This window comes from Meriones unguiculatus, chromosome 17 (genome assembly GCF_030254825.1).
Source record: "Meriones unguiculatus strain TT.TT164.6M chromosome 17, Bangor_MerUng_6.1, whole genome shotgun sequence".
Taxonomy (NCBI): Eukaryota; Metazoa; Chordata; class Mammalia; order Rodentia; family Muridae; genus Meriones; species Meriones unguiculatus.
This window is the reverse complement of record NC_083364.1, coordinates 21,160,479-21,279,719: the sequence shown is the minus strand read 5'-3', so window position 1 is coordinate 21,279,719 and position 119,241 is coordinate 21,160,479. Positions and strand designations below refer to the sequence as shown.

The window sequence follows — 119,241 nt, the reverse complement described above, 5'->3', positions numbered from 1 at the left end:
AACATAAATACTTCGAAGGCAATCTGACATGTCCATTTAGCAAGGCAGCAGTAATAGCTTTACCAAGGGCCTATGACCTCCCTGCCATGGGCTTTTATAGTACCAGACATGAACACCCTCCTGAGGAGCAGGCCTTAAATCCAATAGTAAAGTGTTTGGTTACCCCATGATTTCTGTGCCACTGTTTCAACAGTGGGTAAAGTACTGTAGCATCAAGTGTCCAGCACTGGCCCAGACTACTGATGGCTTTTCTTCCTCAGCAGCCTTCTGTCTCTAGGGAAGCTAGCCAGCAGAGAGGAAGTTTTCAACTCAATTCCAGCTTGATTTCTCCATGTCTTTCGATGAAAATGTGCAATGTCCTCAGCAACAGAGCTTTACAGCTGCGGTGAGCAAGCAAGAGTGGCCCTAGCCTATCATTTTTTTTAAAGTGCATATGAAGTCACAGTCTTGGTTGTTTTCCTTCCTAGGGTGAGGCTAGGGGTACAAATCGTCAATACGTGTATGAGGCCAGCTGGTTTGAAGTCAAGGGCACCATGTCCCCGCACACGCATACCTCCAGTGATGGGACTCTTCCACGGAAGGGCGAGCGGTAGAAAAGACAGAAAAGACCTTACTCCCTGCCAGACAGAGAAGACTGTCCTGAGTCCTCTGGGAGCAGCTGCCAACATGGCTGCTTCCAAGGTGCAGGTTCTGCTTCCGTGTTCTGAGCAAGATTCAGGTCCTAGGACCATATTTCCATCTGCGTAATGGGTTGGCCAGCGCTGCTTGCTCGCTCCGAACAGACCCGTGAGGGCCCCATGTGTTTAGCAATAGCAAAATACTTACCTAAAATACTGCCACTGGGTCGAGTGCCGGAGAGACAACTTCTAGTTAATCACAATGTCTCAGACATGGAATGAGATGGGCAGACAGAGCAAAACAGTGGAAATATCCAGAAAAAGTGGTAATCCGGCCTGGGCACTCTGGCCACAACCGGCTTCAGGAAGAGAGAGCACAATGACGAGTCCCAGGAAATTCTCCTCAAATACAGGGTGGAAAAAGAGAATGTAATAAAACGTGTGTGGGAGTGGGTTGAGATGGAGTTAGGAGATCTAGGAAGAGGCATGATTTGGGACGTTTCATCCAGAAATTCAACCTTCATCCCCTTCCGGCGAGTACCGATGGTTTGGGGACCCACACCGGGAGCGCAGTGCCTCAAGGGGTCTCGAGGTGACTCAGATGCAGCCCCGCAGCCTCCGCATGTCCCACCACCGGCAGGAGGCAGAAAGCCTGACGTTGACCTGACTTTTGCTGGGCGGCGCGGCGGGGCGGGGCGGACGCCTCGGGCTCCGGCCCGCAGTGTAGCCGCAGCGCCGGCCCCGCCTCCGCCCGCTCCGCCCTGCAGGCCGGCCGTAGCCGGGCGCGGATTCCGAGCGCCCGCCCGTCCGCCAGCTCTCCGCGTCCGCCGAACCAGGTGAGAGCTCTTGGCCCTGTCCCGCACGGGCCCTGCGCCCTGAGCCAGCACGCTCGCGGATCTTTACCGTGGCGGCCGAGTGGGGCACTCAGGAGGCTGCGGCGACCCTGGTCCTTGCTGCTGCACCCCAGCACCCCTTTTGGCTCCCCGGAGCCCTCCCTACCTTGTGCGGGTCGGTTGGTTGGCTGCTGCGTCTGGCGAGGGAACCGCAAAAAAGCCGGTAAGGGTGCTGGGAAAGGCTTCCCAGACCGAGGAAACTGCACGTGCCAAGGCAGGGAGAGTGGACAGGAGGTTGACGTCAGGGCCCCCAAAAGGTGAATCACAAGCTGAGGCGCTCAGAGGCAGCAGTCCCCAGGGCACCTGAAGCCACTGAGGGCCTAGACTAAGCAGAGGGAAACAAAAACAAAGGCAAAACAAAAACAAAAAAACCCAAAACGACCTCCCACTCGACACACACCAGGAGCGAAGAGTGCCACCTGGACGGGGAAAGAAGCTGGCTTCCAGTTGGTCTGCACCCAGGGAGGTCCCGGGAGCCAAGTGGGAGCCTGGGGAGCCTCTGTCTGTGAGGTTAACTCAGACCCTGTTTCAGGTTGCTGGAGGCCCTGGCACATGGACGCAAGCCCCTGATGTGTGTGCGCAGTGGACAACAAAATTCAGAGTTCTCTCCCCGCAGGCCCAAGAAACTTTGCATTTGAGTTGGGATCCCTGGCTCTAAGCTAGCCTAGTACATCATAGGTGGAAGGTATGGTTCCTACCAAATCTCCCACCGGGCCTGAGGCCCCAAGAATAAACTCGCGGGCATCCGGGAAGGGAGGGACCCCAGATTAAAAAGCCAGTCTGTTTGTAAGACCTCAGGCCCAACAAGTGAGGCTGAAACCAGGCCCGAAGGAGGTGAGCAGAGCTGAGGCACAGGACCTCTGAGACGGCTCTCTGGTGCTCAGGAAGGGAACAAACAGGACAGCTAGCACCTGAATTTTATGAACATGCCTTGGTGACACGGGGGAAAAAAAGGCACCTACATGGCTTTGGGCTCCTCCTCACCTGTAATTTGCAGCTGAAGAGCCTGCAGTGGCTTGTCCTCTCCCATCCCCTCCCTCCTTCTTGGCCTCTAGCTCTCTCCTGGGGTCTGCACTAACCAAGTGAGTCTCAGGACCACCTCAGCGTAGACTTGAGGGAGAATTTCCAGGTGTAGCAGAGCTGACGGTGGGGCAGAATGTTTATCTCTTGTAAACAGGGTAGTTTCACCTTTGTTCTGAGCCTTCCAAAGTCCACACCTCCTAGAAGGCCCACCTTGAGGACACCATGTCTGCAGTGATCTGTTTACCAGGTACTCTTGTCCTCCACTTTGGAGCCTCCGAGTGATCTAGGTGTCTCCCAGGGCCCTGCTCATCTTAGGATTTATTAGAGAGAGGAGAGGGGGTGACCACACAGATACCCCTAATTGCTGCTAGACCTTGATGAGACCTTGGACCCTATCTACTGCGGCATGACCTCAGCGCTGCACAGCCAGCATGGGGGTTGGGGGAACTTATGGCTGCTGGGCACGAGGCAGAGGCAGAGCTGTGTGATTGGTTTCCCTCTCCCCCAACCCCATCAATCCTGGGCTGGCTGCCCGCTCTTTTCCCCACAGAGCTGGGTTTCCCTGGGGACCAGTGGCTTGGCCTAGCCCCACACTCACAACCCCCTCCTGGCCACAACTCACCATAGAAGGGGGGCTGTACCCTTCTGGACCCTGGCCCTCCCTTCCCTGCTGCCCAAGGCCCAGTAGTCTCACGCCATTGCTAGTCTGGGAGCAAGGAGCAATGACTCCCCTGAAAGGAGGTAGGTGACTAGGGGTTGCTAGTCAGGGTAGCGGCCAAGCCTGCGCCAAGACCCTTGTCACTCTCAGTGGAGAAAAGAGGACCCTGGTTGCCAGTGTTTGGTGTAGACTTGATGGTCTTACCTAGGAAAATGGAGAGTCCCAGAGTCCCCAGACTTGTGGGACTTAGAAAGGGAAAGTCTGGGCCTAGGGTCTCTGCAGTTGCAGGCTACATGGAGAGTGGCAGACACCAGGAGACAGAGGCTCTCCAACAGTGCATGCAAAGATAAGGGGAGTGTGAGGTTCCTATGCCTGGAAGCCTCAAAGGGAGACAGCTGATATCCAGAGCACCCCACAAACAAGTTCTGAGCTGTCCATGTGGGACTCTTCCAGGAGCCCCCAAGGATGCTTCTGACTCTACCCACACATACTGGGTTAGGACCCAGTATCCTATCTCTCCTACAGGTTCCAAAGCTGTCCAGCGGGTATGGCAGCTACAGTGTCTCTGAGGGCCACCAGGGGTCCGGCCCTGCAGGGGACATCCTAGACCTTGGACAGCTGGACAGCTTGCCGTCTGTGCTCCCGCCAGCCAGGCCAGATCTAAGGCCATTCACCATGGGCGGCTGCTTCTCCAAGCCCAAGCCAGGTACCTCCCCTTCTCTGACAGCCTCCCCCTCCCTCTCTGCACTCCACCAACCTCCAAAGTAGGTCAGGCTAGGAAGGAGCCCAGAATGTTAATGCACTGTAGGCAGGAGGGGTAAAAGCTCTCCTGGACGCCTCTCCCATGGCAGCCCCTCCTTATCTGGGACTTTGGGTGTTAGTGGTGGGGACAGCAGCTGATCCCTCTTAGAAAGTGGAGTCTAGAGGGTTCTCCTATGCTGACTCAGGGAAGAGGCTCCTTCCCGCAGTGCTGGAGAAGAGAGGCTCCAGGGATATTCTTAGCCGCAGTATGACCTCTTTGAGTCTCAGTGTCCCTCTCTACAAAATGGACCAGGATGCTGGATCTCTTAAAGTGGCCAACAGGGTATGATGGGCAGAGGTCTCTTTACCTCTTCTCATCTCCTGCATTATCTCAGATGTCATCTTGGCCTCTCTGGGCCTTCACTCCTGTTTTTGTTTTTATTTGTTTGGGTATTTGGGTTTGGTTTTTTTTGGGGGGGGTTGTTTTGTTTTTGAGACAGGGTCTCACTATATAGACCAGGGTGGTCTCAAACTCACAGAGATCCTCCTTCCTGTGCCTTGCAAATGCTAGGATTAAAGACGTGCAGCATCATGCCCTTCTGTCTTCTCCAATTATATGGGAAATCATCGCCCTCCCTGGCCCTAGAAGCTCCAGTCAGAGGAGGGTCATTCCAAGGTACTAGAGGACTTGGATCTGCCCTGCCACTGCACTCAAGTCTTTGGTTTCTCTGCCAGTCTACCAATTTCTTCTTCTCTAGTCATAACATCCAGGAAGCAGGACCTGTAGCCGTGACAGGCATGCAGAAACTGAGGGCTTCAGAGCCCAGCCAGTGCTCCACCCACCTCTACCCAACTTGCCCTGGCTAGCTCACCCCTGCCAGCTTGCTCAGCTCTCCTTACCTGATACCCATCAGCTCGGTTACCTTGGGACTTTTCTCCCTTTCTTGGGTCTGAGGTAGGACTTGCAGGAGGGAGCAGAACTGTGACCACTGATGGTGTCAGTGGGGACTTCCCTTGCTGGTTTGACTCTGTGCCAGGGCCTACAGTCTCTCCCGCAGGTGTCACCTGTCTTTGTCTCAGTTTCCCGTCTCAGAGTGGACAGGGGTATGGCAGCAAGATTCCACACGAGTCCCATACTAGGGACTGCTTCGCTAGCAGGAGGCTGTGGAAACAAGATGCCACCTATAATTTCTTTTAAATAACCCCAAAGATCTGGCCTAACCAGGAACCCCTGACTCCAGCACTTCATATCTAGAGTGAGCCACTATCTTCTGATCCATCTCTTGTCTGTCTGTTTCATTTTATGATTGATTTTTTTTTTTTAAGACAAGATCTCATATAGCCCAGGTTGGCCTCAAACTCACTATGGATAATCCTGAACTTGTGATCCTCTTATCTCCACCTACTTAATTCTCAAATTACAGGGGTGTACCATTATGATTAGTTTTATTTAATACTGGGGATAGAACTCAAGGCTTTGGGAATGCCAAGCAAACACTCCACCAATTAAACTATATCATAGATCCTTGTTGATGTTTGTTCTTTTAAAGTTATTTTTGTTATTTTGAATTGTGTGTGTGCGTGTGCGCGTGAGCCTGCATAACTGTGTGTGTGCACGTGAGTGAGGCGCATGCAGAGTTCACAAGAGTTAGATTCCCTTTGAGTAGCATTATAGGCTATTGTGAGCCACCTGAGGTGAGTGCAGGAACTCACACTTGGGTTCTCTGGGAGAACAGTATGTGCTCCAGCCCTAGATTTGTTTTGTTTTTTATTTGTTTGCTTGCTTGCTTTTTAAAAAATACTTATTTTTGTATTTTGCATATGACTATTTTGCCTGCATGTGGATAAAGCATGTGTGCCTATAGAGGCCAGAAGACTTCTTCTGGTCTCCTGAAACTGGAGTTATAGATGATTAATTGTAAGCCATGGTGTGGATGCTGGGAATCAAACCTGGGTTCTCTGCAAAAGCAGCAAATACTCTTGACCTCTGAGCTCTGGCCCCTCCTTTAAAGACACAGTTTATTATGTAGCACTAAATGACCTGGAACTCACTATGTAGAGCAGGATGGCCTTGAATGTGCTGTGAGTCTCATATGTGCTGGGATTACAGGCCTGAGTCATCATACCAGTTTATGTTTTTAAAACTTTGTATTCTAAGGGAGAAGAGGTTTATTTTGGCTTACAGTTTGAGGGGACACATTCTGTCATGGTGAAGGCCTGGCTGTGGGTGGCTCTGTGATGGTGAGAACATTCAATAGCTGGTTACATCTCTGTCTTTCCTTTCTTTAGGATGTTACTGTGTTATTCTGGCTGGTCTCAAGTGTTGACTCAGAGGACTCTTTAACCTCCTAACTGTGTGGCGAGTGCTGATTACCCTCTGTGGTGCTCCCCTGTGGTGCTCCACGTCCACATGTAAAATATGGGGTAGCTGGCCTGGCTCTGACCCTGCCGTACAGGAAGCACTTGCAGATGTGATTTCTTTTTTCTTCCTTTCTGAGGTGGATTCTGGGTTGCAGCCCCAGGCTTAGGCTCTAATCAGGGGTGAGGCTCAGGAAGCTTCAGGATGTGGGTATGAGAGTAGAGTGTCAACATTCAGCAGTGGTCAGCAGGGGCTATGAAGAGCCCAGAGCAAGAAGAAGGCTTTTGTCTAAATTCTCCCCTCTCTCTGCTCGTCGTTGTGGCTGTGTCTTAGTGATGTCAGCATTTGCCTCCTGAGTCCCCTCTGTCCTGTTCTAGAGCATCTTTGCTTTTGAGACAAGGTTTCTCTTTATGGAGGCCTAGCTGAGCTGGAACTTGCTTTGTAGACCAGACTGGCTTTGAAGTCACAGATAACCATGGGCTTCTGCCTCCTGAGTGTTGGGATTAAAGGTGTGCAATTCCAGGCAGTTCTTTGTTCTTTCTAAGACTTTACTACCTACGTCAGAACCGGTAGAAAGTGGCTGAGAAGATGGCTCAGTAAATAAGGTACCCACCACCTAAGTGTCAGGACCTGGGTTCAGATCCCAAGAACCCACATGAAAGCCAGGTATGGTGGTGTGCACCTGTAGCCCTGGTAGTAGCCTACTGGGGGTAGGAAAAGACAGGCAGTGTAGCCAAGTGGCTAGTCTCTGAGATCTGGATTCAGTGGGAGATTTCCTATCTCTAAATAAATAAATAAATAAATAAATAAATAAATAAATGAAGCTGGGGGGACTAGGAGGAGTGGAAAGTGATAAGGACTCCTGACAACAGCCACTGGCCTTCACATGCACCCTCAGATGTGTATATAACATACCCCTATATTCTATAACATACATACACACACACACACACACACACACACACCTGCCCCCATCCACCCTAATGGGAAGTACATGTCTCTTGATCTGGCCATCTATCTACCGTCTATCAGGGTTTTGTTCTTTAACATGTCTTCCAGGAAGCTCTGAGCTCTCTGACAAATCTGTTATCACAGCTAGCACGTGTAGCTCAGCAGTCAAATGAACGCTGAACCTGTGAGAGGCCCTGGGTTTAATCCCTAGCACGGCACCAAAACCAAACGAAGCCAAATAAAAAAAAAAAAAAAACAAAACAAACCTGAACAACACTACTGCACAGTTTCAAAATGGAACCTTTGTTCTAGTTACATGATCCGCAAATGGGCAGGTGCCCTTCATTCCTCAACTAACTCTTTTTTTGAAGCAGGGTTTCACATGGTAACGCAGGCCGGCCTGTAATTCACAATGAAGCCCAAGCTAGCCCTGAGCTCATGGCAGTTCTCTATCTCAGCCTCCCAAGTGCTGCTATTACAGGTGTCTGTCACTGCTCCTGACAGTTCGTCCCTCCTCTTTGAACCTGAGATAGAACCCAGGACCTTACCATGTTCAGTGACTCCATCGGCCATCTCTGCCATAACCTGTTCTCTCATTTTGTGACTAAGGTGTCTTGAGGCTCAGGAGGTGATGACAGTGTCGGCGGGCTGACCTGGCTCTGTGGGTGGCAGAGTCCTCCTTCTAGCCTTCCTTTCTGCTGCTTCTCCAGACTTAATTACTCCCCAGAAGAACATCAGTGAGCATGCCTTGGAACCTTCTGGAAGGATTCAGAGAATAGCAGCCTGACTTGCTGGCTATCTGGCGTCCTGCTAGGCTGTTCCTGTGGACTCCCACAGCTCTCAACACTGATATCAGCTGAGCCTGACATATTTTTCTTCTTAATTCTTCCAAAAACATTCTAACACCATTACATAAAGTGTGTTAGAAGGAGTCCCCTCCCCCACATGACAGCCTCCACAGTGTGGCTGTGTGCACATGTGTCTTCTTCACTATGCCCAGTCAAGGAGCTGCTCTTTGCCTTTGTCCCCTGCAGTAGCTGGGCCTGAGTGGGAGGCTAGGATACCTGGATGTGGAGGGAGACTTGGCTCAGGATGCAAGGATCAAGGACCCATGCAGGGCCTACAGAGCCAGAGTATACAACTACGGGAACTGTACCTGAGCAGCTGTGTGTATGCTAGGCACTGTTGGAGGGATGGAGGTCCAAGTACAGGCCAGGAGGTGTGACTCAGAAGCAAGGCCTTGTATCCTTTGTTTCTGGGGTGTCAGGTCTGAGGTGAAGGGGTTCAGAGTAAAATCAGGAGAGAGGCTTTGATGCCTGGGGGGATGGAGAGAGGAGCCGCCTGCTTCCAGATAGCCCATGCTGTGTCAGCGGCTTAACTTTCTCCTCCTTGGCCTCCTCCCTACTGTAGCAGCCCAGGAGACCGGATTACGGCTGCTCAAAATTTTGTTTATTGTTCCTTTCTAATTAAAAAAAAAATACCCCAGGCATGTCATGGGGATTTTGGGAAATGCAGAAAAGTTCAAAGAAGAAAATGTCAGTCTCCAGCTACCTCCTCCTGCTATCCTAGAGTAGGACCCATGGACACTATGCAGCCTCTGCGTGGTTGCCAGACCTGCCCCTCTGTGCTTCCCCTATGTACCCTTACTGATTTCACTGCCAGGGCTTCAGACCCTTTACACAGAGACATGAACCACATGGGGTTTGGTAAATGCTGAATAAATCTCAAACTGATGGGACATAGCTATACGGAGAAGTTGAAAGCCAGGAGGTGGTGGCGTACGCCTTTAATCCTAGCAGAGGCAGGCAGATCTCTGAGTTCGAGGCTAGCCTGGTCTACAGAGTGAGGGAGTTCCGGGACAACCAGGGCTACACGGAGAAACCATGTCTTAAAACAAAACAGAATAAGACAAAAACAGAGAAGTTGAAATTAGGGGCTGGAGAGATGGCTGTGCTTCTAGAGGAACCCGGTTTGATTCCCAGTGCCCACATGGCAGCTTACAACTGGCAGCTCTAGGAGACCTAATGCCCTCTTCTGGTCTCCGTGGGCACCAGGCACACACATGGTGCCCAGATACACATGCAGGCAAAGCACCCATATACACAAAATAATTTTTAAACATTTATATATGAAGGGCTGGAGAGATGACCCACAGTGGCTGTTCTTCCAGAGGTCCTGAGTTCAATTCCCTGCACCCACATACTAATCACAACCATCTAAAACTGTTGTCCCATTGGATCTGATGTCCTCTTGTGGCATGAAGATATACATATAGTAAGTAATTATTTTTAAAAATTGGATAGATAAAAAAAGTTGAAATCATGTCCTGTGCTTTACCTGTTGCGGACTCTCATCCCATGGCTTCATGTATGCCAGGCCGTTCTGCCACTAAGCCATGCCTTGGCCTGAGTACAGTTTTTTCCCAGGTTGCCTTCAAACTCATTATATACCTGAGGAGGACCTTAAATTCCTGATCCTCCTGTCTCTACATCCTTAGTGTCAGATCACGGCTGTGCACTATTACGCCTTGTTCTGGCTTTTAAAAACCCTAGTTTATCATTGTTACTGCTGTTGTTGCAGTTCTGAGGATCTAGAGCCTGCACATGCTTCACTGCACATACTTCACTGCACCGCTGAGTACTAGGCACTCATTATCGGTGACCCAAGCAGTGCCTGCCTGTGATCAGACCGAATGCGAGGTGAAGCAGGATGATCAAGAATTTAAAGATGTTTGTGGGTGCAGGTGGCACATGCCTGTAATCCCAGCACTCGGGGAGACAGAGGCAGGCAGATCCCTGTGAGTTTGAGGCCAGCCTGGTCTACAAAGTGAGTCTAGGACAGCCAAGGCTACACAGAGGAACCCTGTCTTGAAAAGAAAATAAAAGATGCCATCAGCTATATATTGAATTCGAGGCTATAATATAGTCCAACTGTCTAAGACCGTTTAAAAAATAAACAAAGCAAAACTCCCAAAACAATAAGAAATAGTTAGAAAAGTTCCGAGGACAGTGATTCTCATTCCCACCCCGACCCTTCTTGTTTTTTGATGTAGGAACTCACCTTGTATTTTGGGTTGGTCTGGGACTCACAGTAGTCCTGCTCAGCCTATGGAAAGCTGCTCAGCATATGGAGATTGCAGGTGTGAGCCACTCCACCCAGTAGAATAGTGAACTCTGTTCTCCATTGTCCAGAGTTACTGCCTGTGAATTGAGCTGCAGATGTGTCTCCAAGCAGGGACATAGTTTTTGTCCATCATTAGATAGATGGAGGTTCTTTCCTTCAGACATTCCTAGATAAAAAGAATGATTCTGTCACAAGTTCTGTGACTCCCTCACTGGGCTGGCTGTAGCTTAGTGGTGGAGTGCTAGCCTGACTTGAGCAAGGCCCTGCTTGCCTTTGCCTGGTTTGTGGGGTGGGAACAAGGTTGGTTCAGTTAGGAGTCATGGCTGCTCTGTCCACAGTGGAACTCAAGATTGAAGTGGTACTGCCAGAGAAAGAGCGGGGCAAGGAGGAGCTGTCGGCCAGCGGAAAGGGCAGCCCCCGGGCTTACCAAGGCAATGGCACAGCCCGACACTTCCATGCTGAAGAGCGTCTGCCAGCCCCACAACCCTATCCCAGCCCTCAAGACTGTGTGGAGGCTACTATCTGCCACGTCAAGGACCTTGAGAATGGCCAGTGGGTACTGGGCTGCCAGGGTGGTGGTAGGGCTGGAGGTGAAGGGCATGGGAGAGGCCAGGAAAAGGGGCTGGGCTGTAGCAGTGGTCTGAAATGGGCTGTGCCTCTTGGCTCCCCGGGGTGCAGCCTTTGTATTTCAGCTGCTCTGGGCTTCCCAAAGACTGGGGCCCTGGGAGGAGGTACTTACAGGAGAACACGACTGGCTTCTGGCTTGATCTCTGAGCACAGCCCCTCCCCAGGATGCGGGAAGTGGAGCTGGGCTGGGGGAAGGTGCTGCTGGTGAAGGACAATGGGGAGTTTCATGCCCTGGGCCATAAGTGTCCCCACTATGGAGCACCCCTGGTAAAAGGTAAGAAGACATGAGGCATACATGGAAGGTGGGATATGGCCATCCATGCTAGGGGGATTCCAGCAGGCCCCAGGGCCTGTATCCAGTACCAAGGAGCCATAGAGTGAAGTTTCTGCTCATGCTCTGGCCTGTCACTCATTTGCTTCTCCCAGGTGTACTGTCCCGGGGCCGTGTGCGCTGCCCCTGGCATGGTGCCTGCTTCAATATTAGTTCTGGGGACCTAGAGGACTTCCCAGGCCTGGACAGTTTGCATAAGTTCCAGGTAGGGCTGGGAATGTGGTGGTGGTGGGGGGCTGTGGTGTGGAGTCAAGGACTGAAGTATTTCAGAGTTTGGTGCTGATGCTGCCCTCTCAGGTGAAGATCGAGAAGGAGAAGGTGACTGTCCGGGCAAGCAAGCAGGTACCAGGGTGACTCTGGTCACCAAGGCCTAGGTTTGAGAGGAAGGGTTTCGAGCAGGCTGGGAGGGTATCTGGGAAGGAAGGGCATGTAGCAAAGCCCTTTGGCGGAAATGAGCCTGGCGTGGGAGGGGAATGAGGGATCATAGGGTGGATATGAAGCTACAAGCTGCCCTCCTACCACCCCCAGGCCCTGCAGCTGCAGCGAAGGACAAAGGTGATGGCCAAGTGTATCTCTCCAAGTGCTGGCCACAGCAGCAGCACCAACGTGCTCATAGTGGGTGCAGGTTGGTGCTGGGGTGATGAATGAAAGGTGAAGCCTGGAGGGTGGGAGAGACCTTGGCCTTGGCCTATGGTCCTGTCCTTCAGGTGCTGCTGGCCTGGTGTGCGCGGAGACCCTGAGGCAGGAAGGTTTCTCAGACCGGATTGTCCTTTGCACACTAGACAGACATCTGCCCTATGACCGCGCCAAGCTCAGCAAGGTAGGAATGGGATGGGGTAGTCCCTGGGTCCTTATTCCTGCAGGTTACTGGCACATCCATGTGGAGCTTTGGCTGTCATGGATTGGAGCTCTAGCTGACTTTTTTTTTTTTTTTTTTTTTTGATCCAGTCTCCCAGGCCTGTTGATGGTATTCCTAAGACATCTGGGTTTGTGGAGTTCTGTCCTATAGCAGAGTGGTTTCATCTTCCCTGGGTTTTGTGTCCTCTATAGTAAAGTGAAATGTCAAGAGTCTAATGCATATACCGTTCATCTTAGCACTTAGAGGTAGACCTAAGTGACCTAACTCACACAGGTAGACCTCTGTGAGTTCAATATACATAGATAGTTCCAGGCCAGCCAGTGCTACAAACTGAGACTCTGAAACAAAACAAAACAAAACAAAAAGAGAAAGTGGAATAACTACCATCTCACCATCTGGCCCTGACTCATGACCATGTTTCCCAGTCCCTAGATGCACAACCTGAACAACTGGCCCTGAGACCCAAGGAATTCTTTCGGGCCTATGGCATTGAGATACTCACTGAAGCCCAGGTATGAAGGAAAGGGTGGGAACAGGCGATGAAAAAGCTTCAAGGGAACCAGAAATAACATGAGGGCATGAGTACCCCTGGAGGTGTGATGTGTGCTTAGCCTTCTGCTCGGGCCTGGGACCCAGCAGCGAGCTTTCTTCCTGGTAGAGTGGTAAGGGAGATGGCCTGACCCCAGCTAAGACAAGAGAGCCTGGGGATTTGGAAACACAGGAATAGCTTTAGGCTTTAGGGGATGCCTAAAGTTTAAAGAGAGGAGCACAGGCTGTGGGGCTACACTGAGGTTGTTGCACAGAAACATAACTTCCGGGTCCTGGGGGTCTTGTGGAACTCTAAAGTGAGCAGTGTAAGCCTGGGCTGAAGTCTCACTCTGCCCACTGGGGGCTGCAGGTGGTCACAGTGGATGTGAGAAGCAAGAAGGTTGTGTTTAAGGACGGCTTCAAGCTGGAGTACAGCAAGCTGTTGCTGGCACCAGGAAGCAGGTAGGGAAATGTGCTGCCTCTACCAGGCACTAGGCAGCTGGCTGTCAGCCAGGTTGGGAACCTCATTAATACCGCTTAATCTTAGCCCTAAGACCCTGAACTGCAAAGGCAAAGATGTGGAGAATGTGTTCACCATCCGCACCCCCGAGGATGCTAATCGCGTGGTGCGGCTGGCCCGGGGCCGCAATGCTGTTGTTGTGGGAGCTGGCTTCCTGGGTGAGTAGCTTCGAGGAGGGAGGCGGTGGTTAGCTACCAAGCCAGGCCTAGGATGTGCTGGCCCCAGGTGTCAGAGTGCCAGCCTTGCCACGCCCTGCCCACCACCCAGGGATGGAGGTGGCTGCCTATCTTACTGAGAAAGCCCATTCAGTATCTGTGGTGGAGCTGGAGGAGACGCCCTTTCGCAGGTTCCTGGGGGAACGTGTCGGTCGTGCCCTTATGAAGGTGAGCCTGTTCCAATGCCTGTCCCCTGGTTGCCTGGCCTGACGCCAGGCCAGAGTCTCACCCCTTGCCCATGTGCCTTCCTTGCTTGCGCAGATGTTTGAAAACAACCGGGTGAAGTTCTATATGCAGACAGAGGTGTTGGAGCTGCGGGCTCACGAGGGCAAGGTGGGCTTTTCTCTCCGCTGCTGCTGTCTGTGTCTCTCCCTGTGCTCCACCTGCTTACCCGCTCCCTCCCCACAGCTGCAGGAGGTGGTGCTAAAGAGCAGCAAGGTTCTGCGGGCAGATGTCTGCGTGGTAGGCATTGGTGAGTAGGTAGACAGGCAGATGCTAGTGAACAGAATGTCCGTACTCGCCCTCAGATGACCTCAGGCCCTTACTTGAGCCTCAGTTTCCCCATCTGTAAAGTGAGACTTCACTGGGAAAGGTGTGTACCTAGCTCAGCGCAGGCCTCTCAGGTGACTACCACTAGCTGAGACAGGACCCAGACAAGTCTCTGGTTGGTTCCTATGCCAACATTGTAGTTTGGGGTGGAGCCAAGCTGGAAGGTGGTAACACAGGGTTGGAGGAGCATGGCTCTGTGTCCCCAGCAGAAGAGTTGTATCACACTTGTTGGTGCAGAGAGTTCCTGCAGATGGGGTACAGGGAACAGGATGCATGGAGACCTCAGGTGGGCAGCCTATGGGTGATTAATCTGGAGCAGGCAGGTGCAGCAGGAACGGAGAGAGCTAAGGCAAGGGAAAGGAGGGACCAGGATGTAGACGCATGGCTTCTGTTCTGTTAGGTGCGGTGCCTGCCACAGGCTTCCTGAGGCAGAGTGGTATTGGCCTGGATTCCCGAGGTTTCATTCCAGTCAACAAGGTGGGACTGGATGAAGGGGGTAGGATGCTGGGTGGAGCAGGGCTGGAATCCCTGTCAGCCCCCGGTACCACCCACAAAGCTCTGGCTCTCTCTCTCCACAGATGATGCAGACCAACATCCCAGGCGTTTTTGCTGCTGGTGATGCTGTCATCTTTCCTCTTGCCTGGAGGAACAATCGGAAAGTGAACATCCCACACTGGCAGATGGCTCATGCCCAGGGTATGCCCAGCCCTGAGGCAAGTTAAGGGCTCGAAGGCCATTCCAGGGTCTCAGCCACCTTCAGGCCCATTTCCTAGTTGATGATCTGGGGTCTAAAGTTCAAGGCTTGGTGGTGGCTTGTTAAACAAGTCTTAGTTAATAATCAGTGTATAGAAAGGCCTGTTCCAGAGACCCTCTGTATACCCTGTCCGGTCTGTTTGTCTTTTCACTATCCTTTTTGGCTATCAGGGTCATATATTTGGCAGAATTTCTTCTTGGCCACAGAGAAGGAGAAAGGATTTAGTTAGTAGATTAGCTTTTTACTCAGGGCCTGTCTCTCTTGTACCACTAGACTACCTCTGTGAGCTCAGTTGCTTTATGAATCCCTGGAGGCAGTTGTATATCCCAGACTTGGTTGGATTGTTGTGCTTTTTGGGGAATTGTCTCCCCCAGCATTTGGTAGCCACCAGTTTTTCTGAGCTTCATGGACTATGGACAACTGGTCTCAATCCTTAAGATGCATGTACCAGTGTGTTAACCACCTCAAGGCCCTATAAGAGACCCCATTTCTAGTCTTGGACAAAGGACTTCCCTCATGTCTACCATCCCTTTCTTCTTCCTTCACCATCATAGGAAGGTCTGATAATAATGCTATCTCCCAATTCCAGGATCTGTTCAAATTCAAGGTCTAAAGTTGCTACTAGAGAAAAAGGAACCTTGGCCAAATATAATTAGGATTTAGGGCTCTTCATAGATTGTTCCGTGTATTCAACTATGGATTCAGACAGCTTTGGAAGTGGCAAGCCATCTATGCTGACTCTGCAGGTGCTACATGTGGCTGCCATCTCTCCCTTCTGGCCTCTGTGCTCCATTGTCTTCCCCCTTTAGACCTGATATGTCTGATTAGCTTTCTGTGTACACAATTGTGAAGTAGCTCACAACCCCCCCAGTAGACCTTTCAGCTGTACAACACATCATTCAAAGAGGAGTAATGTAAGTGGATCTCTTGGGGCCAAGTATTCCTTTCTGCACCAGTTAACTGCGTCCAAAGGTGGGCTCTGGGCTAAACATGATGCCTTTTTTGGGGGGAGCTCTGGACAACTACCATGCCTGTCAAGGGTCCCCAGCGTGGGCTGAGGGCAGGCAGTGTTGGGTGGTGAGGGGAAGGGTTGAGCTCTCACCACCCTGGGTCTTTCAGGGCGGGTAGCAGCTCAGAACATGCTGGCACAGGAGGCGGAGATCAACACGGTACCTTATCTGTGGACTGCCATGTTCGGCAAGAGCCTGCGCTACGCGGGTAACTAAAAGCCTGTCCTGGGGATGGGGCATAGCCTATAGCATTTAGGGGGTAGGGACTGAAAGTGTTTCGGGATTAAGTGTGGGGGTTGGGTCCAATGTGAACTAAGAATTGGCAAACAAGAGCCGGCTTGGCACAGGTGTGGTTGTGTACTGTAATCCCAGCAGTCTGGAGGCTAAAATGGGAAGATCAGGAACTGGAGGCCAATTTGTATTAAATGTTGAGACTTAGGTGGTAGGGCTAGGAACTACTGAGGAGGAATGGAGGGTTAGTAAAATGGCTCAATGAGTGAGTTCTTGCTGCCAGGCTGATGATCTAAGTTTGATTCCCAGGACCCATATAGTGCAAGTTGTCCTCTGACCTCCATATGTGCATGTGCGCACACACATACACAAACAAAATAAATACATGTATTAAAAAAAGAGTAGGAGTAGGAGCCAGGCATGGTGACATAGAACTTTAATCCAGCACTCAGGAGGCGGAGGCAAATAGATCTCTGAGTTCCAGGTCAGCCTGATCTATAGAGTAAGTTCTAGGACATCCAGGGCTACACAGAGAAACCCAGTCTTAAAAAACCAAGAGAGGTGGGGAGGGAGGTTAGTTGTTTAGACAGGAGTTAGGAGGGAAGACTAGGGAGCCTATGAAGACTCTGTCCCCTTCCCCAATTCACATGGGCACCCTCCCACAGGCTACGGAGAAGGCTTCGATGATGTCATCATTCAGGGGGATCTGGAGGAGCTGAAGTTTGTGGCTTTTTATACCAAGTGAGAGCAATGGGGTGCAATGGGAGCATGGAACAGCGGGAGTGCTGTTGGGAATGGACAGTGTTAGCAAAACAGGAGGGGCTTGGCTGAAAGGCAAGTGAATGGCAATGGGAGTCATAGCTGGGCAGGAGACATTGCAAAGGAAAGAGGAGGGAGCAGTAACAATCCTTTCATACGCCAAACAATACTATGTCTTCTGGATATTTCTTTGAGGTGAGCGTTGACACCGAAGGTAGGTATTTACAACGAGAAAAGGTAATGCTAAAGCTGGGCCCATCCCTGAGCTGTGCTAAGGGCTGGAGCTTCCTACAGCAGCTGACTTTGCTGAGATCAGTGGAGGGCTGGGTGTTCAGGACATCCTGTTCCTTCCCAGCACACCAGGTGGACTGAAGGGTGTTGGGATCTTTAAGAAGGACCACTGCTGCTAGTGGTCCTCAGGCTCAGGCTTCTTCTCTCTATAGAGGTGATGAAGTGATTGCTGTGGCCAGCATGAACTACGATCCCATCGTATCCAAGGTGGCTGAGGTGCTGGCCTCAGGTCGAGCCATCCGGAAGCGGGAGGTGGAGTGAGTGCGGGTGTGGGAGGTTTTGGGGTGTGTGTGGGTGTCCTGTGTAGGATCTATTCAAGTTATCTTTGCAGCCTGTTGCCCCATAGTCCTGGAGAGCTCTTCTCCTCACTTCTAATTCCCATGGCTTCTGGGTAAGATGGGGGATGAATTTGTGGTTTAGAAGCTGACAGGATGTGTTCACAGGGAGACAAGTGTATGTCCCAGAGAGGAGCCATTACGGTTGGGTGGAGGCAAAGCCCACTACTTTGAGTGAGCCCAGCCTGGGACTTCTGACCAATGTGATTTGTGCTAAGCTCGGCAGAAGCCGGGTGGGGAAACAGTGATGTTCCCAGATGTGCTGTACATAGAGAGGTGGGTGGTTACCTGACATCTGGAGGCAGTGGACACTAGCCATTACCTTCATCCTGGCATGGTGCCAATGAGTCCCCCATAGCTTGACCTGTGTACAGAGAACGTCCAGGGACCAGGGACAGGGCAGAGGTGATTAAGGGGCTGAAGGCTATGTGATGGATGGAAACAGTGAAGACTCAGAGTGGACCTGATAAATGACATGCTCATGCTTTCTTTGGCCTTCTGTTTTTCCCTCTTGCCTTCACAAAGGTTGTTTATGCTGCACAGCAAGTACGTGTGTTCTGTTTTTTCTGTTGACTGTTCTGAGCCTTTCTTCCCCCAGTCCAATGATTGAGCCCTCCTACCCTGCCCAAGTCCATTCCCTACGGGACACAAGGCTTTGACACAGATCAGTTCTTGCTGCTGTCTTTGAGTCATTTGTTCTTGTTGCCCAGAGTAGGGAACCTACCCTCTTCTGCCTTGACCCATTCTCCTCTTATTCCTGCAGAACCGGTGACATGTCTTGGCTCACAGGGAAAGGATCCTGAGCTTTCATGTGGTGTGGACTTGGGCAGGCCGCTGGGGGCACCAAGGTCAGAGACCAAGTCCTGGGGCAAGTGCCAATCTCCAATTTCCCAGGATCCCCCAGGGTGGAATCTGAGTCCTCCCAAGACTTGCCTTCAACTGTCTGCCTCTGCCCAAGAGAGGCTACTGCTGCCTCCATAAGATGGTCCATTCCCAAGGCCTCAGCTGTCACTGACAGCTGGTTTTAGAAGGACGGGCTCTGCCTGTGTCCTCTATTAGGACTGTTTTCCCACAAGACCCTGCAATATTACTAAAAATTAAAACAGATGTTTCTACAGATCTGTGTCCCAGTGTAATTGGGCCAATACTTAAGAGGGAGTGCCAGGTATGATGTGACAAATCTGTAATGGCAGCACTCAAGGCAGAGGCAGGGGGTCAGAGTTTTGAGTACATCATGAGCTACATGAGATCTTGCTTTAAGATGAAGATGGAGATATGGCTGTGTGGTTAAGTGCGCTGTCTGTCCTTCCAAAGGACCTGGGTTCAATTCCCAGCACCCACATGGCGGTTTATAACTCTCTGTAACTCCAGGGTCCATGGATCCTGACACTTTCATACCAATGCACAGAGAATAAAATGAAAACTATTTTAATTTAAAATTAAATTGTTAAAAAAAAAAGCTTCAGAAGCCAGAGGCAGCTTTTGTTTTTGCCCACTTAAGAGAGCTAGGATCTGGCACTAGAGACAAACTCCATGCTCCTCACAGCATCCTGAGCTGTTGTTATTATCATTTAAAAATCGCAGCTGGGAGGTGGTGATGCATTATTATTAAAAAAAAAAAAAAAAAAAAAATCAGAGCCAGGCAGTAGTGTTGCATGCCTTTAATTCCAGCACTCAGGAGACAGAGGCGAGTGGATCTCTGTGAGTTTGGGGCCAGTTTGGTCTATAGAGCGAATTCAGTACAGCCACAGCTACGCAAAGAAACCCTGTCTACGAAAACAAACACAACCACCGTTTGTTATACTCACAAATAAAAACACTCAGCTAGATTACAGTAACCACTCAAAACCTAGCCAATCCCACTCTATATATTGCGTTTTTTTGTTTTGTTTTGTTTTAGTAGTTAGGATGGCCATTGTGAAGCCGCTCTTGACTCTGCTTCTACCATTTTACATTTATATGGACTTAACACAAAAAGAAAAAAAAAGTTGAGACTAGAAAACCAATTAATTAGCTTTTATCCATTTTCACGACTTCGTGTTTCTTTTTGCCTGAACTTTCTGAATCGTCATTTCACAGGCGAAGAAACGTTTCAGCTGGCATTAGACCACAACTTAAAAAAAAAAGTGTTGTGGTGTGGCATAGTGGCGCACTGCTTGCCAACCATGTCCTGAGTTCAAAGCCCACAGCAGAAAGGGGGAGAAATGGATGAAGTCCCTGCCCTTAAACAGGAAAGGAGAACCCAGAGGCTCCCCTTCATCAAGAGTCCCAGATAATAAGAATGCCAAGGGTAGAGGGGAACGCAAACTTAAGTTGAACTGCCTGTATGCCGGAAGCCTCATTCTGGAGGTGGCAGGGACCTTCCGGGAGATAGCAAAGACCAACTGCAAGGCATGCCGGGAGCGTGTAGCCCGCCGCTGCCTGGGGAATACAGGTAGCTTGCTGTGGCCAGGCCGCGTTTCCCGAAAGGGGAAACCCTAGCTGAGACTCGGTCAGAAATGTTTTCCAGAATGTACTGTGCTCACTGATAAGGTGAGGACCCCCGCCACAAAGAGACTCTATAGCCCGCTGAGTCTCGGGGAGCGCGAGGTTTGTCGGGAACACATGCCCAAAGTGCAAACTGGCCGGAAGTGCTACGTCGCCGGCGCAGGGATTTCTGGGAAGTGTGGTCCTTCGGCTTGGCCGGGGCGGTGGCGGGTAGCCCTGAAATTTGGGCGGCCCATAGGGCCTCAATCTGGGATGGCCGGATCCGGAGGCTCCGGAGGCCCGACTGGACCTGGTCCCCTGACGGGAGGGGTGCGCTCCAAGGTGGCTCCGAGCGTGGACTTTGACCACAGCTGCTCAGACAGTGTCGAGTACCTGACGCTTAACTTTGGACCCTTTGAAACAGTTCATCGCTGGCGGCGCCTCCCGCCCTGCGACGAATTCGTGGGCGCTCGGTATGGATTCTGAAGGCAGTGGGAGTGGGCACGAGAGCAGAGGTTCCAGGACGAGCCCCAGGGGCGAGATCTCATGTGATGTCGTGGAGTATGGATCGGTCGTTGCCGAAGCTGAGTTCCCGTGGAGTCCCATAGTAGTGACCCTAGGGAGGCCGACCTCTTGTATTTTTGAGGATCCAGTTTGAGTGTGAGGTATGGGTGGGGAGTCTGAAGGGTCCCCGGTGTGTCAGGCGTCTTTGCTGTCTGATGGAATTGAAGGATCTCTGTATATCTTAGCAGTTGAGAGGCTTTATGCAAACTTATGTGGCAGCCACCGTGTGTAGTGCCGTTCTTGGGGTGCAGCAAAGGGAGTCCCAGTCTCACCCTCCTTCATTCCTTTCTTTCTAGGCGTAGCAAACACACAGTCGTGGCATATAAGGATGCCATCTACGTGTTTGGTGGAGACAACGGGTGAGTTGGCCTGCTTTGATGGAAATGGTGGCAGGGGACAGTGACAAAGAGACAGGCTATTGTCTGAGAGTGAGAGTCAGTAGCCGTTCTCTGTGAGCCTGTCTCCCACTCTGTGTGGCGCACTTGGTTCCCAAGATATAACGAGGAAGATCCTGCCCCTAAAGCCCTCTCACCCCAGCATTCAGATGGCAACACTTGCTAAGTACATGGAAATATTTTTGTTTTGAATGAGGAGATACAGCCTTGGAAGAAGCATGTGTACCGTGTCATCAGCCCCGCCTGGCACTTTTCCTCTTTCCCTACGCTTCTCTCTAGGCTTTGCCACATGCTTGCTTTGTAACCAGAAGGTACGAAGAACATGTTTTGTTGTTGTTATACATCTACTTATGTAGGTAGGGTGGGGTGGGGGAGATCAGACAACAGCTTTCTCCTACTATGGGCACCAGGGATTGAATGCAGGTTTCCAGACTTGGTGGCTAGTGCCTTCACTTGCTGAGCCATCTCACTGCCTCCAAAAACAGTTTGATTGATGCTGTGCATATCTTGCTTCTGGTAGAGATTTCCCTGTGTTGCTTTAACCTCCTGGAAAGTAACCTTCCTGGAAATGACCTGCTGTTCTGGTGAGCACATCTTCATGCACACAGACTTTTACCAGTTAAGTTGAGGTTATATGTTTGCATATGACTCCCTCCTCTTAGGCCCAGAACCTGGCCTAAAAGCCCAGGAAGGGTACTACAGCCTTGTCCTGTAAACTGCTTGGGGTAGCTGATCTAGAGCAGGTGAGATTTTTCAGGACTCTCTTAGGACATGCAAATTTGGCCTTGATCCTCTGGCATTTAGCTCATCTCTACAGTCTCTTTCTCCAAGAGCAGTTGGTGATCCATTTACAACTGCAAGTCAGAGTGAGTTCCTCCTCCGTTCACAGCTCTGTAAGTTCTATGTGAAGCCCAGTCCTCACAGAAATGGCCTCCTTGTCTGTGCTTTCCTGTTTCTCAGCCAGCCCTCTGGATACCTTTCATTTGGATTGTTCCGACACCTTGCTGCCTTGCCCTTTGCAACCTGTTCCTTCCCTTGCACACTGCTTGCTTCCCTTCTAATGCTCCTATGGATGAGGCCTTTGTGACCTCCCTTGCCTCTTACTAGTTCCATTTGTCCCCCAGCCTGAAAGTGTTCACCATGATCTATTTTCTTTGCCAAGATAAGGCCATGCTCTTCTCACTTCTCTGTACCATTGCCTAGATGTCCTAGTTAGCACTTACTGAGTAAAAGGATGAACCTTAGTAAGAATTCCCCACACCCAAAATGACTGGTTTCTAGCCTAGGGTAGTGGGTAGGAAATTAGGATCACTGTCCTCAGCATTTTCTGTAGTAGGTAGACAACTGGTTGGTGATAAGCAAAAATGTTTTTGGTGTCAGTTTGTAAAGAAAGTTAGAGAAAGTTTAAATACACATCTATTTGGGTGTGACTTATGGTAAACCAGGGCACCCTCCATCTACAGAATGGAAAGAAGGATTCCTCCTGGGCAGTAGTAATTTTGCATGTTGGAAGGTAGGAACATCGAGGTGGGGCCTGGTCAGTTAAGTTAGACTTCTTTAGGGTTACAGCAGGAGGGCTTCCTCATATCACCCACTCAGACCACAGTCTCCTGTTTTTGGGAAAAACTGTTAGGGTTTTGGGACCATCTGCTTTAATGCTTGAGTTTATGAGGCATTTGGCCCTAGTATCCGTTCTCTGAGGGCTTAGTATAAGAACTTAGTTCAAAATGGTGGCCTTCTATAACTTTGTTTAACAAGTGCCACTGAGTTGAAGTAGGGGTTAAACAAGGGAGGGCAGGAAGTAGGCATGATACCACCTTCTAAGCTTGACTTTCTGGCTGTTTGGCCATGTTTCTTCTCCCATAAAATGAACTCAGAGGGTAACCACCTAGCACAGACTGAGCAAGGCAGGGAGGGATGCCCTGCAAAGGCCTGGCTTGGTGGGAGTGCTTGAGATCCTGTTAGTTCATCATTCTTCTTCCACATCAACAAGTTGGTAGTAGGCCAGCAATGTAAGCTGGCCCATTGAACATCTTTAATAGGTCATCATGTCAGAGGGCAGGCAGGTGGAAAAGCATGCAGGTTTCCTCTGATGTTTGAGCCAGAATGTCATTGTAATGCAGACTTGGAAGGGTTAAATGTAGGAGCAGGACTTCTGGAGGCTGGGGTGAAGCCCAGTTCATGCTCTCAAACCAGCCTTGAGTGGACCGCTGGTGATTGATCAGGCTGGCTATGCCTGTGTGGGAGCCCTAGTTGCCTGTATCTAGCTGCTCACTAGTTTTGAGCTTTGGACATTGTTGGGTTGTCTGACAGATCAGTAAGCCTGGCCCTGGGTGCATACCTTTGACTATCGTCAAGATCCTGGTGAGGTAAGACCTTGCAAAATAGCCTGACTCCTGCCACCCTCTCTCTGACTGCCTTTCAGAAAGACGATGCTCAACGATCTTCTGCGGTTTGATGTGAAGGACTGCTCCTGGTGCAGGTGGGTGGCCTCTGGGATCCAGGATTCCACCTGTCCTCCTCAAGAGCAGCACCGGGCTGGATTCACTGCATGATAGAGTCAGGTCATTGTGGAGGGCCAGAGAGAAATGTAACAGATGAAGAGTCTCAGGTGGCTTCCCTCCATCTCATGGCTTTCTGTGAGAATGAGTATCCTAAATCCTGTGAACTAAGGGATGTGTTTTGTCTAGTTGGTGGTACAAAGATTTTGACTTGGGAGGGACTTTCAATCAACAGAATTTGTCCTGGGTCAGGAGGTGCTGTGGGATCTCGGATAGGGCATGTACAGGCCTACCTCATTAGTTTTCCCATGGTGCCATCTCAAGGCTGGCAGCAAGGTTTCTTGTCCCACTCTTATCTCACAGGGATAGTTGTCTGCTAGTAGATCCCACACAGGTATTGAGCATTATGCAAACTATGAACCACATCCTCAGCTAAGTGGCCTTGGGCAGGAACTACTTGCCCTCTTTAGGGGCCATTTATTTGTGTTTCCTGCAGTGGTTCTGGTCTGGGATCAGCTTACAGCTGATGGGAGACACAGACCTGAGGGTCAGCATGTACTGGGCTTGCTAGCTCCATCTTTTGCTCCCACAGGGAGCACAGTGCCACACAGCCCCTGTGGTGCATGGGGTGGGGTCTCTTTTGACAGAGGAGGATGCAGGGTTTGGAGATCATCTGACTGCCCTGGCCACTCAGCCAGGCAGGGCATCTTCACTGTGCACTGTTTTAGTTAGGGTTTCTTTGCTGTGACCAACACCGTGACCAAAAGTAACTTGGGCAGCAAAGTATTTATTTCAGCTTATACTTCATGTCATAGTCCATCACTGAAGGAAGTCAGGGCAGGAATTCAAGGCAGGTATCTGGAATCAGGAACTGAAGCAGAAGCTGTGGAGGAATGCTGTTTACTGGCTTGCTTCTCTTGCTCAGCCTACTTTATTTCTTGTTTATGGTTTTTCAAGACAGGGTTTCTCTGTGTAGCCTTGTCTGTCTTGGACTCCCTTTGTAGACCAAGCTGGCCTTGAACTCAGACAGAGATCCTGCTGTGTCTATCTGAGTACAGCTGTGCACCACCATGCCTGGCTACTCAGCCTAATTTCTTATATCACTCAGAACCTGCCCAGGGGTGGCACCACCTATAATGGACTGGCGCCTCCCACATCAATCACTCTTTAGGAAAATGCCCATAGGCTTGCCTACAACCTGATATTATGGAGACATCTTCTCTGTTGTGTTTTCCTGTTCTTAGATAACTCTAGCTTGTGTCAGGCTGACAAAATAAACAAACAAGCAAAACCAACAAAACCCCACAACCTCTGACTGGTCTCCCTGGTAGCACTGGCATGGCAGCTTAAGGCATTTCTTTCACACTTGATCTTATCACAACTGCTGCCAGTTCTTTTTATTTCTTTTTTCTGTGCTGGATATAAAATCTAGGGATTGGTGCATGTTAGGCAAACACTGTACCTCCAACCTATAGCCCAGCAGTTTTTTTTGTTTGTTTGTTTTTGAGACCAGGAGTCATGTATATCCCAGGCAGGCTTTGAACTTGCAGTGTAGATAAGGATGACCCTGACGTCTTAACCCTCTTCCATTTACCACCTGAGTGCTGGTATTTGCTACCATGCCTGGTTTATGCAGTATTGGGTATCTAACTCAAGGTTTGGTCAAGGCAGGCTAGGCAAGCTTAGTGCGGACCAGCTCTTGACCAGTTGAATTCCATTTCCAGGTCCAGTCCTCAGTTAATTTTAAGCATTACTTTGCCTGGCCAGTGAGATGGCTCAGCAGGTAAAGGCACTTGCCATGCAAGACTGGTGACTGGGTTCTATCCTCAGAACGTGAGTGAAGGAGAGAACCAACCACCTCTACAGAGTTGGCCTCTCTCCTGAATATGTCTGTAGTGGCACACACATGTATGTGCACACACACACAGTAACAAACCATACACACAGTAACAAACCAAAGTGAAAATCCCTTTGAAGACTTCTTGTTAGTTAAAAGTTGCTTCTCATGGCTTGCTCAGCCTACTTTATTTATTTATTTTTTTATGACTGGAGAGATGGCTCAGAGGTTAAGAACGCTGGCTGCTCTTCCAGAGGTCATGAGCTCAATTCCCAGCAACCACATGGTGGCTCAGAACAGTCTATAATGAGATCTGGTGCCCTTTGCTGGCATGCAGGTATACATGAAGACAGGACATTGTATACATAATAAATCTTAAAAAAAAAAAAAAGGTGAACAAGCTAGGCAGTGATGGTGCACACCTTTAGGGCACACCTTTAAGGCAGAGGCAGATAGATCTCTATGAGTTTGATAACAGCTGTTATACAGAGAAACCCTGTCTCGAAAAAAAACAACCAAGAAAAATTCCTAACACTGCAAAAATTCACATATAGTCAGGCATGGCAGACACTTAACATTCTAGTTTTGAGAGGCAAGCAGGAGCCTCGCAGATTTGAGACTGGCTTTGGTTACATACCAAGTCCCTCTCAAACAACAAGCAAAAATAAATTAAGCCAAGCAGAGTGGTGTATGCCCACAGTCCCAGCATCCTGAGACCAGGATCAAGTCAAATTCTGGTATCTACTTGAAAAAGCAAATTGTAAAATACCTTCCAAATGATTTCATTAAAAAACAAAACAGCTAGGCATCACCAGTGGCTCTCACCTTTAAAGCCAGCACACAGGCAGAGCTCTGTGATCTGAGTCTATCCTGGTCTACATAGTAACTTCTAGTCCAGCCAGGATTACATAGTAAGATCCCATTTAAAGGAAAAAACAAAAAACAAAAAACCCACCATGGTAGCCTTTTAATCCCAGTACTTGGGAAGCAGAGGCAGGTGGGTTTCTTGAGGCCAGCCTGTGTGTTTCAGGCCAATCAGAGCTACATAGTAAGACCCTGTCTCAAAAACAACAAAACGAAAAAATTGCATGAGAGGCCTCTTAGAGGTGTGCAGTAGAAAAGCTCAGAACAGGGCCTCCCTCCAGGCAGAATTTACAAGCGTGTTAATGCCCGTTCCGTTGGTTTTCTCCTGACTTGATGTTTTGAAGGGTTCTATGAGAGAAGCAACACCCTTGAAATACAGAAGTAAAACAAAGCTGGGGCACTGGCATACATCTCATCTCTTGGGGAGTACTGAGGTGAAAGATTGCTTGGGCACCATAGTGAGAACCTGTGTGAAAGAATTAACAAATTACTGTAGTCATGGGGATGCCTCCCTCTAATTCCAGTGTTCAGGACACTGATAGAAGGATGATAAATCTGAAGCCAACCTGGACTACATAGCAGAGTGGATTACATGCCAGCCTTTGCTTCTTAGAGCAACACCATAGCTTGAAAAGAAAAGGAGAGGGAGGCAGGAAAAAGAGGAAGGAGGTGGGAAAGGATGGGAGAAAGGCAAAACAGCATGGAGGTATCAAAGGCTAGGGCTTGGACTGCCTGTTTGACCCCTCACTGACCTCACCCTGTGCCTCTCCCAGAGCCTTCACCACGGGCACCCCTCCAGCCCCTCGTTACCACCACTCAGCTGTTGTCTATGGGAGTAGCATGTTCGTCTTCGGTAAGCAGCCTGTTGCCCTCCTGGACCCTCCGACTTCTTGCCTTCCACCACCTTCCCCGTCCAGGAGGCTCTGAGCAGTGCTGGGTTCTCTTTCCCACTAACTGTCCACTGGAGCCCTCTGAAGGGACTGGCTGTGTCTTGTCTGATGGCTAGACCAAGAGACATCCGTGTACCTATCTCTGTATCCCCAGAGCCCAGTGCAAGGTTAATTTGGATGGGCAGGTACCTGTGTGTGTGGGGGGGGGTTGTACATGTTAACTGGGGCCACCACATTTTTTCTACCCAGCCCGGCCCACATTTAAATACTAAAGTAGTACCCTAGATGTAACACTTTACTTTCATTCTTTTCACCCAGGGGGCTATACTGGAGATATTTATTCCAATTCTAACTTGAAGAATAAAAATGACCTCTTTGAATACAAGTTTGCAACTGGCCAGTGGACAGAGTGGAAAATTGAAGGGCGGTAAGAGATTTTGCTGAGAACATTCACAGTAAGAGAGGCCTGATGGTCTTCAGCCTGGAATGTGCCTCTTGCCATATTTTACACGGGAGCCTATGTCTGGGAGACTTTCATCAATTGCTTAATTTTCAGCATTGCTGAGTCCACTGGGCTGTGGTTAGGCAGGGTGTTTGCAGCAGTCAGGAAGCCAGAAATTGGTGCTAAGTTCTCATTGCCACAGCCGGTTCCCGGGTTTGCATCCCCTTTTCTATGGGCTGCTTTGTGAGTACACTCTTCAGCATTCCCATAGTTGCTGGGAATGTGTTGTACCTGTGTGAATTAACCAGAATCCTTTTTTTTTTTTTTTTTTTTGATCACCAGATTTTGTGGTTGTATTTTGTTTTATTTATTTTCTCAGCACTTGGGATGGAGCCGAAGGCCTTGCTGGTACAGGCAAATTCTCTACCACTAAGCCGTACCCCAGGCCTACATTTGATTCTCCCCACCTCCCCATCTTTGAGGCAGGATCTCATGTAGGCTAGGCTAGCACTGAACCTGTTGTAAATAGCTGCGGATGACTTTGAACATCTGAGCCTCCTGTCCATGTCCTGAATGCTGGGGTTACAGGTGTACCAAACCATGCCTGTTTTTGTTTTTGTTTTTGTTTTGTGGTGTTAGCAAGCTGTCAAACCCAGGGCTTCCTTGTATGCTAGGAAAGCAGCCTGCAAAGAGCCACATTCCTGCCCCTAGGGAGTTTTTATTTTTTTTGTCTTTGTGTGTTTCCTGTTTGTTTCGAGTCAGGGTCTCATGTAGTTCCGCTGACCTTAGGCTTGCTATGTCAGCCAGGGATGGTCTTGAATTTCCAACCCTCCTCCATTCATCTCCCTAGTGCCCAGAATTACAGACATGTACCCATTATGCTCAGTTTCAACCTCTGAACTTTTTTCCGTATCTGCTGCCCACGCCTCTTGTGCTGCTGTTTGCTTCTAGCGCCTCAGCACTACCCTGTAAGCTCAGTGTCAGGTAGATGTGTCCCTAGCTGCTGAACACATGACGCATGGAGCCCTGTGCTTCAGCCCGTTCTGATGACCGCTTTCCTCATTAAAAAAAAAAAAAAGAAATATATAAGTATATTTTAAAATATGTGTGTGAAACACACACACATATTTATATACGTGTATGTGTTTGAAAAAAAATTTCTTTTAATTAATTGTGTTTGGGTGCTTTGCTGGCATGTATGTCCGCATTGCCACATGGATGCCTGGCGCCTGAGTACAGCAGGGGAGGGCATCAGATCCCTGGTATTGGAGTCACAGGGATGGTCGTGAGCTGCCACACGGGTACTGGAAATTGAACCTGGGCATTTTGAAGAATAGCCTGTGATCTTTAGTGCTGAGACTTCCTTTTCCTGCATTCCTCATTTTTCCCCTTGTGTTCTAGGTTGCCTGTTGCCAGGTCGGCTCATGGGGCCACAGTGTACAGTGACAAACTCTGGATCTTTGCTGGCTATGATGGCAATGCCAGGTAGGCGAACAGCTGGCCCTGTGCCCTGCCTCTGCATGTCCTCAGGGGCAGAATACAGTCTCTTGGCAGCTGGGTGCTCAGGCTGGGGTTAGTCACCCTGCTAGGTTCTGAGTTTCTCTGGAAGGCATGGAGCCTTTGGAAAGGAGCTCCCAGCCATGTTTGTGATTCTTGGGTTTTCTCGGATGAGGATATTTGGAACAGCAAGAGGGGTCTGGAGGCAGGAAGCATCTCCACTCAAGTCCAGCTCTGGGTTCCTCCCTGTGTTACAGTTTTCTCCTTATTTACTTATTGTTTTATGTTTTGCTTTTGTTTTAAGACAAAGTCTCTATGTAGCCCTGGCTGTCCTGGAACGCTCTGTGTAGATGTGGCTTGCTTCAGATTGACAAAGATCCTCCTGCTTCTGCTTCCTGAGTGCTGGGATTAAAGGTGTGGGCCTTCAAGCCAGGCTTCCTCATTTTAGAAAAATAATTTTGTTTTATTTGTGTAAGAACCACAGCAGCACATGCTCATTTTAAACTTGAACATTGCAGAAACTAATAAAGGCATAGTAGGGCAGTGGGTTTTATGAGATCTGCTGGGGCCGGGTGCAGGGATTTGATCTGCCTCCTCCTTCCCCTGAACTTCCTGTCTCTTCAAGAAAGACGGCACAGGTTCCCCTGACCCACATGGCAAGTGGTTCTTCCCTGGAGCCAGGCTGACTCCTCTGTCCTGATGCAGGTTGAACGACATGTGGACAGTTGGCCTCCAGGACCGAGAGCTCACATGCTGGGAGGAGGTAAGGGGTGTAGGGAGCATGGTGCAGGTGGGAAGTTGGGTCATGGGGGGCTGGGTTGTAGCATCGAGAGGCGAGGAATGAAGGAAGCAGGTAAGCAAGTGAGGAGGTATAACAGAAGCTATCTTTCCCTTACCAAGGCCTAGCCCCTTTCCCTCCTTGACCTTCCCCAAGCCCAATTCCGTTATTAACTAGAGGCTCCAGCTGGGCTGGGAATGTGGCCTAATTGGTAATAGAGCATGCTTGAAGCTCTGGATTTGATCTCAGACCCGCATAAGCTGGGTATGGAGGTGCATGCCTGTAATTCCAGCACTTGGGAGGTGGGTCAGAAATTCAAGGTGATCCTCGGCTACAGATTGAAGTCACCCTGGGCTACATAAAGAGTTCTAGGTTAGCCAGATCTGCACAGTGAGACCCTCTCTAAAATGAATGAATGAATGAATGAAAGAATAAATGAATGAAAGAAAAAAGGTAATAGCATAGCATCTACACATCCCTGCCTTTGATCCCTAGCAATGAAAGCAGAGTCAGAGGAAGGAAAAAGATCCGAGTCCTGGAAGGGCAGAGTGCCGCATGTGACAGATGTGGCTTGTTCCAGTCAGTCCTCGTGTGAACACAGCAAGGGCAACATTTTGTTCATTGCTTTTTCCTGGGGCTTTATTTCTCTTGTAGAAATTATATTTTTAGCCCCAAATGAAGCTAATGATTTTAGCCTCAGTTGATCAGAACTGGGCCCATGTGGGTAGCTGTGATGTAAGCTCTTTGTATTTATTCATTTCAAAGTGTAGCATAGTGTAGCCTCAGGCCTTTGAGGCCCTGGCTGAGCTGTGCCCCTACCCCAGGTGGCTCAGAGTGGTGAGATCCCCCCATCCTGCTGCAACTTCCCTGTGGCTGTGTGCCAGGATAAGATGTTCGTGTTCTCAGGACAGAGTGGAGCCAAGATAACAAACAACCTCTTCCAGTTTGAATTCAAGGACAAGACGTGAGTTCTCGGGGTTTAGAGACACACTTATGCCTGAGCATGGTAATTTGTGAGCCTTTCCTAGTTCCCACTCACAGCAGGAGCAGACATCCCAGTATTTGGCCCCTGCAAAGGTTCTTGAGTTATGGCTGTAGCTCAGCAAGACATGGCCTGAGTCAGGGTCCCATCGCTGGCCTGAGTGTGAAGGATACCCCTGCCCTGTGTATGGCTTGCTCTTTGCCACTGCTAACACATGTGCCACTGCCAACCAATCTCATGTGATAGCAGAACACAGGCAAGTAAAGTAGTTCTTTTGGCTGCTGGCTACCCTATAGTGGGGCTAGCCTCTGGCATTGGAAGTAACAGAGGAAAGGGAATAGGGCTTGGGAGGGGACTCAAAAGCTGCCCCACAGGTCGAGGTAGAAAAATGAAATCCTAGGTGGAGGGAATGAAGTACTGGGGCAGGCATGAAACCAGATGGGATAGCTTGCATTGTTTTCAGTCTTCAGCTAACTTAGCAGAAAAGGGGATCTGATAGAAGGTCCCGGGAGCCCTCAAATGGCAGAAGTACTAGAGGTGCCTGGGCAACCTTCTTCCGAGTGGGGACTCTACAGTTTGGGCAGTGAGAAGGGCAGCTCCATTCCTAGAGCAGACTAATAGAGGCTCTGCCCTATCACTGTTGTCTGCTCTATGGTGATGGGAGGAAAGGGAGTTGGTTAGGGCCCCATGGTAGGTTGCATGGAGTCAGTTCCTGAGCTAAACAGGTCAAGGGATGCTGGATACACAGGCCTGTGCCTTCTTCCCCTTAGACTGTGGGCTAGCACTACCAGGGAGGCTTCATAGGAGGACCTTTTGTGAGGAGTGTGTGGAGAGTAGAGCCTCCACCCCAGTGTTGCTCATGGTCTTGGCCCTAGGTGGACACGCATCCCTACTGAGCACCTGCTCCGGGGCTCCCCACCCCCGCCACAGCGGCGCTATGGACACACCATGGTGGCCTTTGATCGCCATCTCTATGTGTTTGGGGGTGCCGCAGACAATACACTGCCCAATGAGCTACACTGCTATGATGTGGACTTCCAGACCTGGGAGGTTGTCCAGCCCAGCTCTGACAGTGAGGTGAGTCCTGCGCTGGGTTCCCTGGGCTCCATCTAGCCAAGAAGAGAACCCTCAAGGCCTGCCCTTCTACAGCCTTCAGTTTTTCATGCCTGTATTCCATCCTGTAGTACTGGGATGCTGTCCTGGAGGCCCCTGTGAAGCATTCTGACCACCCTTAAGGCCTTACTCGATGTCTTGGTCCTCCTCTGGAACCCATAGCAAGCCCTGGAAGGGATGGTGGTGTATTACCCTCTTGTGTATGTTTTTTACAAGGTTGGTGGGGCTGAGGTGCCTGAGCGAGCTTCCTCTTCTGAGGAGGCAGCTACCCTAACCTCAGAGGAGCGGAGCAGCTTTAAGAAGTCCAGAGATGTGTTTGGCTTAGACTTCGGCACTACCTCAGCCAAGCAGCCTGTCCACCTGGCATCAGAGGTGCGTGTCAGGGCCCTTATTGAAATTCCAGTGCTCTCAGAAGCAGGAACTCTCCCAGTTGGGTGGAGCTTGCTCTGGGAGTCCAAGGTTTTATCCTTTACAGTCATTGTGGCACTCTGTTTCCCTGGGGTTCTGCACAACCGCCATGCCCACTGACCCACCCCATAAGCCCCAGCTTCCAGATCTGCACCTGCAGGAGCACCCAGGCAACTTCTGTCCAAGGGCCTGGGATCTCTGGCTTTTCCTCTTTGTCCACAGCTTGGCCACATTTAGATCCAGTGTGGGAGGCTCTGCCCCATCCCATCACTTTGTCTACTTGTCCTTCTTAGCTGCCCAGTGGGAGGCTCTTCCATGCAGCTGCTGTCATCTCTGATGCCATGTACATCTTTGGGGGCACTGTGGACAACAACATTCGCAGTGGGGAGATGTACAGGTTCCAGGTGTGTAGCTAGTGGTTCTGTGGGGCCTGCTGGGGTAAATGGGCCCCCGGGAGGCAACTGAGGCCCAGTGGGCAGGGTTAGGGCTGCATAAGGCTGGTGGGGAGGGCTGGGGCGCTGTAGGTCCAGTAGGCAGAGATGACACTAGGAGTAAGGGACCCTTAATACACAGTGAGGCAAGCAGAGCCTCAGCCTCAGAGAAGAGTGGCACGTGAGCTCACAGGACCAGCGAATGAGTGGACCAATCCGGGCTCTGTGCTGGGGCCTCCAGGGAAATCATAGCAGCTCCTTCCCAAACCTGGAGAAACCGAGAACCCATTGTTTAGGACAGGGGCCCTTGGCATAGTGGAGGCATGGATAAATCTATTTCAATGGTGGGTAGGGGTAGGATGGGGGTTGCCTGAATTTTTGGGTCCATGTTTATTAGAAATGGTGCAGTCTGCCTAAAGCCTGGGAACCTCTGTCAGAGAAAAAAAGTGGAAGTGGGAGGCTTTCCTGGTCGTTGCCCGGGCGGACAGTCTTCAGCCAGGCTCACCTGACCCCTCTCAGTATCCCAGAGCTGGCTGGCCTCAGGATGGCTTTTGTTGCTTGCTTACTGGTTCTCCCTCTGCAGTTCTCTTGCTACCCTAAGTGCACACTACATGAAGATTATGGGCGCCTATGGGAGAGCCACCAGTTCTGTGATGTGGAGTTTGTGCTTGGTGAGGTAGGTGACTGACCTACATCAGCCTCACCTACTATATCTGCTGAGTTGGCTTTGCCCTGGCCTGCTGGCCTCTGTCCCCCTTTGCCCACATATCATTCATTCTTTATGCAGAAGGAAGAGTGTGTGCAGGGTCATGTTGCTATAGTCACTGCACGGAGCCGCTGGCTCCGTAGGAAGATCGTGCAGGCTCGAGAGTGGCTGGCCCAGGTGAGGTCTCCTTTAGCCCCTGTGACTGGAAATCTTTGCCCACTGTCTACTAGGGTGCCCTGAGCTCCATTTTCCCCACAGAAGCTGGAGGAAGATGGGGCCCTTGCTCCCAGGGAAGCCCCTGGTTCAGCTGTGGGCAGGGCACGGCCAACCCTGTTACGTGTTGCTATTCGTGAGGCTGAGGCCCGGCCATTCGAGGTGCTCATGCAGTTTCTCTACACAGACAAGATCAAGTACCCACGGAAAGGTCTGCCTGGGTTATGGGTGGTATGGACCAGGGTGGGTGGGGCTTGAGCCAGCTGAGCCAGAGGTGGTGCTCCTAGATCTGTGACAGATGTGCCTGAGGCACAAGTCATAGTCACCCTTGCTGATAGCAGTTCTCATGCAGTGCAGCTGCTATCCTACAGCCCTGACCCTCTTGTTCGTGGGTGGAGCTCTGGGCCGTGTTCTAGGTCTCCTTTCCTGGGGTCTAGGCTCAGGAGCTTTTTGGTGCAGGCCATGTAGAAGACGTGCTGCTCATCATGGATGTATACAAGTTGGCGCTGAGCTTCCAGCTGTGTCGCCTTGAGCAACTGTGTCGGCAGTACATTGAAGCCTCTGTGGATCTGCAAAATGTGCTGGTTGTATGTGAGAGCGCTGCCAAGCTACAGCTGGGCCAGCTCAAGGTACAAGCTGGGGTGTGCCTGGCCTTTAGCAGTGCCTGCCGGCCCAGGCCTTCTTGGGTGGGGTGGGACATGTTCCTTCGCTCCCCACTACAAGCTCTGTTGTCCAGCCTAGGCCTGACCGCACTTGGCTGCTGTGCCTTGTCTGTCCAGGAACACTGCCTGAATTTCATAGTGAAGGAGTCCCACTTCAATCAGGTGATCATGATGAAGGAGTTTGAGCGCCTCTCATCCCCACTGATTGTAGAGATTGTGCGGCGGAAGCAGCAGCCACCCCCTCGAGCACCCTCTGATCAGCCTGTGGACATTGGTAGGGAAGCTTTCTTCATGTCCTAGGAAGTGGTGTTGGGAGACTTAGGAACCACCTATCTGCCAGGTCCCGTGTGACCCACCCAGGCGCCCCTGGACATTGGTACTGGGAGGGACAGAGGCAGGTATGGCCCAGATAACTCAGGCCTTCAACAGCAAGGTGGGTGCCAGTGAGCCTAGTTACCTATGAAACCCACTCCTCAGGGTGACCCGGCTCTGCTTGGCTGGTCAGGTCTGATATTTTGGGGTCCAGTGAGGCAGCTGTAGCTGCTTATCACTGGGTACTTGTCGCTCTGCCCAGTGGAGAAGATTGATAGCACATTCACTTCCCCAACTCTCTTTGGGGCTTGTACTGATTCCTGCCACTGCTATGAGAGGCCAAAAGGTACGCCTGGAGAGGTATCCAGTAGGAGTGGGTACTGGACAGAGGGCACACTATGGGAGATCAGATGTTGGTGCTGCGTCTGTGGGCGCCAGATCAAGAACTGCAGTTTCCAGGTGGATGAACTGAGGGTTGAGGGAAGGAGAGGCTACACAGAAAACAGGTCGCCTCTTCATTCAGGGTGGAAGGAGGAGTCCTCTCAAGATCCTTCTACACCCCCCAGGCACGTCTTTGATCCAGGACATGAAGGCCTACCTGGAGGGGGCAGGCTCAGAGTTCTGTGACATCACGCTACTGCTAGATGGCCACCCACGGCCAGCCCACAAAGCCATCCTAGCTGCCCGCTCTAGGTGTGTTGAGGGCTGATGAGGGAGGGTGGGGCAGGCCTTGATACTGACCTTTTTTTTCCTGAGAGCTGGGATCTACTTCCGTTTGCAGCTACTTTGAGGCCATGTTCCGTTCATTCATGCCGGAGGATGGGCAGGTGAACATCTCCATTGGAGAGATGGTGCCCAGCAGACAAGCCTTTGAGTCCATGCTACGCTACATCTACTACGGCGAGGTCAACATGCCCCCTGAGGACTCGCTGCATCCTTTTACCTGTTCATGCTTCAGGGGAACCACTGAGGAGTCTGACATGTTTGATTGCTGTTGCTTTGTTGGCTGGGTGGTTTAATTCTAGAGGAGTGTCCAGTGCTGGTGCTGGGACTGGGACTACTAGTCTCCAAAGGTTTCAAGCAGGTGGGCAACTAGAGGAGCTATTTTGTAACTAGCACAGTTGAGTCTTGAGCTTTACAATTCCCTGGGACAAGCAGGCTAATTATCACTGTTTAACAAACAGGGGAGTAGACAGTGATGCCTTGTGCTTTCTGTCAGTAGTGTTTAAACCTGAGGTGCAGGTACGTGATAGGGCCAGCGGGCTTGGAAAAATTCTGTGAGTGTGTACATGGGAATGAGAGGATTCATGTTTCCCTGGATCTCTAATTGGCCCTTTGAGCCTGAAATGGTTCAGAACCAGTTTAGAGAGCAACCCAGCTGGGACTTGGTCTGGAACTCTGTTCTGGCAGTACCCTCCCCAGAGGACAAGGGTTGTGGCAGGATGAGTGCATGCAGGTGAATACATGTCCATTGACTGGGCAGCTCCTTAACTTGTATCCAGCTACCTGTTTGCAGCCCCCTACTACTATGGCTTCTACAACAACCGACTGCAGGCATACTGCAAGCAGAACCTGGAGATGAATGTAACGGTGCAGAATGTGTTACAGGTAGTGCCTTAGTACTTTCAGGCCACTCCTTTCTCTGATGAGGTGGGCAATGCCTCATGGTTCCTGCCATTGCAGATTCTGGAGGCGGCTGATAAGACACAGGCACTGGACATGAAGCGACACTGCTTGCACATCATTGTACACCAGTTCACCAAGGTCAGGCTCTGGCCCCAGTGTTCTAGGTCCTAGTCCTCCCCAGCAGGCCTGGGCACCTCTAGGCCATTGCCCACTGTCCTCAGACAGCCAAGCCCTAAGTAGGCTGGACCCCAAGACTCAGCTGCCCACCTTGGTCCTCCTGGGAGTCTGGTTTCATCTGGTTTTGGTCATCTGTGCAGGTCTCTAAGCTGCCAACACTGCGGTTGCTGAGCCAGCAGCTGCTGCTGGACATCATAGAATCCCTGGCCTCCCACATCTCTGACAAGCAGTGTGCAGAGCTGGGCGCTGACATCTGAGGGTCTCGGCGGGCACCCTACCTGTCTGCAGAGTGACGACACCTAACCGATTGGCCACATCTCTACCTGTGGAGTGACCACACCTGTGGGGTCAAGGGTCCTCAGCTTCTACAGGGCACTGAGGTGTATAAGAACTCCCAAAACTTCATTGAGGACGCAGGCCCCATGGGGAATGGCAAGTGAAGCAGACTCTGTTTCCAGCTGGCACCTCTCCCAAGGAGACCATGGTTTGGGGATATCACTGAGCAGTAGGGAGACGACAGGAGAGTGAGTGGCTTTGTGCTAGTGTTGTGGATCTAGCATAGAATCCTGCTGTCAGGGGATGAGGGCTTGGCAGGTTATACTAGCAATAGGTTATACCCCGTTCCTTACCCAGAAGTTATGAATGGGAACTAGCGACAGTGGGCTGATCCTACAAATGAACTTTGGAAGGTTATGTTTCCAGTCTATGGGGCAGCAAGCATAGCTTAGCCCCCCACCCCAGAGAGGCTGCATGTTCTGGCCCACCTAGTGCGCATATCTGGGCCAGGGAGAAGTCAGCAGAGATGATCCTATGTTTGTGTTCTGTGACAGACATGCCTCCATTACAGCTGTGGCAATGCTACTTACACATTTGGCTGGCATAGTTGCCACAACTGGTCTGTCCTGTAGCAACATGACAGTTCCATGGTTTAGGAGATTCCCCAGATTTGGGTTTAGCACTTATTCCCTGTTCTAACCATGTTAACACATGGTGTCAGCTAGACAGAAGGGAAATTGCATGCCTCAGAGCTCTGGGCTGTCCAGTCCAGGGTATCCATCCTTGATACCTGACCATGAAAATCTACATCTCAACAGCACAGTAAACCTTTTGAGTACAGAAACCTACACTATGTCTTGTTTCCTAGAAAACCAGAACTCATTTTGGAGAAATGCTTGGTTCTTCCTGGCTTAGAACACACACTGTTCCTGTGCTCCATTCACCCATGCTATGGGACTCCAGGCAGAAAGGTGTCCTGGGGGGCAGTCCCAGCCAGCCAGCCAGCCAGCCAGGAAGTAATCTGGTTACAAGATGTGCTGGAAGAGAGGAAGGTACCCAACACAAGCTGAGCTCAGAAACAGCTTAGTGGAGGGTGCTGTGCTGGCTTGGTGGGCAGCCAGGATGTGGGCCAGCTGTCCTGTGAGCCATTCCCCTAAGGTGGCCTTATCTAAACCTCTTGGGGGAACATGTGGAAGCTTTGGTCTGCAGATCTTGCTTCATGCTAACTCCTGTAATTGGCCCTTCAATTCTCTCTTCTACATAGGATGTGAATAAATATATACACCCAGGGCTCCAAAAAGAAAACTTTGTGATCCTTGTGTACTAACTACAGTTAGAAACTCAATGGTGCTTGAGCTATGTGGCCAAGGAACAGTAGGGAAAAGGGCATGTACTTGGCGATTACTATGGACATAGCTATAGTAAGAAGCTTAGGTTCCCAAGATAAACATAGTACCAAGGCCTGACTGGAATGCTACATCCAAAGAAGACTAGCATTTCTCTAGGCATGGCCTTGCAACCTTCAGGTGTAATATCCTATGTTGGTTTCATGAGCAACGGAGCCAGGAGTGAGCAATGCAAAGGAACTGGCCTATGGACTGACATCTGATACTGGGTATGACAGCATTTGTCTGTGATTCTACCCAGAAGGCACTAAAGCAGGATTAGGAGCTCAAGGACACCTCTGGCTACAAAGACAGCAGCCTGGACTACATGAAACCATAACTCAAAAAGGAGGGAGAGGGGATAGTTACACTCAGGAATTGGCTTTCTTACCTCAGAACTTGAAAGAGTAACTAAACAGAGGGTCTGCAGAAAAAAAAAAAAAAGTTTCCAAGGACAAAGAGGTTGTGTGACAGGGTCTTAGCCCTCTGGGGCTCTGGCCACTGCCCAGGGAGGAGCGGCACCCCTAGCTGAGCCAGACAGCAGGGTCTCTTTGTAGAATCCACTTTATTGTGGTATCTGGCCAGCCTGGTGGCTGCAGTTCCATGAAGCGCCTCTTGAGGAAGAGAGGCCAGAGTGTTGGTGTGTCATTCTTATGCCATGCTGCTGCTGAGTTGCATAGCAAAGTCCTGTACGTGGTCCTTTAGGGTCTGGCGGGCATCTGCCTGTGCTCGCTTCTCCCGTGCCCTTTCCTGCTGTAGCTTGGTCAGTCGCAGCCTAAGCCGCTGCTCCCGCCGCTTGCAGGCCTGCAGTTGGCGCTGGGCCTTGTCCAAAGCATCAAGAGCAGCTTCAGCTCTTCTCTTCCAGAGCAAGGCACTCCCCACTTGGTAGCTGTGCTCATTCTGGATGTAGGCTCCAGCAGGTGGTGGCAGCCGTAACATGTATGCAGATGGGGAGACAGGCCGAGGCTCAAGTGGGGAGGGGTGCTGCTCTGGTGACGGCTGGGCACTACAACCTGCTTCATCTGCTTGAGCACCTAGAGGGCCCAGGAGATCAGAGAAGGGGCTGTTAAGGCCAGGGTCCAGCCTCACAGTTGGAGATGCAGGCAGAGTGGCAGGTGCTGAGGCTTCTTCCACAGGAAAGCAGATGATGTCAGCAGGAGGAGGTGGAGAAAATGGTGTTGTGGCTCCTTGATTTTCAGAGCAGCTGGAGGGGAGACAGAAAGAAGCTGACTAGCCAACTAAGGGCAGGCCAGGCTCTTCTCATAAGCCCAGTTAGTCTCCCTAACATCTGAGCCCCCTTCACTGGGTCTAGGCAGCAAGAACCCTGTTCAGTGAAGACGCTGGCATTCACCCTACAGTCCAGTCCCTCAGCCCTGGGATGAAAGTGGGGCACCCCCCTACTGCAGCACATACCGCTTCCTGCATCGCCGGAGCCGGCTGACATCAGGCAGGCCAGGTGGATAACCATGCCCCTTGTTCTTGGCTGTTCGACGCAACTTGGTGAAAGACTCAAATATGGTGGGGACTGCCCCTTCCTTCAGCCTGTGATACCCACTGTGGGGAAAAGCAGCCCAGATGAGCTGGGGAAAGTGCTGCCATTTCCCCTGGAATCCCAGCGGAGGTCCCTCAGCTGGAGGCTTCAAGGCACACTGCCAGCAATAGATCTGAAGAATGGCAAGTTTGGTAAAAATCAAACAAATCTTTCCCGTGAAGGAGCTTCTAGAGTTCAGTCCACCAGCAGGGATAGGTGGACCAGTCAAAAAAATAATTCTCATTTGTGCACCTGCTGGGAGAACGAAGTGCTAAGCATCCCACGGAAAAGCTGTTTCTCTTTTGTGTAGAGGCCAGAGGGTAACCTCAGGGGTCTCCCTTGATCACTCTCCACATTTGTTTTTAAAATGTATAGGTGTTCTGCCTGTATGTGCATGCCTGGTGCCCACAGGTCAGAAAAGGGCATTGGATCACCTGGAACTAGAGTTTACTGACTGCTGTAAGGCACTCTGGATGGTAAGAAATGAACCCAGGTCAGCTGAAGGAGCAGCCAGTGCGCTTCCCTTCTAAGCCAGCGCTACTTATGTGTATGAATGTTTTGCCTGCACGTATGTATGTGTGTCCACCTGTGTGCCCATGCCCTCAGAGGTAGGAAGAAGGCAAGGGCTCCCTTGGGTGTTGGGAACTGAACCGGTCCTCTGTAAGATTAAACAAGTGCTCTAAACTTTTAAGCCATCTTGCTAGCCCATCCGCCTTTACTTTTTTTTTTTTTTTCCGCCTTTACTTTTTAAAGACAGCTCTTTACTGGCCGCAGGGCTCAACAAGTACACTAGCTTGTCAGTAAGCCCCAGGGATCCTTTTGAATTCTCCGGGACTGGGAGACTGGCAACCACATGTGGCTTTTTATCTGCGTACTGGACTCTGAGCTCAGGTCCTCAGCCCTGCATACCAAGTGTTTACCAAAGGGGGGGAGGGGCTATCTCTCCAGCCCGGAAAGGCTGTCTTTCTCTGATGTCACCAGCACGGTGATCCTGGGACCACGCTTTACTGTACAGAACGGGAAAGGGGCAAAAGCATCCTCGACAGTAGGTCTGCCTGTGAGCATACCAGGCAGATGTTCACGGAATTCACGAGGGCCAAGAACTGCCCCACCTGACCCACTACTCTGATGCCTCCCTCACAACCTGGGGTTGGCTGGCAGAAAGACCCACCTGATTCCCACCAGCTCAAAGCAGTTTTCCTCGAAATGTTTGGAGCAGAAGTAGATGTACTCGGAGGCCGGATCCCACAGGCCTTGGCCGCTGGGGTCCAGCCGCTGACAGTTGGCCAGCCACAAGCCACGCCTGGGGTTGTCTTTCTTGGGAAGTCTGCAGAGCCACAAATCCGTGAGCGACAGACTGTTTGCAGCCCTGCGTTCAGGATGCCCAAGCGTCCCAGGCAGGAAGGAGCAGACCTCCCCGATACCCTTTCGGATTACTACCCACTAGGGGAAAAGAGGAAACTGAGGACGAGAGAAGGAACGGGGCCTCCTCGGCATCATCTACCAGGTACGGCTGGACTCGAGACTACTCGACCGCCCTTTACACCCTCCCGCTCGCAAGTTCAAGCCTCACTCCCACCTCAGGAAGGCGCCGGCTCCTGCGCGGCCTAAGGTGTGGCAACAACACCCGCGCCTGCGCTGCAGAGCCCTCGTGCACTACTACGCAAGCGCGCTGACCTGTGGAAGGAGATGCCGCGGTTGCGAGTCTCGCGCGTGTCACGTGTGCAGCAGCCGGCGGCGGAGCAGTGTCGCGGCATCTGGGAAAGGGGCGGGATCTGGGTCGTGGGCGGTGGTCGGGGGAGGACTGTCTTCACGCCCCGACCGTCACTCCCTCCAGAGGCCCCGGGCCTGTCGGCTCCCCCGCGGCCCTACGCCGTCCCCGTCCCGTCCTAACTCGTTCTATAGCCTCCCGTCAGCAGTACTCACGGTCTTGCCATTGCTGCGCCGCCGAAGTCTCGCGATGGGTGGGTCAACGCGGAGGTTGGTAGCACAGAGACTCCGTAGCCGGTGGCGACTGCCCACAAAGGGCGGGACCGGAAGAGGGCCTGGCGGGCCACCGGATGTTGGGAGTGCGGCGAGCTCCTCGCCTCGAGTTGTGGTTTCTGGAGCCGTGCGGTGGCTCCGTTGCTTTGTTTGCGTAACCAAGGTAAAACTGCCGAGCGCCCGCCGTGGGACGAAGCAGCCCGGATGCGGTGTGTGGTACTACCAGAACGTCGTAAGCGGACGCTGTGGCTGAGAAAGATCTACCACCAAGAACCCTGTCCAGGGCTGCGGGGTGGTTCAGCACTTCCTGCCAACCCTGAGGATCCCAGTTTGATCCCCGGGACCCACACGGTGGAAGGAGAGAACCAACGCCCAGTAGTTGTCCTCTGACCTCCATAAATGACACACACACACACACACACACACACACACACATATATATGCACAAAATAAAATGTAAAGACAAAAACAACTGCACAAGAAGAGGGCCTGCAAACAAAGACCCTTAGCTTTCCCGCCGCCAAGAAGTTGAATGCCAGGGTCTAAGCCCACTGGGATTTTGACGCTGTCCCAGGACAAACCTGGGCATTCCCAGCGGGGCCACACAAGGGATCTCTTTCTAGCATTTATCTTATTGTGACATCTGGCAATTCTGGAGGGTCCATTTTAGATCAAGTTCTTTAAATCAAGACCAGTGGGGCATCCCTGGTCCCATCCCTGGAAGGAGGTAGAGCATCCCAAGTGCATTCTGGCGACATACAATGAATAAGGATGCTTACATTCGCCAGCCGTGGTGGAAAGCCAGTGGAGAAATGACATGTGAAAAACTGGGTTTCTATAGCCCTTGGATGAAGCCCCAGCTACACTCTGTCCCAGCCCTCTCACAGGACAGGGTGACAAGCTACTTCCATGCAGTTCATACGTGGTTCGAGGGAAAATAACGTGTGGTGTCATAATTCCCTTATCTACTTAAAAGCTTTTAGCAACATACAGTCAAGCCCATTAAAGTCTTACAAAAACATGTATTTCCCTAGAGGAAGTCACTAATTGGTGGTTATCGAGACAGGGAACTTTGTTTAAAACAAAACAAAACAAACAAAAAACACAGCACACAGTGAAAGTAATGCTTTAGTACAGAAACTACTAAGTAAAAGCTTCCAGTAATGTTAACGGTGGGGAGGAGATAAGGGATGATTGCCAGCCACACAGCTGCACTTTGTGTTCTTCCCCTTCTTCAGCCTCTGACTCTGGAAAATCCACAGCCACCAGGTCCTCCCAGGCCTCAGAGACCACTCTTCTCCATTCCTCCTATCACCACTTACAGCGCATAGAGGCCTCTCTGGCATCAGTGAGGTTGAACTTGTGATCTAGGTGAGCCTGGGTCTCTTCAGTGGCAATGGTGTGGTTGAGAATGCACATTGCCTGCTGTAACTTGGCCAAGTCTCCCCCAAGGAACCAAAGAGAGGGGGCCACCACCAAAGAAAGGGAGAATACAGGGACATTTATATTGGCCTTATAAGTGACAGTTTACTAAAAATTGAGAATGTGGACTCATTAAAACTACTTTGAACAATAAAAACTACTACTATATTTTTGGAAATAACTAACATTCAATATTCTTTAATCCTATAAATTTTCCTGTTTCAGATTCACCCACACAAGCACACATACACACACACACACAAACATTAATAGTGTATGTGCTTGAATAACATGTCAAAATGAAAACAGGACCAGTGAAATTATACACCCACACATAATAACACATGAAAAGAACAAGAGTTCTATCCTGGTGTATACTGTATATATATATAAAGGAAATGGAGTAGAAATGTACTTAATGCCCAAGTGGTGGAGCACACCTCTAATCCCAGCCCTGGGGAGGCAGAGGCAAGTGGATCTCTATGAATTTGAGGTCAGCCTGGTCTACAGAGTGAGTTCCAGGACAGACAATGCTGCACCGAAAAACCCTATCTGGGAACCCCCCACCCCCACCCCGCCACATACACACACAAATTCACTTATGTGTAGAAAATACCTATTGTAATAGTAAACTCATGCCAAGAACGTATTGGAACCAAAAGAGAATAACCAGGTGGGAATGTGCTCGGGTAATGGCCGTTCTATGTTGAGCAGGCAGCAGCTAGCAGACAGCCAAACTGCCACCTGAAAGGCTCAGGGAGAAATGCACAAGGGTTTTTGCTCTGATCAAGAAATGTTCTCCCCTGACTTCAAGACCGGGCCAACTGGCCCTTCCAGGAGCAATGCTGCCAGCTTTCAGGGTTTCCATAGCCCTTGGCTACATACATGCCTAAGGTCCCTGAGCCAGCCATAAGACTAGCCCTCCCATAAGACTAAAAATAAAAGGTAGTCTGGACCATTAAGCATGGCAGGAGAGACTTCATTCTTAAATTTAAAACAATGTGTTTTCTCCTATTCCCTTATTCAATTAGAAGGAACAAGAATCTTTTCTGGGTTTCTGTTGGCCTAACTGTCACCCACCTAGCATTACATGTATAACAAGAGATATAATACACCTTGAATATGAACAGAGTACTCTTTTTTCTCTAAGGGAAAAACAGCTGTGGGAGAGAAAGAGAGGATTTTAGCTTCTTAGTCTTCCACTCAATTTTTTAAAAATTTTTATTTATTAAATATTCAGCCTGTGTGTGTGTGTGCCTGCACACCAGAAGATGGCATCAGATTTCATTATAGATGGTTGTGAGCCACCATGTGGTTGCTGGGAATTGAACTCAGGGGCCTTTGGAAGAGCAGACAGTGCTCTGAACCTCTGAGCCATCTCTTCATCCCCTTCCACACAATTTTAATATTGTGTCACATTTTTATAATTTAAGATACCCTACTTTCTTTTTTCCTTTTTTGTTTTTTTGTTTTTTGTTTTTTTGAGATAAGGTTTTGTGTTACAGCCCTGGCTGTCTTTTGTAGCCACCAAGATGGACATACTCAAGGACTGTTCAAGTCAACAAAGCACATACTGTACCTGTAGGTCAAATTGTCTCCTAGAAAATGCCTTTGTCTGTGGAGGATGGAATGAGAATGAACTTATAGGGTAATATATTTGAATGCTTAAAGGATTAAGAAGTGACCTTTTTGGAGGATGTGTGTCACTGAAGGTGGGGTTAGAGGTTTCAGAACCCTATACCATTCCTAGTTTCTTTGTGTTCCCTGCCACCGTGCTTTCTGTTTGTGGATCAGGATATAAGCGCTCAGTTATTGTCTGCCTGCCACCATACTTCTGCCATGCTCTCCTCTAGAACTGTGAACCCCCAAATTAGAGGCTTTCTTTTATAAGTTGTCCTGGTCATGGTGTCTCTTCATAGCAATAGAAAAGTGGCCTATTGCTGTGATAAGCCTGACCATGTGAACTGTTGTTTGGAGGAATGTGAAAGACTTCGGACTAGGAAAGTCTTTGAACATTGTAAGTGGGGCTTAATGAGCCATCCTAGTGGGACCTTGGAGACAGCAGTGCTGAGAGCAATGTGGTCTAAGAAGGCTCAGTTCAGGAGCTTTCAGACAGGAACAATTTTAGCAACTAGGCTAGAGACCATTCTTGTGATATGCTGACAAGCAATGTGGCTGCTTTTGCCCATCCTAGTATTGACTCTGTCATGTGTGGTGTTTAGTGTTCTCACTTTTATGCAGATACACAATAATATACAAAGATTTACAAGCAGGGCAAAGAGAAATTCAAAATGTAGAGCTTGAAGAGAAAAAGAGCATCAGGAAATGTAATATTGGGGCCAAGGCTTGTGCTGAAAGAGACAAGGAGAGGCCTGATCAGAAATGAAATAAAGAGAAGGGTGACATCAGGGCTCTACCTCACTCAGTTAAGCTTCAACCTTTTAGAAAAAAGGGGAGGGGGAGACTAAGGAGTTATTGTTCCTAAAAAGCAACAGATCCAAACTGATTCAAATGTTATTCAAAGAGGGGGCCAGGCCAGGCTTCATCCCAAAGGAACAACTGAACTTGGCAGCTTCTGCTACAAGGATCAGGCTTTATAGTCTTGAAGGATCCAGGAGTCAAAGGCTTAGGTTGTGGAATCTTCCTTTGAGGTTAAAGAACACCGGTTAGGCTGGGAATGGGACAAGGGAGTACCTGCATGGAGGCCCAGAGAAGCCATGTGTGCATCTGTGAAAGCAAAGTCTGGATTGTGTTGGAGACACCAAAGTATTAGCGATACAGGCTCTATGGGGTACCTGTGAAGGAGAGCTGCAGATATGGGGGAGGGGAGGAGACTAGCTTTAAGAGAGGAATAGTACGGTTGGGTTTCAGACCTGGAACAAGCAGCTGAGGTGCCTGTTTAACGTAACAAAGCTGACCTGCTTTCCAGGTTCTCCCAGGTTCTCCCTAAACTTGGTAGCATGGCATGGCTGGCATACCCCACCCACCCTCTACCCTGAACGTTCCAGCCCAGGGGCAGGGCTTCCCCTCCCACAGAGGCTCTTCACTCTATAATCCAGACATTTTTGTCTCTCCCTCTGTCTCTCACTCTCTGCATTTATCTCTTCCTGAGTACACATGCTTGCTCTTTCTCTCTCTGCTCCTCTACCCCCCCCCCAATGTCTCCCTGCTGGATTTCAGTCTTGCTTTGGTCCAGTATTTCCTCACAGTGCCTCCATTCCTCCTTCTTAGGATGGTCATGTATATTCTTTGAGACTGTATGTTAGAAATATGTAATTTGGCTGGGCATGGTGGTGCATGACTTTAATCCCAGCACTCAGGGAGGCAGAGGCAGCCTGGTCTACAATGCAAGTCCAGCACAGCCAAGGCTACACAGGGAAACCCTGTCTCGAAAATCCAAAAGCCAAAAACCAAACACACACACACACACACACACACACACACACACACACACACACGATGTAATTTGGTTTTTTATTTGATTTTACAGGGGGTTACAATTAAAAAATCTTGCATCTTAGAAGAGACTTTGGACTTTTAAAATGTGTTGAGAGGGGATTGAGAGATGGCTTAAGCAGTCCAAAACACCCACATGGTGGCTTATAACTGTCTGTAACTCCAGTTCCACAGGATCTGACACCTCACACAGATATACATACATGCAGGCAAACGTCAATGCACATGAGATTAAAAAATAAGAAATGATTTTTAAAATAAATAGTGTTGACTGCGAAGCACTATAGAGACTTTTGCCTTATGATATAGCGGCAAGCCTGTGGGATGCAGGGCGCTGATGTGGTGGATTGAATAATAATGGCCCATGGGCTCGTAAATGTTTTGTCCCCAGTTTGTGGCCTTGGAGGAAGTATGTCACTGACTTTGAGGTTTCAAGAAGTTCACATGTTTCCAAGTTAGTTTCCCTCTGCCTCATGCTTGTAAGTCAAAATACAAGCTCTTAGCTCCAGCACTGTGCCTATCTGCCTGCTGCCATGATCTCCACCATGATAATGGACTCCAGTCCTCTGAAACTGCAAGCCCCAATAAACTTTTTTTTTTTCATTTAAGTTGCCTTGTTCATAACGTCTTATCACAACAATAGAAGAGTAGCTAAGATACTGTGTGGTACATAAACCACACATACGATTTGGTTTGAACTTTTTTTGAGAAAGGTCTTGCGATGTAGCCCAGGCCGGCCTCAAACACACTATCCTGTATGAACCCCTCAAATCCTAGGATTGCAGGCATGAGCCACCTCATCTGGCATACAAAAAGCAATTTATGGCTTATGATTGTAAAGTCACAGCATAAATGCTAGAGGGACCAGCTACCTCCCTTGCACTGAAGGGGTAAGCTCCCTGGCATATACTCCACAGGAACACAGTTCCTATTCACTCCTATGCCGAAGGGAAGCATCTAAAACTCCCTCAGACTCTGGGCAAAGACAGAAGATGTGACTCAGATGAAATAATGTTTGACTCATATGCATAAAGCTTTGTATTCAAATCTCCAGCAGCACACAACTGGGTATGGTGGCAAGGCCTCTAATTCCTGAACTGAGGTGGTAGAGGCAGAAAGACCAGAAGTTCAATGTCATCCTCAGGGCTAGAGAAATGGCTCAGTGAATAAGAGTGTCTATCTCCAAGCCTAGCAGGAATTTGATCCTGGGAACCCAGGAATGGCAGAACTACAGAACTTAGTCCCAAAAGTTGTCCTCTGAGCTGACCCACATGAACACCATAGCACACCACTCATACACATAGATAAATAGACAGATACATACATACATACATACATACATGATATATATGTAGATGGATAGAGACATAGGTGATAGATATACACGGAGATAGATACATAGATAGTAGATATGTAGATAGATATGCAGATAGATAAGTAGGTAGGTAGGAAGATAGATAGATAGAGCAAAGTCATCCTCAGCTATGTAGCCGTTATATGTCAGCATGGGCTGCATAATTTCAAGTCTCAAAAAAAAATCCCATAAAAAAGTAAGACTGTTCTAGTAATTTTAAAAAGATTATTTATTTATTATTTATACATTATTATGCCTGCATGTATACCCACATGCCGGAAGAGGGCACAGGATCTCATTATAGATGGTTATGAGCCACCATGTGGTTGCTGGGAATTGAACTCAGGACCTCTGGAAGAGCAGCCAACGTTCTTAACCTCTGAGCCATCTCTCCAGCACTTTTCTAATAATTCTTAATTGTCCTCTTGGCCTAGCCTAGAGTCATCCGAAAGAAGTCTTAGCTGAGAAATTGTCTCAGTCACTTTGGCCTGTGGGGTCTGTGAAGGATTGTGTTGAGTATTAATTTATGTAAGAGTTGCCCAACCAATGGTGGGCAAGCACCATTCCTCAGGTAGGTAATAGCTGTATAAAAGGCTGGCCAAGCACAGCACAGTGAGCAAGCCAGCAAGCAGCATTCCTTCATGGATCCTGTTCCCAGGTTCCTGCCCTGATGACTTTCATCAATGATGGATTCTCCACCGCCTGTATGAGCCAAATAAACTCTTTCCTCCCCATGGTGATTTGGTCAGTGTTTTAGTGGAGCAACAGAAGGAAACTAGAGCATAGATGCTGTCTAGAAAGAAAAAAATAAATAAAAAAAACAACAATCAAACTGGGCAGTCACCAGGCCAATTGCCATTGCCATCTCCTAGGTGGCAGTGAAAAGTCTAACTCTTTGATCTTTTACTGGAAATACCTTGGACTTCTAATATAGAGAAGACAAACCAATGCTTCATACTTACCTTTTGCTGCCTAAGGAGTCGTTTAGGGTCTACAGAAGCCCCTGATCAAGATAGAGACAGCCAGAAGTGAATATCTCCACAGCTTGCAAAGTGGCTTTGCCCTATAGGCCAAGGTTTTCTGAGCCTCACAGTCATGAGCCTTCTGGCTTCTCAACCAATTATATCACAAGCATACAAATGTCCAGCCATCCTTTCTTCAGAGGGCTTTCAGAGCCCACATTGGGCATTTCTGAGGGACTCTCACCCTCACACATAAACCTCTGTCCATGATCTGAGCATCTAAGATCACAGCAGACTCCAGAGCCACAAACACTGCTCTTGACATCCTTCACCGAGAAGGTGTTGAATGAGCCATCCATGACACCAATGGTTTTATTGCTTGGCATTTCACCATGAGGTTAAATTCTGTGTCCAAGGCTGTGTAATTCACAGTTGGTATTGCCAATCTAGTCACCTGCCTGCCTCATGTAGACAGAGACACATTCTCCATGAGAACTAGAACATCAACAAGAAATTGTATTCTTTTTGCTTTGTTTTGTTTTTTGAGATGAGGTTTCTTTGTGTATCCTTGGCTGTCCTGGACTCACTTTGTAGACCAAGGTGGTCTCAGACTCACAGAGATCCACTTACCTCTTCTTCCCTGAGTTCTAGGATTACAGGTGTGGGCCACTGTACCCAGCTATGAAACATATTCATTCTTAAGCCAACTGGAACTACACGGTATGAAAAGCACTATAATTTAGTATTTTTACAGTGCTTCAATATTCAGACTTTCTCAAAATTTGTTTCCAATAAGCTTTATTTCTATTACAGCTGACTTGTAGACAGATGTAATGGTGAAGGCCTGGAATCCCATGCTCATGAGACTGAAGCAAGATGGGGGTTCAGGTCAAACCTGTGCTACACAGTGAGACCTTGTCTCAACAGTACACACACACACACACACACACACACACACAGCTTCAGACTTCCCATGAAGTCCCTGCTATGATAGAATATCTTTCTTTCTTTCTTTCTTTCTTTCTTTCTTTCTTTCTTTCTTTCTTTCTTTCTCTCTCTCTTTCTTTCTTTCTTTTTTTCTTTCTCCTTCCTTCCTTCCTTCCTTCCTTCCTTCCTTCCTTCCTTCCTCCCTTCCTCCCTTCCTTCTTTCCTTCCTTCCTTTTTAAAGATAGGTTCTTACCATGTAGCCTTGGAACTTTGTATGTGCATCAGGCTGGCCTTGAACTCACAGAGATTTGCCTGCCTCTGCCTTCTAGGTGCTGGATTAAATTCATACACCACCTCATCAGCTTGAATGTGTTGTTCCTTAAATTGTGAGTCAAAGCGAGCCCTTTCTCCCTTTAAAAACACAGTGGCCCCTCCCTGAAAATAGGGTCTCACTCTGTATCCCAGATAATCCTCCAGCCAGCAGCAACCTTCTGACTGCTGTGATGACACATGTAAGTGACTATTCCATGGTGGAGTTAGTTCCAGAACTTGTTTGCCTCCACACAAAAATAGCATTATTTTAAGGCATGGAAACCACGTCATGTTGTGGTAAATTTAGAAGTACATGCTAATAATGTTTATTATTAGCCCTATAATTATTAGGGCAGCATTATCTAATCCTTTATATACACAAATAACCACACAGAGGGACTAGAATTTATTTAATTAGCCTAGAGCACAATTCTGCACAATGCTCTATCCTAAACCTCCAAGCTACTGTAGCTTCCTCCCATTCAGGTTTCCTACATTATGCTTCCTTTTAAATCATGAGGACATGATCTGGTTCATTTTTCCTGATGTTTCCCAGTCTTATCATGCATCCATCCTGCACTTCCTGTCCTTTTTCCTCCCCTCACTGGACCAGGATGTCCCACCCTATTCTCTGTACTGCTTAGCATTGACTGGTTGGCTTTTATTGACAATACAGAGAACAAATGGCAGCATGTTTACATAAACTTGAGACAAGAGATGCTTAGCACAAACATCACAATAAATTGTCTGATTGACACTCGATAGTGGGGTAGAGAAATCAGTATTTGGACAAACTGTACACAGTCCACAAGAACATTGTACCAACAATGTTATTTCAATAATCAAGTCATTATGGTTAGTGACAATATTTTTCTGAAAACAAAACAAAACAAAAAAAAACAATCAGTTTTGACTATAGCCTGACCAAAGGAGAAGATAAGCAATTGAACAAAAAAAGATGAAGCAGGTACCAGTTTCCCCAAGCCAAGCCCAGGTACTCTCTTCTGTCTAGCTAAATGGACCAGCATCATTTTCTTACCCGCTCTGGCTCACCATCATGCACAGTATCTGAGGATTTTCTTTCCTCTGGCTTCCTATTGTTTTGCCTAGTGATAGGAAATAGAGTGTGATACTTTGAATAAGAAAAGTTGTTCCCTAGTTGGTGGCATTGTTTGGGGATGTTTAGGGGGGCGCAGCCTTGCTGGAGAAAATATGCCACTTGTCTTAGTCAGTGTTCTATTACTGTGAAAAAACCACTATGACCACGATAGGTCTTGTGAAAGAAAGTATTTACTTTGAGAGGCTTAATCCATTATTGTTATGGCAGGGAGCATTGTGGCACACAGGCAGACATGGTGCTAGAGCTGAGATTTCTACATCTTCCAAATGCAGTAGAAAGAGACTGTGTACCACACCGGGCATAGCTGGAGGATGTATGACCTCAAAGCCCACCCCATGGCTGTGAGCTGTTCATGCTGGCAGCATCTCCTCTTCAGTCTCTGTTGGCTGACTCTCATGCTGACTCAAGCTGCCTGGTATTGGAAGAAGCCATGGAGCAATGAAGAGAAGGGAAGAAGCAAAGAAGTGGAGAGGGGCTGTGGCTGCTGAGCGCCACAGTTCAGCTGGGGATACCTTCCCCTGGGAGCTGCAATGCCTCTGCGGACAAGGCTTCCTCTCAGAGCTGTGTGGTTCCTGTGCTCCCTTGTCTCAGGATGCCCTTCCATTGGGATACCTTCCCATCTCAGAGCTGTGTGCTTCTTGGGCTCCCGAGTCCCAGGATACCTTTCCACCCAGGCAGGAAGACCAACACTATGGATCACAGGATGGTCTTGAACCCCTGATCCTCCTGCTTCACCACCAGATGCGTAGAATTATAGGCCTGCAGCAGTATGGCTGGTTACCCTGTATATAGGCCCTTTGTAGATTCTCCTTAAGGCACCAATTCTGAATGGCTCCTAGTCTCTTGTCTGGACCCTAGCTACACACTCACTAGTCACTTGCTCATGTTTAAACAAGTCAGCCTCACAAACACGTAGAGGATATTACATGAAGTCTGTAGGACCTTACATACACTATACTGAGGTGTTTGGCCAGCATCCATACACCCCAGACAGCCTAGGGCAGCTTGAGTGCAGCCTAATACAAAATAGTGAATGTTCTTAAACACTGAGATTTGTGATGTTTCGTTACTCACACAGCTCTTGACTGTACTTTGCTGTTGGACCCTATTGTTCTATTTGTGAGTGTCTCTCCTTGCTGCCTTTCGAGTGGAGGGTGGTTGGATGGCTGCATCAGATGCTGCGGGTGCTTGTGTTGACTTGGAAAGTGGGATGCAGTGATGATCAATAGTGCTTTAACCTAACCCTGTGAGTGCTAGGCATTTGACGCTATTTGATTAATTAGTGGAATTTTTGTTTGTTTGTTTTGCTTTTTTGAAACAAAGCTTTTCTGTGTAGTCTTGTGTGCCCTGAACTCACTTTGTAGACCATGTTGGCCTCGAACTCGCAGCAGTCTGCTTGCCTCCGCCTTCCAGAACGCTGGGATCACAGGCGTGTGCCAACACACTTGGCTTAGTTAGTGGAGTTCTGACTGAAGCCTGTGAACTCATCCTGTAGTTATTTTGCCAGTTACAGAATGTGTAATTGGAATTGATATTAGAAGTTGGAAGATTCCCACATTAGTTCCCTGATGTGTGGAGTGAGGGTTATTGTGTTTGGAAAGGCCAAATGGAAGCATCGGAGTTGCTTCTACCAGGGAACACTGTTGTTTTTAACAAAATCTCAACTGTTCAATTTTACCAATAAAGAGCCAGATGCTGGGGTGAAAGCCTGCTAGCTCAGAGAAGTAGAGAAAGCACTCAACTGACCTTCCTCCTTAGCTGTTGTCTCAGAAAGAATCTCTCCTTCGCCTCTGCTCTCTCAAACAATCCTTCAAACTGAATGTCCTTCCCTTAAACTTCCTGTGCATCTCTCTCCATCCTCCCAACTTCCTCTTACTCTTATTTATTTATTTATGTATTTATGTATTTATTTATTTATTTATTTATTAAAACAAGGCCTTGGCTGAACTGGACTCTCTTTGTAGATCAGCCTGGCTTCAAACTCACAGAGATCTGCCTGCCTTTGCCTCCCTGAGTGCTGAGCTTAATGTTATTTTTTTTTTCCTTCTTAATAATCCTATGTTCACTTCCCATCAACTGGTTGCTTGCTCTGCCTCTTGACCTATGGTTGAGTTTATTTAACCTTGTTTACAATATTTGAGCAGAAAGCCTTTGGATTAAAGGTGTGTCCTAGGGATGAGTAACACCACAATTAGAAACATTTTTTTTCCAGTAAATATCACAGTCTTGAGGTTTATGGTGTGATCAAATACTCTGCAAAAGACAATATCATATTCCAGGAGGAACTGCAGAAATCAGTGCCACTGTCAAGGACTTGGAAGATGCAGAGTTGTTGGTTCCTAGCACATTTCCCTTTCACTCTCCTAGCTGCTCAGTGTGGAAGACAGAAGGATCCTGGAGAATGACAGTTAAGGATTGAAAATTTATTCAATTAGTGACTCTGATTGCAGGTGCTGCCGCAGGTGTGGTGTCCTTACTTGATCAGATTAACACATCTTCTGGTACATGATATGCAGCTATTGAGCTAGCAAACACCTTTTACTTGGTACCTGTCCATAAGAGTCACCAGAAGCAATTTGCTTTCACTTGGCAAGGCTAGCACTATACATTTACAGTTTTCCTTCAAGGATATATTAAACTCTCCAGCTCTGTGTCATAACTTCATTTGAAGGCAATTTTTTTTTTCTCCAGTTTTTCAAGACAGGGTTCTCTGTGTAGACTTGGCTGTCCTGGACTTTCTTTGCAGACCAGATGGCTTCAAACTCATAGAGATCTGCCGGTCTCTGCCTTCTTGAGTTCTGGGATTACAGGTGTGTGCCCCCAGGCCCATCGATTTGAAGGGATCCATCTGTCTCTTAGACAAAGTATCACAGTGGTTTGCACTATGCTGCTTACCAAGTAAGTAGGCAGTAGCAGCTACTTTGTGCTGAACTTTTCATGATGAGTAGGAATGCACAGCAGCAATCTATTCTCAAATGGGATTGGTATATACATGATAGGGTCCAAGAAGATCCTGAGGGCACAAGCAAGTCATATGAAGAAGTTGTCCAAATGCCTATTCCCGTTACAATGCTGTCTGCATTACAGCCTATGATTAATTGACTGAGGAAAGGAGAAGACTAGGGCCTAAAGTAAAAATACTTTTCCAATCTGAAAACAGGCAACTTTTATCTCATATTTATGGGAGAAGGTGGGTGAGCTTTTGCCCTGCTTTACATAATGATGAAACTTTGTCTTGATCTATAAGCACACCCTTCAAAACTGAGGATAAAATATAGGCTAATCATATTGACAGCAGCAGCAGACAAAGAGTCAAGTGTGAGGACACTGAGGAAAATTGCAGCTGCAACTTGGTAGCTGTGTATTCCCAACAGCCAGAATGCCCTTTCTGTTTAAACACCCTTAAAACTAGAGTTATGTTGCCTCTACTATATCAGAAATGAAGACATCAGGGATTCTTCTCCCACGTGCACTAACAAAGAGTTTATGTTTATGATATCATGTCATCATAATATCACTTGCACCGTGGCCTTGACATGTTCCCTTTTGTGAGCTTTCCTAGAGGATCTTGGTGTCATAGTTACTTTTCTATTGCTGTGAAGAGACACTATGACCAAGGCAATTTATAAAGAAAACATTTAATTGGAGCTCACGGTTCCTGAGGGTTAAAGTCCATGACTATCAGGTGGGGAACATAGCAGCAGGCAGGCAGGGATGGTGCTGAGCATTATCTGAGTACTTATATATGATCCACAAGCATAAGGGGTATGGGGAGAGCAAGCAAGAGAGAGGGAGAGCATGTTAATTGGGAATAGTGTGGGTTTTTGAAACCTCAAAGCCTACCCCCAGTGACAGACCTCAGCCACACCTTCTAATCCTTCCCAAACAATTCCACCAGCTGGGGACTAAGCATTTAAACATTAGCCTATGGGGGCCATTCTCATTCAAACACCACATTCCACTCCCTGACCTCCACAGGCTTGTGGCTGTATCACAACGCAAATGTATTTAGTCCAACTTCAAAAGTTCATTCTCAAGACTGTTTAAGAACCAGGTACGGTAGGGTGCCTTTAATCCCAGAACTTGGGGTGGGGCAGAGGCAGGCAGATCTCTGTGAATAAAAATACAAATATACAAGGCCAGCCTGGTATACATAGTGATTTCCAGGAAATCCAGGGCTACGTAGCGAGATTCCATCTCAAAATAAAATAAAGGACTGTCAAGTTCGAAGTCTTTCAGAGAGTCAAGGCAATCTCTTACCTGTAACCCCTGTAAAATAAAATTTTAAATTATATACTTCAACATACAATAGCGCACAGCTGGAGAGGCTTGATAACCCACATGCATAGGTTAGAAAGCCACGTCTATCAGGTAGTGTATCGGTTCAGGGCACCACATAAATTTCCACTTTATTCCTCTGATATGGAGATGTCAGCAGCTCACAGAGCCACTGGCAGGTCGCAGATGAAGCTACATGAAACTCTTACAGACAAGCCCAGTAATTCCAGGGCAGAGAGTCTGTTGTTCTGGACAGACTGAAGGAGACAGACACAGCCTTCACTTTGGATGGAGTTCTTGGAAATCTAAGAAAGATGCACACACTAGAACACTGGAGGCTTTTATGATGGCCCTTGTCTATAACCCCAGCACTCAGGAGGTAGAAGCAGGAGGATTAACAGTTCAAGACAACAAGTTAAGAGGTCAGTCTAGGGACTGGAGAGATGGCTCAGTGGCTAAGCACACTGGCTTCTCTTTCAGAGGACCCGAGTTCAGTTCCCAACATCTACAGTGGCTTTCAACTGTCAGTAACGCTAGTGTCAGAGGATCTGACACTTTCTTCTGGCCCCTGAGGGCACCAGCAATACATGTGGTGCATAGACACAAGCCAAACACTCACATATAGATAAATCTCCAAAAAATTAAAACAAAAACCAAACAAAACACACAAAGCACAAAGGTGCTAAGGAGGTGCTCAGTAAGTTAAGATACTTGCTTCTTTTATAGAGGATCCATGTTCAGTACCAAGTGCCCTCAAGGGGCAGCTCACAACCACTTATAACTCCAGTTCCAGGGGATCTGATGCCTGCTACATCTATACACCCAGGCACACATACGCATAAAAGAAGTAAACCTTAAAAACAAGACAAAACTAACCTAAAAACAACAACAAAAAAGAAGTTCATAGCAGGGTGCATTTGTTTCTGATTGAGAAAAATCAGCAGGTTTTGAGAGGGCTGGTGAACTAGGTTGGTAGGACCCAAGGAAAGGAAGTGAGAAGAGCAAGGGTCCAGTAGGGAACTCTCTACAAAAGACTCGGAGAAGGGAAGGGTGAGCTACGGGGCTCAGTCTCTCCTTGGTTTAGCCTAAGAAGGAGGAACAGTTCATTCATGTAGGATTATGGGACTCACTGTGATTGGAGATTGTCTAGCAGGTGGCTGAAAAATGTGGATGCAAGCTTGAAATCGTCTTGGTTCCCATGTCACAGCAGATGGACTTGCTAATGAGCAAAGCTAGGAGTGGGATGCTAAGGGCCCCCGACAGAGCCAGGTTTGCTCCGCCCCCATGCTGAAGATGCTCCCTCCACTTCTCTGCCCCTCCCACACACGTGTTGGTACAGTTGAGACTGGCTCCACCACACCTGGCCCCCTCCCTTCTGTCTCTGCTCTCTCCCTGTCTAGGGGCCCATCCTCCAGGTACAAACCTCAGCCATGTCTGAACTGTGGCCAGTAGGTACCCCTGAACTGACCCTGGTTTCTATCAAGGACAGCAGAAGCACAGAGGAGAAGGTGAAAGTCATTCAAGAGGATGTGCTGGCTGCCTTCCTCACTTAGTGGAAGTCCTGTGAGCGGGTGAAAGACAGAAAGGATGGAAAGAAGAGGAGTCAGAGGAAGAGAGTGGCCAAAAGACACCAAGAGGCCTTGTCCCAGAAATTTCTATCTGGGCTCTGCAATCCATCTGCTATCGCTGCAGCGAGGGGCTGCTGGGAGAGGCACAGAGAGTCTGTGCTGAAGCCTCTTCCACCGGGCTCAAACTTACAGTAAGAACCCGCAGTGTCTGGTTGACTTGCAGACCCAGTCCCAACTTCAGGGCTCCTGCCATGGAGATTTGGTTGTTTCTGCAACAAGAGAGAGATGTGCATCATACTTAAAACATTAAATTGGCCTAGGTGCCCACTGATTGGTGGGTGGATGAATAAAATGTGGTGTGTAGTTCAGCCATGAAGAATGAAGAAGTACTATGTCAACTGAAGCAGATAGAACAGGAGGACATTATGTTAAGTGAAGTAAGCCAGACAGAGAAAGCAAAGAACAAGTTTTTCTCTCATATACAAACATTAACAACAACAACAGCCTAGAAATATTCTAGTAATTATTAGAGATTGGGAAGAATATGAAGAGGAGGAAAGTAAAAAAAAAACATATAATAATAAAGGGAGGCTAGCTAGGGTCAATGTGCTCTTCAGGCATGTATAGAGCTATCACATTTAATCCTATTAACAACGTTAGTAAGAAAAATATGTTCATAATACAGCTCTCCAGTTTGCAGGGCTCAATCCCTCAGAGACCCTGACTGAGTTGATATTGCATCTGGCAGATTGGGTTTCACAGCACAACCCTCTACTTATGCCCAGGCCCTGGTCAATGTCTAAAATATGTGTATGCTACCCCAGGGGTGGTAAGCATGCTTAGAGTGCCCTCTCCCTTGTGGAGATGAGGGGTTGCTCCTAGGCCTTTTGAGATCTAAATATGCTCCCATGTGCTTTGTGCCAGCTGGCAACACATACCCATTACCATGACGATGTATACTCTGGATCCTGCTCCTCCCTCCTCTTCCAAATCTTTGTCTTTCAAGCCAGGCCTACATAGTGCTGACTTTCTCCTCCTCTCTTTTTCTCTCTTTCTCTGTTTGTCTCTCTGTGTCTGTCTCTCTCTAAAGACAGAGTCTTATGTACTCCAGCCTATAAAACTGAGGATGACCTTGAACTTTTGATTTTTCCTGCCCCTACTTCCTAACTGCTCAGTTTACATGTTTGGAAGACATTGCAATTTGAGACTGGAAAAGCCACTGAGTTTTATTTGCAGAGCTTAGCAGGTAGTTCTCGAGGGGCTTGGAAGGCAGTAATGCTGAAATGCCAGCAGCAATGAAACCCCAGGTCACATTTCAGAAAGGAGCAAAGACATTAATTGGTATATTTTGGCTAAGAATCTGTGTGTGCTGATCACTGGGGACGAAGAATCAGCTGTGAATGTAAAAGAGGTCAGGGCCACTGCACTGAACCCCATGTTCATTGGGACAAGCGGGTGCTGATCACCGGGGATAAAGAGTCATCTTAAGACCAGCTGGGCATGTAAGACCTGGGGTCTCACAGCTCAGGAGTTCAAGATCTCGCTCTTCCCAGAAATTCCCACAGACCACAACTCGATGCAAAAGCAAGAGGTTTTTTATTCCAATCGCGGTAAGGGTCACCCCTCCAAAGGCAGGAGACGACCCCAAGCATGCAAAGCACAGGGTTTTTATACTTAAAAATCTGGCCACTTTTGCTCTATACATTGATTGGTCAGCAAGAATAGCATGAAGTTAGTTTACATACAGCTAGTTGTTTGCAGTTTTTGGCTGTTTGTGAGTTTTCTCAAAACAATTCACCCTGCCCTTATTTTTTTAAAAACTATCTTGGAGCAGTTTATCCTGCCCTTTGAGAGCTATCTGCCTCTGGCTTTAATTCAAGATGGGAATAGTCACAGCTGTTTTTCTTTTACAGTTGTTTGCATTCTCGGGTGGGCTCTCAGGCACAGTGGCACATGCCTTTAATCCCAGCACTGGGGAGGCAGAGGCAGGTGGATCTCTGAGTCCGAGGCCAGCCTGGTTTACAAAGTGAGTTCCAGGACAGCCAGGGCTACCCTAAGAAACCCTGTCTCAAAAAACCAACCAAACCAAATGAAAATAAATAACTAAATAAAAGATCAACACTGCTGATCAACCTTCTGTGCCTCAGGGACAAAACGGAAGTGTTCTCTTGGGGTCAGCACCAGAAGCTGGTCTAAGGAGGCCAGCTGGCAGACCTTGGCAGTTCCAGAGGTAGAGTCCAAGTGGTACTGGTTTTGAAGGCATGGACGTTGCATGATTGAGGAGGTCCTGGAGAGCAGGTGAGACTTTGCACCTTGTGTAGTGTTAGAGTCCCTGCAGCGAGGCCAACAGGGACCACTGATGACAGTGAGGCCTCGGTTGCAGTGGAGACCCCAGAATATTTGAAATGTATGACAGGAGATGTCCACTAAGGAGAGATGCAGGTGTGGTGTGGAACCAGCCTGGGATGGTGGCTGTGTGTGCTGCAGGTGGAGGGGCTGAAGACATGGGCCTGCCTCTGCCTTTTAGAGGCCAGAAGATTAAGAGTCTCAAATGGTGGACACAGCCACAGGATTGGATTTACACTGCTGGACTTAACTTTGCTTAGGTGCGATTGCTTTCAACTCCCCGGTCCTTGGAATAAGAAGGTTTATGAAATATAGATAGCATAGTCCCTGCCATTCTAAGATCTTCATAAAGATCTTAATGTCTCAACAATTCTATTTAATGGGTATGTCAGACTATGTTTAAACAATCTCCTGCAGTTTAACACCTAACTTCTTTCATGTATATGACATGTGTAAGTATACATAAATTTAGCATGAGCTGGTTATTGTAAAAGCATAGTGAAGTGACTCACAAGGGTACACTATGACATTCTTTCTATTTTTGTGTATGTCTGAAATGTCTATAATAAAAAGGTTAAAGTGTGTAGCTATAAAAAAAATTGTCAGCGGCATTATAGGACTCAAATAAAGGCTTAGTAGGTACAAAAAAAAATGTTTACGAATGTAGTTTGTTTTTGATTTTATAGGAATCCAGTTGCAGATTCTGGATTCTTAAAGTTTTTTTTTTTTTTTTTTTTTTTTTTTTTTAATTTGTTTAAGTTATGTTTGGGTGCAAACACCTGAGGCGCTCAGAAGAAGCCATCAGGCACCTCCTATCCCAGAAGCTGGAGTTGCAGGCAATGGGAGCAACCTGATATGGGTGCTGAGAACCAACTTGGGTACTCTGAAAAAACAGTGTATAAGTGCATGCTCCAAACCCCCAAGCCATCTTTCCATCCCCAAGAGACTTTGGATTTTCAAGGAGAGTTTGGTCTTTCAAAGAGATCTTGGATGTTTAAAGTGTTGGATTAAAAAAAAAAATTACGTATGTAAGTATTTCGCTTGCATGTATATATGTGCACCTCGTGAGTATCTGGTGCCCATGGAGATCAGAAGCAGCTTCAGATCTTCTGGAACTAGCGTTATGGACTCGTGTGTGCTGCCATGTGGGTGTAGGGGACCAAATCTAGGTTCTCTGCAAGAGCAACAAGTGCTCTTAACTTCCGAGCTCTCTCTCTAGCCCTGGAAGTATTGGAAATCTTCAGGACTATAGTTTACACTGTAAAATAAACACGAAGCTTTGGGGACGATGGCTGGGAAATTAAAGCTTACCGTGTGTGCCAAGTTAAAGGATGGCGTGGGCTGGTCAGCTTTTCTTGTCAGCTTGACACAATCTAGAATTACCTGGAAGAGAATCTCCTGGGAGGAATCATCTAGATCAGGTTGGCCTCCATCGTGTCTTTGGAGCTTGTCCTGATTGCTGCTTGATGTGGGAAGATTAACCCTGAATGTGGCACTACAGATAGACTGTGAAGATAGCAGCCAGCAGCAGCATGGAGCAGCCATTGCCTTCTGCTTTTGATTGCACGGATGTGATTCTCCGAGATGCTGAACTACAGCCTGTGTTGTCAGCTGTGCAGAGCCCTCCTTTAGAGTTGCTTTTGGTCAGAGTGTTCCATCACAGCGACAGAAACAGAACCAGGAGTATGACGCCATTCGTGATTTCTGTGATGTCGGGGCATGAACCCACAGGCTCCACACACACTAGACACACACTCTACCAACTGAGCTCCGCCCCTGGCCCCCAAGCAATGACCTTGAAAGGGAGGTACAGAGTTGAGTGCTGTAGGATTGAGGCTCAAGCCACATGATGCATTGTCAGCAGCAGCCAGATCACTGTGTGTGGCCCCAAGAGCAGCACCCCTTTCTTCTCACCTCATATTTAGTTCTTCCAACATGTTGAGGACCTCATCTATTGTAGAAGCTTCAGTGTCTCCAAAGCTGTTATGAGAGATGTCTAGAACTTTCAAGAATATATTTGCCTAGAACACAAAAATAGTAAGATCTGAAGAGGACAGGAACCCCACAAGGAGAGCAACAGAACCAGAAAATTTGAACAAAAGGGTCTTCCCAGAGAGTCATACTCCAACCAAGTACCATGCATGGAGATAACCTAGAACCCCTGCACAGAAGTAACCCATGGCAGTTTAGTGTCCAAATGGGTTACATAGTAATGGGAAGAGGGACTGCCTCTGACATAATCAGATTGGCCTGCTCTTTGATCACCTCCTCCTGAGGGGGGAGCAGCCTTACCAGGCCACAGAAGATGACAATGCATCCACTCCTGATGAGATCTGATAGACTAAGATCAGAAGGAAGGAGAGGACCTCCCCTATCAGTGGACTGGGGGAGGGGCATGCGTGAAGAAGGGGGAGAGAGGGTGGGATTGGAAGGGGAGGAGAGAGGGGCTTATGGGGGGGGAAACAAAGTGAATAAAGTGTAATTAATAAAAGTTAAAAAACAAAGACAAACAAACAAACAAAAGTAAAGACGTGAGTTCACATCTGATGGTACCACAGCCTCAGAGCCCAGGACAGCCTGAGCAATGGCAAAGGACAGTGAGCAGAGGTCACGCAACAGCTTTAGTAAGAACTCTTAGTCCAACAGAGGGAAAAGCAGCTGAGTTGATGCTGGAGCTGGGGCAGGGGCAGGAGGAAGTAGATGCTGCTGTGGCTGCTGTTTTTGTTGCTGCTGCTGGTGTGTGTGTGTGTATGTGTGTGTGTGTGTGTGTGTGTGTGTGTGTGTGTGTGTGTGGCTGAGCAGGCACTATAAGAACCGTGAGGTTGGCTGGGCATTCCAGCAAGTTGCTATTGGTAGAGCTTGAGTCCTCCAAGTCTGGCATAGCTGTGCTGGAAAAGAGGTAGGAATGGTAGGCCCCTGGGGGTTCTCCTAAGGAAACTGTGTGGCTCCAGTCTCTTCCCATCTGCCTCTTTGCTTCCAGACCATGAGTTGAGTGGCTTTTCTCTAGTGTTTGCTCAGCCATAGCCCCAAACAATAAAAAGCTGAAATCACCAAAACCATCTACTACAGTGTAGATACATGGGCATCTAAGAAACTGTTTCAGGTGCAGGAGAAGCGTTTCAACAGCTAAGAGCACCCGCTGCTCTTCCAGAGGACCCGAGTTCAGTTCTCAGCACTCATGCTGGATGGCTCACAACTCCTACCACAAAGGATGGGAAGTCCTCTGCTAGCCTCCACAGGCACCCATGCATATGTGGCACACACTCTCACACACATATACATAGAATACAAATAAAAACAAATGTTTAAAAAGAGGAATTTGCTTCAGCTTATCCAGATGCCAGAAACGCCTAAAGCAGGGCCTGGGTGACCCTTTCATGTTTCCAGGCTGCCCCCACCCCATGTTTTTGGGCTCAACCATTCTTCCAAATAGTTAAGCCTATAGGTATGCCTAGCTTCAATTTGTATAGTTGGCTGGCACGTTAAGAGGTGAGTGACAGAGGCAGATATTCCTAGCAAAGCACACAGCCCGTGCAAAGGGCTGGGGAGACAAGGGCTGGATCCAGGCAGCCGTCCCAATTCTTTCTTAGCACCCAGCTTCCCCTCGCCCTCCCCTGCCCCAGAGTGAGTGAAATCAAGATCTCACACACAGAGGACAAGTACCTGACCACTGAGACCTGCCACAGCCCTTTTTGCAAAAGGACTTGGAACAGAATCTTCATCCGTTCTGCCGCGACCCGTAGGCATATTGTCTCTGCTTCCTTTCCAAACCACAGCCTGGTCAATCCCCCCTGGATCACCAGCCCAACTGGTTACACTGGTGCCTTCCAATCTAGGAAACAGGCCTGCACGCTCAGAGTTCATCAGCTTCCCGATCTTGCCATGGCTGCCTCCTTTCCACCCCACACGTAAATTTCCACTTAAGCACCCACCCGTCTCTAGACCCATGCATTGTTTCTCTTGGAAGACCACTGGTTACCGAGAGTGGTCTTGTTAGTGTACATTTCTTGAAGTCAGGAAATTTGTTTTGGTCATGGATACAGCCCCACTGCAGGGAGCAGTGAGACGTGCCTGGGGTTAATTGAGTTCTGTGGGGCTGGAGTGGAAGAACAGCCAAAGGAGGAACGGTGAGTGGAAACCAGCACAGGAATATCCTCCCGCAGAAATGGGTGTGGTCTTGCCCACCTGGCATCCTCCCACCCCCACCACCAGTGAATAATAAGTACTCATGACCCATGACTGCCCAGAACAACTCTGACCTGCCAGATCATTGAGCTGATGGTAGCTGAGATCTAGGGATTTCAGGCCTGTGTGAAGCATCAGGAGAGCAGCAAGGTGCTGGGCAGCCTGTTCCTCCAGGTCATTCCCTTCCTATTGCAACGTCTCCACAGCTGGGTTTAAGGCCAGGCCAGTACATGTAGTCTGCAGCCCTGCAGCTCCAGTCTGATTCTCTGACAGGTCCACATCCGAGGGCAGCAGCACTGTCTGGTCAATGGGACCCACAGCCCAGGGCCACCCTCTTGCACTTCCCTAAACCTCACAAACCTCCAGGCCTGAGGGAAAGAAGGGGCTTTGCAATCTGATTATCTAGGGTTGGCATGATGGCAGCGCTGTCACCCATTGGTTGGGTCACCTTGGATCTCTGGTCTCCCCATCCCATGATTGTCTGTGAAAAATGCTGTGGTAGGGGGACAACCACCCTGTTGATGACTCGTGTCTTGTAAAACACAACATCCTGCGTGTTCTATTGCTAGGCAGTGTGAGCTCAGATACTCACTCAGGTCCACTTCTGCCATTTTCTTTGACATTTGCCACAGCCCAGAGAGCTAAGTGGTGCTGCTCTGGTCACCACCTTATGGGCTGAAAGCATGGCACAGAGGAAGGCTCTGCATTTGTGAGATGGACTCACAGACAAGATGGCCACTGTCTCCTACATCCTTCCTACCAAGCCTAGTTTCAGTGTCCCTCAGCAGATACCTGGGGTCCCAGGCCACTGTGCCAGATTCATTTCTGAGGCATTACCTTGGCACAGAAGACAAGAAGCCAGCACAACACCACAAGCTTGGCATGACTCCAGATAGTGGGTAGCCAGAACCAGTTCTCCAAGCCTAGTGCCCAATGGCAGATGGGACACAGAGGAGGATTTTTCATTGGCCCAGGCCGTTCCCTGTCCTTGCCATTTCTTCTGCTGCTACTATGCATATATTCCAGATGAGGGCTTCAAGGCTGAAAAGAAGTCTTTTTTTGAAGCCGCCAAGCTAGTCAGGGACAAAGGGAGAATTTGCCTAATGCTGAAGAGCATGCTGGCCTCACCCCACCAAGTCCAGGCATCACAGATCACACCCCACCACCATCACCAAAGTTGGCCTCCAACTTGCTAAGGATAGACTTGAACCCAGGGTTTCAATCATGCTAGGCAAGCAGTCTACCAACTGAGTTACATTCTTAGCCCACAGGTCATAATCCCTATAAACACCTTAAGGGTGGGGTGTTGGAAATAATTCTAATTTCAACACATCCATTAGCTAAGTTCTTCCTATAGGTTGGAACACCCAGCCCTGAACCCTTCCAGTTGCCTGTCAGGGTGTTTCATTTACAGGTTATTCTGGAAGACAGTTCTAAATATTGGGCCTTCTCATGCCTTCAGGAGGGCAAGGGGCTTGGGGGTATCAGCTGCTGATAATGAGGAATGCATCCTCACAGAATGGTGTGGTCCCATTCCAGCTGCCCTGCCACCACTTTTGCAGGAAGATTGCCAATTGAGGAGTCCAACCAGAACCCCATGAGGAGGATGAGGCACCTTCTGTTTCCAGAGAAGACTGTGAACCTGTGGTCCAGAAATTCTTGTGCTCCAGGGCCTCTGTTTGATGCCCAGTGGCTGCTGCATCACCCTCTTGATCTTTGTTCTTCAGAGGCTCCTTGCAGGGACCTTTCATTTTTACTCTTACTTCCCAGTCCCCACAGCTCTCTACCTAAAATTCTTCCCAGGGACGTGGGTGTTCCCTTCGGCTGCTTGACTAATCAGATCTGAGCTACAGGCAACAGGTGGTCACTGGGGCCAGTAACAGCGCCTTCTTCCTCCCACCCGTGGTCGTCCTGGCAACCGGGTGTAATTTGTGGCTGCAGAAGCACCATTGCCTTGGCATGCTCCTCACCGGGGCTGATTACCTCACACACCTCTGCTATGCTTGGGGTGGTCACCTCCTTCATGTTCCTTTTGTGGATTTTCCCAGTGTTTTCTTGTGTTTTAGTTACTGTGATTGGGGCAGGAGGTGGCTCTAGGAAAGACCTGTAGCCTAGCAATAGTTTTTCTCTGGAGCCACAGATGTGCAGTCACTCACCGCCTCACGGTCTCAGCTTTCTTTCGAGATCTAGCTGTTGCTATGGTGCTTCACAAGCAGGGGCATCTCTCAAAATCAACTTGTACTGTTGCACTTTGGAATCTGCAGTTTTGAGCTCAGAGCCCCTTCTCTGGGCATCTGCTCCATGTTGGTCACCCTATAAAGAAGCTGAATGGGTAGTCAGGGACAGGATTATTCCTCTCTGTATGCATAGGGTCCAACCCAAGAACTCTGGACAGGATGGGGGCCAGCTAGATCAGCTGGGGTTTGGGCCTGAGCCAGAAGCCAGGTCCTGCCGAATTGGAGATGTCCCTTTAACAACACTGGCCTGGATCCCATTCATGGCTGCTTTGCCTCCAGTTCAGCTGCCGCTGAAGCTGCCTGCTGACTCATGTACCAGTGACCAGCAGAAACTGAGAAATGGCTCCTGCAGTTGTAGCGGCACTCGTGAGCTGGGGGTTTCTGGATTACAAGACAGAGAAATATGTGATGACCAGGAACTGTCGGGTGGGCGTCTCTCAGAGGCTGCTGCAGCTGGGAGTGGTGGCCTATGTTATAGGGTAAGAACAGCTCCTGGCCAGGCTGGCTGCAGAGTGTAGTGTCTGGCCTGCTGGCTGAGGGCTAAAAGCTGGCTTTTTAGAATTCTAGCTGGTGGGAGAGTGGGACTGGGGTGTGGGCAGGTAAGTAGTCAGTAAGAGGGATTTTAGGCCATTCAGAGGATAGCAGAAGAAGCCATATGCCCATATAAGGGACTTTGTTCCCAGATTTATCTTGGTCTCTGTGCACATCTGCAGTAGGAAGGCAATGATTCTTTGCATGTGTGAGCAAAAGAGCACCAAGGCTCCCAGAGAGACTACTAGGCTGATATCCGAAGAGTCTTTGAGCGGGGAGTTGGGTTTGCTGAGTATGGGAGGCAATGGCATGTGAAGAGTGGCCATGGTGGACAGCTCCCTCTGAGAGCTCTATCTGCTCCAGGATCCGGGGCAAGAGGTGTGGTTAGACAGAAGGTAGAGGCTCTCCATGCTGATCTGGGAGCCTCTGGAGTATACATACCAAGAGGGCCTAGTGTTGTGGGCACAGCCACTCCTCACCTGCTCACATTACACTGTCCATCATCCTCTCCCTAGGTGGGCCCTCTTGGCCAAAAAAGGCTACCAGGAATGGGACTTGGACCCGGAGATCTCTGTCATCACCAAACTCAAGGGGGTTTCTGTAGTCCGGATTAAGGAACTGGAGAACCAGCTCTGGGATGTGGCTGACTTCGTGAAGCCAGCACAGGTAGGTAGGTCCCCAGTGCTGCTGGAAGAAGCCAGAGCCCTTCGGCAGCCATGCAGCTGCTGTGCATGAGGTGCATAGGATGCCTGTGATGCCAGAGGGCGGGTGAAGGGCTCAGGTTGGGGCCTCCCAGAGTGCTGAGTCAGTCTGAGGAAATGACTTTCAGGGTTGTATAGCTTTTTAAGTCAGGAAGCTGATGCCTATAGAATTTCCTTAAAAGGAGGAAGGTTAGAGTGGTGGGGTGCTTGCCTGGCATGCATAGCTCCTGTAGCTTCAAGCCCTAGTAACATGCACACAAAAAACCCCCTCTCATCCTACCCACCACCCCACACCCCACACAGAGATATACCTGAGAAGGACTGAAATATCTTAGGCTCAAGGTTTATGTTTTGGAAGTAAAAGGTAGAGGGTGGGAGCTCAGGGTTTGGTTTTTCTAAAGTCCCCTTGTTATCATTCAGAGATCTTAGGCCAAGTTCATTTTTTCCACTGATAAAAGAGTGAGAGAGCAGGGCCTGGAGAGATGACTCAGCTGACCAAGCATACACACACAGCACACACATACATATTCATTAAACAGTTAAATAAAACTGCTCAGTCAGGCAGTGGTGGCACACGCCTTTAATTCCAACATTCGGGAGGTAGAGGCTGCTGGACTTTTGAGGCCAGCCTGGTCTACAGAACAAGTTCCAGGATAGCCAGGACTACACAGAAAAACCCTGTCTTGAAACACACAAAACATAGAAAAAAAGTACTCAAAAGAAAAAAAGAATTAAAAGCAGGAAATAAGTCACAGACACAGCAAAAAAACATCTCATTAAAAGTGAAAATGTTCACATCCTACACAAAAAGAGGCTTCCCACCACCCAGAAATCAAAATCCTTTCTCCTTGGAAGACTGCTGTTCTTAAATATTTATGGTGTGATAGGACAGGTGCCTGTCCCTGAATTTTGGATGATCAACTTAAAAGAGGACCCTGACAAGTCCATGGGTTGGTGCAAGCTGAGACATGTTCAGGACCAGCTTTGAACATAACTAGACTGGTCTAGATTATTCTCCAGATGAGGACCCTTTGTTTGGGCAGGAAAGGAAAAAAAAAAAAAAAGCTTACTGAGCCTTTGCCTTGGCGAGGAGTGGTGAGGAAGAAGCTGAGAGCTCACCATCTCATAGTGTTTGCACTGCCCCTTTCCCTATCTTTGCCTCCAGAGTGCAATCTAACTCCTTCCACCCGTCTCATTCAGGAGCCCCTTCTTCCCTTCTACCTCCACATACCTGATCTAGCCCCAATTACTAGCTTTCATATTACATTTCCTGAGGTGACACAAACAGAGGTCTGTATATCCCAGGCAGGGCACCAACAATGAGCCAATTCCATTCCAGATTAGTTCAGTGAGCCAATGAGTAATTGTGGTTCCCCGTGGGCGTGTAAGTGAGGGGTACTTACAGCAGCATTGGCGACTGCATCACCGTGGCCATGTTTTGGCTCCAGGTGGCACCGCACACATACTCCCTGCTGCATCAATGCTGTTCCACTTGAAATCAGCACACCTTCTCTGTCCCTACCTGGGGTTGAGCACATGAGAATTTGAAATGAAACTTGTACGGAAGGTGTGGATGGAGGCACAGCATTCCCTGGGCTCAGGAAAGGCCATAAGTCTAGCCAGCTTCACCTGCTGTGGATGCCACTTTTTTGCAGGACGAAGTTGGTAACTAGATGGGGCCAAGAACTATCCCTACAAAATCCAGGCTACCTCAGTGGGTGCTGGCCTAGCATGCCTGAGATCCTGGGTTCCATCTCCAGCATTGACAGCAACAAAAAGCAAACAAGACAGGCTGTTAATGTCTAGCGCCTTGGCCGGTGCAGCTCAGCAGATGCCAACCTCCAGCTTTACCTTCTAGGGAGAGAATGTTTTCTTCCTGGTAACCAATTTCCTCGTGACACCAGCTCAAGTCCAGGGCAGGTGCCCAGAGGTAAGTTTGTCTAGAGCCTCTAACACACCCCTTCTTCCACCACCTTACCTCCACTCTCCATCACACATAGCTCAAGGCTATGGTCTGAGCTTGCTATATCTATTGGAGGCAAAGGGCTAAACCTTTCTAGAAGTCACTTCATTGAGTTTTTACATCTACTGTCCACCAGGAATACTATAATTCCCACCAAACTGGTGATTGGAGTTCCACAGATTTTAGTCACTTGCCCAAGGGTACCCCAAGTATGGGTTACCTGCACAGTGTCTGAGGAAGAGCCTTGGGATCTCCAACCTATACAGCATCAGATCTGAGTGGGACGATTTCATGAAAATGTCCAGTCTCTTTACCATGCTGGTCCTGCCTCTGGGTTCCAGCCAGGTACATGCTCAGGTGGGCAGTAATGGAAAAAGGCAAGGCTGAAAGATCAGCTCTTCTCTTTATTAGTGTATCTTGAGTCAGCTTTCATCTGGGGGACAAGCTAGCACACATCTGCCTTTGCTTTCAGATAATTTATGATCACTAGGTGTTTTCCAGCCCAACTGTGTTCATGTTTGAGCTTTCTCCCTCATTCTTATCTGCTTCTCATGAAGAAATGCAAGCACCTACCCACTCACCCCCAATCTTACCTTTTCCCTTTGTCTGGGAACATTCCAGACAATCTTTCAAAGAGCACACTAGCTCCCACCAACCGTGGTTTTTGTGTGGACACTTAGGATCCATTCCATATAAATGCATTACATTCAAGGCTAACCTCTGCTTGGCTGGACTTCCACACTCTGCTATTTGGTCACATCACAGTTTCGGAGGATGTCACATGTCCGTGGTTGACACCTATCCACAAAGGAGGTGATGTATGTGTACAAAGGATGACTCTCCCTCAGGGAACCCAAACAACATTCCCACCTCCAGATGCTTAGAAGACGGTGATTCCAGGTTTAACATGCAGACAGCTCTACAATGTCACCAAACCCACATGCCCAGTTCGTAGGGAAAGTACACAACTCTTCCCCTTTCCCTGTCTGAGGCTTCTGGTTCTTCTTGTGAACTTATCATGACCATGTTTCCTGAGAATAACCAGAGTTCCTGCCAGCTCTTCTTGGAAGATTCGTTACCTGGTTCCTCCTAGCATGTACTAAAAAAATCCTGAGTGTCATGTCCTTCTGCAAACCTTTCATGACATCCCACCCTGCACCCTACAGCATCTAGGCTAGGCCCTAGGCTGGGCTGGCAGAACTCTCTATCTCAGGTTGCAGTTATGGTCCAGCCAAGGTAATAGGTTCCATGATGCCCACAGAGGGCAGAGGCCACAGTCAGGGAGACTTAAGGCAGTGCATGGACTAAATACTAAAGGAGCTGGTGATCTGGATCAGTGTGGCTACAGCAGGATGCCAAGCAGGGGGAGCCTCATGGACAGAGGCCCAGGCTGTGTGAGGGGGTGAGGTATCCCTGGGGATACACAGTGCTTGCTGTGGCTGAAGCATAGACTTGGGCTGGGTTACGAAAAGGACAACCCAGGATCTCATGGACCCACTGAGTCCTGCTAAAAAGCTAGAGTTGATGTCTGAGCAAAAGGTAGCCAGAACAAGTGCATAATATAGACCCTCCATCTCTCATCACTTGGACTTCTAGGTTGAGGTGCTTACATCTTACGATGGAGTCTGGTTGAAGGAGTTGGAGACATAGACACAGGCTGGGACAGCAGGGTAGAGAAAGTGGCTGTACTCTGACCTCTGCACTGGATCATAGTCACATCCTTCACTTAGGAAAGTCCTAAGTCTTCTCCATGGCCTTTCAATCCCTCAGCCATTTTTGCCTCCATGGCACCGTGGTCCTCCTGGAGTTCCCCATAAGCTGAACCTCCATTAGGGTTCTGAAGCTCAAGGCTGCCTTCCTCTCTTAGGTTGGGGACCCCAAGGAAGCTCACCTACCTTTCCCCCATGACCCTTTGGCCTTATATAGACACAGTGTTCATGTTTGGCAGAAAAGACTTGCCCTAAGCAAGTGTGTGTGTGCGTGTGTATGTGTGTGTATTTGCACGGATGTGTCTTTTCTACTTGTATAGGTCCCTGTGACCTTACACCCTGCTCATTGGCCCATGCTACACCTACCATATACTGATCACCACCAGTTTGTCCTATGGTTCTCTAGCACCACCCCCTGCTCTTTGGTGCTAAACTCGGTGGAGCAGGAACTCGGTGACCTGTTAGGGAGAAAACTGTCAGGCGAGCAGCACTCTGCTCTTGATGGTGGTGCCCTGTACCACCATCTCACCAGGTGGCTGATGGTCCTTCCCTCCAAGTTTACAGTTTGTTTGCATTTTCCCTGTGCTTCCAAACCCAGGGTAACCTGGGAGGTATCCTAAGGGTCTTGTCTTTGTAGTCTGTGATGCTGTGTCTCAAAGAGGAGGCATCCCCTGTGCTGTTGATGACTAGGGTCTCTCTTGCCTACTTCAGCATCCTTCTGTTCCTCTGGCTAACTGCTGGGCTGATGAGGACTGCCCTGAAGGGGAGACGGGGACGCACAGCCATGGTAACTATGGGCTTGGTCCCGTGGTGCCTCTGTTAAAACAAGGAAAGGGGAGGGAACACTGGGTAGTCCCCAAATGCAGGCCCCAAATGGTGCAGACCATTTGTGCACCATGTCGCTCTGCCAACAAGCCCATACCCCACACCCTCCTTGAGACCTGTGGAGAATTGAGGCCTTGGAGCTCATTTTGTGTTTTCAAGGCATAAAAACGGGTCAGTGTGTGGCGTTCAACGCAACCCACAGGACCTGTGAAATCTGGAGCTGGTGCCCGGTGGAGAGTGGTGCTATGCCCAGGTAAGTCTCCTCTCCCCCAAGGCAGGGTCCCAGGATAAGCAAAACGATGTCAGTATACCATTTACCTCCAGGAAGCCCCTGCTGATTCAGGCCAAGAACTTCACGCTCTTCATCAAAAACACTGTCACCTTCAGCAAGTTTAACTTCTCCAAGTAAGCATGGGCAGGCCTTGGTTGAGCCCAGATCCTCCATGCCTCTTGGTTCATATGATCTCTATCACTGTCTTTTCTAGAACCAATGCCCTAGATACGTGGGACAGCACCTACTTCAAGCAATGTCTCTATGATCCACACTCCAGCCCATACTGTCCAGTGTTCCGCATCGGAGACCTCGTGGCCATGGCTGGAGGGGACTTTGAGGACCTGGCATTGCTGGTGAGTCATGTGGGGCAGAGTTCTTGCAGCTCAGGGATAGGGTCTCAGGCTCGTCTACCGGCGGAACAGAAATGCCTTGTGTGCAGGGTGGTGCCGTGGGTGTCAACATCCATTGGGACTGTAACCTGGACGCCCGAGGCTCTGACTGCTGTCCCCAGTACTCCTTCCAGCTGCAGGAGAGGGGGTACAACTTCAGGTATGGCCCTCACTGCCCTAGTGCTGGCTTGCTGTTCCTGACCTCCAGTGACCACCAGGGCGGAGCACTCCTAGCTCAGACCTCAGGATCTCTGCTGTATGTACAAAGGGTCCTGTGGGGGCCCCAGTCTCTGGGCTCCACTCCGTTTTCTCTCACTCACCTGCTCAGTACAGACTGTGGAAAAATTTCTACTAGTGGACAAATATTCATATACCTTTGACCTGGTGTCTCAGTTAGGGTTTTATTGCTGTGAAGAGATAGAAGGAAGGAAGGAAGGAAGGAAGGAAGGAAGGAAGGAAGGAAGGAAGGAAGGGGAGGTCAGAGGTGGGAGGAGAAAGAAGAAATAAAGTTAAGAAAAGGGTATTGGTAGATTAAATCTTTTAAAAAATATTAAATTTTGTCTTATGTACATTAATGTGAGGGAGTCAGGTCCCTTGGAATTTTCATTACAGACAGTTGTGAGCTGCCATGTGGGTGCTGGGAATTGAACCCAGGTCCTTTGGAAGAACAGACAGTGCTCTTAATCACTGAGCTGTTTGCCTTGGTGCATTAAATCTTAACACTTTATGTTTTTCCCCACTGTTTTTAATGTTCACAATTTTTTATTTTCTGATCCCAGAGACACTCAGAGATCTTAAACTGCAAGTATTGTCATGTTTTTTTAGTTTTCCAAGAGAATCTTGGGCTCCTCCTGCCACTTAATCTCATTTTAACACACGTAGCAGCAGGTGTGCACACATGACCATCAGGCCTAAGGATGATGACCCTTGCATGGTTGTGCGTGGCTCCCCACTTCTTACAACCTCATGTGGTAGGTATCTCTGCCTGGGGGCCCTTGCTGGCATGTCTCTCTGCCGAGAATGCCTCCTCACTTCTGTGACAGCACCGCATTCACCTTCTTCCCCAGCTCTGTGAAGGGAATTCCTGCCTCAGAGTTCTGACAACCCTCATTCTCACCTTATCTTCCTTCTCCCATATCCCTGCTTCCAGTGTCTATTCACATAGCTTCTGTGACACTCTCTGACCCTCAGTAGCAGGCATCTCCCCCAGTAGAGCCTTGCTCAGTTTCTGGTTTGCTTCCCCTTGTCCTTAACACCTACATGGAGCCTGATTACATGGACTCAGGACTGGGGCTGGCAGAATCAGCAGGTAATCCAGCCTGAAATGCAACACGCAAACCATTGGATTCTTTCCTGCTATCTCCAGGACAGCCAATCACTGGTGGGAAACCTCAGGTGTGGAGGCCCGGAGCCTGCTCAAGCTCTATGGGATCCGTTTTGACATCCTTGTCACTGGGCAGGTAACGTTCGGGCCAGGGGGAGGGATTGTGGAGGTTTGGGAGGACAGCCACAGCCCAAGAGGTTCATCCCAGGTCTCTCAGGCAGGGAAGTTTGCACTCATCCCTACGGCTATCACAGTGGGCACAGGAGCAGCTTGGCTGGGCATGGTGAGTTTAATCACTTAAGGTTTTCTCTGGCTGCAGAAACCACCAGCCAGGGCCTGCTGGTACCCACTGGACCTGCAGATTGTGTCCTGGGTGGGGATTGGCTGGTGGAGGGAGCGCAAGTTGAGGAATCTGGAACATGGTAGGTCCTGCCCCTTCCAGGTCACCTTCCTCTGTGACCTGCTGCTGCTGTACTTGGATAGAGAAGCCCATTTCTACTGGAGGACCAAGTATGAAGAAGTGAGTTGTGGGCCTGCTTGTGTTCCAGAGCTCAGGCCACTCTGCCTGAACACTGTGTTCTGCCACACTTTGGGGAATGTTAGCTTGATCCCTAATCTGTTGTCTTTGTAGGCAAAGGCCCCAAGGACAACCAACAACACTGCGTAGACTGAGCCTGTGTTGACACTGGCAAACACCATGCCCAAGTGTCTCAGCCCCGGTTTGCACCTGCTCCGTGTCTGCTGCTGCTGGGATCCAGACATTCATGCGCCAGTGTCCCGCTGGGTGGCTGTCATGCACTGGCCTATCCATTCCTGAGGCTTAGAGCCACTCTCTTCTGCGTAAAGTTTAGGGCTTGGGAAGGGTTCCCGCTTAGGAACATCGAGGACAAAGCTTCAGCAGAACTGGATAGGGGTTGGGGGAATCCCACCAGACTCCCCAAGCAGACTCCCTCCTAGGTTCTGCCTGAGAGGAGAGAAGGCAATGTAGTTGAATGAGTGATTGCTGGTATACTCAGAACTCTCTCTACATCTTCCTGGAGACTCTGCTTTCCAGCTCAAAGCCCCTGGCCCTGACCACCAGGTTTCTCAGGAGCTTGTAAGAAACTGCACACATAGTATTTGCTGCCATCCTGACAACCTCAGTCTCCTATAGAGCACCTCCTTACTAGACATCCTAACCCTGGCCCCAGCCATAGTGCCATGGTTTCAAGGTATGGTCTCCATGAAGGGCACTAAGGTTCTTCAGGGATCCCTTCAGGGATGTTCTTCAGGTTCTGGATCTGTAATCATGTGGAACCTTGATTCCTTCAAGATAGTGACTTTTTTTCATGTCCTAGAGCTCATAGAAAAGATGTCAGGAACAGGGGATTCAGAAACTTTCTTGGTCCAAGTGTGGGGCGTAATTTAGGGAGTATGCACCCCTTGGAAGGAAAGAGGCAGGATACATGGTGATGGAGGGAGCACCAGAGCTGAGGCCAAAGCAGCACCAATATCTGGGGCCACCTGGCTTCCAGAACCCCCCCCCCCAAACACTTTAGAGTTCCTTAGGGCTGTGGCCTCCAAAGGGCTAGGGTGGGAAGGCCTGGCTACTGGAGGTGGTTTACATGGACCCAGTAGTCCGTGAGGAACCCTGTTATCATCGCTGAAGTAAAGCTTGCCAAAGCAAGCAGCTTCCTGTGTAGGGAGGAATGGGAAAAGAGAGATGGCAGAGCCCAGCCATGGGGACCCCAGCGAGAGGTACAGTCTACACCTAGGACTTTCTCCCTCTCTGAATTGTAGCCACACAGCCAACTAATGGGCTGGAAGATAGTGGGTGCAGGTCCAAGGGCATCCATGCGTGCTTAAGTGCACCACTCATGTACTAATCCTAGCTGGCCTCTTATGGACACTGTTGCCCTGGAGATTAATAGGTAGCAGAGAACCCAAAGGCTTTACCTGAAAACCCCTTCAGGGTTTACAGAGACAATAAAGGGTAATCTGTGGTTAGGAGCCTGGATTTGGAAACAACGGTCAACTCTGTGGGGGCCACGCAAGAAGTGCTGGGGGGAGGGTCTTGTGGGCATGTGCTTGTTTGATGTATTTCAAGGTCCCAAGGCAGACCTTGGGCACATGCCTTGTTCAAAAGACCCTGACAGTCAATGCCGTTTTGAGTTACCTACTTTAAAAGTCCAGGTTGTGATACATATTTCCTGATGGAGGACATGTCAGAGGCCTGGGGATGTAAGTCAGCACTGGAATGCTTGTCTAACAATCTCAGCATCCTGGCTTCCCTCTCAAGCCCCAGTAACACACACACATGCACACATACACGCGCACACAGGCACGCACCACATGGACATGTCAGGAGTCTTTCCCTGTGTTGTCACATGCCTCTCTTCACATTATGCGATGTAGCTTCCCTCCCCAGAGACTTTGGCAAACCTTCTGTGTCTCCGCTGTGGACTGGGGACAATTGCTTGGCTCTTCAGGCAAGTAAGAACTCAGTACCACAAAGAATGCCACCGTATACATGACAGCTGGTCACAACACTAGCTGATTAGTTATTATTCTGGGTCTCAGAGGCTGACATTTCTTTCCTGCCACTCTGTCCCACCTGCCCAGGTATCCAAGGCTGATCATAAAGAGGAAGGCACTGGGCAACGAGTCCACACCAGCACTGGCCAAGGCCTATTCCATGATGACTGGAGGCTCAGTTTCTGGGTTGAGGCCTCAAGAACATTTCCAGCCCAGTCTAGGCAGGCTTCAAACCCACGCTTCCTCTCGCAGGCAGCTGCCGGTTCTTCTGGCCTCTGGGTGTTGAGGGTGCACAGCCCTCTGTGAGCCAGCCTCTACGGCCAGCTACTCAGCACAGCCTGACTCCTGCACTGGAGCCTGGCTAGCAGGCTGCACTGCCTGTACCGTTTCCTCCAGGCTGCCGCTGGGGAACACCACGTAGTGCGCGGTAGTCAGCTCCAGTGGCTCCCTCTCTTTCTCCTTGCTGTGCCAGACGCCATAGCCAAAATACACGACAAGTCCTGCAGGAGTGGGTGTGAGCCTGGAGGGCAGTGTCCCGACCCCACCTGCCCTCTTGGTCCTCCCCATTGTAACAGACTTGGGTCCAATCCCAGGGCCCACTCACCGAGCAGCAGCCAGAAGATAAAACGCAGCCAGGTCAGGTAGCTCAGCTTCAGCATGAGGCAGATGTTGAGAAGGATGCTCAGGGCTGGAGTCAGGGGCACCAAAGGTATCTGAGGGCACAAGGGTGAGGCTGAACTTGGCTGTAGGATACATATGCCAGTCCAGAGCCTGACTCTGTGGACATTACACAGAATCCCTCATCTCTGGAGATTTGGAGCCATGTGTACACTCACCAGGCAGGAAGTTGGAGGAAGTAGGATGGATAAACCTGCCTCCCCAGCCCCATGAGACCTTGTGCATCCTCACGTAGCATAAGAGGGAGTATGTTGGACTGAGGAGGAACGGTATTGGTAAGGCACGGGGAGGGGGGTGTACCTGGAAAGTGTCTTGCTTCTTTTGCTGCTGGTGAGCCCCCAGGACCAGAAGGCTTAGCAGAAAAACAGCACCACTGATGACCAGCAGCAAGACATAGCCCCACTGTGGGAGGTGCAGCTCTGAGTTCCCGAAGACCAGTACACACGCCAGAGAGATGGCTGAGGCTACCAAGATGCCAAGCGCCCAGGCCACAGCAGTTCCAGGGATGCATCCATCCAGGAAGCCCAGGAAGGGCTTCAGAGTTGGTCGCAGCTGCCCAGGCTCAGACATCAAGTTTTGTGCATCACCCACTAGCTGTATATGGTCTGAGAAGGAGTCGTACTTCTTAGCTGTGGGGCCAGGGCTGGCTAGGCAAGGAGAGTCGAGTGGAGAAGCTTTCTGAAAACGCAGCACAATGATGCTGGTGGCCACAAAAGTATAGGCCAGCAGGGTGCCGATGGATAGGAACTGGACCAGTGCCTCAAGGTCCAGCAGCAGTGCCAGGAGAGCCATGAGGACCCCAAACACCAGGATCCCCACCACAGGCACCTGCGTCCGGGGATGCACCCGAGCAAATATCTGGAAGAAGAGCCCGTCAGCGGCCATGGCATAGACAATGCGTGGCAGGGAGAAGAGGTTGCTGAGCAGGACCGTATTCATGGCTGCAGCAGAGGACAGGGAGCAATCAGCATGGTAGAAAAGCCCAGTAGGGGCTGCTGCTAGGCTCTCAGACGGGAATGTGTATTGAGGGCATTGGCTTCCCACCTCCTACCTAGGAATGGGGTACCTCTGCTTAGAGCCTTTTGATAGTGTGAAGTCAGCCTGGAAAGGACCTGTAAGCACGTGCTCCCAAACTGATATTCTTTGTACAATGTGTAGGGAGCTGGTCTGCCAGCAAGTCTTTGAGAACGAGTGTTTTCTTAACGAGCTCATCATACAGGTAGTAAAACTGGGGCCTGGAGGGAAGTGTTTTGAGAGGTTTAGGGCGGGATCCTCTACCCTGACCCCTCCCACCCTGCCCAGAAGGGTTCCTTACCACAAATGGAGCCAACTGCCACAATGAAGCCAGCCCAGCTGTAGCCCCGCCTGTAGAAAGCATCAGCAAGTGCTGAGTCAGGGTCCAGGCTGTGCCAAGGTACCATGAGGGTTAACACAGTGGAGACCAGAATATAAGCACCAGCTGCCAGGCCAAGGGAGATGGCAATGGCCATTGGCACAGCCCACCGTGGGTTTTTGGCTTCCTCACTGGAGGCAGCAATGACATCAAAGCCCACAAAGGCATAGAAACAGGTAGCTGTGCCAGCCAGGATGCCAGAGAAGCCAAAGGGTGCAAAGCCACCCTCTTCTGCACTCCAGTTGTGAGGGCGGGCCAGGATGAAACCCAGGACAATGATGAAAAGGATAACAATCAGACTGATGGCTGAGAATGTGTGGTTAAGCCAGGAGGAGACTCGGGCTCCACAAGAAACAAAGGCGGAAGCCACCAGTAAAATGCCAGCAGCCAGAAAATCTGGATAGTGGGCCAGGAAGGGCATCTGCCAGACACCCACGTGAGACTCTGTGAAGTTGCGAATGCTGTGGTTAAAGATGGCGTCCAAATAGCCACTCCAGGCCCGGGCCACTGCAGCCCCCCCAATGAGGTATTCCAGAAGCACGTTCCAGCCAATGAGGAATGCCCATATTTCGCCCATGGACACATAGGTGAACAAGTATGCAGAGCCGGTTCGAGGCACACGGGCTCCAAATTCTGCATAGCACAGGGCTGCCAACAGGGAGGCTACAGCGGCCACCAAAAAGGATAAGAGCACAGCAGGTCCAGCCATGTCCTTGGCCACCGTGCCTGTGAGCACATAAAGCCCAGATCCCACCATGCCACCCACACCCAACAGGGTCAAGTCCAGTGTGGACAGACAGCGTCGCAGTGACGTCTCCATGCTAGACTCTTCCAGTGGCTTTAGACGGTTCAGTTTCTGGCAGAAGCGTGCCAAGCGGGCAGTGCTGGGCAGTCCCCGGGCCATGGCAGACGGAGTCCTGAACCAGCTTCTGGAACCTACTGAGGATAGATAGCAGGAATAACCAGCCATCCTCTATTTTTTCATAGACTGTCCAACCCAGTTCTCGCCTCCTCACCCTAGGAACTGAGGACACCTACACCACGGACCTACTTTAGAAAGCTTGAATGGGACTGGGGTCAGGAGCTGTGGGCGGGAAAGATAGAAAGCATGGAGGTCCTTCCCTGTCAGCCTTCAGGGCAGTGGAAGTGGCAGAGAGGAGCAGACCAGGAGCGGACCGCGAACCAGGTAAGTAGTTCTGAGGGTGAGTGGGAGGTTGCCTAAGAAGAGGCTTGAAACAGGCTCTTCCTGGAGCAGGGCCAAGCTGCTCGGAACGGGAGCGGCTCCTGCAGCCGGGAGCGTAGCCAAAGGGACACCGGGCCTTAGAGAAAAGCGATCATCCCACTTCTGCCAAGTTGGAGGATCAGCTCACCTGAAGCCAGGCGGCCAGGAGGCCAGGGCTGCACCCCCGAGTCCCGGATGTGGAAGCTGTGGTGCACCTCCCCTCGCCACATGCGCCGCTGCCGCGCGGCTGCTGAGACTAGCTGCAGACTACCCCTGGCCCCCAGACATCAAAACCTTCGCTTGCATTTGCATTCCCGCAGCAGCCATCCCGCCGGACCCGCGGGACCTACCTGCTGTCGTGGCCACCGCCGAGCTCACTGCGCCTGCCCCGATAGCTTACAACGCCTGCGCGCAGTCCCCGCCCCTGGCTGCCAGACGCTGGATAAACCCGAGCCGCTGGATAAACACATATCCCCTGTGGGGTTCAGCCCTGGGCCCGGCACAGCGTCACGTATCAGAATAAGCCTCTTCAAGAATAAAGGTACACCATCGAGACCAGAGCTGACCAGGGTCGCCAGGGTCCTAGGACTTCTTCCATCACTTCGACCCCCTCCTCAGGGGAGGAGCCTGCTCCACCACCTGCTGAGCCACTTCACTGGGTCCAGGTTGGGGGTGGAGCCCACCCTGATTCAGCAGAAACTCGCCTTGATTTCCCCGACCCCGACAGAATTACTCCAGCCAACTGGATATCATCCTGGCCCCCATCACGGGGTCATTTGGAGTCTGCAAATGTCTAACACAATGAGATGAAGACGGGGATCTGGCAAAGTGGCCTTGGCAATGTCTAAACCTTAGTGGGGTGGCAGGAAGCACCTTGCACATTAGGCAAGAGAGGGCAGTCTTTGGGGAGTATTCTGTGAATTGGCAGAATTTACAGAGCTGTTGTCCAGTAGTGCCCCATAAAAAGACAGCAGTCAGCATCGTAAGACAGCATGCAGCTTTACAGCTGGGGTGCCCTCGAGCCCCTCAAATGGCAATGACCATCTCAGAACCTTAACACATCAGCTTTCTCATATATATATATATATATATATATATATATATATATATATATATATGTATATGGTCTTCAATTTTTTTGAACCATTCCAAGTGCCAGGATTACAGGCATGGGCCAACAAGCTTGGCTAACATTTTTTCCTGGCAGGCCTTGGAGAGTATTATTTTTTTTTTTGAAAAAATTTTAATTAAATTTTTACTTCTTAATATTAGTTACAGTTTATTTACTTATGTATCACAGCTGTAGCCCTTTCCCTCCTTTCCTCCCAATCCCACCCTCCCTCCCTCATCTCCTCCCTGCCCCTCCCTAAGTCCACTATTAGGGGAGGTCCTCCTCCCCTTCCATCTGACCCTGGCTTATCAGGTCTCACCAGGACTGGCTGCAATGTCCTCCTATGTGGCCTAGCTAGGCTGCTCCTCCCACGGGGGTTGGGGAGGTCAAAGAGCTAGCCACAGAGTTCATGCCAGAAGACAGTCCCTGTTCCCCTTACTAGGCAACCCACTTGGATACTGAGCTGCCATGGGCTACGTCCAAGCAGAGGTTCTAGGTTATATCCATGCATGGTCCCTGGCTGGAGATTCTTAAGGGACTCCAGCATCAACTCTCCACTGGTGCTAGCCGAGAGGACTCTGTTCTTCCCACCAGCATTCATACCATCAGGGTGCCTGGGTCAGCTCGGGCATCAAATCTCCAGAGCCCACTCTGGTTCATTTATGCTTAGGTCTTTCAGGAATCTTTTTCTTTCTGTTCTCCTCAGATTGAAAGAAAAAATGTTAGCCAAGCTTGGTGGCCCATGCCTGTAATCCTGGCACTTGGCATGGTTCAAAAAAATTGAAGACCATATATAAATATGTATATGTATATGTATATGTATATGTATATGTATATGTATATATATATATATATGAGAAAGCTGATGTGATCAGGTTTTGACTTGTTGACAGTGAGACAATAGCCCAGCAAAGGCAAGCCAGGCAAAACCAAGGTAGGCACCTGTTTCTCCCAGAACTTTAATTAATTAATCGATTTTTATTTTATGTGCATTGGTGTTTGACTGCATGTATGTTTGTTCAAGGGTGTCAGAAACCCTAGAATAGGAGTTACAGACATTTTTGAGCTGCCATGTGGGTACTGGGACCTGGGAATTGAACCCAGGTCCTCTGGAAGAGCATCAATGTTCTTAAACACTGAGCCATCTCTCTAGCCTTAAAATTTTTCCTTCATATATTCGTCCATCCATCCATCCATCCATCCATCCATTCATTCATTTACAACTCAATTGCATCCCCACTCTCTCCTCTCCTCCCAGTTCCACCCTCTCATCCACTTCCCCCATATTCCCACCCCTAACCCCCAGATACCAACTCTGCCTGGCACATCGAGTCAAATCAGGACTAAGTGACTCCTCTTTCACTGGGGCAAGACAAGGCAGCCCTGCAAGGGAAACATGATCCAGAGGAAGGCAACAGAGTCCAAGTCAGAGACAGCACCCACTCCAATTGTTAGGGGATCCACCCGAGGACCACGCAGCCCATCAGCTTCATATGTGTAGGGGCTTAAAACATTTTTTTTTTAAAGAAAAAAATGGTAACAAATCACACACACACATTCCCAGGAATGTAAGCTTAGTTTGACATATGAAAAACATCCGGTGTAATATACCATTCTAGTAAAATAAATAATAAAACCCACAAAACCATCTCAATCGACACAGGAAAAATATCCAACAAGCCAAGTGTTGGCTTGAATAAGGCTCATATATTTGAATGCTTAGACACCCGGGAATGGCACTGTTTGAGACAGATTATGAGGTGTGGCCTTGTTGGAGGAGGTGTGTTTTGGGAGTGGGTTTGGAAGTTTCGAAAGCCCAGGCTCCCTCTCACCCTGCCTGGGGATTAGAAGGTAGCTCTCAGCCACTGTTACAGCTCCGTGTGTGATACTGTGTGCCAGCATTCTCCCTGCCTGAACACGGACCGACCCTCTGAAACTGTAAGCAATTAACTATTTTCTTTTTTAAGAGTTGCCATGGTTATAAAGGTTTTTTTCCCCCACAGTCACAGAATCCATGTATATGTGTATATATATGTATGTGTATATTTGTGTGTGTGTATATATATATACACACTCCTACACTTACTGTACTAAGTGTCAAAGGACTGAATGGTTTTGCCTAAGATAATTAATAAGATAAGAATGTTCATTCTTGGCACTTGTCTTCAGTTTGTAGTCGTGCATCTAGCCAAGGCAACGAGGCAAGAAAGTTCAACCAAAGAAACTTGGAATAGATAGGCCTTTATATATATAAAGGCCTAAGGAATCTACACTTTTTTAAAGAAAGCATTGGAGCTGGGCATGGTAGCTCTGGCCTTTAGTACCAGCACTCTGGAGGCAGAGGCAGTTGGATCTCTGAGTTTGAGGTTAGCTTAAGTCGACAGAGCAAATTCCAGGATAGGCAGAGTTCTACATAACGAAACCCTGTCTCAAAAAACAAACACAAACAAACAAACAAAGAAACAAAAGGAATAGAATGAAAAAGTTCAGCAAAGGAGCCAGATACAAGATTCATACACTGTTGGTATAATATTCTTATGGAGTGTACACTTATTCATTCAAATGCTGATTTCTCCACCCCGCATTCTGGTTTCAGTCTGGACATTACATTGTGATGCTTACTTGTTGTATAGTATTATTAAAATTTACTATTGATATTCCTTTAGTAACGCTGCTGTTAATCCTAAACAGCTGTATAACCAAATCACCATGCAGTGACTGGGATTTATTTAGTTAACCTAGCTCACAATGCTGGGCAATAGTTACTCCATCTTAAACCTCCAAGCCCTCATAGTTTCCTAACATTTAGATTTCCCACATTATACTTGCTTTTAGTGAAATCTTAGGTCTGGTTCATTCTCCACGTCGTTCCAAGACCTCTTCTCCTGCCTCTGCTCTCTCAGCTCTCTTCTCTTCTCTTCTGCCCTCTCTCCGCCTCCCACTCTTTCCTGTCCTCTGGCTCCTCCACTCTCCTGCCTACTCCTTCCTTTCCATTGCTCAACATTGTGACTGGTTGTCTTATTTTGGCATGTTTACACAAAGTTGAGAGAGATGATGCTTTGAATAAGTATTACAATGCAATGTCCGGATTGAAACCAGAGAGTGAGGCAGAGAAATCAGCATTTGAATGAACAAGGGTAAGGTATATACATTCCAAAAGAACATTATACCAACACTTACTCTAAGCATCACCTGTCTCAAGTTTGTGTAAACATGCTACCATTTGTTCTCTGTATTGTCAATAAAACAACCAGCCCCAATGCTGAGCAATGGAGAGAATAGGGTGGGACATCCTGGTTGAGAGGGGAGGAGAAGGAAGCGAGTAGGAGTAGGAGCAGAGAGGCCAGCAGGACAGGACTTGGAACCACGAGGAGGAGATGAACCGGACCTAAGATGCGACTGAAAGCAAGTTAATGGGTGAAAACTGAATGGTAGGAAACTATGCAGGCTTGGAGTTTTAGGATGGAGTAACTGTTGTCCAGCATTGTGCTCTAGGTTAATTAAATAAATCCCAGTCTCTGTGTGATGATTTGGGTATACAGCTGGTTTAGAAATAACCGCTGATTAACTAAAAGATAAATCAAAAATATATATTTATCACCCACAACAATACACAATAATTTATTATTTATATACATTCCTAATGGACTAGCATGGACTGAAATTAAGGAGACAATTCTGTTCATATAACATAAAAACAGACAGTCACTTTCATCAGATGACCTGAGTTCACATTATCCTGGACACTGGCTACATAAGAGCATAAGTAACTGTTAGGGAATGAGTTGGGTTGTCCCAAGATTCATATTGAAATTCTGGGTCCCAGGAGCTGAGGATGTAGTTCAGGAGACAGGGTTGTCATGAAGCTCTGGGTTCAATCCCTGCTACAACTTATAAAGCAGGCATGGTATGAGCCCAACACTGGGGAAGAAGAGGCAGAAAGATCAGGAAGTCAAAGTCAAGGTCATACCTGCTTACAATGCCAATTTTAAGGATGGACTAAATAAGATGATAAATTAGAGCATCAGGCATAATGGTCTTGGGAGCTTCAATACTGACATGTTCCTAGATATATGAAAACATCTTAAAGAAATGTTAGGTATCCACTTGCAGCTTTGGTATTAAGGAGTTTATTGTATGTCGCAAAGACACCCTTTGGTGAATTGCTTTGACAAGCTTAGGCAGAAGTATATGTATGGTAGCATTCACTGTGCTTTTACATAGAACTGTTTGTACAACTCTTCTAATGCTAACGAGCTTATTGATGTATGAACACTTATTAAACAAAGGTTTGGAAAGCGCCATCAGGTTTAGTTATAAAAGAGTTCACTGTTTCTCTGCAAAGACACCATGCACTCAATGGCTTGAACAAGTTTAGGGAGAGGTAGACTACGCTTCCAAGTAAGAACGTTTCAACAATTCCTCTAATTAACCAAACTCTCAGATGTGCAAAACCCCCTGAATCAAGTGTATTTCATTTTGTCATAAAGGAACATTTTGTTTGTGCTAAGCCACAGTACGTGGAATTGCTTGCAAACGCCTAGACAACCAAATTTGAACGGTAATCCTAACCTTAACCTTCACACAACCCTAACCCAATAAACACCATTCAGTTTTGTCTTTTTGATTAAAAAAAAAAAAGAAATTCAACAAAAAGAGGCTTTGCACAAATGATACATTCCATTAAAATGAAATCAAATACACTTGCCAAACACGTGCTTAAAGGGTTTTTCCTACGTCTGTGAAGTTGCTTTCTTACAGGAATTGTTGAAACAGTACTGTTAGGTAGCATAACCTAGAATACAGAACACTTACCTCTCTTTAAACTTGTGAAGCCACTACCCACATGGCATCTTTAGAGAAAAGCAGGGCAGTCTTTTGTAACTAAACATGAACGTGCTTTCCAAACATTTGTTTAATCACTTGTAGAAACAATCATATGGGATCATGTGGTACTCTTACTTCTGCCCATGTTTTTCTAGCAATAATCACGTGGAATCTTTGCAGAAAGCAAAGAACGCCTTGGTAACAAAACTCAATACGCCTACCAAACATTTGTCTGTGTTGTGTGAATACATCAGTGAGCTCGTTAGATGCTGTGCATATGTGAGATCACTCCTGTGTGAAAGCACAGTGAGCACAGCCCGTTTCATTAGGGGAGCATTGGCATTAGAAAGAGGGTTAGGGTTAGCTATAGGGTTACGGTTAGTATTCATGTTCAGTATTTGGTTGTCTAGGCGTTTGCAAGCCATTTAATGTATGGTGGCTTAGCACAAACAAAAAGTTCATCATGACAAAATGAAATACACTTGATTCAGGGGGTTTTGCACATCTGAGAATTTGGTTAATTAGAGGAATTGTTGAAACGTTCTTATTTGGAAGCGTAGTCTACCTCTCCCTAAACTTGTTCAAGCCATTGAGTGCATGGTGTCTTTGCAGAGAAACAGTGAACTCTTTTATAACTAAACCTGATGGCGCTTTCCAAACCTTTGTTTAATAAGTGTTCATACATCAATAAGCTCGTTAGCATTAGAAGAGTCGTACCATGATGTGGCGTAAGTGTGCTTCACCAGTGAGTGCCAGGACGGTCAAGTCTACACAGAGAGGTCCAGGACAGCCAAGGCACATAGAGAGACCCTGTCCCCAAAAGCCCAAATCCGACTCAACCCAACCAAAACCAAACCAAGAAGTATCAATATAAGCAAGCAACAACAAAAACCCCAAACCCAGGCGAAGACAGCGTGGGTTGTACAATGCGCATGCTCATCAGCCTGTCAGTGTGGCGAGAGAACTGGCCTTTTACCAGTGGCCAAAATAACGTGCTACATTTTTGATAAGGGACCAGAATGAAATAATTAGCCATTATGCTGTCTAGCAGAAGTCCTAGCCCAAGGATCCCAAAAACTAAAGGTCCTTGGTACTGGTCCTGGGAATCCGGGAAATTCCATCGCTTAACCCAAGCTGTCCAACCTGGTCCACTTCCTTAAAGAAAGCCACTAACTTCTGGTGGCCATTTCAGCAGCTCGTGAGCATTGGTCCAGAGACAGATGAAAAAGAAGTTCCTTCTGTTCCAAAGGCACTTGCTAAATATTTACTTTTCTGGTGAGTTGCCATGTGAGGGTTAGGTAGAGCTGGTCAGCCCCTCCCTGGTGATTGCCTCCTGCCCAGCCTGGAAGCCAGCAAAAAAGAGCCACTCTGTGGTGGGTGTGGTCTCACCATGTCCTTTCTGCCTGCCGGAAGGGGTCCCGGAACCCGGATGAGCACCTCTTTCTCTTAACTTCTCCGACAGCTGCAAGTTCTTTCTTCCGGGGTTCCACGAAGCCCAGCTGAGAGTTGGAAAGAGCAGGAACCTGCCTTTCATAGCAGCCCATGGCTTACTTGCTGTGTGGCCCTGAGTGCTGATTTCTGTTTTCGAAAGGGGATCTCGACTGCTGCTGGACTGGATGAATGGAGCAATGTAAGTGCTGTAGCCAAGCTTGTTGCACACTGACAGTGTCTCTTCACGGCGGCTAGCTCAGCTCCCAGATTTTGTGGACCTGAATGGTGAGGATGGGCCCCTCTCAGAGAGGCTCCAGATCTACCCTGACCTCCAGAGGCACCACCTCCTGCCTGCCTTTCTGTCTCCCAGCAGCAATCAAATACCTGTCAATAGCTCTTTGCGCCCACCTCCCCTCTTCCACGCTGGCATATTTGTCTGGTGTTGGTATAATGTTCTTTTAAAATGTATATGCCTTACCCTTGTTAATTCAAATGCTGATTTCCCCACCCCCAACTCTCTGGTTTCAATCTGGATATTGCATTGTGATACTCACTATAAGCATCCTGTCTCAACTCTTGTGTAAACAGGACACAAATAAAGCAACTAGATACAATGTTGTGCAATGGGAGGAGCCAGAGGACAGGAAAGAGGGGAGGAGCTAGAGAACAGGAAGGGGCGAGAAGGAGGTGGAGCTCGAGGAGAGCACAAGGAGAGCACAAGGAGAGCAGAGCTGGAGGAGAGAGCTTGGAGGACGTGGAGCATGAACCAGACCTAAGATTTCACAAAAAGCAAGTATAATGTGGGAAATCTAAATGTTAGGAAACTGAGGGCTTGGAGGTTTATGAGGGAGTAAATATTGCCCAGCACTGTGTTCTAGGTTAACTAAAAACCCAGTCTCTGTGTGGTGATTTGGTTTTACAGCTGTTTAAGATTAGCAGAAAGCATTACAAGAAGATAAAACAATAGTAAATATTAGTCGCTTACAACAGTCTGGCATGAACCTCTCACACAGTCTGTGGAGGGTCATATGTGCATCTGTCCTTTGTCTCTGGAAAATACTGCTTCCTTGGAGTCCCCCCACTTCCTCTGGCTTGTCTTCCCATAGGTCTCTGGCTTGAGTGTGATATGAACATATTTAGGGCTGAGCATCCCAAAGCCCTTGTTCTCTGTACGTTGAGCATTTGAGGAGGAGGGGATCTTTCACAGAGCAAGAGGGGTTAAATATGGTAGGGGATGAGAAACCATGGTAGAGTGGGACATGGAGAGGAAATACTAACACTAAAGGGATTTTGAAAACACATATGAGAACTCAGTACTAAAATATATACATATATAAAAGAGTTTAAACGGGGTGTTACCCTATAATGGGAGAACAATATCCTAAGGAGATACTTGGAATAAAGTTCTCATACCAGGAATGGGTTCCCTTAGATGCTAGATTTTAAGATACACACACACACACACACACACACACGTGTGTGTGTATGTATTCAAGACAGATTCTCACAATGTAGTCTTGAATGGCCTGGAACTCATCATGTAGACCAGGCTGGCCTCAGGCTAACAAAGATCTGCCTCCCAAATGTTGGGATTAAAGGCATATGCCACTGTACCCTGTATTCCATACTTTTTGTGTATTATTTAGAACATTAATTACAAGGCACATACATGTCAAAAAACCATCAAATTAATGCTGGGGATACAGGTCAGTGGTAGAGTATTTACCTGGCATATTCAAGGCTGTTTGCTCCATCCACAGCACTGAGAAATAAACACGACCCCTTAAAATTAAAGACAGTCATGTGCTGCGTTTTAACAGTGGGCAGACAACAGCTAACATATTTAATCACAATATATACGATTATGAGGAAGCTGGAAAATTATTATCATCTGGTAGCCTTAGCCACAGTAATGTAGAACAACACAATGTTTACATGTTTGTGGGAATGTGGACAAACCCACCACAGTGCCAATTGTACAGAAGTGTGCCTTGGGGCCTGCAAGATGGCTCACTGGACAAAGGCTTGCTGCTACACCTGACAGTTTAAGTGCAATCCTTGTGACCCACATGGTGGACGGACAGAACAGACCCCTGCAAATTGTTCTCTGACTTCCACATGAATGCAGTGGTTGCTGTGTGCCCAGCAGGAGAGGTAAAGCAAAAGAACTGTGAGTTCCAGGCTGCCCTTGGTTACATAGACAGATGTTGCCTCAAAACAAACAAACAAACAAAATTAACTAACTTACTGTGTTATCAGTGTATGTTTTATTATGATATGCTTTCTGTTAGCTTAAAATATACTATGCTGTTTCTAATTATGGAAAACAGTACACTGTAGCCACCTGGTCTACCTTCACTCCCTCTCTTATTTGCCTCTGAGGCCATAGCATGCGACTGACCTGTAAATATATGACATTTACGTAAGAGCCTCCTGATACAGTTTCAGAATGTACAAGTGACCTGAGCTATTTGCTGTATGTAAATTTAATTTGTTTTGTTCGATTGCTTGCTTCTTTTTAAAGAGAGCCTGGTAAAGAGACATATGTCTTTTAGTCTCAGCACTTAAGAGACAAAGGTATGTGGATATTGGTGGGTTTGAGGCTAACCTGGCCTACATGCAAGTTCCGGGTCAGTCACACAGTGACCTCTAATTCAAACAGAGAGTGGTAGGAAGAGGGCTGAGAAGATGGCTCAGCAAGTAAAGGGGCTTGCGGCCAAGCCTGAGGACACAAGTTTGATTCCTGGAACACATGCAGTGGGAAGAGAGTACTGATTCCTGCAAATTTCCCATGACCTCCTCATGGTACTGTGCACACGCCTTACTCACCTTCCCCAACCAAACAGGCAAGCAAATTTATTTTTAATTGGAATTCTAGCTCAATTTGGAGTTACTACCACAAGGTGGCAATGATGCCTAATTCACAAAAGTTTAACAGTGGCCCAGATTGCCTTGGACTCAATATGTAGTTGAAGCTGACCTTGAACTCCTGATCCTTCTACCTCTACTTCCAAAGGGTTAGAATTACAGGTGTGTACCTCCGCCACTAGCTAGGGAGTGTTTTCCTTTCCTTTCCTTTTCGGACACTCTCACTGTGTAGTGCTCTCTGGCCCGAGACTCATCATGTTGACCAGGTTGGCTTGGAGCTCATAGAGCTCACCTGCTTCTGCCTCCTAAGGGCTGGGATTAAAGATGTGGATGATTTTCTTGAAAGCAGGGGGCATTGTTTGGTGGTCTTGTATTTTTTTTTTTTTTACTCGAATCATTAATATTGTTTTGGAGGTCTCTTTTTTTTATGTAATTTTATACATTTATTTTTATTTAAAATTTTTATTTTTATATTAATTACAGTTTATTTACTTTGTATCCCAGCTGTAGCCCCCTCCCTCATTCCCTCCCAATCCCCCTCCCTCCCTCATCTTCTCCCTGTCCCTCCCTAAGTCCACTGATAGGGGAGGTCTTCCTCCCCTTCCATCTGACCCTAGCTTATCAGGTCTCATTGGAATTGGCTGCAATGTCCTCCTCTGTGGCATGGTAAGGCTGCTTCCACCTTAGGGGAAGATAATCAAAGAGCCAGCCACTGAGTTCATGTCAGAGACAGTCCCTGTTCCCCTTACTAGGAACCCACTTGGCCTGGAGAGATGGCTCAGAGTTTAAGAGCACAGTTTCTTCTTCCAAAGGTCCTGAGTTCAATTCCTAGCAACCATATGGTGGCTCACAACCATCTGTAATGAGATCTGGTGCCCACTTCTGGCCTGCAGGCATACAGTCAGGCAGACTACTATATAAATAATAAATGAATAAATATTTTTTTTTTCAATGCAGTTTATTCAGGAACCTTGAACAATCATCTGACCCTGGGGAAAGCCAGCCCACAGCTTAATGGAGGTCTCTTTTTGCTTCTTAGTCTTTCTCCTCCACTTGGCACCAAGCTTTAAGAACCTATTTTTGCTGTAGGTATACCTAGTTTAGAAAAAAAATAATCATGAGGTTAACAAACATCACAGGTCCCACACTATTCCCTTTTCCTTCCTTGTGGATGTATCAGTGTGTCCAGCTCTTCAAAAGGCTGCAAATATCTTAGTGACAAAATACCCTCTTGGATATCTTTTATTGGAGCTGTGTAAAAATTTCTCTAGGTATATAGCCAGGAGAATTCTAATCTCATATTTTTTCATTTTTAACAAATTGCCTCCAAATTCAAGCAATATCCTAAAGTTTTGTTTTGTTCCCGTGTACAGTATCCTAAACTGTGCGCGTGTGTGTGTAGGAATGCGTATGGATGCCAGAAGTTAGTATCCCTCTGCTTGTTTGTTTCTGTTTTGTTATATATATATTCCATACAATGTTCTGTCTGCGTGCACACCTGCAGACCAGAGGAGGGCACCAGATCTCATTACAGATGGTTGGGAGCCACCATGTGGTTGCTGGGCGTTAAACCCAGGACCTTTGGAAGAACAACCAGTGCTCTTAACCTCTCTCTAAGCCATCACAGAGGATGGCTCTGAGGATTTTTTTTTTAAAGACAGGTTTTTTTTTTTTCTGTATAGACCTAGCTGTCCTGGAACTTGCTCGGTAGACCAGGCTAGCCTTGAACTCACAGAGATCCGCCTGGCTCTGCCTCCCGAATGCTGGGTATAGGAGTATGCCACCTCTACCCGGACTGTTTTCTTCTTCTTCTTCTTCTTCTTCTTCTTCTTCTTCTTCTTCTTCTTCTTCTTCTTCTTCTTCTTCTTCTTCTTCTTCTTCTTCTTCTTCTCCTTCTCCTTCTCCTTCTCCTTCTCCTTCTCCTTCTCCTTCTCCTTCTCCTTCTCCTTCTCCTTCTCCTTCTCCTTCTCCTTCCTCTTCCTCTTCCTCTTCCTCTTCCTCTTCCTTCTTTCTTCTTCTCCTCCTTCTCCTCCTTCTCCTCCTTCTTCTCTTCTCCTTCTCCTCCTCCTTCTTCTTCTTCTTTTTTTTTTTTAAATTTGGTAACCTCACCTCAATCATGCACCTCAATCACACTCACCTCCCAGCCTCCCAGTCTTCCCATGTCTGTTCTCCCCCATTACTTCCCACCACCCCCCAAAAAAAGGAAAGGGGGAGGGAGGAACAGGTCCATTTTGTGTTGTCCACACACTCACTGTCGAAATATCAAATTCCCAGCGGTCAGCCCACCAAGGGAGGATGAGTCTTTCCGTGCCGGAAGCCTGCCAAAAGCTGTGGGTCTGGGATAGGATTGGAGCCAGCTTTCCTGCAACCACCGTTGTTAACATGGATTCCGCGGCAGCCCAGACCACAGCCATCTGTATGGGCTTCAGTGGTAACCCGGGCCACAGATGTCACCACGGCCCTTCGGGTATCAAGACCGCCGACCCACTCATGGCTCTCAGTGGTTGCAATGGCCGTGGGTCTCCCGTCAGGATGCTCACCACAGCCCCCCATGCAGCAAAGCCAAGGCAACGGGCAGCGGCACAGATTGTATACGTCCGAATGGATTCCAGTCTTCATTGCAGCCTGGGGCCACAGCATACACCACAGACACGAGCGTAGCCTCCTGTTGCGTCATGGACCTTGGTAGTCTTTCGAGGAGGTCCTCCCCGGAAAGTGAAACTTGACTCATTTCTTGGGCCTTTATGGTTGCCAAGAGCCAGGGGTATCCCGCAGCTGGGTGGCAGGGGCCGAGTCTGCATCTGTGTTAGCTCCAGGCTGCTGCGTAACGTACTGCTGACCCTACTGGGTGGCGATAGCACGTCGCCTTCAGCACTCTCTCACCTGTCACTGCCGTCCTGTCTCCAGTTCCGCCTCTCTCCATAGCGCACGCACCACTCCATTTTTCCCCTATCTTTCCCACCTCTCCATCACATAGTTATCCATCCTATTGGTGCCCGCTGGTCTGCAGCTGAGGCCAGGGTGGCCCTTGGGTGTTTTCTACTGCCCCAGGCTTCAAGGCCGGGGCGGCACTTCGGTCTTCTTTGCTCCTTTTTAAATTTTAATTATTTTTTAGAGATATGTATTTTATGTCTTTTTTTCCCCTGCTCATATGTATGCACACCATGTGCCTGCTTGGTGCCCGTGAAGGCCAGAAGAGGTCACTGGTCCCTCAGATCTGGAGTTACTGGTGGTTGTGAACCAAACGCGGGGCTAGGAATCAAACCCAGACCCTCTGAAAGAACAAGTGCTCATAACTGCGGAGCCATCTCTCTAGTCCTTGATGCCTTCTTTTTAGGATGAGGTCTCTTCGTTGAACCAGAGGCTTGTCAGTTTGGCTAGACAACAATGCTTTTGTGAACACTAGGTTGCAATCGTTTCTTGTGTCTCCCTCAGCACACTCCCTCACCCCACGGGATGTTTCTCCAGAGATGCACTCTGCGGTCAGGAAGCAGGCTGATGCTGTGCACTGGACTTCTTTCTTAGACACTGCCCACAACCAGTAGTCAGGAATTAGGAATTCTTTGGGCATTCATTTTCTATTCAGTATTTTCCAGTTTAAGTGACTGCAAAATCTTCCCTCTTTTCCCCTAAACAAATATCTATGAACAATCCTCAGAATTAATACCCTAATTAGCAGTCTAGGATGTGTTGCCTGTGGTAGTTTGAATGTAATTGGCCTCCACAGGCCAGTAGGGAGTGGCACAATCAGGATGTGTGCCCTTGTTGGAGTAGGTGTGACCCTGTTGGAGGCCATGTCCACTGGAACAGTCTCCTTCTGCTGCCTTTGAATCAAGACATACAACTCTGGGCTCCTCCAGCATCATGTCTGCTTGCATGCTGACGTACTTCCTGCCATGATGATAACGGAGTGAACCTCTGAAACGGTAAGATTCCCACTTAAATGTCCGCCTTCATAAGACTTGCCTTGGTCGTGGTGTCTCGTCACAGCAGGAAAACTCAAACTAAGACAGTGTCTTAGATATTAACCATCTACGCCTTTTCTAAGTTGCCTTCCAAAGCTATCTGTCTATTCAGTCAAGGAGCTGTTGAGCATCTACCATGCTAGGGATTAGGCTATAATGAAGCCTTATCCCATGGGCCCAAATGTTAGCAAGGAAAAAAGGGCAGGCTCAAGTGAGCCCAGCTAGGACCAGGGCTGTGACAAGATACAATACAGATGGAGGTAGATGCTTGAGGAATAATGGGAGGGACCTTAGCTTCCTTATCTGTGACACTGGGGTTAATAAAAGAAGTACTTTTGTTTTTTGAAGAGTTGAGATAGAGTCTTTGTAGCCAGCTTGACCTCCAACTTGCAATGTCTTATGCTGGCCTCCAATTCTTGATCCTCTGCCTCAGCATCCTGAGTGTTGAGGATACAAGCATACAGTACCATATCTCAACAATGTAATGTCAATTTGTATTTATTTGTGAATACTCATATGTACATTAAATGTGGGCACTTGTGGAGATCAGAGGACAGCCGACAAGAGTCAGTTCTTTCTTTCTGCCATTTAGGTCCTGAGATAGAGCTGTTGTTGGATTTGGAGACAAGCGTCTTCGTCCACTGAGCCATCTTGCCCCCAATATAGATTTAAATTTATGTTTATTTGTATCAGTGTCTGTCTGTCTATCTAACAGTTGCATGTGGTGTCCAGTAAAGAAGAGGGTGTTGGATCTTCTGGATCTGAAGTTACCAATGGCTACAAATCGCCATGTAGCCACTGGGAATCAGACTGGAGAATTCTATTAACTGCTGAGACATATCTTCCTCTCCCTAACATTGGTTTTTTAAAAATATCAGTAACGTGACCTGATAATTAGTGGTTCTCAACCTTCCTAATACTGCAACCCTTCAATACAGTTTTTCATGTTGTAGTGACCCCCTAACCATTAAATTATTCTTGTGCTACTTTGTAACTCTAATTTTGCTACTGTTTTGAATGGTCTTAGACAACCCTTGTAAATGGGGGTCCTTCGACTCCCCTCCCCACAAAGGTTGAGAACCACAGTGTTACTAGATAGGCCACCATTTTTTGTTGCTGGATATTAAAGTTGTTTTCAGTTTTTCTCAGATAAACTGCTACAGACATCACATTTTCTCTGTTTACCCAGTTTTGTTGCTAACTGTTGTCTATAATCATGTTTCCTGAGTCTTGTCTACTCCCCCAGACAAGACCAAAGTACAGATACCAAAAAAAAAAAATCCAACTTGGTGAGCCAATGAATTTTATTGGTGTTGTCTACAGGCATAGAAATGTCTCAGTGATGGCTGCATCAGCATAGCCCACTCCAGCACAGGTGACAGCTCACAAAAGCTGGGAGCCTGGAGCACACTGCACAAACTGCAGGAAGTTCAACATCATAGGAGAGTGCTTTCCCCATGTCTCAGTGGGTCTAAGCCTCTGCTAGGCAGCTGGTCTTCTCACAGGGTTTTTGCAATTCCCTCCTGTCTCTATTGTTTACTCTGGGAGGGGGGGAGGGACCAACCTAGAGAATCTGGTCAGTTTCAGGTACTTGCCAAGAACCCCGATCCCCATACCTCCTCAAGGAAACCAAACAAGAGAGTCTGAGCTGGGAGGAGAACAAAAGTTGCCTTCCTATTAACCCTCCCATGCTGGGAATGAAGGAGAGCCTGCAAGAGCGAAGACAGACAAGGATCAACGGGGAACTCTCTGGGGGCTGGACCATGTCCTCATTGGTCCATTATATGGACAGCATTTATAAATGGGCTGTCTTTTCCTGTTGTTGGGATAAAAAACTCTGACAAAATAACTTAAGAAAGAGATGGTTTGTTATGTCTCATGGCTCCAGGTTGTGTTCCATCATAGTGGGGGACTCCCAGGGACAGGAAATTGAGGTTTGTGGTTACACAGAACCATAGTTAGGAAGAGAGAGCATGTTGCCATGCTGGATAGCTTGTTCTCTCCATTTTAAACAACCCAGGGTCCCCTACCTAGGGAATGGGTCTTCGCACATCAATTAATATAATTAAGGTAATCCCCACATGCATGCCTAGAGGCACAGCTCCTAGGTGATTGTGTCAATTGAACACCAACAATCTCCTAATTGCCAGCCATGGTACTAAGTGGTTTCCATCCATTCTCTACTTTAGTCCTCCTAATTACTATGTGGGTTCTAATACTATTCCTGTTTTATAAACAAATAATAAAAAAAAGCTTGAGGCTCTGTGCCCCAAACCAAAGCAGATGTTACTGGCTTCTTGAGATCCAGTGAGGGCATTTGAGGACAAGCCTGGGTGTCGCTGTGTTCTCGCTATTCTTCCAGCTGCACCTGAAGCCTAGGATCTCCTGTGCTGCATATGAGTCAGCTCCAGCACCACCTCTACACACACACATACCCAGTGTCTGACAGCCCAGAGAATGGCGGCAGCACTCCACTTACACCTCATTGGCCAAGTACAGAAGACTGGTGACCTCACCCTGGAGAAAAGTGCCCTAACCCAGCCAGGCAGCTTCACCCTGCCAGAGCCCTGTAAGCAGATGAATGTAGAGATTCCAGGAGGAAGGGGAGTTCTTGTAAGCATACAGACACTTGCGATCTCAGACTGGCAGAGCGAACCAGTTTTTCCTCTTAAAGTACCAAGGGACCTCAGACAGGGACTTTTTCATTCTTTTACCTGCTCTGATATTAAAGTTGTCACTTCTAGGAGCACATGTAAGACATGTTTTTTTTTTAGGAGAAATAAATAGAAAACAGGGCAGGTTCTAAATTTGGGTCTGACAGGCGGTAGCTCAGAATTAAGGGCCACATTTTATTCTTATCCATCTCTGTGTCTTGGCTAGCTTACTTGTGAGCCCATTTTTGTTGTATGCATAAAGAGGGTGATTACACTATCTCTGTCCCTAACTTATTGGCCTCAGGGATATAATAAAGCCCTTAGTACCTCTCTCCTCTTTTTCACATGAATTTTTCAGCACATGCAATTTTTCCATCTGAGTCTCAGTCTTATGCTTTTAATATAAGTTCCATCTTGCGACTGTTTCTGTCTCTGTTTAACTACAACTGGAGTTTTGAGCACAGTGCTCAGCACTTCATAAGATCACTGAGATTTGAATTTAATACTTGAAGAAATAGACACTGAAGAGCTTCTGTTTCCTCTATAGAAAAGTTCATGCTTGAGGGTGCCTTGGGAAGGTTCTCTCAGAAGACAGTTGGGTACTCTGGATTTCAGGAAGGTTCCTGAAAGCGTCCTTGCTGCTTCCTAGATGACAACAGAAAGGCTCAGGCCTTCTACTGAGAGGTCAGACCATTTTCTGACTGTTTGGACAGAAGCACAAGGAATAAAGACGTCTTGGAATGTCTCTCTGAGGACTTACAGTGGTCCCAGTTGATCTCATAGTAACCAGGATATTCTGCTTCCATCTTTGCCACCATTGGGTAGGAGTAGGGAAAGGTGTGATCTTAGAGTTGTCATCTCCAGCAGTGGCCTATGGGAAGGCCTGTTAGTGACTTTGCTCATTTGTATGACCAGATACCTGACCAGTTGCAACTAATGAGAGGAAGGGTTTATCTAGGCTCAGACTTTAAGGGTACCATCTATCGTGGTGGGGAAAGTGTGGTAGCGGGTGTGTGAGGCAGATATTGTGTTAGCCACCAGGAAACAGAAAGAGGTGAATGCTGGTGTTCAGGTGACTTTCTCCTAATCTGATAATCCAGCTTATGGGATGGTGCCACCCAGAGGTATGTTTCCGTGGTGATTCTAATGCCCATCAAATTGGCAATAAAGATTACAATCAAATTAGGGTTGTCAGACGGACAGGTTATCAAGTTAATACTTAGTGAATGAACTTAAGTATAGACAGTGAAACATGAGATAAACGTATACTAAAAATGTGTTTGCTGTTATTTGACATTCAAATTTCATTTCAAATTTCAAATCTCTCAGGGAAGAAGGTAAAATGTGAAACAGCTTTGCTTTACAAATGTGTGACCAGCAAGAAGCTAGCCTTGCCTTGCTTGCTGGGTGAGGAGCCAAACCAGGTCTCCTGACTGACCCCATATTCAGAGCATAGCTTTCTCTACCATCACCAGTAGGGAGGGAGATAAGCCCAGAGGTCAGTCTCCAGGTAGACTCCTCGATGCTGTAGGATCTGGCCCTACTCTACTTCTCAGTTATAAGACTTCTGTCAAGTCCAACATGCCAGCCTCACATTCCTCCTCTGTAAGGCAGGAGTGTGGACTAGTTTTCTTGAAGGGTAATCATGAAGGTTAAAGATAATGGCATGGATTAGGTTGGTACATGGCTCAGCCTCACATAATAGGCCCTGAGATGGTAACTGTTATTGACAATTAATTACAGTTACTAATTGCTTATGAATACAATAGCCCTGGGAGCCCAAGGGAAGGAAGCTGTTTGTCATGCTTCTCAGTTCAGCTGGTTGTGCTGAAGGGCCAGCTTCCAGAAGCTCTAGAGGAGGGGTGTGTAGGCCCTGGCAGACTGGTAGTCAAATCTCAGAGATACAGTGAGAGCTCCACGTCAACCAGCTGGCCCTGGAGTAAGTGGAGAGGCTGAAAGCAGAGTTGCACAATTCTGCTGAAGACCCTCAGCTCTGGGGAACAACTCATGCTTGCCACCACCACAAGGCTCTCTACCACATAAGGCAGCTTCTTGTATCTGGAGAACCGTAAGGGGCTCTGGTGAAATGAGGAGGGGGGGGCATCATAAAAGGAATGTCACCTCCTCCTTGCTTTGCTTACTAACTCCAACATTCCAACCTGACTCCATCTGGGAAGCTTCCATGCTGGACATTGACCCTGCACCTCTGTCCCTCCCTCCCTATACTTTTCCCTGCCCTAGTGTCCAGGGAGAGGGGAGGGGCCTGGACATTCTCCATCAACCACCTCTGTTGCCTGGAGACAGCTCAGTTTTCCCAGACCCTGCCCCTCTTATCAGGGAGACATTGTGTGCCTACAGTGAGGGCCTTGTGTGGTACCCAAGCCCCTAGTACTTTGACTTGAGGGATTTTTCAAGTGCTGACCCTTCTCTGTGAGGTCTTCATTCTGTCCAGTCCAAGGACTGGTGTCTCTGTTGCTTCCTACCCAGCTCCAGCATCTGTGAGTAGAGAGGGAGAAGGGAAATAGAAAGATTGCTACCACCACACTGTTCTTGTTGAATCTTGCAGGGAGAGCTTCACCCTTGGCACCCTGTTGGAAAGTCCAGGGAAAATGTCTTGAACAGAAGAGGATATGGAGAAATGTTTTCCTAAATCCCTTTCTATTTTCTGTCTCTTTAGAGACCTTGACTAAGCTACTAGATCTCAAAATTAAAGGGCACTTTCCTCCAAAAGCCTCTGTTTCCTTAGATATACAACCATGGGGATGAATGAAGACCATGTCTCTGCATGAGTGTTTCCATTAAAATGACTATTTCCAGCTACCACCCTAAACCTGTTGTGTAAGGTCAAGATCTTTGTAAAGAAGAGAAGTAACTTTGGTCAACGTAAGTAAAATGAGGCTTTATTGGATATATATGGTGAATTTCATAGTAGGAAAAGAATGTATAAAGATTGGGGTTCTAGAAAAAGTCAGCCTGTGAGGCCCCTCCAGAGATGTGCCTACATTGTACATGCGTATGTCAACTCTTGTTTGCCCTGTACTTAAAAACAAATTCTTGGTGAAAAGTAAACCTGACTTAGTCTACTTCTTATTTCTTGGGAACAGTTTGGGACAAATCCACAGAGGCTTGTGTGTAAGAGGGAGACTTGGTTCTTTCAGGACACAGGCAAATACAAATGGAGAAGGCACAACTAGACAAGGATTTGATGGATCCAGGTCAGACCAAGAGGAACTGTCACATGCCGCAGTGGATTCTGAATGTCCATAATGGAGCCAGGAACTTTCTTTTTTAACAATGGAGAAACCAACCTTAGAAGATACCAAGATAGAGGGCTTGTGACACGTGGCTTAAATTAATAGAAACAATGAAATTAATAGAGCAATGAAAGATGGAGATGAAAATTCAACTTGATAAACAGAGCATGCCAGCCCCATGTACAGCTCAGTATAAGTAGAATTAGCTGGCAGAGATAAAGTGGGTGGTGGGAAGGGGGTGAGCACTCCATTGTATGGAAAATCCCAAGTTTGGTTTGGCTACTCATTTGTGAAAGTAATAAAGGGTCCATATGTTTTGCCCAGTGTTTGGCTGTGAGTCTTTGTGTCTGTTTGTGGAAAAGTGGTGGGATGGATAGAAGGACCTGGAAGTGAAAGGGGCGCCACAAGAAGACCAACACGGCAAACTAACCAGGGCCCAGAAGGGCTTGTGGAGACTGTAGTATCAACCAAAGATGATGCATATACTGGACGAAGGCCCCCCGCACAGATGTAGTGGCTAAGAGAACTTGCTGAACAAGCATGGACATATGAGTTTGGATTCTCAGCATCCACATAAAAAGCACAGCATAGGCACACACACAGGCACAGACACACACACAGAGACTTGTAACGTCCAGAGTTTAAGGAACACAGAAAAAGGAGGATCACTGGGGCTTTCTAGCTGCCAGTCTAGCTCTAGACTCAGAGAGAGATTGTCTCAGGGGCAGATACAGAGTGATAGAGAAGGATGTCCAGTGTCTTTCTCTGGCTTCCACATGTATGCATACACCTCAACATATTTATACTCATGTTAATATACACCACAACCTCTGTCACACACAGAATTAAAAAGTTACAATTCATCCATCAAAATGGGGCTATGAACTCCATAAGAGCTACCAGTTGGGAACTTGTGATAAAGGATAGAGGTGTTAGGGTACCTCTTAGACCTCTGTCTTCCTCAGGAACTGTCTTTCAGTATGACATAAAAGTGTTTCTGCTTGGATGGGATGTTTCATTCAGTGCAATTGCAAAGACCAACATGATGCTTAACACAAAGTAGAAAAGAGATGGAAGATGGAGGGAGGGATGGATAAATGAATAAGTAGTCGGGTAAGTAAGTGGATGTATGGGTGAATGAGTTAGGTGGATGAATGAGTAAGTGTATAATGAATGGAGAGTTAATAATAAATCTCCACAGCCTTCTTCATGCAGAAAAACAGAAGAGAAGAGCTGAATGTTAGCAAAACACTTGCTGTGTTCAGGAGTCCTTATCTTATACAGTGAATTTTCTCCTATTTTCTTTTTTTTAACCAATGACAAAACTAGGAGTATGGTGGTAGGCGTTTGTGTGAGGTAGCGTCCGGATATAAATGGCAGAGCTAGACAGGGTGTGTCTTTAAGGCCAGAAGGCTCTTCTACATCTTCTCCCAGCAAACGGAAGCCTCACTCATCCACCTCTCATCAGTAGTCCACTGGTGAGCAACTCACTGGTGCATTCTTGGCAGCCTCCCAGATGCCTCTGCAGCAGAGTCCTAATGTAAACCCTCTCAACACCTTTAGAATTGATCTCTCAGATCCTAAGTTTTCAGAGGAGGAGGCAGGGTGGCCCCAAAATATCTAAGGCAAGTATCATAAATCTCGCCCCACCGCCAAACCATGTCCTCCATATCTATGTGCCTATTGTTCAGTTTTTTTTTTTCACACTTAAGGGTATGTGCTTCAGGAAGATTTGTTACTCCCTATGTGTCCCAGTGCTTGCCCAATGTGTTTGCTCTTGTTGGACTCTTGACTCTCTTTCTCTCTCTCCTCTTTGAAGTCTTAGTCCCTGACAAGGAACAGGTACTAAATATTGGATGAGCTGATGAACAGATGGGTTAGCTAGGCCACCTCATCAGAACCACACCCCCCCACCTCGTTTCCCATCCAAGGTTGGCCTGAGTGCCCCTTTTGTGGACTGATCTGGATCTCTGTGCTGATGTGCTTGTGGTCCTCATCCATCCATCCGTGTGTCACTTCTTCTGAGGAGGCAGTGAGCCCTATGTGGTCTTCATGGTTGATTTTTTGGAGCCTGCAGATTGTACACAGAGCAGATGGTCCATCATTGTAGGTTGAACCATGCAAAGAAAGGCTTCCGGGGGCTATGAACATGGCTCACTGGGTAAAGCAGTTGCTGCACAAGCCTGAGAACCAGAGTTTAATCCCTTAGAATTCTATTAAATGAGTGGCTGTGGTATCCCTGCCTGCCTTTCAGGACTCAGAGAGGTAGGAGGAGGATCTCAGCTGGCTAGATGGGCTAGCAGAATCCTCAAGTTCTGGGTTCAGGTAAGAGATGTTTTTTGCCTAGCCTCACTGGATCCACAGGCAGATGGGTCTATCAGGGAGCCCTTCTCAGACTTCAAGGTAGATCCCATCTGTGCTTATTCCCTGGATACAGCAGGAAAATAATGCAGTGCCCAATCTTAATAAATCTTTGTCACACACCACCACATCTAGGGCCCCAAACTAGGGATTTCCCACCACAGGCAGCACTAGTTTATAATATTCTCCTTCCTGGTGCCTTTAATATGGCAGTAAGATAAAAGGCCACTCATAGAGATAGAAGCCTCTTGGAATCTAGAGTTCCCTGACCACTTCTCAGGGCAGGATCATGGACTTGGTTGATTGGCTGAGTTATACAAGGATTTCAAGGAGCTATAAGGATGGACATATTAGGGCACTGGGATCAGGCTGCTGGTGGAAGACAAAGCCATTGGGCACTGTGGATCTATCTGTTTTTGCCTGATAGCCAGTCAGTAGCAGAGGCAGTGGGTTCCATTCCCAATGAATCTAGAATTCTAGGCCATCTCTCGCTTTCCCTCTTGCCAGATAGAGCTGTTCTGAGGCAGCTCCAGCCTAAATGAGCCCACCCTTCCACTCCTGCTCTACCCCAACCTTTCCAGGGGGAAGCAATTTGTGTGGCCCATCAGGAGACAGACTTCTGACTCCCAGCTAGGCAGGGGGACAAGACTGCCTGACCTTCACCTCAGCCTGAGACCACCTGCCAGTGCCAACAGCAAACATTCCAAAGACTCCTAGGAAAGCAAGGCCTCTTCTAGGACAGAGATGCTTCGATGGCATGTAATGCAGAGTGTTCTGGGTTCCAGCTTAGAATCAAGTCCATGGCTAACTGTCAGTCCTATAGGTTGGATATTTACACAATCATATCATAAAAGGTATAGATTTGGGAGTTGCTACAATGATTTGCCAGTAAGTGGCAATAAAGGATCACAAGGAAGGTATTGGAAACAAGCAAGAGACATCCCTTTATCTGGCTAATAAACATGTGGGAAGCATAGTCCTGTGTCCAGTCACACTTTGCTGCCACATGAAGTGGCTTCTGAGATCTTCTAGGAACTCACAGACTGGATGTTTGAAGTCAGGGGACAGAGTGGGATCATAAGGGTGGAGAGTACTCAGGGACTCAAGAGTAGTACCCAGCCCAGCCAGATAGGGTTTCTGCTAAGAAAAACAAAAGAGCAGGTATCACCTATGAGAACTCTGGAAGGTGAGAAAGAGATGGCCTGGCAAAACAGAGGTGTGAGTCTGTGCAAAAGACCAGAAGCGTAAAAGCAGAGGACATATTGAAGCATCACAGGAGGTGTGTGTGTGTATGTGTGTGTGTGTGTGTGTGTCTGTGTTGCTTGTGTGTCCATGGAAAAGAGCTGTAAAACAAGGTGTGTATAAAGTTGGCCATCTGGTGGCAGGGTCCCCATTAGGAAGGAACCTGGGGTTCTGGGCTGAATCCTGAAAATCTGAAACTATGGGGCATCTGGAAAAGTTATGAGACTTTGAATGACAACTCTGCCAGGATGTGGGGAATGGCCCTGCCCTATTTCTTCTTGGGGTTGGTGGGAAATCAAATATTAGGAGGAAAAACACCAGAATCTGTGGAGGTACAGGGCAGAGTGGAGAGTAACTGGGACTCTAGGGAAGAATGGGAACTAGGACAAAGAGCTGGCCATTGCCTTGCTTCCATAGTCTGGGTAAAACTCATGAGTCCTTATGAGTTTTAGTCATTACAGAAGGAATGCAGATATTTTACTTAGACATTTGCTAACTGAACTCATTGTGGTAATTAGTTTTAAGTGCCTTCTTGCCACAATGTAGAATTGCCTAAGAACATCAGCTCAGGAATTGACTAGATCAGGTTGCCCTGCAGATATGTTTGTAGATGATTGTCCTCATTGTTGACGGGGAAAACCTAGTCAACTGTGGGAGGAACCATCCCTACTAAAACAGGCAAGGATGAGTTTATCTTCTTTTTACTCTTGTCTGTGGATGTACTGTGACTGCTTGAGTTCATGCCTTGACTTCCCCAATATGTTGGGCTGTAGCCTTGAATGATAAGCAACAAACCAACCAACCAACCAACCAACCAACCCTTTGATCTGTAAGTTGCTTTTGGTATGGCTCCACAGCAACAGAATTGAAATTAGAATACTTGTCAACTTTAAATATTAGTCATACACCTCATAGCTCATTCGCTGTTTTTCTCCAGGCCCCACAAATACCGGAAGTGGGATGGAATGTACTGTCTCTCTTTGTGGCTGCCCACAGCCACACTTAGAAACCACCTGAGGAAAGGGCTGGGAGATAAAGAGAACAAGGCGACACGAAGAAGGACACTAAGTCATTGATCAAGGTGCTGATTTATTGAGGAGAGAGCCAGCTATATAAAAGTAGGAGAGAACAAGGAACGTTCTTCACTGTAACATCCATCTGCGTCAGCTGGCAGCTCATCCGAGGATTCATTCAAGGTTGCACAGAACCAGCTACCTGGCTCCCAGGGTAGCACGGAGCTTGTCTATCTTGTTCCCAGGAACAGAGCTCCCTAATGCAAAGCTTGCCAAGGTCAGTCTTTCAGAAGCTGACTGACTGCCAAAGTCAGAAGGCAAAACTTTATTTACCAGAGACCACTACTCAAACTCAGCACCAAATACACACTCCATTTTGGCTAATTCAAATCCACTCTGGCTGTCATAATTCCTCCCTTTCAAATTAAAACAAAAGGACCGTGCCTGTTTTAGGTAGGGTGATTCCAAATAAATACCATATCTGTCATGGGAGAATCCCGCTTATAGGGGGACTTCCTGTCTTAGGTGAGTAATTGTTGATCACCTGTCATTGACTAACCAGCCTGTCCACAGGAAAGGAGAGGTTAAAGCTGATGTTTGAGCTGGGCAAGCCAAACCCCTACCTAGGGCAAGGAAGTTACAGCATGCCACTGTTTAATGGCCAAAAGGCCATTTGTACGTGGTATCATTGAATCTAACCTGGTGCTGTCGAGCTGAGTGGACACCTCTGGCAATTATAAAGATGCATAGTACCAGAACAGCAACAAGAGGGGAGTTGGGCACTAAGGCCCAAAGGTGTAATTTAGCCTTTACTAGATGAATCAGGTGCAACAGGATCAGCAATATCGTCACTCGGGGAATGATCTTGTTCCTTGATGTAATTTACTTGTTGCACCAGTCTCTCTGGCAGCCATCGAGCAACATCTTTAACCTGCAAAAAACCCAAAACAAAACCAAACCAAAAAAACCAAAAAAATGAAACAAACAACAAACAAACAAACAACCCCCCCAAACATATCCTTGTCCCCAAATTAAAATGGGGTCAGGTCCATGCTATGTATTATTCAAGGGGTCCCTCCATTTAACCATAGAGGTTTTAGGGTGCCAAAAATGTTCAGCTGTAGATTTGCCATGTTTGTCCAGAGTTAAAAAATTTAAATTGAGCTCTGGATGAACGAGGAGGACACAATTTCCCCTTTTTTTGTCTTTTGTAAATATATTTTAATAGCAGCACGGGTACGTTTAACCATACCTTGGCCCATAGCATTATAAGGAATACCTGTTACATGTTTAATATTTAATTTTTTATAAAAAATTTGAAAGGGCTTGTTGGTATAAGCTGGACCATTGTCAGTCTTAATTTGGTGTGGTGGCCAAGAAGAGCAAATGCAGCCAAACAATGATCTATAAGGTGGTGTGCAGCTTTTCCAGAATGAAAGGTAGTAAAAATAAATCCTGCGCAGGTATCAATAGTTACATGAATAAATTTTAATTTTAATCTGTAAGTTGAGCAGATAACCCTGGAACTTGAAAAATAACTTTTTGTCTATTGACAGTATAGCCAGCTTTTTTTTTTCTTTTTGGCATTACCATTAGAAAAAAAATAGAGCAAGCATTTTTTAAGGGTTTATTTTTAACTATAACAGGAAAAACAGCATTATGTAAGGTAAAAAATGGAATAATCTTATTGGAAGGGTAATGATTATCTAGTTGTCCTGTAAATACAGCCAAAGAAAGCAACCATTTATCTGAATTGGCATACAGCCAATCACTTTGAGCTTTACTATATGGTATTATAATCTTGTAAGGCTCAATTTTAAAGTAAGCCCTTGCCTGGGTGGGTCTCGCCACAATGACTTGGGCAATAGCCTTATAGTAAGGCAAAATTACTTTAATGGGACTAGCTGACAAGTGGATCCACAATAGAGGATTAGATTGTCATAACAATCCAGTTAGGAGTTGACTGTGTTTGAAATACAAGTAATAGAAGAGGAGTATCTGTCACAAATTGATTTTTTTAAAGCCTTTTTTTTTCTAACAATAATGCATTTTGAGCCTTTTTTCTAACAATAATGCATTTCAAACCTCTGGAGTCAATATTTGGGGGGAGGTAGGAGCTGTATCCCCTTTAAGAATATTAAACAATGGCATAAGTTGTCTAGTGGCTAATTTTAGATATGGCCTAAGCCAATTTATATCTCTAAATAATTTTTGAAAGTCATTAAGGGTCTATAAATTAATTTTTTTAAGTTATACTTTTTGATGTTTAATAGCCAGAGGAAATAAATTAAAACCTAAATAATTATAAGAATTTTTAGTTTGTACCTTTTTTGGAGTCATTTTTAATTTTGTTTGGGATAAAGCCTCAAATAAATCTGTATAGTAAGCCATTACATCTTGAGCTACAGGAGAGGCTAATATAATGTTAGCCATATAATGAATGAAATAAATAGAAAGCCATTTTTTCTGTACTGGACTAATAGCATTAGCTACAAATTGTTGACATAAAGTAGGACTATTTGCCATGTCCTGTGGCAACATTTTTAATGATAACATTTTATAGGTTTTTTTGAAGTTAATAGAAGGGACACTAAAAGCAAAACTATGGCAATCCTCAGGATGCAAAGAAAGGAAAAAAAAAGCAATCGAGGGGAGGGGCAAGATGGCTGCACCGGGAGGACTCTCATTCTGAGTGAGCAGCAGCAGCAGGATCAGCACAGTGACCAGTAATCAGAACTCGCAGCCATAAAACACAGTCATTGTGTTTCCCAGGTGAGAGGATACCCCATGGTGGGGGATTCAATAAGCTTTTAACTCACCCAGCTAAACCGCGGAAGAGATCCCGGTTCCGCCAGATGTTTGGCTGCCGGCCGCCAGCCCCAGCCCCAGCCCAGAGCCACAGGCCAGTGTTTCTGGTCATGGTCCCAGACTGAACCGTGTGCACCACACTATCAGAGACTGGAATTTTCAGTCAAGAGATAACCCCAGGGTACAGGAAACGATTGGGACCGGCCTTAGGTCACCCAGACATCCCCTGGAAAAGACTCAGGCTCCACGGGCACCCCAGGAGCCAGCCCGGAGCCAGAGCTGGGGATCCAGGCTCCGGCACCACAGAGCCCTGCCTGCCTGCGCACCTGATTCGCCGCCTGAGATAGAACTGTGGGCACCAGGGCACCAGCGAATGAGTTTCACTGTCCAGTGCAAACACACAGGGAGGGAAACGGCTGGTCTGATCTCAGAGCACTCAGCCGACACCCCTAGCCTGAAAAGGTCCCCAGAAAATTACCCAGCTTAGGGAGGCACCCAGGCTCCCAAAGGCCGCAAAGGCAGACACAGGCAGTTTCTGCACACCAGACAGCTGGCGGAGACTGAGCCGCCATCACTCAGCTGTGCTCCAGGCACAGGCAGTTTCTGTGGCCAGCCAGCTGGCAGACACTGAGCAGTGTGCACCAGGGCAAAAAAAGACACTGGGAGTCCGTGTCTCCAGAGAATCCACAGGGAAGGAAGGAAACTGTACTGACTTAAATCACCCAATCCTTCCCTAGAAAAAGTCTAGCAGACCAGTGGGGCCGAGGCGCGATCACTCAGCTGTGCTCCAGACACAGGCACAAACAATTGCTGTGCACCTGATGTCCAACTGGGTCACAGCAGCTGATCATTAAATTTACAACAAGAAACCCAGAAACAGGGCAGCTGCCCTCAGGACTTCCCTGGGTGAGAGGAGAACCCTCTCGACTAACAAACACCACAGTTACCACTCAGGTCTATATCCCTGAGGTGAGCAACTCCTGAAAAAACACCAGCCATCCAGGGACTATACCCAAAAAGCTGAGAAGACATCCTTCAGGAAAAACCAGCTTTCTGCAAAGGGGATTCTCTCCACCACAGGATCCCCAGGAACCACCAGAAAATAACCCCAAACACCTAAGATAGCACAATGGGTGGAGGCCAGCGTAAAAGCTCAAGCAACAAAAGACAGAGCAATATGGCATCTCCAGAACCCAGTTACCCAGGGGCAAGTAGCCCTGGACACCCCAGCATAACTGAAATCCAAGAAGATGACCTAACAACTATGCTCATGAAGATAACAGAGGAAACAAATAAGATATGTAAAGACATAGAGGAAGATAAACTCAAACAGAATATTGCCATCCGAAAAGAAATAGAGGAAGCTGCAGCCAAACAGTTTATGGCCTTTAGAAAGGAAATGCTTAAAGCACTGAGTGAAATAAAAGAAACAGAGTTGAAGGAACTAAAAGAAAAACAGGAAAGTACAATCAAACAGGTGAAGGAAGTAAACAAAACAACTCAAGACCTGAAGATAGAATTGGAAAAATTAAAGAAAACACAAATGGAAGAAATAATGGAAAGGAAGAATCTAGGGAAGAAAACAGGAACTACAGAGGTAAGCATAACCAACAGACTACAAGAGATGGAAGAAAGAATCTCAGGTGTAGAAGATACAATGGAAGAAATCGATGTATCTGTCAAAGAAAATGTTAAATCTGAAAAATTCTTGACACAGACCGTCCAAGAAATGCAAGACAATATGAAAAGACACAACCTAAGAATAATAGGAATAGAGGAAAAAGAAGATTCCCTTCTCCAAGGCCCAGAAAATATTTTCAACAAAATCATTGAAGAAAAATTCCCCAACTTAAAGGAGAGGCCAATTAGAATACATGAGGCCTACAGAACACCCAACAAATTTGACTAGAAAAGAAAATCCTCCCGCCACATAATAATCAAAACAGTAAGTATACAGAACAAAGAAAAAATACTAAAAACTGCAAGGGAAAAAGGCCAAGTAACATATAATGGCAAACCCATTAGAATCACACCTGACTTTTCAACAGAGACTATGAAAGCCAGAAGGGCCTGGACGGATATCATGCAGACCCTAAGAGAACACAGTTGTCAGCCCAGGCTACTATACCCTGCAAAACTCTCAGTCCTCATAGATGGAGAAAACAAGATATTCAATGACAAAAACAAATTTCAACAATACCTACAAACAAATCCAGCATTACAGAAGACACTAGAAGGGAAAATACAACCCAGGAAAACTAGCTACATTCAAGAAAACACAGGAAATAAATAACCTCACTTCAGTAAAACAAAAAGCAACCAAGCACACAACCTGATGACCACAGCCAACATCAAAATCAAGGGATCTATCAGCCACTGGTCATTAATCTCTCTCAACATCAATGGACTCAACTCTCCAATAAAAAGACACAGATTAACAGAATGGATACGTAAACTAAACCCAGCAATCTGTTGCATACAAGAAACGTGAATGGACATTACCTGAGGGTAGAGGGTTGGAAGACGACTTTCCAAGCAAACGGACCCAAGAAGCAAGCAGGAGTAGCCATTCTAATATCTGATAAAGTAGACTTTCAACCAAAATTAATAAAAAGAGATGGGGAAGGACACTTCATACTCATCAAGGGAAAATTCCACCAGGAAGACATCACGATCCTGAACATCTATGCCCCAAATACAAGGGCACCCACATTTGTGAAAGAAACATTGATAAAATTTAAAGCACATATAGATCCCCACACATTAATAGTGGGAGACTTCAACACCCCACTCTCAACAAAGGACAGGTCAACAAAACAGAAATTAAACAAAGAAACAATGTCTCTGACAGAGGTCATGAATCAAATGGACCTAATAGACATTTACAGAACTTTACACCCAAACACAAAAGAATTTACCTTCTTCTCCGCACCTCATGGAACCTTCTCCAAAATAGACCATATAGTGGTGTGATCCGTGTAGTTGTCTTGCCAGCAAGAACTCACGCGGACACCAGGATCCTTCTGCAGCAAGCTTTTATTACAATGAAAAGAGGAAGACCCCAACCGCCAGAATGGTGCTGCTTAAATACACCCTATGGCGGCGTGTACTCTGCTGATTGGCTGCTTGCCCATTGCCCCGTATGACGCCCCGGGCTGGGCAGTGATGCCCTGGGCTGGACAGTGGCTTGGTGCGCTTTTGCAACTTGCACATGCGGTCTATTCATTAGGGCCGGGGCCGGATGTCGGCACCATCTTGTAATGGCGATTGCATTCTCTCGGCTCTCCACATTTCCCCCTTTTTGTTTTAATAAATGAAAACTGCCTCAAAGCCTTGTAAGCGCGGCACAAGAAAGCCCTAAGCTCGATCAAGCGAACTCCTTCTTTGGGGAGTAAGCGATCAAGAGCTTTAGATTACTCCCTTACCCCACCAGGTGCAATGGAGACAAGTCTTCTGGGTGCAGGGGCTAAGTGAGAAGATTAAAAATGGAGGTGACACCCATTCCCGTGCAATGGAATAAAATTCCAGGGAGTGCAAGGGCTGTCATTCTCCTATATAGGTATCATAGCCGCTTAGGCAAAGGCAACATTGTGACTTGGATCACTCATCGACTCAGTGCAATGGGTAAAACCCCTGAGGTGCATCGACTGAGTGTCACAGTCTGTTTTAATTTTTTAACATGGATAACCAAATTTTGGGAGATGATCCTTGCTCCAAGGCCACAAGTGCTTGCGCGATCACGACCTTGTCACGTTGTTGTTGGGCTTTGAGCTTGCAGACCAACCAAAGTAAGAACACTAAGCCACAACATAGGGCTGCACCAAACATTCCAACGCCCACCCATTCCGTAAAATAAGAAAAGGCGGAAGAAACCCAGGATAATAAGCCATCTGTGAGCGATAAATCCACTCGAGTAGAATTAATGGTCACCACCGCCGCCCTTAGCTCTTCAAGTGTTTCTTCAAATCCTTCTGACCAGTTTCCTGCAAGATATAGGGACAATTTCCTGGACAAATTAGCGGCTCGGGTAAGATTTTCATATTGTACACTGGTAATACAGAGTGCTCCTATTTTTCTCTCACATCCTAATTGAGCCAATTGAAATAAAGTATTCTTTCTTCCATAAGATCCAGACGCTGGTTAAGAATCATCAATCCACCTTTTAATTGTGCGCTAGCAGATACATGAAGGTTCATGGCTTCAGCCACACCTGCTGACAATTGATTTACTGTTGTGCTTGTTTGGACTGAATTTGCCATTGCCAAGCCGGCTGCAGTGGCAGCAGCTGCACTGACAGCGATGGCAGTAACAATGGCTGCGGTGATGCCAAAATCTCTCTTCTGTCTAAACAGGGAGAGGGTGGATGGAGTCTCCACAGGGATTGGGATCCACTGCGGGACTCTAACAACCAGGGCACAAGCATAACGCCTGGCATTCCAACATTGCGACATCTAGCATGTCTCATTGGTACAATTTCTAAAAGAATTATTGGACAAAACAAGTAAAAAAGGGGGATAAACACAGACAGGACTAGGTGGAAAAGCCGTCTGATTTGTAATGGTTCTATTCCAATTGGTAATTTGCCTTGTCACATTCACCATTTCCATATCCTTTTTTAACACAGTACCTTTTAGGGCGCCTATGACGATCGATTTCTCTACAGTACCACCACTAATGAATCCCAGAGGATTGAGGTCCGTACAACTACCATTTATCCCACAAAGTACCCATTTATAAAAAGGGGCCATATCTCGATGTTGTATAAAGAGCCCCTTTTTCATTACCAAACTTTTTGTAGGATCCATCAACATATTTGGGGAAAAGGAAAAGGTTTTATTTTTTGTCAGCCCATCGAGTAAAGTGCGACTGGCAGTCGGACCATGGAGGGATGGTCTCATCATCCTCCCATGCACATGAAGGGGCCACCCTAGGTTGAAAAGGTCTATCTTTATCTAAAAAATTTGGTCCTAAAAAGGAACCGTTTATTCAGGTGACCTTTTGCCAAAAGGTATAATAGACATCAATGGTGTCATTATTACCCCTTTTCTTTTGGGACATAAATTCCCAATTCCAATCCTTATAGCTAAATGACCCAAGAATCCTTTTGGTAAGCTGAACACAATCTCCTATGGAATCCTCGATCTGAAAGCAAAGGGAGCCAGCTTCTGGAAAGTCATGGCTTTCCCCTAATGATGCCTCAGTCTCATCATAAGGCAAATAAGGCAGGCCTAAATCTTTATTGGACGAGAAGAATTTTGGGAAAGTCAATGAATTATGTCTGAGCGGCATAGGCTTTGGGAATGCAGACAAAATGGCCCAACGTTGTACCCCCACAATACTAGGAACCCGATTTAGAAGGATCCAAGCAAGAACTGGAATTAGTTGCAGGTATATTCGTTGGAGGATCATCTTCAGCTGCCGCGAGCTTTTGCGTGAGGTGCTCCGGTACCCAGAATGGATTGTTTTCTTCCTGTGGGAAAACACAGACAGCTCCCCTGGATCTTATTAAAATAGGATCCGGGCCTTTCCATTGACCAGTCAAGACATCCTTCCATTTGACCATTTCCTTAGGCTTATCAGGCTCTAAGCAGTGGCGATCAGCCGCCGAGTGGCCCTGACTGTCCAAATTTAAAAAATTGAGAGTAAAGAGTGCCAAGGAAACAGTCACTCGTGGCACTGAGGGCAGAGCCTCCTCGAGTCCCCCTTTTTGTTTTATTAAATAGGACTTTAGAGTGCTATGAGCACGTTCAATAATGCCCTGTCCCTGAGGGTTATATGGGAGACCCGTTAGGTGGGTCACTCCCATTTGATGACAAAACTGTCCAAATTTTTGAGAAGTATAGGCTGGCCCATTGTCAGTTTTTAGAATTTTGGGCTTTTCCCAGGCACTCCATGCCTCCAGGCAATGTTGAATAACATGGGCTGCCTTTTCTCCAGTCAGGGGAGAAGCAAACATAACTCCAGAGCAAGTGTCAATGGAAACATGTAAATATTGTAGTTTGCCAAAAGATGAAATGTGAGTAACATCCATTTGCCACATCTGTAGCGGACGGATTCCTCTGGGATTAATCCCAACATGAGGCACAGGTAAAAACTGACAGCAATTTTGACATTGGGTAACAATATCTCTAGCTTCCTTTCTAGTTATGTCAAATCGATGACACAATGTCTCAGCTGTAACATGAAATTTTTTATGAAACTCCTTAGCCAATTCTAAATTTGAAAGGAGGGCAAATGCAGTCATCTTTGTGGCTCGATCTGCCAGGTCATTTCCATGGGACATGGGCCCCGGTAGACCGGAATGAGCCCTAATATGTGTAATAAAAACAGGGGATCTTCTGGTAATTAAGGCAAACTGAATCCTTTGAAAAATTTTTGCAAGCTTGCTAGATGCTTTAATCAATCCAGCAGCCTCTAAGATTTTGGTTGCATTTACCACATAACTAGAATCAGAAACAATATTTAAGGGACCTGGAAATTTTTCCAAAACTTTTAGCACTACTAAACATTCTACAATTTGAGGCGAGGTCTCATGATATTGCTTAGAAACAACTTTATTATTAACCACATAAGCTCCCACTCCTGTTTTTGACCCATCTGTATAAACTACCAGTCCATCCCGAAGTGGTTCCTGGGACGTTACATGCGGGAAGACTACCTCCTGAGTTAAAGCAAATTGCAAAACAGGGTGTCGAGGATAATAATTATCAATCAAACCACTAAAGGAGGTAACTAGGACCGCCCAAGTATCAGAGGTAGCAGTCAATACCTGAACCTGATGAGCTGTATAAGGCACTATTAAGAACTTTGGCTCCCACGAGTCATACTGTGCAGACTGCTCAGACCCTGAATAATCTTTTAGCCAATGTAGCTCATGCCTTAGATGTACAAAAAGGAATTAATGCTCAACTAAAAGGAGGCTTGATGGTGTTCAATCAGAGGATTGACCTCGTGCAGGAGCAAATTGATACCCTATGGCAAATGGCTCAACCGGGCTGTCAATGAAAGTATGCTGGACTTTGTGTCACTAGCATACAACATGAGAATTTTTCCTGTGCTGCAAATCTGTCTAAACAATTGTCTAGCTATATTTTAGGTAATTGGACTGGAGAATTCGATACTACGATGGAGCAGCTGAGAGTGGCCATTATCACAGTAAATTCTACCAGAGTGGATGCAGGACTAGCCACAGGATTATCACCATGGATTGCTGCAGCCATGAATCATCTGAAGGAATGGGCGGGCATGGGAGCGTTAGCAGGCCTTCTGGTGTTGGTTTGCCTGTGGTGTATATGCAAGATTAGAGTCTCACAACAGCGTAATGCAGCCATGATCATTCAGGCCTTTACAGCCATTGAAGCACAACAGTCTCCCCAAGCAAGGTTGGCTACCATAAAAAGCTAAAATGTTATGCTCAGGATGCAAGGCTAAGCATTGCACTCAGGGTCAGCCGCTTTCGAGCCAGAGAAGAGCAAGTCTGATTGCATGCGGGTTGATGCCCCAGGTCCCGCCTCTGAGAAAAAGGTATCAGACGGGTCTGATGCTCTTTGGGTGGATGACACCTAAATGAACATCGGTACAAAGTCCCAATTTATTTCTAATATCAGAGATCAGACCTCTACTCTTGCCTGATGCATCTAAAACAAAAAGGGGGAACTGTAGAGAGCTGCGTAATGCCGCACCTTAAAGATGGAGCTGGTTTCCGCCTTCCACCTTCCCGATGGTGAGTGCTCTCTGTCACGAACAACTCCACATTTGGCTAAGGCGGAGGATCTGGCTTGCTTCCATGTATGTGGACCTATCTGCATTGCCCACGTGGCACGCTGGGGTTGGCTACCCAGAGGCTATTTAAGCTGTGGGCTGGCTTTCCCCAGGGTCAGATGATTGTTCAAGGTTCCTGAATAAACTGCATTGAAAAAAAAAAAAGAACTTTGGCTCCTTCCCAAAGTATGTAATGGCTGCTTTTAACCCACGAAGTGCAAGTTGAGCAACTGCATCTGGATACCATTCAATAATTTTTGCAGGAGAAGCATTGGGATGAACCCACAATAAGGGTCCATCTTGCCATAATACAGCAGTTGGTAAATGTTTAGTTTTAATGACACACAGGTCAAAGGTCTTAGTTTCATCTACACGTTTTAATTGGGCATTTTGTAAAGCGTCTTCTACCACTTGCAGGGCGCGGCTTGCAGCCGGTGTTAAAGCTCTGGGTGAAGAAATATGAGCATCCCCTTCCAAAATATCAAATAGGGGTTTTAATTCAGCAGAAGGAATCTTTAAAAACGGCCTAAACCAATTTATATCACCTAATAATTTTTGAAAATCATTTAAGGTATGCAAATGGTCCCTGCGAATTTTTATTTTCTGAGGAACTATTCATTCTGGAAAATAACAGTCCCTAGAAAGGAACCTACTTCTGAAATTTGGACCTTTTCAGTGGCAATATGCAATCCCCATTGTTGCAGGGTTTTTTGCAACAAAGGATACGCATCTTGCAAGATGGCTAACTCCTCATGACACAAGAGAATAGCATCCATATAGTGAATCAGTAACAAGGAAGGAAATTGCTGTCTAACTGGTTCAAGAGCCATCTGCACATACAATTGACACATGGTGGGGCTATTAGCCATGCCTTGAGGTAAAACTATCCATTGATATCTTTTGTCTGGCTCATGGTGATTAACAGCAGGTAGGGTAAAGGCAAATCTCTGTCTGTCTCGTGGGCACAATGGAATGGAGAAAAAACAATCCTTGATGTTTATTATTATAATTCTCCATTGCTTAGGCAGGGCTGAAAGCAGAGGCAAGCCTCGTTGCACTGTTCCAAATAATTGCATCTGTGCATTAATAGCCCTCAAATCATGGAGAAGTCTCCATTTTCCTGATTTCTTTTTTATAACAAAAATGGGTGTATTCCAGGGGGAAGTAGATGGTTCCAAATGACCAAGCTGTACCTGTTCTTTAACCAGCCTTGTAGCGGCTTCCAGCTTTTCAGAGGAAAGGGGCCATTGAGGAACCCATACGGCTTTCTCTGTGAGCCAAGATATGGGCATGGAACCCTCAATGGCAGCTAATGAAAACCCAGGCCTTGCTTCCCTGTATTACTTTCCTGTGAAATCGGGTGTAATCTCCCTTGTTCCTGTTTACCAAGGCCTTTTCCTTCCTTATAACCCATCCTTTTCATTATATCAACCGCTTGTTGAGAGTACTCATTGGTCAATGCCAATCCTAAGTCCTGCAAAATATCTCTTCCCCAGAGATTGACAGGGAGAGGAAGAACATATGGTATGAAACTTTCTGTTTGACCTTCCGGTGCTTGCCACATCAAAGAACGTGAACTAACCGCAGGGCTGGCCTCATATCCCAACCCTTGTAAGGAGTGGGATGATTGTGTAACAGGCCACGCCTTAGGCCACCAGGTGGAAGAGATAATGCTTTTATCAGCCCCTGTGTCCAAAATACCAGTAAAACTTTTTCCTTCTATTTGTATTTGTAGGGTAGGTCTAGTTTTAAGATCAACTACCAAATGAGCAAAATCTGTTCCTGTGGAACCGAGTCCTTTTGCGCCCCTTGGTGTTCCGGTAGATGGAAAACAGTCATGAAGGCTTGGGAGGAGGACTAATTGAGCATTCCTATCTCCAGGAGAAATAGAAAATACGCCTTGGGTGCAGGAACAAAGCACCTGGAGCTGTCCCGTAAAATCTTGATCTAATATTCCAGGATGGACCATAAGTCCTTTTAGAGTGAGAGAGGAGCGACCCAAAATAAGACCGAAACTTCCTTCAGGCAGGGGGCCTTCAAACTCCACTGGGACAGGTCGCACCCCCATATGTGGCATTAATAAGAATTGGGAGGTGGAATGGAGGTCTAACCCTGCTGATCCTCTTGTTGCTCTACAGCTGGATAAACCCTCCTGTTGTCTGCCTGTGTCCCATATTTTTTGGGGCCCAGAGACTTGGGGCCCTGAGACCCGTTTTTTGGAATATTCTCATTCCTCTCATTAGGGGGGGTTTCATGCTGGATAAGTTTTCCCTGAATATCTCTAACTGAATGGCATTCATTAGCCCAGTAATTTCCTTTTCTACACTTAGGGCAAAGTCCAGGAACTTTCTTTTGCGCAGACACGTGACAGTCTCTTTTTAAATGACCCATTTTGCCACAATTAAAACAAACTTTATTGTTTCCAGAACTTGGGCAGTTCTTGCTAAGTAATATGGCTGCCGCCAGGCCGGCATTGGTAAGCGGGCCTCCGAGTCCTCGGCAAACTTTTATCCAATCTGTTAGCCCTTTGTTCCTTCTAGGAGTAATGACTGTCTTACATTCTGGGGAAGCATTTTCATATACCAGCTGTTCTATCATTGGCCTAACTCGCTCTGGATCTCCAAATATTCTACCTGCTGCTTCTGTCATTCTGGCCGCAAAATCTGTGAATGGCTCCTGAGGGCCTTATATAATCTTTGTCAGGTGTCCTCCGGCCTCGCCCTTCTTTGAAAGGGCTTTTCATGCTTTAATAGCGGCAGCAGAGATCTGACCATATGCCCCCCAATCATAATTTGTCTGATTATGAACAAACTGGCCTTGCCCCGTTAGCAAATCAAAGGTCCATTGCCGCTGATTGTCTTCTGCATGGGCATTGGCCCTTGCCTGAGTTTGGGAAGCATCATGCCACAAGGCTTTCCATTCTAAGTACTGTCCCATACTAGGGAGAGCAGCTTTTATGGTATTTTGCCAATCATTTGGGGTCATGGCCACGCTAGCAAGTCTTTCAAGCTGCATGATCGTAAAATTAGCATCTACCCCGTATTTGTTAACCGATTCAGCAAGTTCTTTAACAAGGGGATATTCTACCGGTGCATGAACACGGTTCCCTTCCGCGGCCTCAAATACAGGGAAGGCCTGCAAAAGCTTCCTTTTATCCCTTTTCGAAAAGAAGGAATCTAAACCGTGCCTCTCAACATAAGGCGGAGGGGCATTAGGGGTTAATGAAAAAGCCCGGCTAGTTTTAGCTCCTCCCCTCTGTTTATCTCGATTTGGTGGTAGCGGCTGCTCCTCAGGGCGGAGCTTCTCTTCCTCATAGCGAGCCGCTTCCTCCTCTAAGTCTTCTTCCTCAGAGGAATTTAGCTGCTCAGATTCAGAACTATCAAGCCCCAAAGCCTCCAATTCTTTTATCGGATAAAGAGGCTTCTTTTTTGGGTTTCTACTTCCCTTTTCACCTTTCTCTCCCAGGGCGTCCTTTCCCTTGTCTTTTGCTCCTGTGGCTTTAGCATCCACAGAAGGGCCTTTTTTCTTAGAGACGTCTTTTTCTTTTTCCTTAAGGGCCCCTAACCTTTTATCCTGTTCTGTTTCTGACATGCTGTCTTGTAGTTCCTCTAACACCCCTTGGCCAGCTGCTACAGATGAGCGGCATTTCTCATCTTCTAAGCAAGATTTTACTAAAATCCACAATGACCTAGCTCCAACTTTTAGCTTTCCATTTTCTTCTGCCCTCCGTACGTAAATCAGCTTCTAGCTTATCCCAGGAAGCAACCCTGAACATGCAAACCAGGGAGCGATGCGATCAATTTCCATAATAAAACCTTTCAATGTTCTTTTTGAAAGCTTTAATTCATGCTGTTTTAAAAGTGACTGAAGTGCCGTGATCACTGAATGTGAAGCTCCCATGTTGCTCCCTTATCTACGAGAGAAACTGACACAGGGAGGGGCCCCACGGCTTATGTACGTCCGGATAACAGTACCCAACGGCACACCAAAAAAGGGAGGGGGGACACTGCAGCTTATTTACGTCCGTCTAACGATGTCCCACGGAGACAAAGCACTTTAGCACCAGCTTTTATGGAAACAAAATGAATACCAAAAGAAAAATTGCTAAGGCCACCAGAACAAACGCAAGAGTAACTGGGACAATTAAATGGGGCGATATCTCTTTAAGAGCAGGCATGCCTCTCAGAACTCACCTTAGAGCTGCAGTTCTGAATCCTCCCCGCGAGCGGGGGGGGGGGGGGGGGGGTGTCTACTCAGGGCCGGCGATCAAAGGCTGCCTGGCGTCCTGGGGCTTTGGCACCAGATGTGACCCGCGTAATTGTCTCGCCAGCAAGAACGCACGCGGACACCAGGATCCTTCTGCAGCAAGCTTTTATTACAATGAAAAGAGGAAGACCCCAACCACCAGAATGGTGCTGCTTAAATACACCCTATGGCGGCGTGTACTCTGCTGGTTGGCTGCTTGCCCATTGCCCCGTATGACGCCCCGGGCTGGGCAGTGACGCCTTGGGCTGGATAGTGGCTTGGTGCGCTTTTGCAACTTGCACATGCGGTCTATTATTTGTTCATTAGGGCCGGGGCCGGATGTCGGCGCCATCTCGTAATGGCGATTGCGTTCTCTCAGCTCTCCACATAGTGGGTCACAAAGCAATCCTCAACAGATACAAGAAGATTGAAATAATCCCTTGTATCTTGTCTGATCACCATGGAATAAAGCTGGACCTCAACAATAACAGAAATAGCAAAAAGCCTACACACACATGGAAACTGAACAACTTGTTACTAAATGATAGCTGGGTCAGGGAAAAAATAAAGAAAGAAATTAAAGTCTTTCTAGAAATCA

At 47.7% G+C, this 119,241-nt stretch overlaps 6 protein-coding genes across 32 annotated transcripts; 3 read left to right on the top strand and 3 right to left on the bottom strand.

Moving 5' to 3' along the window:
- Nucleotides 1–1,314: 1,314 nt before the first annotated feature.
- Nucleotides 1,315–18,493, top strand: Aifm3 (apoptosis inducing factor mitochondria associated 3). 16 transcript variants are annotated; one of them, XM_060371356.1, is made up of 23 exons: nt 1,315–1,453; nt 2,043–2,195; nt 2,688–2,780; nt 3,691–3,897; nt 10,704–10,917; nt 11,157–11,266; nt 11,419–11,528; nt 11,621–11,665; nt 11,852–11,948; nt 12,031–12,143; nt 12,608–12,694; nt 13,081–13,172; nt 13,258–13,388; nt 13,498–13,613; nt 13,707–13,778; nt 13,854–13,917; nt 14,395–14,471; nt 14,573–14,690; nt 15,868–15,966; nt 16,655–16,730; nt 17,192–17,296; nt 17,900–17,920; nt 18,138–18,493. In XM_060371356.1, the coding sequence occupies exons 3-23, from the start codon at nt 2,756–2,758 to the stop codon at nt 18,175–18,177; spliced, it is 2,019 nt and encodes a 672-aa protein (XP_060227339.1). In that variant the 5' UTR covers nt 1,315–1,453; nt 2,043–2,195; nt 2,688–2,755; the 3' UTR covers nt 18,178–18,493. The 16 variants fall into 16 exon arrangements, with proteins under 16 accessions (XP_060227339.1, XP_021510213.1, XP_060227347.1 ...); XM_021654534.2 differs by having other exon boundaries at nt 1,365–1,673; nt 3,717–3,897; XM_021654532.2 differs by having other exon boundaries at nt 1,365–1,673.
- A 1,268-nt stretch (nt 18,494–19,761) lies between these two features.
- Nucleotides 19,762–37,819, top strand: Lztr1 (leucine zipper like post translational regulator 1). 5 transcript variants are annotated; one of them, XM_021654521.2, is made up of 21 exons: nt 19,762–20,313; nt 20,701–20,763; nt 23,225–23,281; nt 26,775–26,854; nt 27,210–27,318; nt 28,735–28,818; nt 29,536–29,593; nt 30,433–30,572; nt 31,466–31,667; nt 31,920–32,075; nt 32,405–32,515; nt 33,126–33,218; nt 33,330–33,425; nt 33,507–33,672; nt 33,921–34,090; nt 34,241–34,397; nt 35,002–35,128; nt 35,217–35,366; nt 35,938–36,043; nt 36,119–36,199; nt 36,379–37,819. In XM_021654521.2, the coding sequence occupies exons 1-21, from the start codon at nt 19,979–19,981 to the stop codon at nt 36,493–36,495; spliced, it is 2,658 nt and encodes an 885-aa protein (XP_021510196.1). In that variant the 5' UTR covers nt 19,762–19,978; the 3' UTR covers nt 36,496–37,819. The 5 variants fall into 5 exon arrangements, with proteins under 5 accessions (XP_021510196.1, XP_021510197.1, XP_060227337.1 ...); XM_021654522.2 differs by having other exon boundaries at nt 19,767–19,906; XM_060371354.1 differs by having other exon boundaries at nt 20,020–20,313; nt 33,510–33,672.
- A 626-nt stretch (nt 37,820–38,445) lies between these two features.
- Nucleotides 38,446–41,497, bottom strand: Thap7 (THAP domain containing 7). Of its 2 annotated transcripts, XM_021654516.2 has the most exons (5): nt 41,357–41,496; nt 41,108–41,187; nt 40,602–40,757; nt 39,313–39,453; nt 38,446–39,103 (listed from the first exon to the last, which is right to left on the bottom strand). In XM_021654516.2, exons 2-5 carry the CDS (start codon nt 41,185–41,187, stop codon nt 38,551–38,553), a joined length of 930 nt encoding a protein of 309 aa, XP_021510191.1. In that variant the 5' UTR covers nt 41,357–41,496; the 3' UTR covers nt 38,446–38,550. The 2 variants fall into 2 exon arrangements, with proteins under 2 accessions (XP_021510191.1, XP_021510192.1); XM_021654517.2 differs by lacking the exon at nt 39,313–39,453 and having other exon boundaries at nt 41,357–41,497.
- Lrrc74b (leucine rich repeat containing 74B) lies at nt 41,330–65,094 on the bottom strand. The gene is given in 9 exon segments (XM_060370103.1): nt 41,330–41,632; nt 55,454–55,549; nt 57,003–57,081; nt 61,073–61,179; nt 62,822–62,949; nt 63,418–63,639; nt 64,136–64,266; nt 64,860–64,896; nt 64,959–65,094. Coding segments are annotated over 9 exon segments (1,239 nt in total).
- Nucleotides 65,095–65,764: 670 nt separating this feature from the next.
- Nucleotides 65,765–75,301, top strand: P2rx6 (purinergic receptor P2X 6). Of its 3 annotated transcripts, none has more exons than XM_060371352.1 (12): nt 65,791–66,059; nt 66,627–66,777; nt 68,671–68,742; nt 71,196–71,271; nt 71,469–71,562; nt 71,634–71,714; nt 71,795–71,936; nt 72,023–72,132; nt 73,339–73,432; nt 73,505–73,579; nt 73,739–73,816; nt 73,928–75,301. In XM_060371352.1, exons 1-12 carry the CDS (start codon nt 65,920–65,922, stop codon nt 73,961–73,963), a joined length of 1,149 nt encoding a protein of 382 aa, XP_060227335.1. In that variant the 5' UTR covers nt 65,791–65,919; the 3' UTR covers nt 73,964–75,301. The 3 variants fall into 3 exon arrangements, with proteins under 3 accessions (XP_060227336.1, XP_060227335.1, XP_021510222.2); XM_021654547.2 differs by having other exon boundaries at nt 65,798–66,059; nt 73,514–73,579; nt 73,928–75,298; XM_060371353.1 differs by lacking the exons at nt 73,339–73,432; nt 73,505–73,579; nt 73,739–73,816; nt 73,928–75,301 and adding an exon at nt 72,855–73,229 and having other exon boundaries at nt 65,765–66,059.
- On the bottom strand, nt 72,335–79,787 carry Slc7a4 (solute carrier family 7 member 4). 5 transcript variants are annotated; one of them, XM_060371351.1, is made up of 5 exons: nt 79,252–79,441; nt 77,804–78,820; nt 76,789–77,429; nt 76,415–76,523; nt 72,335–72,379 (listed from the first exon to the last, which is right to left on the bottom strand). In XM_060371351.1, exons 1-5 carry the CDS (start codon nt 79,331–79,333, stop codon nt 72,366–72,368), a joined length of 1,863 nt encoding a protein of 620 aa, XP_060227334.1. In that variant the 5' UTR covers nt 79,334–79,441; the 3' UTR covers nt 72,335–72,365. The 5 variants fall into 5 exon arrangements, with proteins under 5 accessions (XP_060227334.1, XP_021510219.1, XP_060227333.1 ...); XM_021654544.2 differs by lacking the exons at nt 72,335–72,379; nt 79,252–79,441 and adding exons at nt 75,579–76,310; nt 79,454–79,787; XM_060371350.1 differs by lacking the exons at nt 72,335–72,379; nt 79,252–79,441 and adding exons at nt 75,579–76,310; nt 79,454–79,787 and having other exon boundaries at nt 77,804–78,817.
- Nucleotides 79,788–119,241: the final 39,454 nt, after the last annotated feature.

What these genes read in the sequence shown, in the direction of transcription:
- Aifm3 (XM_060371356.1), top strand. Translation starts at nt 2,756, where the DNA reads ATGTCTGCAGTGATCTGTTTACCAG. An exon ending in CTTCTCCAAGCCCAAGCCAG is followed by an intron (nt 3,898 to 10,703) that starts GTACCTCCCCTT and finishes CTCTGTCCACAG; the next exon opens with TGGAACTCAAGATTGAAGTG. An exon ending in CGTGCTCATAGTGGGTGCAG is followed by an intron (nt 11,949 to 12,030) that starts GTTGGTGCTGGG and finishes CCTGTCCTTCAG; the next exon opens with GTGCTGCTGGCCTGGTGTGC.
- Lztr1 (XM_021654521.2), top strand. Translation starts at nt 19,979, where the DNA reads ATGCCCAAAGTGCAAACTGGCCGGAAGTGCTACGTCGCCGGCGCAGGG. An exon ending in GACGAATTCGTGGGCGCTCG is followed by an intron (nt 20,314 to 20,700) that starts GTATGGATTCTG and finishes CTTTCTTTCTAG; the next exon opens with GCGTAGCAAACACACAGTCG. An exon ending in GTGTTTGGTGGAGACAACGG is followed by an intron (nt 20,764 to 23,224) that starts GTGAGTTGGCCT and finishes ACTGCCTTTCAG; the next exon opens with AAAGACGATGCTCAACGATC.
- Thap7 (XM_021654516.2), bottom strand. Translation starts at nt 41,187, where the DNA reads ATGCCGCGACACTGCTCCGCCGCCGGCTGCTGCACACGTGACACGCGC. An exon ending in CGCGGCATCTCCTTCCACAG is followed by an intron (nt 40,758 to 41,107) that starts GTCAGCGCGCTT and finishes GTGGCTCTGCAG; the next exon opens with ACTTCCCAAGAAAGACAACC. An exon ending in TTTGAGCTGGTGGGAATCAG is followed by an intron (nt 39,454 to 40,601) that starts GTGGGTCTTTCT and finishes TTTTCCCCACAG; the next exon opens with TGGGTATCACAGGCTGAAGG.
- P2rx6 (XM_060371352.1), top strand. Translation starts at nt 65,920, where the DNA reads ATGGCTCCTGCAGTTGTAGCGGCACTCGTGAGCTGGGGGTTTCTGGAT. An exon ending in GAGAGTGGTGCTATGCCCAG is followed by an intron (nt 71,563 to 71,633) that starts GTAAGTCTCCTC and finishes ATTTACCTCCAG; the next exon opens with GAAGCCCCTGCTGATTCAGG. An exon ending in GAGAGGGGGTACAACTTCAG is followed by an intron (nt 72,133 to 73,338) that starts GTATGGCCCTCA and finishes TGCTATCTCCAG; the next exon opens with GACAGCCAATCACTGGTGGG.
- Slc7a4 (XM_021654545.2), bottom strand. Translation starts at nt 79,333, where the DNA reads ATGTGGCGAGGGGAGGTGCACCACAGCTTCCACATCCGGGACTCGGGG. An exon ending in TCCTGGCCGCCTGGCTTCAG is followed by an intron (nt 78,821 to 79,251) that starts GTGAGCTGATCC and finishes ATCTATCCTCAG; the next exon opens with TAGGTTCCAGAAGCTGGTTC. An exon ending in GGCAGTTGGCTCCATTTGTG is followed by an intron (nt 77,430 to 77,803) that starts GTAAGGAACCCT and finishes CCTCTGCTGCAG; the next exon opens with CCATGAATACGGTCCTGCTC.